We start from the raw sequence: 107240 nt of genomic DNA on the forward strand, positions 1-107240 counted from the left end.
AGAAACTGTTTTTTAGATATTATGTCAAAACATTTCAATAAAAAAATTATTACTGATTCGTTATTAGTATTATACCAAATATTTACATTCATCGTATATCCTTCCTTTGTTCGAAGTAAAAGTTATTGTAATTTACTAATTGCAAATATCATAATCTTTCAAATTTTTTAATGACTCAATTAAAGTAAAGATCTAGAACTTTTAGGTGTGCTGAATAAATAAATAAAAATGAGTCAATATTTAATTCAATAAAAAATAATCAATTAAGGAAAGTTTACTTTAATAAGGATTTCAATATTAACTCGTACCTAAGAATAGTTTACTTTCATAGAGAGTTTGCGATTAATGAAGAACATAAATAAATTAATATTAGTTAATATTAATTTAATAAAAGTTTGATAAAATTTATTGTAATTAATGACCAACTTTGAAAATCTCCTAATTTTTTAAACTCTTTAATGATTCCGGTAAATAAAGATTCTAGAACTTTTAAGCACCTAATAGATAAATAAAAATTAATCAATATATAATTTAGCAAGAACTTCAATGTTGACTCATAAATAAGAATAGTTTACTTTAATAAAAAGTCTAAAGTTAATAAAAAAATCGATAGATACAAATTATTTAAAAAAAAATACAAAGTCCTTGATAAATTTAATGGTGAGATTTGAAGCCAAATGTTTTTAGATGAAATACAATCTTGAGCTTGTTATTAACTTTGATATTTTGTTTCTTCTATACTCATTGATATATAGTAATTTCATCTTATATATATACCTTTATCTTTGCTAACTCTATGAGTACACTTTGGAGGGTAACACTACATTACGAAATTAGTACGCAGTTGGGTTTTTAGGTACATAAAAATTGAAGAAAGTCGAGCAGCGGATAGGTAAGGACGATATGTTGTTGCCGGCACTCACTGACGGCTTGCATCGTGGTGGAAAAGTTGGTTGAGCCACCACATATTTCAATGCCAAATACACAAGGATTTTCTCACCGGTGAAGGCTAAAAGTATGTTTTATTTTTATTAAATGCTGACCATTTTTTTCTTTTTGGCAACTTGTTCAACAAACATTTTCACCAGAAGTTAAGTTTATTAATTGGTTTACTCCATCCAAAGGTTGTTAACCTGTTACATTATCTGATCCTCAAGGTTTTGATGATAAACAGGGCAAGTAATTTACGTGGTAGTGATTGAAGGGATGACGATATATAGTAGACTTAATTGATAATAGGGAAGAGGGACTTGGCTTAATTAATTTGTGAGCCTTTTTTATGAGTTTATGAAGAAGCTTAATTAATTGATCAAAAGGGTTAGTCTAGGGTAAGGTTGAGCATCAGTTGGTTAAAATAGTATGGTCGATCGAGTATGACGGTTTTTGGTTAGTATCAGGTAGGTTATTTGGTGTCAATTACCTGTCACAATTTGACTGGTTGATCGGCTTGATCGTCGACAAATAACTTGTTGGGTGAGAACTGATCATGCATCATATATAAATAAAAACACAATTAAAACAAAATTAACAAATTGAATTACACCTCACCTTCTTACGATCTCGTTTTTATCAAATTGAGTACAAAATTAAATTAATAAATAAAATATATGATATATCACTTTATCTAAATTACAGAGATTGATAAATCTTTTGTTAAACTACCAAATCAGTCTTCAAAAAGTTCAACCACCTTAGTCTGGTTGTTACAAACCAAAGTTGTCGAAAGAATCCTTATGCATCCTCTAATGGTAATCCACACCAATAAATTAGAAAATCTTTCGTTGAGAATTGAGAGTACTATGCCTTGACAATGTACTAGCAAAGATGAGTTTCATAAACTCATAATCCACACAAAAATTTGAGACTGAATACACAAAAAAATCAAGTGAATGAAAAATTATTTTTTACTTCACACAAGGGGGCGGCAAGGCAAAAGGAATTTCTAGTATGTCATTCTTCTAATTTTTAGCCACTCACTTCTTTTTGTTTGGAGGATATAGCAAGGTATTTATACCGTGGATTAATTTTAAACCCTAATTACAAAGTTATTTTGTAATTGCTAATTAATCCAATAATTTGATTAAATAATTTAATCAAGTCCTTAAAAAGCTCAATTAACTTAAATGTTTAATTTAATCAATTGGACCCAATAACTTAATTAAACAGTTTAATTAATTAAGCACAACAACTTAATTAAACAATTTTAATCAATTAGGTCCAATAACTTAATTAAATAATTTAATTAATTAAGCTCAACAACTTAATTAAATAATTTTAATCTAGTACTTAAGAACCTCATAACTTCTAATTTGATTAAATCCAACTTAATCACCTCTCCCATTTTATTTTCAACATTCATTTTAGATGTGTGACTTATTAGGCTTCTAACATGTTGGTAATAAACTCAATATATAATTCTTGAATTAAACTTAGAATTAGATAAATTTAAATTACTTTAAATTTGTCATTAACCAAGTCAACTACCTAGAGTTCAGAGACCCAGATTGAGATCTAGCAATCCATCATGGCCACCCAAATGTTAGAAGAATCAAGATAGTTTGACTCAACTTTTCAGTGATCAACCTTTCAGTGATTAGCCTTTCAGTGTAATTCATTCCTTCATCATATATCCTGAATATGATAAGAGTATGGTGCAATGTTTACTTTTATTTATCTCCATATTTATTTTTGAAGTTTGATCATTAGCTTTATCGAGACTTATGAAACTCCTTTCATAATCTCCTTGGCCAAGGACTTCAATAAATTAATAGCAATCAAGAACTATTAGGATATGTCCTCTGAATCACTTGGGGTGATGATTCCTATCTTTACCACTCATTTGCCTTCACATATTTTATGCTATACCTAAAAGCAGCCTATTGTAACATCTTTGGTTAAGCACCCGTAGAAATAAAATCAAAACATAACACTCTACACATAAAACAATATGGTGTCCCAAGTCTAGGAGTATTTATACAATTGACACATGAAAAGTATTGCATAGACACTTAATAAAATACCAAATGCACTTCTCATCGTAGGTCATATTCAGTGAACTTACTCTCCTAAGCGAGCACCTACATTCTAATTCCAAGTATCTCTATACTTCAACCTATGAAATCGGTTGCGTACCTCTCAAGTAAGAAATGTAAAATGTACCAGTTTGTAGGTATCATTGATGTCCAGTCTCAATTATACATCGATTAAGAATATTTAGAGATTATACTTTGATACATAGGAATCTCATAATTGCAACCCATTACAGTTCCCTTATAAAGCATATTAATCTCATAGATTTCATCCAATTAGACTTATAATCCATTATAATTAACATCTTATTGATGAAAGAAAACCATTAATCATTCAACATGCATGATATTGTTGCATGATTGGAATCAAGCCTTAACCAATCCCAATTGGCTGTAGGGGTCATCCCAATAGAACCTTCTCCTCGATATCGACCAAATAATTGATCTTTTTTTAATTATATTTATGTACATTTAAAGTCCTTTCTTGCTCTTAATAGAGCTTATTACACAACCATTATCTAAAGTCCGTGCAATTTACAACACCCCGCTCTTACACCGCAACCGCACTGTTTGAAACCTTAAACCCCTCTTCTGTTAGATTGATAAAAGATTAAGTAATGGCAGTAGGTTATAGCCTCTGTGAAACTTAATGTGGTCTTAGTAGGAGCAACTTGGTTAAAACTTAATCCTATACAGCGTTGCTTCACTTATGGAAATTTGGTTACTAGAGCAGCTTGGCTAGGGCACCCAAAGTTCATTTCTCAATTAATGGCTTTCCTCGGTATTAAAGTTCCTTTCTAGTTGATCCTTGATACCAACTTTGCGAGTCTATATACATGTATGGAGCAAATGTTGTAAAATTTATGTGAATATGTGACTTCATTCACGCAATTGGTTATCCAACCAATAGGGCCTAACATGGTCACATGCCAATAAGGTTGTAAAAAAGCCACAAATTGGTAATACTTGTTATCCCTTATCCCCTACATTTCCATCTTTCTTGTTTATAACAAGCTTCCTTTGTGTACTAAGAGATGATTATGAATGTTTCTTGTTTTGGGTTATATGACATTTTGATCGTGGATGAATCTATGTTGTCATTTGATCAATTATATATATATAAAAAAGGTTACAACCTCTGTTTGTGATTCATAATATAGGGATGAACATAGTAAAGGGACAATGGGATTTGTAATTGACTGACTCGCTTGAGTTGCCTCGTCTTGTTGCTAAGCTCATAATCGATCGAGTCAATCATAGTTTGGTCGATTCCCCCATAACATCAGTTGATGGCAATCAATTCCACCACCTTGGTTGGCTTGGTCGACTATAACCTCTTTCACAATTGAAACTGACTGCACCAACAAACGCTCACCCCTAATCAAGGGTCCTCAAGTTCAATGCCCTTTTTATACCTTTCATGACTTTAATGTTAATCAATCCTTAAACAATTAATCCTCCAAGTCAAGTAAAGAAATATATATATATATAATTTTAGAATATTTAATGAAAAATAATTTTCTTTTATCACATAAATTTTATTCTATTTTTAAAATTCAAATTAGAAATTCTAAATTCAAAATCATCTTCTTAGTTATTGTGATGTTGGTTAAGACTTAAAAACTAACAAATTTTAATTGAAGTTGTGTAACTTTGCTCATTGATTATGTATGTAAGGTTTAGCTGGGCTTGAGTAACGTTCGGTGGAAATCGAAGAATCAACTAATGTCGATAATTTTTAGCCACAAACGGCTCGGGTGATTAGTGTCGATTATCTTCTTTGTTGCTTTAAGTGGTGAACTTGGTTGGTCGGCTTGGTTGTCAACAGGGAAACTTTTCTTTGAAATCGATCAAAAAATCAACAAATAATTTTTTTATATTATATATAATATGGGGGAAAATAACATATTTAACCTTCATTAATTTTCCCCCAATTGTAATTTTTGAAACCCTAAATCGCAACCTTCTACCCTTACATTCCCTTTGAAACTCTAAGCTTCCCAATTTCATCTTTCTGTTACTACCATTAGTCCACCATTCGACAACCATGCCACTTGGAGTTGTCGAGCTCATCTCGACCTCTTGCTTACCTCCCCCACTCCCTAAACCTTTACAGAAGCTAGAATTCATAAGATGAAATGAGCAAACTGTGTGTGTGTGTATATATATATATATATTTATGAAATTGTATTTATGTATAAATGCCAAAACCCTAACCGATCGACTGACTATAATCAATTAAGTATGATCAATTACGATTTTCTTGGTTTCTCACACCATGCCAATCAGTGAGCTTAGGCCATTGATTGCTCTCTGCTTCACAACCGAAGTCAACTGAAACCGATTGTAGCTCCACCTAGGTATAGTTTTTTTTTTTTTTGAGAATTTGGTATAGCTCCTTAACCAAAGCAAACACTTTTAATTGGATACTCGTTGGTAATTTGGACAGCAGTCAAATTAAATCACGTGGCAAGCAATCTTTGGGTATGAGTTCCATCTTCCATGCCAGATTTTAAACCAACTTTGTGATTTATGTCTGCTACTTAAGTTCACGTTATGCATAAACTTGAGTTGTTATTAAGGTAAACCATATCTAAACTCTTCGATTTAAAAACCGAATAATGGGCCTCTTAAGCCTAAATTTGGACTTTACAAATTCTTGGCCCCTTGAAGTGTTGATAAGTTTGCTTTTATTTTAGCCATTCTTTTGTGTGGCCAAACTATAGAGCTCTTTGAGTATGAAATTTTGACTGGACGAACCCGGAAACAATGTTTCTTCAGCCCAAACTAAGATTGGTTTGCATATTTTGAACTCCATACAGCTTAAAGGAGCCAAATTTGTAGAGAAACCTTAACCTATTTTTTATGGGATTTAGGTTGGACCTTGTTTTTAGTGTTTCTTTTCGACCATTTAGGTATGGTAAGGTTTTATATGTTATGGGCTAGAGTTTGATATTCCAACCTCACAAGGATGGGTTAGTTTGTTGGGCTAAATTGACTTTAAGCTTTTGTTTGAATAAAAAAAATAGTTTTAGGTAATTTATGTGTTGTTTTTTCCCATCCATTTTTTAATATGTTATTATCAAACTATTACTAAGTATTACATATCTATTCTATCAATTTATGTTTTAAAATAGAGTGAAAAATAATTAAGTCTTTTTTATATAGTAAGGTTTAACTCTTTTGGTGAAAGAAAAAGAAAGATAAGAGAGAGCAAAGAAAAATATATATATAAATATGAAAAATATTTATTATTTTATTTTTCTATGTTTTTCTAATTTTAAATTTTTCATTTTTTGATATTATTTTTATAATTGTTTATAATTTAAACTAGTTACTTTGTAAAAAAATCCTCCAATATAAAAATTTATTGATTTACATTTAAGAAAACACCTCCTGTATTGAAGTGTGAGGGATTTTCCTAATTTTTATATTTAAAAATTAGCATAATATTTAAAAAAAGTTCATAAACTATTTAAAAAAATTTAAATAAACTCTTATATTTTTATTACATTCAATCAAGTTTTTATACTTTTATTTTGAATCAAGTAAGTTTTTATATTTTTATTTTGAGTCAAATAATCCCTTATGATTAATGATTAACTTAATTAAAATACCATTTGTAATTCTATATCGTATCACCCTGACGTGGCATGTTAATATATTATAATTAATGATAGTGTGGTATATTAACATATCATAATTGATGATGATATGACATGTTAATTTGTAATGATAATATGACAATGTAGCATTTTTTACTCTCTCCATCAATATCATATTAGTGCCATATGAATATAAAATAACTAATAATATTTTGACTAATGATAATTAATAAATGATTAATCATAAAAGGCTTATTTGATTCAAAATAAAAATACAAAGTCTTGATTGAATACAATAAAAGAATAAAGATTTACTTGAATTTGTTTGAATATTTTAAAAATCTTTTTGAACATTATGCCTTAAAAATTCAAGCATTTCGTGTTTCAACTACAAAACTAATAATATTATTGGTCTTAACTTATTCCACTCGATGTGGCAAGAGTTTATGGAATCAATTTAAGGATAGGGTTTTATAAAATTTTAGGTGTGCCAATCTATTGATAAAGAAAATGCTTAAAATTAGAATTATTAAATTATTATCATATAAATATAATTGGAAATAATAATGACAAATAATGTCCTTAGGCAGAATAAGGCATATAATTAGTGGGTTGGAGTAGCACGTTACAGCAAAGTCAAAAGACGGCAAAATTAAGGTGACACTTGTCATTGCTATATTAATTATTAGGTTTCTCATAATTTAGTCACACTTTTATGCATGGAAATATAAACAACAAAAAATCAGCTATTTTTGCCTCAACTACTAGTAATAAACCCCAAGTGAATTCTAAAGATAACACTGTTCAAAGTTTAATAAATGAAAGCTTAGTTCTTAGGTTAAGTCAACTTCCCCCTTCCCCGAGGCAATTGATAGATATTATATAATATAATTGTAATTAATGGATTATATAAAATTAAATATCTTTTGATATTCCAAATGATGGGACTCAATATAAATATTTTTTTTATTCATATGATAAAATATTCATGGATATATCTATGTATTCGTGAATATTTATGAAAAATCTGTAGTGAAAATCACGTACTTTGTTGCTATCAAATATATATGGAAATAATAAAGATATCTCAAAAAAAATATTAATTCATGAAAATTTTGATGAATAAGTAAGATTAATGATTTTATATTTAGCTTTACTCAGTACAACCATAGAATAAAACTTAATTGATTATGGAAGGAGAATGAGATCAAGTGGGAATAATTGCTATGATGGCCTATGTGGGGTAAATAATTATGGATAATCATATCAATGATTAATATCCATTCATATTATATGCTTGAAAATTAACCAACTAAACCACAGTCGGTTCTTTCCACTTGGATAACTTGTGCAAGTTAACCAAGAGAAAATATTTTAGAATTATTTAATTGGTTATCAAAACTTTACCACATGGTCCCAATATTTTGTAATAACTCAATGTACCAATCAAAGTACGAATTGTAATAATAGTCCTCCAAAGCTTCTAAGGAATTTCATGTGGTATTAGGTATTATTAATCACTTCAATTATATAATATTTAATGTTATTATAAATCAATATTTTACAAATTTGTTCAATTTATTTCTATTTGAGTCATGTAAATTATAATGTAATATATTAATTTGGATTATTTATATTTTCGACAGTTCAAATATTTAACAATATTTTAGATGTAGCATTTTGGTACGTTATAATTCTTATATTTATGACTCTAAAATAGGTAAAAAAACATATCAATAAACATATGCTGAAATTTTATTTCTAATTTCCAATATTTATTATAATTTTTGTCATTTGTCTCGTTTTTTATCAATATTTGTCAATATTCTTTTACGGTTGTTGATATATTCATTTATGTAAATGTAATTTGTAGGGATCAATATTTGTAATATCAATGCGTAATTGTTTGATTAATTGTAAGAGATATATTTCCAACACTAATATATGCTTTTTATATGATAATTATATAGAGTGAATTACCCATTTGGCTATTAACTTTTCAAGAGTTTTTGTTTTTATTGTCTAATTTTGCAATATTATATTTTGGTCACTAACATTTATAAAAGTTAATATTTTGATAACTCAACCGTTGAAAAGTTAAAAATTTACAATTGTCTGACATAGCTTTTAATTAAGTCAACTGACTTGGCCATGTGATAGACTTGACAATTTTGTATATGACATGACAACAGGATATAAACACGACATGAATTTAAACGGGTTTGAGTTTAAATTAATCGTGTTTTATAAATTAATCATGTCGACACAGTTAATACACAAATAAATTGTGTCTTAACTGTGTTAAACCCGCTTAACTCGTAGAGATATCAACGGGTACCCTATTATAGGGTACCCTACTCGGTTACACCGGATTAGGGTACTCCATAAAAGGGTTCGGGTAGGGATTTCACTACTCGAATAGGGTTTGGGTACCACTCCTTGGATACCCGCTACCCGAACCCGATTAATATTTATAAATATTTTTTTATTATTTTAATAATTAAATTAAAATCTTACAATTTCTATCAACATTACAAGCAATTTTTTTTGTTAAAAACTAACAAATATATGAAAAGTATGGATACTCTAATTATTAATATGATGACATTAATATATTTAAATTAAAAAATTATTAGATTGTTAATTATGTTTAAATAATTTGAATATTATATCATATTATAAAAGAATATAATTACTATTATATATGTATTTTTAATATACATATATTTACTTTTTATTTTGTGTTAACATTACAAAAATTATGACGTATAAAATTATTAATTACAATATATATATACCATTATTTATATAATCTTATAATATATATACTTAAAGAAAGCTTTTGAGATTAGAATAGTTTTAGAACCTAAATGTTTTTTTCTTAATTTCATGAAATTAAGAACAAATCCTTATAATTAATTAAATTAATTCATGAAACTATTATTATTAATTAACTTGTAATGTCTTTTAATATATATAGTTTATATATTGTGTTAATTTATAATAAATATAAATACTATTTTATATATTAAAATATTTTTTATGTATGCGTGTGTGTGTGTATATATATATATGTACTTTAAATATAAATATATTTACTTTTTATTTTGTATTAACATTGCAAAAATTATAACTCATAAAATTATTAATTACAGTATATATACCTTTGTTTATATAAACTTATAACATATAAATGTAAAGAGAAGTTATGAGATTAGAAAAGTTAATTGGGTAATTGGGTACCCATGAAGAAGATTTTAATAATTTTTTTATTTAATCGGGTATTTAAACGGGGTAGGGTAATTATAGGGTAGTAGGAATGTATTAGTGTTAGGGTTAGAGTAATAATTTTTAAATTATTCGGGTAGTTAATAGGGTTAGGGTAGTTAATTTTTAATAGGGTTAGGGTTCGGGTACTTCGAAATTATAGGGTACCGGACCCGTTGACATCCCTATTTACTCATTTACCGTCTAAGACATGATTAGTTAATCATGTTATCATGTATTCATATACTCGTAACTTGTTTATTACTTATTTATTTAATTGTGTTCACGTGTTGTGTAGACACGTTTAGTACACAGTTAAGACTCATTTATTGATCCATATAAATATTAAAGCAAATTGTGAGAAATAGTCAACTTTATAAATCTATTCCAAAAATAGTCTTCAATATAAAATTAACTGTTTTTACCTAACTTTTGTAATAACTTGACAAAAATGCCCTCAAAATCATCTTAGAAAAATTAAATGTTCTCATTTTCTCTCTCTTGCTATTCGTCTGCTATGTTCCCTATATTTCTTTCTCGTCATCCAACTTTCTCTAATTTTACCACCATCACCATCTCTCTTTGTCTATCTCTCATAATCTCACCATATTGTCATCGATATACAGATCAAAGAGTATGACACAGCAGGTAACAACATGTTCTTGGATTTATAGGTTTACATTCACAAAACCCTTTCTGTGTCTATCTCTCACCATCTCGTCATATTATCGTCGATCTACAAACGAAAGAGTATGGCATGGTGAGTAACAACGTGTTCTTAGATGTATTAGTGTTGAGTTTTTCAGTGATTCATGCTTTAGCGTGTAACAAAGTGATTCGTGCCTTGGCGTGTAGCATCAATAGGAAAAAGGAAGCTTTGGCATGTAATATCTGATGTTGAAACTTTGGCCTTGGAGTGTAACATTTGGTTTTAAAGCTTTAGCTTTAGTGTGTAATATCTAGTGCTAAAGCTTTGACTTTGTCATGTAACATTTGTTGCTAAAGCTTTGGTGTGTAACATTTTCTGCTGAAGTGCGTGACATTTGCTTAGGTTTGTAGTGTCATTTTGTTTTTATTTTCTATTATTTTTAGCTGTTGTAGGGCACAGTAAACTAAGTTTTTGGTTGTGTACTCCACCAACGTTTTGGGATTTTTTGTTTTTTGAGGCTATATTTACGGATTAGTAGTTTTTGTTATTTTGTAGGATTTTTTTTTTAAACACTAATCAAGATTTTGTTTATAATGGGCATATCACCAAAGGTATTTATTGCCAGGGAATCGGTATATTGTTAGAATATAAAATATTGCAACACAGGCAAGTCCTAAGTTACAACAAGCAAATGGGACTGAAGGTGATATTCAAATGAAAAGAAGGGGTGAGTAAGAAAGGAGGAAAAAGAATCATTTACAAATAAATTGAAAGAGAAACTATATACCTAGTGGCCACTGCTAGATTCTCAATGATAAAGGAACCAACCTTTGAAAGGGGTCAAAACAAAGGTAAAATGAGTGCCCTTGAATGGAGATTTCTGTAGCAGAGGCTTCTGAATAAGAGAAACCCTCTGACATTGACAATGAACTTTTAGGAGAGTTTGATAGATTATGGGAAAAACTGATAAATATAAATATATATATCCAAAAAAATTTGAATGAAGGTGAGAGAAAGTTTTTTCTTCCAAAGTTGTTTATCCTTTACTCAATTCATCTTCTTTTCTTGAAAATTTTCAAAATTCTTATTTTTCTGCAAAATTTTCTTGAAAAATCAATAATTAGTTTACATTCACAAAACCCAAAAATTGATAGGTTGAAGTTATAAGTGAAATGAAATATGTTAATTAGAACACTGCCTAGAATTGTTATACGCCATATCTGCATGTAACAACTCTAATGCACTTAGTGTGTAACAAATCTATTGAATATGGCATGACGTGTAATAACATGTTTTTGTACATATCTACATGTAACAACATTTTTTTCAAAATAGCATTCAGTAAAATTTTTTTTGAACATGGCGTGTAACAAAAATATTTCTTAAACATGTTGTGTAACATGCTCCTTTGTATTTCACTAGAACATTAACTCTTAGAGTTAAACATCTTAAACATGGTATGTGTAGACACTAAATTATAAACAAGGAAAAATTAAAAATATAATAAACAAAAAAAAATGAAAAAAGACAGGAGAGAGGTACGACTGGCAGGGTGTGGACGCACCCTGCCAGGCACCTCTCTCACCTGCCAGACACGAATTTTTCGCATCTGGCAGGGTAGTGGAATTGCCCCCCTGATGCCCTGGGACAAGGCAATGGAGAGTGCCCCCTCCAGAGCCCAGAAATCGGGTATAAAGGGGAGGGGGATCCGAGCAGACAAAGGAGGAGGAGCCTGCAACAAAAAATCCCAGCAGCCACATCAAAAAAAAATCAAAGAGAGATATCCAAAAAGAACCAAAAAAGGAGAAAACGTGTTCAGGGAGAGTGAATAAGGGAGTCCGGCCAGAGAAGACCATCGACGCCGCCAGATCTGTCGCTGGAAGGAAGAGCCGATCCAGGACAGCCGCGACGCCACCGGTTGGGGGAGAGCCGACTTGACCCACGTCGCAAGGAGGAGCTCGCCGGCGGAGAAGGAACCAGACCATCGACGCCGCCAGATCTGTCGCTGGAAGGAAGAGCCGATCTAGGACAGTTGCGACGCCACCGGTTGGGAGAGAGCCGACTTGACTCACGCCGCAAGGAGGAGCTCGCCGGCGGAGAAGGAACCAGACCATCGACGCCGCCAGATCTGTCGTTGGAAGGAAGAGCCGATCCAGGACAGCTGCGACACCACCGGTTGGGGAAGCCGACCGTAAGAGTTCGCCGGCGTGAGATTTCCTGCAGGTTGACAGCCAAGGGGAGTTCGCCGGCGTGAGGAGGGGAAATCCGACAGAGGAAGAGTGTAGAGAGAAGTCAGAGAGTTTATAGGTAGAGAGAGAAAGTGGAAGGGAGAAATGGGAAGAAAAGGAAGAATAGGGGGGTTTTATAGTTAGTGCTTAAAGCTAAACGGTGTCGTTTTGAAGAATACGTTTGGGCAGCTCAAGGACATTCAAAACGACTGCGTTTTGGCTCAGGAAGGCTGAATACTTGGGGCATGCTCACGGGCGTTCTGCCGGACTGATGCGTATTGGGCTAAGTCGGGCTTGAATCTTGGGTAAGTTTTAAATATTGGGCTTTTGTTGGTGTTAGTTATGATGATTTTCTTAATGTAGTCTTTTGTTAGTAAAATAATGGGGACATAGTATAATAATATGATAATATAAATTAAAAATATAAAAAATAATAATGAGTAAAAAAAAAATCAAAATCATTAAAATAGAAAATATGTATAAAAAATAGGTAAATAACAAAACAACAATAATAAAATATAAATATAAACGAATGAAACAAATGGTAGGCTAAAAGATTAAATTAAGAAATTAAAAAATTATTAGATTAAGCATTAAAATAATAAAATAGGTATGAGAATCAATATCAGAAAGTTAACCCTTTTAATATATATATATATATATATATAATTAATAAAATAATTTACCGATGATGGGATAATCGATCGGGATGCGAGAAGTCGCAATCCCGAGCTTATGTTCCTTAGGCTCGGAATCCGAATCAAGGCCCCACCAGTATGATGGGAGGGTCTCGTTTTCAAGATTCTGAAATCCATAATAAATAAAGAACTTGATTATACAAAGAAAGTTACTTGATGAAATCACTTGATAAAAATAAATAATAAGTAATAAAATAATGATAAAGTGATAACAATTCAAATATATAATAAATAATTAATTTGTGAAAATACAATATATATATGACATTAAATAAGTAAATAAATAAATAAATAATAATAAAAAATGACTAATTTAAAAGTAAGCATTGAGTATTAAGTGGCATAAAGAAATGTGAAGATAAAGATAAAAAAAATAATAAATAAGATCTTAGGCGTTAGGTTCGAATAAAAATCGCTTATGAAAAATATAATAATAATAAAATATAAGAATATATAAAAATAGTACAATAAAAATACATATAATTTCTATTCACTAAAATAACATAGAATTATAAGCAATTTGTCTAAGTATAAATGGAAAACATAAGAATTTAGAACAAAAAATGTAAAGTATAAAAAAAATAATAATAATAAGAAATAAGAATAGAAAATAGGATAATAAAATGTATAATAAAATAAAAATAATTAATAATAACAAAAAACATAGATAATTGCATTAGCATGGCATATATGTATTGCATCATACATATCATTGCATATAAATATTTCTGTTTCCGAGTTTAAGCCCCGATGATGGGATCTTTCGGGGATCCTGCGAAGGCGGGTATTCCTCGAAAAGTTCCTTAGGTGAAAAGATGTCCTCGGATCCCACCAATATGATGGGAGGGCTCGAGAACCATCTTTAATAAAAGGCTTTTGCCCGAATTGGGTTCATTATGCATAAAAATATTATTTTAAAAAAGAAAACGTACGATGACCTCGATGACGGGAATTATTCGTTGAATTTGCGAAGGCGAGTTTCTCGGATAATTCCCTAGGTGAGAGAATATCCCGAGTCCCACCAGTATGATGGGCGGATTCGGAAAATATCCTCGATAAAAGGTTATTTGTCCGGCATTTTTATCTCACGCCATGCATTTCATCTCGCCACCCATTTGCATTCCATTTTAGGTTAAATAGGAGATAAAATAAAAAATAATAATTAAGGAAATCTAGTGAAATTAAAAATTAAAGCCCAATAGGATAATCTAAAAATGGTACCGTTCATGGAACGGGCATCCGAGGGGTGCTAATCCTTCCCCGGGCGTAACCGTACTCCCGAACCTAGATCCAGAAAATTATAGACCGGTTTAAGGTTCTTTTTGGTGGGCTTAAAATTAATTTAAGTTTTCATCGATTAGAATCGAGTCAATAGGTGACCAATCGCACCTAGTAAAAAAGATTGGTGGCGACTCCTAGTTTAATTTTTAGTGAGTTTTCACATTCACATCTAGCGGTCGGGTTCCTGGACCCGCACGTTACGACAGCTGGCGACTCCACTGGGGACTCTTAGAGAGTCGAGCCATTAAAAAAAATATAATAGGTTATCCAAGGCTTTAAATAATCCACTGTTTCCTTAATAATTAATGATTTGTACTGCATATTTTGTTTGGTACACTAGTTTATTTCGCATTTATTACTTTATTGCTTCTAATACTTGTGGGGATTTAGGGTAGAGGGATGTGAGATTGATACTTTGAAGTCATGATTTCCTTCACACACACAGCACATTTTACATTCATGCATAAACCCTCCACCCGGGTTATGTCTTTTTTAGGAGGGAGTTTAGTAGCTACGCTCTCGTGAGGTGATAACCTCCGCACGGGCTAGTGAAGACTCCCACTCAAATCGAACCTAGTCCGTTTGAAGCCTGTAATGGGTGAGGACCGGGGTGCCTTACTAGTCCGTGTGGACGATAGTGAGGAACGATTTGGGAACCTTAGCTCTGTTTATAAACCCCGCTCAGCATATAGAGTACCGAGAGCAGCTTAACCTTAGAAAGAGCCATACCCGTGAGAATATACCTTATAAATAGGTACACATGAAGGAATTTCTTCCACTCCCTCTATTTTAAATTATGCCCCGAGATAATAAAGTATCGTGGAGTAGACAATAATACCCATGATATTGCTTGTTATTCTCTCATTATTTTTAACATTCCATTATTTCTTTTACCATACTAACTTAAGTTTATTTTGCTTGTCATGCGCATGTTACATGTTCATTTGCATACATCGTAATTGCATATAGGAAGAATATTGGCTACACAACATTCAACCTAAGAGATCCCAGTTATATCCATGGCATCGTCATCAGCAGGTCTGCTCAACATATACAGAAATGACTATGAGATAGAGTTACAGATGAGGCAGATTCAACAGGAAAAAGGAGACTGTTTGACCCAAGGACATATCTCAATTTTACCCGAGAGAGTTCACTTGGATCTTCAGCAGAATGACTTTACAGAGATGGTAGGAATTTGGGAACAATGGAGACGCGCCCACCGAGACGATTTTCAGAACAAGTATGGACACATTGCATGGCTCCTATATGTACCAGTCGATGACCAGATGCTCCGAGCCATTGTCCAGTTTTGGGATCCCTCATATCGTTGCTTTGTCTTTAACAAGGTGGACATGACCCCTACCATAGAAGAGTACTCCTCTCTGCTCCGGATAGACCATATGCAGCCTGACAAGATCTATTGGAGGGCCCAGAAGACGGGACACCGACGAAAGTTGGCCAAGTTGTTAGGAATGACTACGGTAGAAGTGGATCAGCATTTGAAGAAGAAAGGAGACACAGAATGCCTTTCGTGGAGTTTCTTGAACGGATATATTAAAAAACACATGGAGGATGAACAAGGTCTCTTGGCTTTTGCGATGGCAATTTACGGCTTAGTGGTCTTCCCGAAGGTTCTAGGTCATGTGGAGGTGTCAGTCATAGACTTCTTTGATCAGGTGACAAGGAGCATCAATCCGGCCCCATCCATCTTAGCTGAAACCTTCAGATCCTTGAATTTCTGTCGACGCAAAGGTGAGGGACGATTCATCGGATGTGCTCAACTCCTAACCATATGGATCAAAAGCCATTTCGAATGTAAAGAGAGCAAATTTCGAAAGCTTTATCTGTCTGCGAGTTGTCCTATCCTTGAGTTCTGCGAAAGTGAATGGCCCGACTACAAAAGGAAAGAAGAGTGGGTCGCAAGGCTCCAGAGGTTAATGAGCATTGAAGTGACTTGGAGAGCTCCATGGATGCCACGAATGCAAGTAATGTATAAATGTGGGGATAAGCCATGGGTACCACTGATGGGACCTTGGGGAGCCATCAGCTATGCCCCAATAATGGTACGGAGACAGTTCGGATCTGAGCAGTTCGTGCCCATGACTCACCAGCTCGACCAGTTAAAGTTTACATATGGAGAGCCAGAGACGCTAAAGAGAATTGAGGAAATTGCTCAGGACTGGAAGAAAACTTGCCGAGTAGATCAGGGAAGGGTTACTGATGAAGTCACCACAGGATATCATACTTGGCATGACCAAAGGGTGAAAAATGTCATACATCCCCCGAAGAATCCATCCAAACATCCCGTAAACCCAGAACCTCAAGACGTCCTGTTGGAGAGTGAGTTAATGAGGAAAAGACTTGAAAAGGAGATGATGAATATGAAGCGAAGACATGAGGATGAGCTAGAAGAAGTAAAGAAAGAGACTTCAAGAAAGGTACGGGTGGCTTTAAAAGAGCGGGATGAGTGGCAAAGCAAGTTTGAGGAAGTGAGCGTGGCAAATTCTTCTCTGTTGGCCAGAATACAAGAACTCCAAAGTGCCAACAATGCTTTGCAGCACGAGGTACGAAGACAAGGACAAACCATCCAAGAGTTGAAAAATGACTGCGACATGTTGGAAGTTGCCATGGAGGGCTATAAGGCACAGTATGAAGCAATAAGGCAAGAATATTTCCAAATGAGGGAAAGAAACAATTCATGCACACAAAGCCTTCAAAGGAAAGAAGCTGAAATGGAATGGATACTGAGACAGATGAGAGAAGTGGCATTTAGAGCTCGAGTAATGGCAGACAAGACCGAAGAACTCAGGCGAGATATCCTTCCCAAGGATGAATTGAGTGAGCGGTTGATCAGTCACCTCAAGATGGTTAGGGACCAATATGATAAAGTCGGTTTTTCTTTTTGATAGTTATGGATGGTTTCAGACAATGATGTAATTGGATATTTAAGTTTTATGGATGCGGATTTTCTTATGGTAAATGTTGGATGGCCAATATTTTTCCTATTCAAATACATTTCATTTGCATCATAATGCATGATTCAGATAAAAATAATAAACAATAATGCACTCAATATAAAATTCTAACTTATTCCTTGAACTAATAGAACAAAATTCCAGAAAAACAAATTCTCCACAGATACAATACAAGAGCCCGTTCTAAGATCATGGGGGACGAGCATTCAGAAAGGATGGAGAAGATTGAGAAGAAGCAAGAAGAAATCATGGGTCAGTTATCAAAAATTTTGGAGTTAATATCTACAGATAAAGGAAAGAAAGCGGCAGGGAGTTCTGGTACACCAGAAGACGTTCAACAGACAGAAACCAATACAGACCCCGTGTATCCACTAGGATTTACACCTCCACCTGCAAGGAATGCTTCTATTCCCATGCCATCCGTGGGTCAATATCCATTTTTTGGGATGCCAATGGGACCACCACCGACTTATGCTCAACAAAGGCCAATTGGAGGGGCAAGTCCTTCAGATCCCATCTCTGTACCTGATTTGGATGATCCAAAGGAACAAGAGAAGCTCAAATGTGGATCCGTTGAATCGAAAGATAATCCCGATACTCATCAAAAATTTGACCTTTTTGAGGAAAGACTGCGCATGGTAGAAGGAATGGAAATGTATTGTTCTATGGATGCAATTGAGCTTTGTCTGGTTCCAGATGTGGTTATACCCCCAAAGTTCAAAGTTCCAGACTTTGAGAAGTATGATGGAACCAAGTGCCCGGTCACACATATCACCATGTATTGTAGAAGGATGGCCGCATATGCTCATGATGACAAACTCTTGATACATTGCTTCCAAGATAGCCTTACTGGTGCTGCAGTAAAATGGTACGTCCAACTGGACCGCAATCGAATCCACACGTGGAAAGACCTTGCTCGGGCGTTTGTAGCTCAGTATAAGCACGTTACAGATATGGCTCCGGATCGCCTTTCTTTACAAAACATGGAGAAGAAAACCACTGAAAGCTTCAAAGAATACGCTCAAAGATGGAGGAATGTGGCCTCTCAAGTTCATCCACCATTGACTGAGAAAGAAACCACTGTAATGTTTGTTAACACCTTGCGAGCCCCTTACTATGAACGATTGGTTGGTAGTGCCACAAAGAACTTTGCTGATATGGTGATTTCGGGAGAAATGATAGAAACTGCCATTAAGCAAGGGAAGATAGAAGGAGGTGATATGGCAAACACAAGGAAAGGGGGAACTTTTAAGAGGAAAGAAGGAGAAGCCCAAGCCATCACTTCAGGACAACACCAAGGAGGAACATACAACCCTTACCAGCCATACCTACCATACCCCTACTACCCAGCTGTGCACAACACTTCACAAAACCCATACCCATACCCGCCTATGCCAAATGCCTTCCCTAACCCGTACCCATATAATCCCATCCAACGGACACCTTACCCACCTGCTTCCACACTTGTTACAGCTTCAACCACACAACAAACAACACCTTCAAACAACCATACTACCGGTGAATCAAGAGGATGGCGAAACAAGCAAGAGAAAGTGCAGTTTGACCCAATCCCAATCCCTTATGCTGAACTCTTCACTCAGTTAGTTGCAAACCATCTAGTAGCACCCTTATACATAGAGCCATTAAAACCTTCGTTCCCGAGATGGTATGACACTTCCGCCCATTGTGATTATCATTATGGAATCGAAGGTCACTCGATTGAGAATTGCACGGCATTCAAGCATAAGGTGCAAGGGTTGATCAAGGCAGGAATCCTGAACTTTGAAAAAAAGCCAGAACAGAATGTTAACAACAACCCACTGCCAAATCATGCTGGGGCAGGGGTAAATGCAATTGAAAGGGAGGTGTATGTTAAAAGGAACATTCGGGAAGTGGAAACCTCCATGGAGAAAGTATTTGAAGCCTTGGTAAAAGCCGATATGCTCGAGGTGTGGCCTGAATGTCCTAATGTGAATGACTCACGAGATATCCAAAGACTATGTTGCTTGTACCACGAAGGATGTGTGGGGCATTCAATCCAGGATTGTGGTTCTTTCCGGAAGGAAGTGCAAAGAATGATGGACGAATCAAAGATCGAGTTTTATACGGAAGCTTCAGAGTCAGCAGTAAACATGATATCCAAGGAGTCCACTCACCCAATGAAGATAAAACCTTTGACCATTTTCTACGAACCAAAAAGAGAGTTTGTGGAGGACAAAAACCGTGCCAAGATGATCATCGAAGTCCCTAAACCCTTCCCTTACAAAGACAACAAAGCTGTCCCATGGAACTACAACTGCAATGTACAAGTGTCAGAATCGAAGAAATGGATAGCTGAATCTCAAGATGATGCTGCCAATATAACTAGCGTTTGAGGGATTACCCGCAACGGACGCTGCTATTCACCGAAAGCATTCGAGAATCTCAAGAATGAGAAGGGAGAGGAAAAAGAGCAAAGTCCTAGAGGAGAAGAGGTACAACTTTCGGAATCAACAGATGGCTCAAAAAGATCGGTGACAGAAAAAGAAGCTGCAGAGTTCCTCAAGTTCATCAAACATAGTGAGTACAATGTAGTCGAGCAATTGAACCGGATGCCCGCTCGTATTTCACTACTATCTTTGCTCCTCAGCTCAGAACCACATAGGAACTCTCTGATGAAGATTCTGAACCAAGCATATGTGGATCATGATATCTCAGTTAAAAATTTGGACTACATTGTTGGGAACATTTCGGTGGGTAACATAATATCCTTTAGCGATGAAGAAATCCCTTCTGGAGGTAGAGGAAATTACAAAGCCTTGCACATCACTACCATGTGTAAAGGTTGTACCGTCGCAAAGGTACTGCTTGACAACGGATCGTCCTTAAATGTGATGCCCATGAGGACCTTGGCCCGTTTACCCATCAACATGTCCTACATGCGAAAGAGTCAGATGATCGTAAGAGCTTTCGATGGAACAAGGAGAAAAGTAGTAGGGGACATTGAGATACCGGTAGAAATTGGCCCATGTACCTTTACCATTGAATTCCAGGTTATGGATATTGCTCCTTCATACAATTATTTGTTGGGAAGACCTTGGATACACATGGCTGGGGCCATACCTTCATCTCTTCATCAGAAGGTCAAGTTCATCGTGGAAGGGAAGATTGTCTGTGTTAATGGGGAAGAGGACTTACTCATAAGCAAGCCAGCAGATACGCCTTACGTGGAAGCGGCGGAAGAAGTGCCTGAATGTTCCTTTCGATCCTTCGAGTTCGTTAACACCACGTATGTGGGAGAAGGAACCACACCGCCTATTCCGAGGCTTTCCAAAACCACCAAGATGGTTGTCAGTCAGATATTAGGAAAAGGATACCGAGCAGGGGCAGGATTGGGAAAAGAACTACAAGGCATTAGAAGTCCCATACGTACTACCAAAAATGAAGAAAGGTTTGGCCTGGGGTACGAGCCAACTAAGAAGGAAAGAGAAGAAATGATAGTCGAAAGAAGAAAGGAAAGGCTGGCTCACTTTAAGGGGCATGAGTTGGAAATTCGAGGAATGACATATCCTCATCTTTACAAGACATTCCGATCTGGAGGATGCATCCTTCCTGAATCACTCACCGTTGGGAACCGAGAATCAGTGTCAGCTTTAGGAGGGACCTTTTCTGATTTATCAATATGTGCAACGGAGGAAGGTGAAGAACAGCCAGGAAATGTGGATGAGATTCCTACTACATACCTTGGGCCACCGAATCTAAAGCTGAGCAACTGGACCACCATGAGTTTACCAGTCACTTGTGATTCAATTTCAAAGTAATGCAAACTAAACATCCATGCTTATGCCCAAAAGCATTGGAATTTTATGTATCGGGCTTTTTTATCATTTATCATTTTAATAAATTGACATGCGTAGTGCATTTCTCATATCTCTTCTCATAATTAATCATTTTCATTAGTGTCATTTCATCCCTTTATTTTAACTATTTACCTATGCAATAGCTCTACATATTTCAATTCCCTTTACCTTCCAAGATTCCAAATAATGAATGCGAAGATGATAATGACAGTGGTTTTGAAGTTGATTTTGAAAAAGGTACAAGTGTCAGTGAACTTGACAATACAGGAAACGTGGAGGATTATGATTTAACTCCGGACTTGTTAAGACTAGTAGAACAGGAGGGGAGACAAATTATCCCACATCAAGAGACACTTGAAACGATTAATTTGGGAAATGAAGAAAATAAGAAAGAAGTTAGAATTGGTGTGACGTTGGTGTCAATGGAAAAAGAAAAACTAATAAAGCTACTTCATGAATATGTAGATGTGTTCGCATGGTCTTATCAAGATATGTCAGGACTCAATACAGACATTGTAGCCCATAAACTGCCTTTGAAACCTGAATGCAAACCGATTAAGCAAAAGTTGAGAAGAATGAAACCTGAAATGTTGTTGAAAATTAAAGAAGAGGTGAAAAAGCAGTTCGATGCAGGATTCTTGGAAGTAGCTAAGTACCCTGAATGGGTTGCAAATATTGTCCCAGTTCCTAAGAAAGACGGGAAAGTGAGAATGTGTGTGGATTATCGAGACTTGAATAGAGCTAGCCCAAAAGATAATTTTCCTCTTCCCCACATTGACACCCTTGTTGATAATACTGTCCGCCATTCCATGTTTTCCTTTATGGATGGCTTTTCAGGGTATAACCAAATTAAGATGGCACCAGAGGATAGAGAGAAAACTACCTTCATAACTATGTGGGGGACCTTTTGTTATAAGGTAATGCCATTTGGTTTGAAGAATGCCGGGGTAACTTATCAGCGAGCTATGGTGACTCTCTTCCATGATATGATGCACAAAGAGGTTGAGGTGTATGTGGATGATATGATTGTAAAAGCTCGTAAAACAAAGGACCATGCGACTAATCTTGAAAGATTATTTAAGAGGTTACGAAAATTTCAGCTCAGATTAAATCCGGCAAAGTGCACTTTTGGAGTCACTTCAGGAAAGCTACTGGGTTTCATCGTCAGTGAAAGAGGAATAGAAGTTGACCCAGATAAGGTTCAAGCAATCCGTGATTTGCCCCCTCCCAAGACGCAAAAAGAAGTTAGAGGATTTTTGGGGAAATTAAATTATATAGCCCGGTTCATATCACAACTCACACTCAAATGTGACCCGATCTTCAAACTCCTTCGCAAACACAATCCGGGGGCGTGGAATGAGGAGTGCCAAGTTGCTTTTAACAAAGTTAAAGAATATTTGTTGAGTCCGTCAGTATTGGCACCACCTGTGGTCGGGAGACCCCTCATCTTATACTTAACGGTAAATGAAGGATCCATGGGATGTGTGTTAGGGCAACATGATGAAACTGGTAAGAAAGAAAGGGCAGTTTACTACTTGAGCAAGAAGTTCACTGAATACGAGTCCAAGTATTCCTCGTTGGAAAAGATGTGTTGTGCTTTAGCATGGACGGCGCATCGACTCAGGCAGTACATGCTATATCATACCACTTGGCTCATTGCAAAGTTGGACCCGATTAAATACATCTTCGAGAAACCTTCCTTATCAGGTAGAGTGGCAAGATGGCAAGTGTTATTGTCTGAATATGATATTGTATATGTGTCCCAGAAAGCTATCAAAGGAAGTGTAATCGCAGATTTTCTTGCAGAAAGGGTGGAAGAGGATTATGAACCAATGGAGTTTGAGTTTCCAGATGAGGACTTGATGTCAATATGTCAAACAAGTGGGGAGGAATCAGAGAAAGAGAATTGGAAGATGTTTTTCGACGGAGCTTCGAATGCCTTGGGGCATGGCATAGGGGTCGTGTTAGTATCACCAGAAGGAGATCATTATCCCGTTATAGCTAAACTCAACTTCTATTGCACCAATAATGTAGCTGAATATGAAGCTTGTGTCATGGGCATTCAAGCAGCAATCGAGAGGAAAATTCACATTTTGGAAGTGTATGGGGACTCTGCTTTGGTTATTTATCAGTTGCGAGGAGAATGGGAGACACGTGACTCAAAGTTAGTTCGGTATCACAAGTATGTATCAAAGCTGATTGAAAATTTTGATGAAATTTGCTTCAATCATTTGCCCCGAGAGGAGAACCAAATGGCCGATGCATTAGCCACGCTGGCGGCAATGTTCAAAGTTGGTACCAATGTCAAGATCCAACCCATCATGATTAATCTTCGAGAGTGTCCCGCTCACTGCTCTAGTGTAGAAGAAGAAATAGACGGGAAACCGTGGTACCATGATATTGTGTATTATCTCAAATTTCAGCAGTACCCGGATCAAAGCTCAGAAAATGATAAGAAAACCATTAGAAGGTTGGCAATGAATTTCTTCTTGGATGGGAACATCTTATACAAGAGAAGTAGGGATCAAACGCTTTTGAGATGCGTGGATTCAACCGAAGCTCGGAGAATAGTCGAAGAAGTTCACGAAGGAGTTTGTGGAGCACATGCAAGTGGACATAAGTTGGCGAGACAGGTCATGAGGGCAGGGTATTACTGGCTCACGTTGGAAAAAGATTGTATAGACTTCGCTCGAAAGTGTCACAAGTGTCAGATATATGCGGACAGAATCCACACCCCTGCTAATTCACTGCATGTATTGGCATCACCATGGCCATTCTCAATGTGGGGCATGGATGTGATTGGGTTGATAACCCCGAAGGCATCAAATGGGCATCGATTTATTCTGGTGGCAATTGACTACTTCACTAAGTGGGTAGAAGCAGCATCTTATGCCAATGTGACCCAGAAAGTGGTATGTAAGTTCATCCAAAAGGAAATAATATGCCGCTATGGTCTCCCGGAAAGGATCATCACGGATAACGCTAGTAACCTCAATGGTTCGATGATGAAAGAGGTTTGTGCCAAGTTCAAGATCAAGCATCACAATTCAACACCTTATCGCCCAAAGATGAATGGAGCAGTGGAAGCAGCCAACAAGAACATCAAAAGGATAATTGAAAAGATGACAGATATATACAAAGATTGGCATGAGAAGTTACCTTTTGCCTTGCATGCTTATCGCACAACAGTCCGAACTTCCACGGGAGCTACACCGTTCTCTTTGGTATATGGGATGGAAGCAGTTTTGCCAATTGAAGTGGAAATTCCTTCACTTCGGGTCCTTAAAGAAGTACAGTTGGAAGAAGCCGAAGGGGTTAATGCTCGTTATGAGCAATTGAATCTCATAGAAGAAAAAAGGTTGACAGCACTTTGCCACGGGCAGTTATATCAAAAGAGAATGATGAGGGCATATGACAAGAAGGCACACTCCCGACAGTTCCGAGAAGGAGAATTAGTATTAAAAAGAATTCTCCCGAACCAGCATGATCCTCGTGGGAAATGGACACCGAATTGGGAAGGACCATTCGTGGTGAAGAAAGCTTTTTCAGGAGGAGCACTAATTTTGGCGGAGATGGATGGAAGGGAGTTTCCCAACCCGGTGAATGCCGATGCTGTCAAGAAATATTTTGCATAAAAAATAATAATAAAAAAAAATAAAAAAAAAAGAAGGAGAAGAAAATTTTCAAGTTGAAAACCTGAAAAGGCAGCTTGAATTTGGGAGATGTGTTTAGGGCGAAAACCCGAAAGGGCGGTCTAGACACGAAAAAGGTCCAAATACTACAAAAGCTTAACACAGAAAGGGTGAAGATCATGATCCGAGATGTTCATGCAAAAGGCAAGGGAGCTGACAAATGTGCCTATTTCGGGATAAAATTTTGAGACTACTGTTAATATCTATCGAAATAGTCATTAAGAAAAGACTGTATCCCTTTTGTATTAATCAATTTTCCCTTGTTCCTTGTCATTATACTTGATTGTAGAAACTTCACTTTTTTCTAATGAAAAATAGCCTTTCACTCCCAACAATGCCCTCATTTCCATTCTGCCAAAAGAGGAGATATGAGTACATTGCATTGCATTTGCCATAAAATTAAAATGATACTTAATAAAGAGCATGATAAAGTAAGAAATGTTTGCAATATTTTGAAAAAAAAAAAAAAAGATCGTAATTGACAGGGAATGAAATGGAGTCTAAGAAGAGAAAGAAAGGAATGGAATTAGCAATAGAATGGAGCACAGTAAAAATGTGAAGAGTGATTGGACCATGCATATGATAGAAGAAGAAAACAGTTATGAGCAATGAATTGAGGAAGACGAGAGATCAGAAATGTGATCGATTCATCCCCCATTGATCAAAGAAAAGGCTCTAAAAACACTAAAAAAAGGGAAACTGATGAAGATGAATTGACATGTTCAAAATTTAAAGTAATTGAAAAAAAGGGAAATTCATCTTTAAAATTATATGAATTTCAGATGAGGAATTGATTATTTTTCACCATTTCAAAAAAGGAAAAAGGTTTCGTTGCCTCAGTTTTGAGGAGTTCATTTTAAAGTTTCAGTGCCTCAGTTTTGAGGAGTTCATTTTTAAAGTTTCAGTGCCTCAGTTTTGAGGAGTTTATTTTTAAGATCTCGTTGCCTCAGTTTTGAGGAGTTCATTTTAAAGTTTCAGTGCCTCAGTTTTGAGGAGTTCATTTTTAAAGTCTCGTTGCCTCATTTTTGAGGAGTTCGTTTTTAAAGTCTCGTTGTCTCATTTTTGAGGAGTTCATTTTAAAAGTCTTGTGGCCTCAGTTTTGAGGAATTTATTTAAACCATATATATATATATATAAATACAATAATAATAATAATATATATATATATATATATATAATAAAAATTTGGTAAGAGAATTAAAGAATTTAGTCAAATACAGTGTCTACGTCTTTGCACTATTTCGAATTTTCGAAAAGCTCAAAGAAGGGCAGCTGTAGACACTAAATTATAAACAAGGAAAAATTAAAAATATAATAAACAAAAAAAAAAGAAAAAAGACAGGAGAGAGGTACGACTGGCAGGGTGTGGACGCACCCTGCCAGGCACCTCTCTCACCTGCCAGACGCGAATTTTTCGCATCTGGCAGGGTAGTGGAATTGCCCCCCTGATGCCCTGGGACAAGGCAATGGAGAGTACCCCCTCCAGAGCCCAGAAATCGGGTATAAAGGGGAGGGGGATCCGAGCAGACAAGGGAGGAGGAGCCTGCAACAAAAAATCCCAGCAGCCACATCAAAAAAAAATCAAAGAGAGATATCCAAAAAGAACCAAAAAAGGAGAAAACGTGTTCAGGGAGAGTGAATAAGGGAGTCCGGCCAGAGAAGACCATCGACGCCGCCAGATCTGTCGCTGGAAGGAAGAGCCGATCCAGGACAGCCGCGACGCCACCGGTTGGGGGAGAGCCGACTTGACCCACTTCGCAAGGAGGAGCTCGCCGGCGGAGAAGGAACCAGACCATCGACGCCGCCAGATCTGTCGCTGGAAGGAAGAGCCGATCTAGGACAACTGCGACGCCACCGGTTGGGAGAGAGCGGACTTGACTCACGCCGCAAGGAGGAGCTCGCCGGCGGAGAAGGAACCAGACCATCGACGCCGCCAGATCTGTCGTTGGAAGGAAGAGCCGATCCAGGACAGCTGCGACACCACCGGTTGGGGAAGCCGACCGTAAGAGTTCGCCGGCGTGAGATTTCCTGCAGGTTGACAGCCAAGGGGAGTTCGCCGGCGTGAGGAGGGGAAATCCGACAGAGGAAGAGTGTAGAGAGAAGTCAGAGAGTTTATAGGTAGAGAGAGAAAGTGGAAGGGAGAAATAGGAAGAAAAGGAAGAATAGGGGGGTTTTATAGTTAGTGCTTAAAGCTAAACGGTGTCGTTTTGAGGAATACGTTTGGGCAGCTCAAGGACATTCAAAACGACTGCGTTTTGGCTCAGGAAGGCTGAATACTTGGGGCATGCTCACGGGCGTTCTGCCGGACTGATGCGTATTGGGCTAAGTCGGGCTTGAATCTTGGGTAAGTTTTAAATATTGGGCTTTTGTTGGTGTTAGTTATGATGATTTTCTTAATGTAGTCTTTTGTTAGTAAAATAATGGGGACATAGTATAATAATATGATAATATAAATTAAAAATATAAAAAATAATAATGAGTAAAAAAAAAAATCAAAATCATTAAAATAGAAAATATGTATAAAAAATAGGTAAATAACAAAACAACAATAATAAAATATAAATATAAACGAATGAAACAAATGGTAGGCTAAAAGATTAAATTAAGAAATTAAAAAATTATTAGATTAAGCATTAAAATAATAAAATAGGTATGAGAATCAATATCAGAAAGTTAACCCTTTTAATATATATATATATATAATTAATAAAATAATTTGCCGATGATGGGATAATCGATCGGGATGCGAGAAGTCGCAATCCCGAGCTTATGTTCCCTAGGCTCGGAATCCGAATCAAGGCCCCACCAGTATGATGGGAGGGTCTCGTTTTCAAGATTCTGAAATCCATAATAAATAAAGAACTTGATTATACAAAGAAAGTTACTTGATGAAATCACTTGATAAAAATAAATAATAAGTAATAAAATAATGATAAAGTGATAACAATTCAAATATATAATAAATAATTAATTTGTGAAAATACAATATATATATGACATTAAATAAGTAAATAAATAAATAAATAATAATAAAAAATGACTAATTTAAAAGTAAGCATTGAGTATTAAGTGGCATAAAGAAATGTGAAGATAAAGATAAAAAAAATAATAAATAAGATCTTAGGCGTTAGGTTCGAATAAAAATCGCTTATGAAAAATATAATAATAATAAAATATAAGAATATATAAAAATAGTACAATAAAAATACATATAATTTCTATTCACTAAAATAACATAGAATTATAAGCAATTTATCTAAGTATAAATGGAAAACATAAGAATTTAGAACAAAAAATGTAAAGTATAAAAAAAATAATAATAATAAGAAATAAGAATAGAAAATATGATAATAAAATGTATAATAAAATAAAAATAATTAATAATAACAAAAAACATAGATAATTGCATTAGCATGGCATATATGTATTGCATCATACATATCATTGCATATAAATATTTCTGTTTCCGAGTTTAAGCCCCGATGATGGGATCTTTCGGGGATCCTGCGAAGGCGGGTATTCCTCGAAAAGTTCCTTAGGTGAAAAGATGTCCTCGGGTCCCACCAGTATGATGGGAGGGCTCGAGAACCATCTTTAATAAAAGGTTTTTACCCGAATTGGGTTCATTATGCATAAAAATATTATTTTAAAAAAGAAAACGTACGATGACCCCGATGACGGGAATTATTCGTCGAATTTGCGAAGGCGAGTTTCTCGGATAATTCCCTAGGTTAGAGAATATCCCGAGTCCCACCAGTATGATGGGCGGATTCGAAAAATATCCTCGATAAAAGGTTATTTGTCCGGCATTTTTATCTCACGCCATGCATTTCATCTCGCCACCCATTTGCATTCCATTTTAGGTTAAATAGGAGATAAAATAAAAAATAATAATTAATGAAATCTAGTGAAATTAAAAATTAAAGCCCAATAGGATAATCTAAAAATGGTACCGTTCATGGAACGGGCGTCCGAGGGGTGCTAATCCTTCCCCGGGCGTAACCGTACTCCCGAACCTAGATCCAGAAAATTGTAGACCGATTTAAGGTTCTTTTCGGTGGGCTTAAAATTAATTTAAGTTTTCATCGATTAGAATCGAGTCAATAGGTGACCAATCGCACCTAGTAAAAAAGATTGGTGGCGACTCCTAGTTTAATTTTTAGTGAGTTTTCACATTCACGTCTAGCGGTCGGGTTCCTGGACCCGCACGTTACGACAGTATGTAACAACTTTTTTTTTCAGCATGGCGTGCAATAACATTTTTTTTAAATATGGTGTGTAATAACAACATTTTTTAAACATGACGTGTAACTTGGTCTCTATCTTTGTATTTCATTAGACATAAACTCTTAGAATTAAATATCTTCACGATAGAGATAAAGTTTAAAATCAAAAAGAAATTTGACATGGAAAGGACGATGTATTGAAAAGTTATTCTACTACTAGGATGAAATAGATTTGGATAAAAAGATATAATTCAAAATCCTCAAAATTGGATAATTAGCTTTTAGGGTTATTTTATTTGTTACATTTCCTGTAATCACAAAAAAAGAGGAAATTATGAAAAATGGTCAACCTCATAAGGCCATTTCAAAAAGAGCCTTAATATAAAGTCAACTGTTTTTACCCAATTTTGTTCATGAATTGACAAAAATGCCCTTAAAGCCATTTAAATAAATTAAATCATTTATCACAATTTTCTCTCATAATTCCTTTCTTCGACATCCGTCTGCTATGCTCTCGATTTCTCTCTCTTGCCATCCAGCTCTCTCTAATTTTATCCATTTCTTTCTCCCACATCCATCTGCTGTGCTTTCGATTTTTCTCTCCCACCATCCAGCTCTCTTTAATTTTACCACCATTGCTATCTTTCTCTGTCTATTTCTCGTCATATTGTCGTCAATTGACAGACTAAAGAGCAACGATGACATTAATGTGTATTCTTGGGTTTATTGATTTACATTCATAGAACCTTAAAATTGATGGATTAAAGTTATATAAGTGAATCTGTAAATTAAAACATTGTCCAGAATTGTTACACGTCATGCCTGTATGTAACAAATCTATTGAAAATAACATAGTTTAAACATAACATGTAATTTAATCTCTATTTTTGTATTTCACTAGAACATAACATAAACTCTTGGAGTTAAACATTTTAAATATGAAATATAATAATTTTATATTCAATATGACATATAATAACTTTTTTTTAATATGATATGTAACTTGATCTCTATCTTTGTATTTCACTAGAATATAAACTGTTGGAATTAAATACCTTAAACATGGTGTGCAATAATTTTTCTTTTCAACATAACATGTAACTTGGTCTCTATATTTGTATTTTATTAGGAGAAAAACTCTTGGAGTTAAATACTTTAAACATGATATGTAGTAAATTTTTTTTCAAAATGGCGTGTAACGACTTTTTTTTTTTTAACATGGCATGTAACTTAGTTTCTATCTTTGTATTTTTCTAAGACTTTTACTCTTGGAATTAAACACTTTAAACATGATGTGTAACAACATTCTTTTTTCAACATAGTGTGTAATAACATTTTTTTGAACATGGCGTAAAACAATATTATTTTTTAAGCATGGCGTGTAACTTGGTCTCTATCTTCGTATTTCACAAGGATATAAACTTTTAGAGTTAAACACCTTAAATATGACGTGTAACAATTTTTTTTAACATAACGTGTAATAACATATTTTACTAGGTGTCCTGAGTTAGTCCTTTTATCGAAACTCTTACAGCAACTATATACTACCACTACATCTTTAGGGCTACTGCTATCAAGGCTTTGGGCTCCTTCCGCAACAACCCTACCAATTAAAGAAAAAAAAAAACAAAAGACTCATTGAAAACTAAAATTGCTTTGTCTTCACTTATCTTTTTCTTTTTCAGTATTTGTTCGTTTATGTGTACGAGAGGATAATTATGATGATGACCTTTCTTTCTTCTTTTACATCTTTCTTTTTTTATAATTTAAATATTTTGCTATTAGCTTTTGCACCTCTATATCATTGTTCCTGAGTAATAGTGGTTTTGACTTTTTCTTTAAAAAAACAATATATTTTTTAACACGTGTGCTTGAATATGAGAAGGTTTCATTAAAAGCAATTTTATTTGAAAATATTTTATTTTGGCTAAAAACAGTTAAGATTAAAAAAAGAGTTATTTTTTAAAATACTTTATGTTTGAGAGCTTAAAAAAATCATTATTAAAAAAAAATGACGTGTTACAACATTTTGTTTTAACACGTTTACTTAATATATGAGGAGATTTAATTAAAGATAATTTTGTTCAAAAATTTTTTCTTTTAGTTAAAAACAATTAAAATTAAAAAGAATGTTACTTTTGAAAACACCTTATCTTTGAGGACTAAAAAAAAAATTATCCTCAAATATTAATATTTTTATGATGATTTAAGATTTATTGATGTTAAATTTTATTATATTTGATAAGTATTATGATGTGTATAATTTTTTATTGTAAATTTGACTAATAAAACTATATATTAATTGTACATATTCTAATTTAATCATTTTTTAAAGTTTTAATTTAATCATTTTAATTGTGTTAATTGTGTAAACATCTTATAAATTGTTTAAATTTTAATCAAGTTAATTTTATCATGTTTTATAAAATTTAGTCTGAACACATTTAATAAATGTATTAATCGTGTTATATCATGTTACACATTAATTAAACGTATCTATGTACGTGTTTAAGATTTTGACACGATTAATTAATTGTGTAATATTCGTATTTATTTATATACATGTTAATACTTTATTTTTACATAACACAGTTAAGACATGAAAATATGAATTGTCATATTTACATGTGACAGATGAGCTAATAATATGAATATGCATGCAACGTGGTTAAGGTTAGTTGAAGTGAAAAAGTCACATAAGACAACTTTTAATTTCTAACTGTTAAATGATCAAAGTAATAATTTTTATAAACATTGCCCATGAAAATATAAAATTTTAAAATTGACGGAGCAAAACAAAGATTTATGAAAAGCTAAGAGAGTAAATGGTAAGGTATCCAAGTTTAGTAAGAGTCTATGCGCCACTTGAGAACAATATAGTTAGGAATTAGCATGGAGAAAACTGGGTTGGTGTTTTTAAGTGCGTATTAATGACAAATTTTAATTAGGGAGAGGATACATATAACTTAAGGCTTGTAGTTTAATAGGGTTAGAGTATATTAATTGCCCTTATTCGTATTGAAGTAATAGGGGCAACGAATGGTTAAAAGTTAATAGTGTACATATATAGGTGTTATGTTCACCTTGCAAGGCAGTACACGGTACCATGTAGGTAGAACTATTTAGCATAAATAAACTTACTATAGCTGTGATCCAAAATCCTCACGTGTTGCCTTTGCAGAGGAGTTTTACCTAGAAACATTAAGGCAACCTTATAGTTAATATACATTTACACATGTTGAAATTGTAACAACCTAAAAAGGTCTTTAGCACAATTCTCTAGCAAGCCTATTAATTCATCAAGGCATAATATCTCAAAAAAAAAATTCTAGATTATTCAGGAATATTCAAATAAATTCTTTATTCTGTTATTGTGATCAATTAAATCTTAATATTTTTATTTTGAGTCCAATGAACTATTGTTAGTCACAAAATGCCACTTGTTATTTTATGTCACATGATATTGATGTGATATGCTGACATGTTATAATAGATGATGACATGATATGATGATATAGCATTTTCATCCTCCACATTAATGTTACGTGAGTATAAAATGAAAAGTGACATTTTGACTAATGACAATTAGTCAACAGTCAGTTATAAAGCTCTATTTAGCTCAAAATAAAAGGAGATGGATTTTATTGAATGTAATAGAACAATAAGAATTTATTTGAAATTTTTGAATAATTCAGAGACTTTTTCAAGTATTACGTGATTCATCAATCACACTCAAATTAATTGATACTAATTAGAATGTGAGGATGAATTGTAAATCATTAGTGATGAAAAAATAGTAAAGAAAAGATGTGAAGTTGTTGATTTCTCACGTAAGTGCACGTATCGTTAACAAATAATATAGTAATGAAGTAGAGTATCGTTTCTACGGAGAATTGTTTAATTCCTACTATTAACTACTAAAATTATAACACCCTAATTTTATTCAAATAATTAAAATAAAAAAAATTAAAACTAAAATTAAATATTAAATAAAACTAACTGAACTACCAGATCTATGCTTATAATATTCCTCAATATTTCATTTGATTATTGTCTCTCTCTCTTAACTTAGTTTAATGGATTTAATTGCTAACATAGAGTCCTAAATTATTTACAAGTCTCTGTTGAGTTTCTTATAAAAATATCTCTTCCAATTAATTTACTATACGTCTATGCAAATTAAATTGAAGAAAGATTCATTAAGTTTGTGCTCTAATTTTGGCTACGTATGACTTATAAGTGTATGTCTACCCTATATGCAAATCATATCACCTAATCAACTAAGTGTATTCGATCATGCGCTATTTTATTCAAGGTTTACCTAAATCTACTTCGTCAAAGCTTAACCTAGGTTTCCAATTCAATATAATTGGTGATCAGACAATTAAAAGCATTAAGAATAGAATAAAATAAACAACGAAAATCTATCAAACATAAGAAAAAAGAGATAAATAATTCAGACTACATAATGAGTTCAATCATAATCTTAGATTAAGAATTTAGTTCCTCACCAAGTCACACATTATTATCGAATATAGTTTAAACAATCAAAACAAACTAAGAAAATAAGAGAATAATAAAAAAGAATAAACTCAAGAATTATAATCTCGATCTTCCAAGCCTTCTGAAATCCTTCAAAATCTTCTATCTTCAATGACTTTGTGGCTTGACTCTCAGCTTTTAATCTGGTGTTATACCAAGTTGGATGAAGAAAAAAGTCAATTTCAGCTGGGATTTCTTTATTAGACTGTGTAGTTTTGCTAAATTAATTAGCAGAAATCGTAATTACTCCAGGACTGCTACAGTATATCAAATTCGATAAGATTTTTGACCATTCTATAGATCGAACTGGGTAAAGTGGTTAACATGAAAGTTGTAGATCTTTCTCTTATCTTTCCAATGGTCAAAAAATTGCTTCATTTGAAGTTTTGTAGAGAAAGTTATGGCTAAAATACCGAAATATATGCATTAGAAGTTTGCACCTCAAAATTGCTCTCCTTCTTTTACTAAAATTCTTTATTCAAACACCTACAAAAGTACAAATAAATCAATAACAACCTATCTTAATCACATTAACATCAAATTAAATATAAAATTAACTAAGATTAGATTGACTCACCTAAAATAACTAATTTAAGATAATTAAATAAAATCTATTAATTTATACGCATTACTACAAAAACTTAACCAAATTATTATTAAAATTAAACTCAAATAACTCTATATCATAAAGTTATCAGAATACATTTATGTTTTGATCTTATTGCTCCAAATACAACTAAAGTGAATTGAAATGTTGTCTTATTCTTTGTAACAAAACAAATAAGCTCTACGCGTTTCATATAGCTCAAGTCGTTTAAAAAAGAATAAAGGTGACAGTATGAATACAGCAAAGAGATATTAGATTGATTACGAGGTAGAAAACGAAACAAGGGAATAAGTAAAGGGGGATCCATCAGCCTATAATCTGTAGGCAGGGAGGCTAAATTCATAATTTAAGGTCTTAATTGTGATTAAGACAGCTCATTGTTAGGTAAAGACAAGAGAGAAAGAGGGCTCAAGCCGGTTAAAGACGGCAAAATTATAATTTTTTCTTTGTAGCCGGCTATTTGTACTTTTGCCACCACACAACCTTCCAAGCCCATATTTCTTTTTTAAGTCTCCTCTCATCATCCCTTTATAACCCTCTTCATTGGAGGACTTAGTCGTATCATTCCGAATTCCTTTTTGTTTTTAAATCACTTTTCACTCATCTTCTTTCTTTCCTTGACGTACGTAGCTGAGAATTGATCATCAGGTTTCATGGGGAAACTATCACTGCAGAACCAGAAAAACAATGCACAAAATAATAACTTTAATAATACTACGAGTAATGGTGTTACCAAGGTGAAGAGAACTAGGAGAAGTGTTCCAAGAGACTCACCTCCTCAGCGTAGCTCGATTTATCGAGGGGTCACTAGGCAAGTCTTTTTGGTTATTACTTGCTAGCTAGTATTTGTTTATCTTGATTTTGGTTACCTGACATGCATGTTAATTTATGTGATTGTTTCAGGCATAGGTGGACAGGTCGATATGAAGCTCATCTATGGGACAAGTATTGCTGGAATGAATCACAAAATAAGAAAGGACGCCAAGGTTCATTTCCTTTTTCCCCTTATTGATCTTGTTCATATTTCTCAATGGAATTATATACGGAGCAAAGTTTATTGATTTAGTTTTCTCCTCCTTTATGGTGCTGCTGCTGCTATGTACTCAAATGAAGTCTACCTTGGTATGTTAACTACTACTTAGTGAGTGAAAATTTTTAATGCTGTTCTTTTTTTTTAACCTCACACATTTGGAAAATTTACATTTTCCAGGTGCTTATGATGATGAAGAAGCTGCTGCACATGCTTATGATTTAGCAGCACTCAAATACTGGGGTCAAGATACCATTCTTAACTTTTCGGTAATCTTATATTCTTATTAGCATTGTTTATTTTCATGTGGTTTTTAAGAAGACTGAGGAAGAAACTTACTATTTTACCATTAACAATACGCAGTTATCAACATACCAGAAGGAATTGAAAGAAATGGAGGATCAGTCTAGGGAAGAGTATATTGGATCTTTGAGAAGGTAAGATTGATGACTGATGATGAGAATTTATCAATAAGAAGGATTCATGTGAGAAGCAAGTATACGTTTATGCATTGAGTTAATCATGTATTTGGTCTTGAATGTGCAGGAAATCTAGTGGTTTCTCTCGGGGAGTTTCTAAATACAGAGGTGTTGCTAGGTACTTGTTTATAGTTTTATCTCGTTTCTTCTTCATTTCCGTCTTTTGTGAGTGAAAGCTTCAAATTGTTTGTGTACAAAGCTCTCAACAAAGGATTTATAAAAAATTTTATATTTAGGCGGATCTATATGGCTATAAGTACTCCAGCATTAACAAATTGCAATAGCTAGTGGATAATATATATATATATATATCATATGTATATGTACATATACATACATGCACTTTTGCAGCATCTCAGTTATCTTTCTGATAATCTACATCTCAAATGCAACATTCATTTGTTACAGACTTTGTAGTATTTACTTGTTTAAATTTTAATGTCGATGGACAGACATCATCACAATGGGAGATGGGAGGCTCGCATTGGCAGAGTCTTTGGCAACAAGTACCTCTATCTTGGTACATATGGTATTTGCCATTTCCCTTTTTTTTTTTATTCTTTGTCTTTTCCTTTTACTGTTTCCAAATCCAAAACAAGCTAGACTCGCCAAATGCATATGTAAGAAGCAAAACCCCCAGAAGAAAACCAAAGAGAAAGAAGTTAAGAAAAGTTAGACTTCTCTCTGATTACAAAACATATGGGTACTATTTCTGTGCCATAGATGGATTAAATAAGAGTTGTTTTTCGTTTTCTTGTTGGCCATTACTTTCAGAGTTTGTGACGTTTATTAAATGGACATTCACCTGTAAACATATTTAATGTCCTGACTAGTTTTTCCTACCCAATAGCAGAGGCTAGCTCACTTTTTAGATTCATTAATTGATTAAAATATTCCAAAATCTAGATTGAAAAGTACAAGTGAGTTGATCAGAATTGATCTTCGAGGTTGTCAAACAAACACTAGAATCTTATAGAGTCTTAATCATATATGAACTCACAATGGAAAGAGGGCAAGCACATCTTACAATTATATGTTTGTTACTTTTTCTTATAATTTCTTTGGAAGCTGGGGCAACCCAAAATCTACCAGATACTTAGCATACACTTGTTGAGAAGGATTGCATCAGTTAACTTAGTAGATATGTTCCACCAACCTTAACAAATGTTTCATATCTAAATACAAGTGAAGAAAATTTCAACCTCTCCCCACTAAATTTTATTCAAAAAGGAATCACTTTCAGCCTATTCTCGCTACAAAATTGTCCCCTAATCTGTTCATTGACTTTTTTGCAGCTACACAGGAAGAAGCTGCCACAGCATACGATATGGCTGCGATAGAGTACCGGGGATTAAATGCAGTGACAAACTTTGATTTAAGCCGTTACATCAAATGGCTTAAGCCTAATCAGACCAACACCGAAAGTAACCCTAACCCTAAGATAGAATCTACTTCAACAGTAACAACAAGCCCTACTCAAGAACTTAACCTAAACTTCGTCAACAACAACCAGTTGCAAGCCTCCAACCCTAGTGATCAATCCTTGCTGACTCAGCCACGGCCTGCGAATGCCACTTCAGCCCTAGGGCTTCTTCTTCAATCGTCAAAATTCAAGGAGATGATGGAGATGACTTCGGCTGCTGATCACTGCCAATTGACACCAGCGGTATCTGAACCAGTGCCATGCAGCTTCCCTGAAGACATACAAACTTACTTCGGATGTCAAGATTCGAGCAGTTATGGAGATGTTGATGATATTATTTTTGGTGAGCTTAACTCCTTCATGCCACCAATGTTTCAATGCGACTTTGATGCCTAGAGGAAGCTAATTTTAGTGATTATCTATATATATATATATATATATGCATCGAGGATGACTTGTCCCTAACGTTTCTTATTTATTACTTATATATATACCAATAAAGATGTGTAGGTGCTTTGTGAATACAAAAGCCCTATCTAGGATCAGATTTGGCTGAAGTGGAAAGAGTGGTAGGAGTTTAGATTTGACTAAGCCTAGAAATTAAACATTATATAAAGGTAGAAAAGGCTAAGAAGGGAAAGGATATACAGTTAGATGAGAAGAAAATACGTAGCTTCTTCATTGCAGGGTATCATGAAGTGACAAAAGATGGCGGCTGATCAATACATTTGGTTCATTTCTTGTAGATTAGAGAAGAAACTAAGCAGTTGTATTTAAGATAAATTTTTTTTTCTATGAATAAGAAATCAATACTCGATCATCAGCAACTAAATATCTGATCCCTTCCATTGTTTATTTGCCTGCTATTTGATAAGCATCATTTTGTAAAGAGAAATGTTTAGTGCATTGAGTATTCTAAAGTATAATCGATCTAAGGTCACAATTATCCATCAAATCAATAAGTTCCCACAAGTGTATTAAGCCACACGTACGATAAGCAGTTCTAGAGTTGAATATGTGCTCAAATGTTTAAATATTGAAGAGAAGAAGCCACCTTGAAGCAGCAAACAGATGAGCCAAGAAAATTTGTATTAATTTAACCAGGAATATCAATGAGCACTGACAAAAAGGAAAAATAAAGAATTGATTTTTAAACAAATGACAAATTTCTCTTTTGATCAATCGGAACATAGTTTAATCAAAATGGTCACATACACGACTAATAGCATTGATAATTTTTTATATAATTTTATGTATACATATATTATATAATATAATAAATTAAGTAATATTTAGTTTTCAAAGAAACTTACTAGTGCTAAGATCAGTGAGGATCTTTTCACGGCAAAGCCTGAAGTTTTCTGCATACAAAACTTTGTTGACATTCTTAATTAAAGAGGTGTTGTTGTAATAATTAAGTTAAATTAAGGTGATGAATTGTTAAATCTAAGAATTAAGAAAGCAAGTCGATATCCAAGAAAAGTAATGGTGTATTTATTTCTCTTATCCCCTGACTATTGGATGGTCAATTCCAATTGTCAACGACCGCACGTCATGGTACATTCCAGCCAAACTCTCATGGCACGTTTGGTTCGCGGAATAGATAGGAATGGAATAGAATAGTTATTACGTGAGAATATAATGAGGTGAGAATACAATAGAATAAGTATTATGTAGTTTGGTATGATGAATGGAATAGAGTAGGAATAATTATTATGACTTATTACAGTGTTTGGTTGGTAACAATAGCTTTAGAATAGGAAAGGAATAGAAAATAAAAAGACAAAAATACCATTTATTATATTTAATTATTTTTTATTTTATTTTTAAATATTAATAATTTATAATTAATTAAAATATTAATAATTAATAATTTAAATATCAATATTTTAATATAATTTAATTACTAATATTTTAATTAATAATATTTTTATTTATAATTTAATAATATTATTATTAAAATATTAATAATTTTTATTTTTATATTCATTAAAAATTTAATATATTAATAATTTAATAAATAAAACATTAATAATTTAAAATATTAATATTTAATATTTTAATCATATTAATATTAATAATGTTTAAATTATATATAAAATATTAATATTTTAAATTTTATAAATAATTTATTCTTTTTATTCTATTTTTTTCCTTTTTCTTTTTTTCTTTTTCATGGGCCGGTCACCGGAAAGGCGACCGGTGTAACAAAACGCCGATCTGGCGCACCATGTGGCCTGATCTGGCCACTACGACATCAGATCGGCGCTTCCCCGCGGTTGGATCTGGCCGTGGAGTGCCAGATCCAATCGTGGGATCTGGTCGGGATGCACCAGATCCGGTGCTTCCCGCTGCCAGATCTGGCTGAATCTCCGTTTGAATATTGTCCGACCATATTCGGTCATAAAATCACCGTCGCAGCCGCTTTCGTCGCCATCGCAATCGCCGTCGCTTCTGCTGCCGTCGCCATCGTTGCCGCCACTAACATCATCTCCGGCGTTGATGCCACTTAGAGAGAGAATAAGAGAGGAAAGAACATGAGAAGAGAGAGAAAGAAGAAGGGAAAATGAGAAAAAAAAAAAATATATATATATATATATAGGTCTAGGGTTGTAATATTTTTAAATGATAATGGGCATTTTAGTCTTATCATAATTCAGAGCTATTCTCATGGTCACGGAATAGCAAAAACCATGGGAAACCTCGGGTTTAACTATGCCTGAGTTTTACCCTTTTTGAGAGAATAGCTATTACTAGGTAATAGCTATTCTTTGTGATATTGCCATACCAAACGGAGGTAAGCTATTCCCTTGGGAATAGACAGGGAATAGCTAAGCTATTCCCTGTACCAAACGTGCAGTCAAAGTTGTGGAAACCTATTAGGATGACAAACGGAGGGCCTAGTTTCTATATATATATAGGTAGGTAGGTAAGAAGGCTTACTTAGGTGTCACATATATATATGCATTACATTATAAATACGAAAATTAATGGTAATTATTTTGTTGACATGTAATTACTGAATTGACATAATTATTTAAATGAATATGTAATAATCATATAAACTTATTTGTAAAGAAAGCGTATAAAGTAATAATTTTGAAGATATTTAAGTATATTAAGGGGCTTCAAAGAAACTAGGGAGCTAGGCATAATAAAAAAATTTATGAAGTTTTAATGGGGAGCCATGTACAACCTTTTAAGTAAGTAGATACAAGCTTTCCAAAGTGTGTATTATTATGATTAAAATATTACTGTATATGGCCTAACATTTACATCCCAAAGTGTAGATTGGGTGAGGCCCGGCCGAGCCTCTTGGGTCGGCCCATGAATACTTGTAGGAGGGACAGGTCCAAATAGACAGTAGAGAATCCACGTCTCCATTTTGATCCACCAACAGCTACCCCAAAAGGTTTCCAATTATTTCGCCCCGACGGTCCTCATTTTCACGCATTTAAAGTGCCAAGCCACCCCCAACGGATCGGCTCAATACCTACCGCATGGCAGTCTTGTAAATTCACAACTCTCCCTTCACACTCCCAATAATTTCACAACTTTCTTTGCCATTTAATTTTCCCACCCATTCCCAAATTTTCACTTTTCCCGCCCAGAAAGTAATTCCGCCCCCCCCCCCCCCCCTCTCCTTCTCCCCTTCCTCCCTCATAAAAATCTAGGGTTTTCGTTTTCTTCCAATTGTTTGAACCTTTAAACCTTTTTTTTTAAAGAAAAATCTTTTTTCTTTCGAAATGCCAGACCTTGGAAATCTTTCTCACTCTTCATCTCTATCTCTCTCTCGTTGCCCTCACCTGAAACTTCTCTCCATTGACTCTGCCGAATCCGCCAATGCTTTTGACCCTGGCGCCATCAAAACCCTAGCCTTAAACTGCGGTTGGGCCCAGGGATTGGTCCGAAAAGGTGCTGACTGCAATGGGAATGGAATTAGGGGTTTGAAGCGAGTGAAGAAGGGGTCTAATGGTAAGGTTTTGGGGGATTATTTGAGGGATTGGGTTCAGAGTAAGATGGAATCTGGTATTCCTGAGTCCGGGTGTGTTCTTCCATTTCTCGTTGGGGCTAAGAAATCGGTACTTCTTTCTTCTTCTTCTTGTTTGTGAATTGTTTTGCTGTTTGGTTGTGGAAAGTGTGTGTGAAAATAAAGGGTATTTAAGTTTAAACTGTGGATTCATTATTTGTTGAATTATTGTTTGGTTTATTGAAAATGGTGGAAAAAAGGGTATGTAGTAAATGTTAAAATTTGTAAAAGGTGGAATTGTAGAAAGGTATATGACACAATTCAAGTTTAAGAAATTGAGCTTTTCCTGGGAATGTGCCTTCCCATTCGTCTGGTGTCTTCCCATTTATGGAATGTGATTGTGGTGAAGGTGATTGTTGGTATTAAATTGTTGGGAAAATAACATTGCCATGTTTGGTATACATGGGAAAATGCTGATTAAATTCTTGAGAAAGTTGCATCGATATGTTTGGTTATTCATGCATTTTAATGGGAAAGTAATGTTAATTTTCAAAATTTGTCTTATCAATTAAAATGCAAATTTACTACTTTTTAATTTTAGTAACCATAAGTGATTAACTTTAGTACTAAATATGAATCACTAGTATAGATACATGCTAAATTCAAATTAAATTATAAAAAGATTTTTATAAGTTCAAATTAAAATAGAAAAGGAACATATTATTTCCACATTTAAAAAATGTAAAACTTATTTTCATTCATGCTTAGAATTGCATATAAAACAATTAAAAGCAAGTCCTTATAAATTGATCTTTAAATAACAATCATAAAACGGTATAAAAGAAGAAGAAACATGAATGATTGAAGGAAATTTAATCAATTACTTATAAAGATTGAAGGAGATTGAAAAAGATGAAATTGTGAAAAAGGGTATATGACACATTAAAGTTAAAGAGCTTTTCTTGGATTTCACTTTTGTTGCTTGGAGAAATTAACACTACATTCTTAGTAAAGTGCTTGGATAACAAAAATCCAATGCGACTTTTCCAGGATTTAATTAGCACTTTCCTATATATACCAAATGTTGCTATGTTATTTCCTTGCAGTTTAATACCCAACAATCACCTTCCCAACAATTACATTCCATTGGAATCAAGAAATGGGAAGGCGCCTTGTAATTTCTATGAGATTGGTAGCGTTTGATGCTAATTTTGAGTCAATTGCATCCCTGCTCTTGGCCAAGAAATTGTTCTAATAGAGGTCCTTTAAGCGTATGGTGAGGGAGTGTGGCAAACAAGTGATCAAGAATGATGTGGATGTGGTAAGGTATAGGAACTAAGGAAGGGAAGGGAAATTGAAAGTAGAAAGAGTGAAGCAAGAGTTGGAACTAGGAACTGCAATGAGAGAAGACATTGGGATGGATAAGTGAGATGCAGAGAGATCTGTATAGAAATCTTTTCTTTCACCAAATGAGACCCATGTATCTTCTATATGTTAGGAAATGCACTTAATGCAACAAATAAGAAAGTAGGTGCCAGTTCATTTTTTATTAAAGATAATTATGCTAAATCTTAGCACAATTGACTATTATTGAGACGGTTGTGGAAGAAAGTTGAAATTGTGTAATGTTTTGGACTATGGCATATGGGAGGCACTCATGTGTTCTACTGAAAAGTTAAGGTTGTGACCCTTAACTATCCTCATATCTGATTCACCAAGTCAAGCTTCTACAACATTTCAAGAGAAATAGTCAAGCCAAGGATCTTTCCATTCGTCTTGGGATTGAATCGTTGCATGTGTATTTTTTAATGCTATTTTGTTGATGTTACATGCAACACATGATTGAGAATGAGGTAATTTTGTACATTTACAATTAACCAAAAACATTTATCTTCAATTACAAAAAATGTAAGGTATGATATTGTAATTGCAAATTAGTATATGAAATCTTTTCTTTGGATATTGCAATATTTTAGGTGTCTTAGCTTAACAATGTGTTTCGCCCCCATTTCCATGAAGGACAAAGGTGCTTTACGTGTTTTATTATGTACGGTCTTGCTGTTAGGAACCTCTCTAGATAGCAGCCAATACTTTTGCAGGATTCCTTTTCTTTTGATGGATGGAGAGGGTTAAAATTGTGTAAATAAGTTTGTCTATATAGTTCTTGAGAGATTAGAAATTTCTTTTTTAGTTTCCAGATGATAATTGAATGGAGATTCAGCATGCAAAAAATTTACAGTTAAAGCTTCATTACAAACTCCTTAATATTTGTTGGTGGCTTCTCTCTGGTGAAGAGGGTCTTGATGGTCCATAATTGCTTTCTTTGGATAAACATGTTTTAGAGATGTACAATCAATGGCAAACTAGCTTAGCAGAAACTAAATTATGCAATGTGGGGTGTGCAAAATAGGTGTTGTAGCCATCTTCTTTTGCTACTCAGTTTTTTGTTTAGTTTGGATTCTTGGGTTTCTGTCAGGGGAAATTTCTTTTCTTCCTGTTAAAATGGGTATCTTTTCAACTTAAGGTGGTAAGATTGCTGGAACATTACTCCATATTTTGTGCCTCAGTCCATTTGGATCTCAGATTGAGTGCTGCAAGTAGTTGTCATTATTTATGAATTTTAATCCTAGAAGTTTATGATTTTTTAAGCCTTCAACATTATGCAATGTACCTGGAGTTTTTGAAGTTAAATACTACTTCCCTTCTCACTATAATTTTTCCGTCATGAGGGTGCTAACATTCTTGTCCTTCCAATTTTTTGTTTGTAACTAGCTTCTCTGTTCCTTGTTCAGTAGAGCTTACTTATCAGATAAATAGAAGAAATGAACTGCATATTCTTCCCAAGTTAAGTTTGTTGCCTGATACATAGCGAACAGTAATATTAGCAGACTATATAACTGCATAGGATGTTCATTTGGTGAATTGTTTGCTGAATTTATTGTGTTTTTATGTAAGGTTTGCAAATTGTGCCTTTCTGTATGTTCAGCATTTTGAAACTTGAATATGTTATGCGCAGCTAGAGTTCACTGCCTTTTTGTTTCTATACTCTGTATTAACATTTTGGTGAAGATTGAGTTTCTCAATGTAAATATAATATCATTTGATTGTAATGAGCTGGTTGATATTTGACTGTTTGTTTATTGTGCTCAGTTCTTTTTTCTTCTTTTCGTTCTGAAAATTCATCTCAGGTTGAATGTCTCCATTGCTATAAGCTCATCTATCCAGGGGAGGAGGTATTATGCTCAGTTCGTGGTTGTCAAGGAGTTTATCACGAAATATGTGCCAAAGAAAGTTTTAGGATGTCTAATCCAAAAAAGTTCCAGTGTCCACAGCATGTAATACCTGCATCTGCTAATTTATTGTTTACTTTCAAAGACTTTTACATCCTTGTTCTGTTTCTTGGCTTCTACCTAACAAAATGTACCTGGTCATTAACAGAGTAGAGAAGGGAAAAGGGGAGAGGGGCAGATAGTCATACTATATATTTATATGAATGTATATATGTACGTATGTGTCTGTGTGTGTATGTATGTATGTATGCATGCATGTATGTGTAGTTTTCTTGTTTGAACAGGAAGTACAAGTCCAACTATGGTTTTTTTCCTTTGACTTTTAAGTTTTTGGTTGTGTGTTTACTTTCTTTACAACTATGTTTTTAGTATTTTAGTTATGTTGTTTTAGTTGATTCATAAAAGTCTGTCTGGGCTGTTTTCTCTCTGTCCCTAATTGTTCCCATGGTGTCGGGAATGCCTTGCTGTAAACATAATTTAGTTACAACTTAAAGGTTACATGTTTTCTCTTGAATGAAAAGTTTCTTGCTTTTGGGACTAAACCCTAATTTTCTAAGGATACTATGATGTTAGAACCATCTTATGCTGTCATCATAAATGAGTGTTTTGCTCATATCTCTAGATAAAGAATATCTTCTGCAGAAACTGAAAGCAACTTGTGTTACTTTTGACCAGAAATCTGAAAATGTTTCAAGTTTGAATGCTCTTTTTCTCAGATATTGCACTTTATGATCCCCCCTCTCATGATTTATGAATTATTTTTATCCTAGATAATTGTGCTATATGTGAGAATTGAGAATGTCTTTTCTAAAACATGTTCAGAATTAGTTCTTGCACTTTTGCTTATCTACTTGGCATCTTCAATGAATAGGTATGCTTCGTTTGCAGACAGAGAACACAATGGCGATGTGTATGTTGTTCAATGGCGTCTCATAATAAGTGTGCCCCGTGGCCAGATGCAGTGACTCATTTGGAGGACAAACCGGGGAGAGCAATTTGTTGGAGGCATCCAACTAATTGGCGGCTGGACAAGAAGGTCAATTTCTTCTTTCCTTCATCAGATATGTCCTATTTCTGGCTTTTAGTCTTATGTTGTTATTCACTTTGACAAGGCTGCCTTCAAGTACCTTTGGTAAAGTCTTTAGCAGATGTGGTTTGCAAGGTATTGGTTGTGTGTCAAATAAAATTTTTCTTTAACTGCGTTTTCTTTCCTTGTTTTCTTCTCTTGAGGTCATGTTTTAGATAATTTTGCTAAATACCTAAATCTATCCCAATTCCAGAAAATCACTTCAAAATTTATGTCTCCATTTAACTTATTTGTAATTGACTTGGAGTCTGGTTAGCCATATTGGTGAAAATTTTAAAATATGAAAAGATTTGTTTTATTATTATTTTGGAAACTTAAGGTTGTATTTTGGAATTTGAATCAGAAACAAGGGATTTGGATTTCAAATTTAGCATAAATTTTGTGTGATAAAGCTCATGAAATGTGACTCTCATGATTACACTCAAATCTATGCATTTGTTATTATCTGTCAAATAGTGAATTTGATATACTTAGATGGAAAAAATGATTTTAAATCCATCCCTTCTTGCTCTCTTAGACACATAGGTACCTTGAAATTTTTTTAATTTTTTTAGAATGTCTATATTCTTTGACTCATACCAGAGTTTGAGTCTTAGAAAAGAAATCTTACTCGAGGAAAAAGGTTATGGGTGTAATATTGGTGTAGTTGGTGCGAGATCCAAATTTATATTATTAATTTGATGCAAGATTTCAATTGTTATGTAGTTTATAGAACTCTAGGGGTTTCAAGTTCTTCGACTTATACCAGAGTTTGAGACTTTTTCGTTGTATGGCCTGAAGGATTGAGTTTGAGTTGCCCACTTCACCTCACCAGTTATAAATGTGATTCAAACCTGATCCATGACCTTGTTCACGTTCAGTAGGCTAAGAGTTGCTGCAAGATCTTACATCTATTCCATTCCTCAAATTTGAGATGTAGAAATCTCTCGTTTTGACTGGACTTTGAGCTTCCTGAGATTCTGGAAGTCAAGAGCCTTTTGTTTAATGATCTCCATTAGTTGATTGCAGGACATAAATTCTATGCCATATATCTCGCGTTAGAAGAGAAAAAGAAAAAAGAAGTAAAAAGCGGACTATTGTCTTCCTTCTCTAGAAATGTTATTCTAGGAAAAAGATTATAGGTTATCTAATATACTTTAGAATATATTTTCTTGAAAGTGCAACCTCTTTTACCATAAAGGAAGCTCTTGTAGGAATTCATGTAACAACAATGCTGTTTTCAGATGTCTAACTTGCCTGAAGTTTCTATTTAAAAATATGGTTGAAAATTCTGCTTATGGATTTATAACAAGATAAAAATAGAATGTTAGTGAATAAATTTGTCATTATGAACAGTTACGAGTGTCAATTGTTCCTGTATGCAAGTGAACATCATGGTGTCTAATTTTCTAGCATTTCTACTGCTAGAAATCAAATTCTCATTGGTCAATGGTATTGTCACATTCCTTTTTCAGTGTTGGTATATATGCGTTTGTGTTTGCTTATGTCCGATATAGTGCATGCCCTATCAAAGCTTTAAAAATCTAGTCCAGTTAGTTTTTGAAAAGAATGAAATGGATTGGTCTATGATATAGTTATCCTGATCACCCTGATCATGAAACTTACAAACATGTTATTCCAAGTGTTGATGAATAAGTGTTAAACATGTGAGACTTACTAGTTAAGTTTTAACTGTGTCATTGTCTTTTATCTTGAGGTTTATCTCTCCGTTCTTATTTTCTATTGATTAGGCTGGCTGACAGGACTGATATATTTATTGAATGAGCAGCATGCAGTTCCAGCAACTGAAATAGAGGTCAGATTTTTTTTTTTCACAGCTTTATAGTGAAATTGTTTAACTTGTATATAAACTTCCACTCTGTGGATATTTAAAATTATATAAATTGTTAATATATATTTATTGGAAACAAGGCAGTATTATCTGGTAACTCTTTCAAGTCTGGGATAGACAGTTTTGATAGTCTGGTATTCTTCAGTTATTATTATCTGTCATAAATTGAAGCTTCCAAATATGTCATAATGAAGTGCATGTTATATTCACACTTCATTTCATTAGAAAAAATGGGGAAAAGATTGAGTTTGACCTTGCAACAATTAGCTTTTGCCTGTATATTGCCCAGTTTGAGATTTAGATTGACCTGGTACCTTGATGTACTATGGACAGCCCTTGGAAAAAAAAGAAATTTTTGGTTTGCTTCTTGAGAATTGGAATTCTTATTCCAAACAAGGTGTAGAAAAGACTAACGGAACTCATTAATTTCCTTAGAAGTTTATTGGAGGAGTTTGTTATAATTGTTATTGTTTGATAATACCTAGTAAAGTTGGTTTTCAATGAGAAACTCTTCAAGGTTGTCAAGATCAGCAGAATCTTCAAGGGTAAAATAATAATCTATACCATGACAATTGCTGACTCATCTGCCCATTTTCTTGAAAAACGTTTGGTTGCAGTTAATGATAACTGTCAAATATGCTTAGTGATCTCCAGATTTAATTGGCTAACTATTTCCATGGTTCATATTTTAGGAAATTTTCTGTCAATTGCCTTTACCTTACAAGGATGAGGAGTTCAAGCTTGACTTGACATGGAGAGATTTAATGGAGAATAAATTGGAGCCACCTCCATATGTCCACATCAAGCGCAGTATCCTAAGCATTTCATTACTTTATTGAATCAAATTCATGTTTATGAGTTGAATGATCACACATGCTTGTACAGTTGGTTTTCTTTTTCTATTACATACTAAATATGACTTCAAAATATTAACTTTTGAAGGGCCTTTTTTTCCCTTGCCAAATTTGAGTTCTTTCCATAATTTATGATGCATTTATCTTTACCAGTTTATATTTGGATTTTTTTGACAATTTTCTTATTAATATTTTGGAATTTGATATTGTGTGTAAATTTAATGTGTCATACATATATTTACCTTCATATTGGATGCTCAGTGAAATTAATATCATACATATTAAGTTGAAACCATGATATGAAAAGAATTAAAATAACTTAAGACTTTAAGGTATGGCAAGTTGTGTAGTGAATTGTGATTGCTTGAAAGTTAATGTCTACAATATTTAGCTGTTGAAAGGTGCCATTCCTTCGTTTATTTAAGTGTTGATGATAGATTCCTAATTATCATTACGACCATAAGAGTAAAATTAGTAGTGAAAGAAATCTATTGTATAACAGTATTACATTAAAAGATTAATGATTGTTGCTGTGCTCAATATATCAACAAGAGTTAGTTACGATTTTTTCTAATATAGTTTTGCTTGCTCTGGCTATGTGTTATAGCTGGTGGAGAAGAAAATGGAGTTATTCATATTCTATTATATACAATGCAATTATTTTGATTAAATAGATATTGGAATTGTTTTAAACCTAAATCTAAGTCTTGTAGTTTATTTCCTCAACTTTTCCAGATTTTTATTTAATTTTTCTTAAATTTTTGGAATAAACAAGCTAGATAAATGGAATGAATGCACAAAGTATGTGACATATATATTTTTTCAAATATGCTTGCATTTAAAATAATTAGGGTGATTTTAAAAGACAATACTGCTTGTGTTGAACAGATTCTTGCTGTTCCACCGAAGCTACGTATGATAAGATGACTAAGCGTTACGTGTTGCGATATGCTGAATTATAAGGCTCAATTATGATTTGTCCTTTGACATGTTGAATGCCAATTTCTAATTTGGCAAATTCAAATTTTGTTTCATTATACTTTCTGTTTGAGCTGCCTTAAATGAATTTAGATGTCTACCTAGTGAAGAAAAAGCGTGATGATGCTGATGATGATATTGGATGCACAAGTTGTAGTTCCGATTGCTCCGAGGATTGTGTATGCAGGTATTTATAATCTGTCTTTCAAGTTTATAATGCTTAACACTAGTATAATAAATGATCATCTGATACTAGTGTATTAAATCGATCTCTCTTCCTCCCCCCTCCACATGCACCTTTTCTAAAATATCATGTCTTGCAATGTTCTTTCTAATTGATCAGTAATTTCTTCCCGAGTGTTTTATGGCTACGAAAAATTTTCTCGTTGAGCATCATCGATTTTTTTAAAATTTGTTTTCCCCTGGAGAAGAATTGTGCAGATGGGTTGGGGAACTTCTAAAAATAAAGTTCTACATTTGTATTCTTGTGGCTCTGTGCTTGCATTTTTTTGTCTGTATGTGCATATGCATTTCATGTTGCCCGTTGTGTCTCCTTTTCACTCGTTCCTTTGCATTCTGCTCAAAGTACACGGGTTTCACATTATTGTTTTCTAACTTGATTTTCCTAACTGAAAATGATTTTTCTTCTCTCAATCAGTTTGTTAGTTCATGGGAGCTAACGTTGTTGGTTCAAATCGTATAGAGCCTGATTTTGCTATTGTCAGGTCAAAAATAATTTCTTCTTGAGTGTTTAACGGCTACAAAAATTTTCTCGTAGAGCATCATTAATTTTTTTATAATTTGTTTTACCCTGGAAAAGAATTGCGCAGATGGGTTGGTGAACTTCTGAAAATGGAAGTTCTGCATTTGTATTCTTGTGGCTCTGTGTGTGCGTTTATTTGTCTGTTTGTGCATATGCATTTCATGTTGCATGTTGTGTCTCCTTTTCACTTGTTCCTTTGCATCGTGTTCAAATTACATGGGTTTCTTGTTATTGTTTTCTAACTTGATATTTGAAAATAATTTTTCTTCTCTCTCAATTAGTTTGTTAGTTTTTGGGAGCTAATGTTGTTGGTTCAAATCCTATAGAGCCTGATTTTGCTCTTGTTAGGTCAAAAATTACACCACTGAAAAAAATTGAACTACTATTCAAATTTGACCTCCTTGGATTAAATTAAAGGTGGGTGAAAAAAAAAGATGTTAGGTAATGAAAGGTCCAACAGATCACCCTGTGTATTTTGAATATGCGGTTGCAAATAATCCAACCAAAGTAATATGAATTAAACCTAAGTCGATCCCAAATGGAAAAACTTCAGTCATCTCAATTTATTTGAAAGGAGAAAAAGAAAGGCAATATCTATCCCTTAATGTTGATCTCTACTGCCCATGAATCTCAATAGCTAAAATTGATGCTACATAATTCTGTTCTTTTGCATTCTTCATCGGGTGGAAAGACTTGATATTTCATCTACCTCCTGAGATATCATTTGAATGCACCAGTTGGCATGATTATGCAAAGCAGTTATGTTAATGTTATTTATAACTATAGTGTTTCACTATTTAGATTTGCCCTTTAATGTGACGAGTTAATGATAATTATAACATGCTTGTACCATATGGTAGAGTTCAATGCATAAGCTGCTCAAAGGCTTGCCGCTGCCCTGAAACTTGCACCAACAGGCCATTTCGCAAGGAGAAAAAGATCAGAATTGTCAAGGTGACAATGAGTTGTCATCAATTATCTTTATGTTGAATTGGTATCTGTATGAGCAGATGATATTTAGTGTTGGTTTTAGGATTATTCTTGAGAAATTATGAGTGCAATTATTTCCTATAAAATTCTCTTCTGAATAAATGCTTATTTCCTTTTCAGACTGAACTTTGTGGTTGGGGTGTAGAGGCCGCTGAACCTATTAATAAAGGAGATTTTGTAATTGAGTATATTGGGGAAGGTAGTTTCACTTCTTCTTACTTAACTTATTTTTTCAGTATATTTAAACATAGTTTTGTTTTTTTTTTTTTTTTTTTGAAGTGTCAAGTTACAGTTGTTATGGAAAAATTTTGCATTTAACCATCCCTGAACAGTTCCCTTTTATAGAATTCTTATTATTGGTTTTCGTTGTCATCGAAGAGGTGTATTCTTTGACTAAAGTGCAGCAATGTTTTCTAGTTTATATATATTTTAGTAGCATAAGCATAAGATCAACGGAAGACATGAATTATTTATTGAATCGGATAATGTCTTGTACTTTTATAGAAGAAAAAAATCATAGTTTTATAAATCTTTCCAAGGTCACCATGTCCTGGATGGTGTAACTCAACTTCTCGTAGTTATTGCTTACAAATCCATGCTTAAGGTTTTGTTAATTTTTTTTATTCCATCAACACCACATATCTGTGGTCCTGTGGACATGTCATAAACTATTTTTTTTCTGGGGAGAGGGGGGGTGGGGTGGGGTGGGGGGTTTCTTTTTGTTTGTGTGTGTTGCAAATAAATTATAGTTATGAAGTTAGTTAACAATCTTCTCAATACAATTTCACTTGCACTTACTTACAAATCATGCATAAACATGCTTATATGCATGTTGACTCTTAAGCTATCTAAAATTTTGGATGACGTAGACCATGAAACATTTGATAGATTTATCTTTATGAGCAACATTGGTGTACTTTTAAAGTTAACCATTTGGATGCAGGTATAGGCATAGAAGCAATTAGTGTGACAATTAGACATGACAAATATTTTGTCATTGTCTCTTTACTGATGAAATACTACAAGTTCTACCAAGAAACAGTAAACGTTTGTTTCTCCACTTGCCTGATTGTACCATGGAATTTCATATGTATAATGAATATAAGCACACTTTTTATCATCTGATTTTATGGATGGCCTTCCTCACTGTTTCATCTTTCCTTTTCTTTATTTGAGAGCTGAATACTAATTATAACTATCTTTGTCTACAGTAATTGATGATGCTCAGTGCGAAAAGAGGCTTTGGGACATGAAGTACAAGGGGGTGAAGAACTTTTACATGTGTGAAATTCGGAAAGACTTCACAATAGATGCAACTTTTAAAGGGAACACATCTCGTTTTTTAAACCACAGCTGTGATCCGAACTGTGTTTTGGAGAAGTGGTTGGTATAATGATATTGCTTTTTTATGTTGTGGCTGTTAAATGCTGTAAACACTTATGGTTGCTTTAAGATTGGAGGGCATTATTTTACTGGTGAAAGCTTTTATTGCAAATATGGCATGCTCATTCTCAAGGAAACTCCACATGCATGCACCCAGTTATTATCCTTGTCTGTGGTTTTAGATTGTATAAATGCCTTGCAAAAGATTTTTGTTCAAATAGCTATGCATCTGTCTAAGCAATGAGAGAAATAAAAAAAGAGAATAGATGAGAACTGAAGCCAATCTTTCTTTCTTTCTTTCTTTGTTTGGATGTAGGCTAATTAGAAGAATACCCTTGTGATTTTGCTGTATCATACATATAGTGTACTTTAGTTAGATATTTTAGGAATATGTTTGGAATTGGCAGCAACAGTTTATTTTTTCTTCTTCTTTGCTTTTTTTTTCTTTTAAAAAAATATTGGAAAGCTTCAGATGCCAAATGCTGTCAACTGAATTTTTTTCACATTTCTTTCTTTATTTGTTTTTCCATATTTGGGATCTACTATTTCTTGGGCCTATATTTGCCAGCATTTGTTGATAAGAAATTACAAACAGCTTAGTGGACTACATTAGTTAGCTTAGATTTTTTGGGGCCATTGGCTAGCTGGCTTATTTTCAAAATCCTATTTACTTCTCATACCTCTTAGACTTCTAGAGTAGAATTTTAGTGCCGCTTGGATTCTTATTTTCTCACCAAAACATTCAGGTTCTTTTGTATTTGGCAGGATTCTTTATATACTAAAGCCAATGTAGTAGAACCTCTGTTGGTAATATTTGGTTTTAACCACTTGAAACTGCTATTTTATCAGGCAAGTTGAAGGGGAAACACGTGTGGGGGTGTTCGCTGCTCGATCAATTGAAGTTGGCGAGCCACTGACATATGACTACAGGTATGCATGGGTCTGAAAACTGCTTGCACGGCCTAAATTGGTACCATTTTTCTGTTTTTAGTGTATTGCAATTTACAACTATAACGACGCATGAATATAGACTTGATTGTGGACATCTGCACTTACTATTACTAATGCCCTGGATTGAATTTGGTGTCACAAGTCAACTGACATTAACTTGGTGCATTTTACCAAAAAAATAAATTAAATCATATAAAATGAAGGATATAAATGTCATTTAATAATTCTACAAATGAGGATTTAGATAATTTTTTATTATTTAATTTATTTCTAAAAAGTTTCACACATGCAATTGGAAGAAAAGTACTCATTCCTATAGTTAACTATTTTTTTCTTCCATTTTATTTTTTCTCACTTTGATTATTCACCTATTGTTTTTACCAAAATCTAGTTTGGCATCTTGGCCATTGAAATTTACTTATTATTCTTATGATTTTTCTTTTTCTGGAATGGGTGGCATACTTCGGTAAATGAACCTTCACTATCATATTGTTTTTACCTTTTGCCTTGTGAATGTGTTCCTGAGAAAATTGATTAGCTTAGTATATTCCTGTCTTGCAGTAGGTTCGGATTCTGATAAGCTTATCTAGACATGATGTGAACTATGTATATGTTGATGCACAATTGTATGTTTAGTGTTTTCTAAATGAGATACCAGATCTCTTGGCTTCATGTACTCCTTTTTCAGTAGGTCAATGGCACAGACTATACAATCATCATTCATCACATAAGATATTTAGGAAATAGAGGTCTTTCTTATTCACCATTCTCATGAAAGAATAGAATCTGAATCATAGCTTTGTGGTGCTTACAAATTGCCCCAAAGCTAAAGTACTTACAGAAGAGAACAGAAAACAATACGATGCATCTAATGTGTAATTAATGATTTCAGGTATTTGAGTTCTTCATATGATGAGATCTTTATTTTTAAATGTCACTCTAATTTCGAACTTGTAGATACGAATGGCAACATCATTGGTTTGCTGAACTCACTTGGTGGGAAAATGCTGAGTTTATTGTTGTTGTATCAAGGTTTACTGATTAATATGCCATGTTATCTTGTCCTTAAAGAAAGTTCGTCCTCTCTGTTGCATTATGTAAGATTAAATTCGAAGTCTGTTCTGCTGTTGGTGATTGTTCTCTGGTAATAAATGCTACATCATCTCTTTATCAAACTGTAGTCATGGACTTCATGACTTCATGTAAGTTGCCTATCGCTCCATAGATCTAGAAGAGCTTGTAATATGTTGTTGCTTTTTAATAAGAGGATTGTTGCATGATAGAAGTGAATTTATGGGGTTATATAGTTTGTGAAAACAACTTCTCATCGCATTGTGGAATCTGGAGTGGATCCCTCAATCATAGTGATAGACGCTAAAATTTACCCATTTTATATAAAAAAACTAAAATACTAAATCTTTCTTTTTGTTTGGCTTTTGCTTGTGTAGGTTTGTGCAATTTGGACCCGAAGTGAAGTGCTATTGTGGTTCTTCAAATTGTCAAGGTTATCTTGGGACCAAAAGAAAGATTGTTAAATTGGATCTTTCATGGGGCTCAAAACGCAGGAGATCTTCAACTGCTTGCTTAGCCATCATAACTGTATAATTTGTATCAGTTGCCTGTTTAGACTGGCTGGTTTGTTGTAAATTAGTCTTACCAGGCTAGAATGGGTGAAAAAAAAATTGAAAAGAAGAAAATGAAAGAACCAAGATGAGTCAAGCTTCAACATTGTTGAAAAAAAAAAGTATTTTTCTCACATAAACATTTCCAAAATCCCCTTTCAATTGGCTTTGATGTAATACTACTGTAAGGAAGCCTAGCTCCCCATGTTGGGTTGCTCATCTGAATGCAGAGTTGGATCTTGGTCACATTGGCTGAGAAAAATGAAAATGGCTTGTCAGAGGCATTCAACTGTCTTAATTGTGGTTTTCATGTTTATTGAGATTGATTGACCCAAGGTTGAAGGTTCCTTGCTCATTCCCTGAGTTGTGCCCATATAATGTAAGGTAACAAAGGTTATGCCTCAACAATCACTTCATCGTTTTTCCCTGAACAAGTATCAGCCTTCATCTGATTGTAGGACTGTGTGTGTCCTAACTTGATTGAGGCCCTGTTCGGCACCTCCTTTGCGGTACTAATATAGAGTGGTGTGACCATCTGTTGGGCAATGCATTGAGCAGCACGATTGGACCATGCCCATTGCACTGCAAACTTTAGCACACTTGGACTTCGAGGTTACAATGACCTCATTGCATTCAACCCGGACCATTATACTCATAACCTTCCTTGATTTTTTTTTTGTTGCCTTTGATATCATTGTATGTCACGAAAATACCCTCCTAATATGAAATTTTTACACAAATATCTGCATGAGTTTTTACTAATTTTTTAATAAGTTAATAAATATATAATAATGTAAATGGCATCTTAAATAATTATTATTTTATCACTTGTATTTTTTTACTAATTGTTATATCAAGAATCATGTTAATATCAAATATTATGTGTTAATATTTTTGATTTAAAATATCAAATAACATACAAAACATACATGAATGTAGTAGTGCTTTATTAATCTTGACATGCGTAAAATTTAAGAAATATTATTATATAAAAAATAATTTATTAACTTTATACAAAATATATTAATCATAAACTAGTACCTTTAATGGTCATCTTCTGCTCTCCTCTCATCACATCTCACCTCACCCTCACTGTTATTTTTTATGGAATGCATTTTATTTCGCGGTTAATTTTAATCTCATCACTGTAATTCACAATCTCATGACCGCGTTATCAATCTCACCATTATTGTTTTTAATCTCATCACGATATCTAATTGAATTTAATCTCTACGTGATATGAAAAGATTAAAAGTTTCTGCTTTGCATGAGACACTCTGGTAAGCATGTAATTAATGGTGTTAATTTGAGTTGAAAGTAATTTAATTAAAAACTTATTTTTATTTAATTTAGCTATTTTTACGTTCAAAGGTGCAATCAATTGGATTATGATTAAAAAAGGCAAAATACTTTTATGTTGTCTTGTTTTATTTTTGATGTAAATTTCATATTACCATAAAAAAGAGGAAGAAGATTGCACGTATAAAAAAAAAATAATATTAGTTGTGTAATTCCTTGAATGATATACAACTACCATGTTTGATAGTATTGATACTCCATCTCTAACTTGCTTGTACTTTTATATTCCAGTAATGGCTGATGCATGGTGACTAATTGGCACCAATATTGCCAATTGAGACATTATTTAATTAAAGATAAATTAATCTTAATATACTAGTATTAGGGTGAAAGCAGCTTCACCGACTTGGTTAGCTGATGGCAGTTTATATTTATCCACACACGCACTTGGTTTCATATATTAATGCAAACCCAACACTCCATCCAATAGAAAAAGGGAAAATAAATAAAGAATTTAAGGAAGCAAGCATCTAAGCTAACGCAAGCATTAGCCTCCTAAGATTCGTAGGTTCCTCCATTTGTTTTTTCATGGTATATCTACGAGAATAGGGTTCCAATAATATTCCCATGCAGATAATATAAATGTGCATTATCCAAGGTCTGGATAGCACGCACAACCTACATTCATTCCCATTAAAGTTCCACTTTCTTAACCATAAGGCAGTAGATTGGTGCTACCATTCCAACATCATGTTCTGTTGGTCTTTGGGTACTAATCCTTAGATTGGGAAAGGGGTGACTTTAATGAATTGGAGAAGCCTACATACCTCTCTCATTATATGCCCAAAATCATATGTAGATAATGTACAATAAGTTTTGTCTTATAAAAAAATAAAAAAGGAAAGGCATTAAAATTTTGAAGTTGGTTTAATCCAAATTTTTATTAGTTTTGTTTGACTTGTATTTTTAAAATATTTTTTTTATTGATTTCATTCATCAATCTATATAATGTGATAGGTATTGAATCTTAATTTCTACTTATAAATTTAAATTTTTAAAAACAGAAATTATAGATAAAATTAATGATTCTTTATATATAATTAACTTTTTTAAAAAAGAAAATGAAACTCAACTCATTGAACAGAGATTTGTGCATCTAACATTAAGTCAAATGTTTGAATTATAACCTTTTAAAAAATATTGTTTGAATTATAAATAATTACTTAACTTAAAGTGTACAATTACCTGGACAAGATTTTAAACAGTCTTGTAAAACTTCTGTACTTGCATTCTTAACGGTGTATAGAAGAATAGCTTTGTTTTTTAGAAATAATAAGAATAATAATGGTAAAAAGTTTCCATATTTTAGGTAATTTAATATCAAACAGTTTGTTTGGTATGAGTTGGTAATTAGTTGTCAGTGAAATGCGCAACATGTATACTTGTATCTTTTCTCTAAATTTCAAGGATCATGTATACTTGATACGATGTGGCAGACAGTTGTGTCGGTGGCCAATATATTTGACTTTGTTATATGACAACGAAAGACACAGAAAGCATACAAAGTATAAGGAAGGTTTAACCGTGTTAGATACTTGGGTTAGTTCCAAGAAACTTGATCCCGCAGGATTCCAGCGAGTCAAAGATAACCCTTTATCAGATTGGAGAAAAGGTAAAATTCTGTCTTCTCCTGAGAAAATTCCTGCATATCGTTTCCCAGCATTTCCTATCAGGTTCAGCTATCTCTAAGCCAACTTTGGCGTTCTCAGCAAAATCTCTCTGTATTTAACAAACATCAAACAGTAGCAAAATGAGGACCCTGAGGGAAAGAAGAAATCAAATTCGATTAGAACTGAAGGAACCAGAGCTGCCTGGTTACCTCAATGGAATTGTTATTCAGAAGGCGATCGATGAGGTTGTAAAGGATGTCCTTGGAGTACTCAGGGTGGCCTTGAATGCCAAGAATATGTTGCCCAATCGCAAACATCTCAACACCTGTCTTGTCTGAGAATGCAATCACTTCAGCTCCCATAGGGACCTCCCATACCTCATCCTGGTGGCACTCTATAATCGAAAGAGAAGGGGGTATTTCATCCAAGTCCTCCAGGAAGCTGGACGCCGACAAATCTTTCACAATCTTTACTTTCCTCAGCCCAATATCCCATCCAGTACATGCCTTCCCAACTCTTCCCCCCAATGACCTGCATAAAACCTGTGGAACAAAAAAAAAAAAAACAATGGAATTAACATTCTGGGATGTGGAGATTGTTGGAAATTACAGAGAAATCAAGAGAATATGGTTCTAGATTTAGTACCTGATGGCCAAAGCAGATCCCAAGAACTTTCTTCTCCATGGCATCAAGTGTTTGCAGCAGGAAGCAAAGCTTGAGAATCCAGTGGTCATTCCCATAAGCATCATAGGGACTGCCACTGACTACAAACCCATCATATTTATGGAGCTCATTCATGTCAGGGAACTCTCCATCAACAACCCTGAACAAGTCCCAGCGTTCTCCTTCTTCTCCAAAAGCAGCAACAAACACATTGAAATAACCCCCATATTCTTTCTTCACATAGTCAGAGTCCCTGGCTGCCAGCAAGAGAGCATATCTTTTTTCTCCAGCTTTAATTAGCTTCATTTCTATCAGCCAACCAATGAAACTTCTTGAAAACCTTTGTACGGTTTCTGAATCCTTTCAGGGGTTGTCAGAGAGCGAGAGAGTGAAAAAGAAATTAGAAATTGAGGATGATATCTGTTATGGAAAGTTGAAGACCGAGGAAGGAAACAGGGCTTTATAAAGTGCTTGGGTGAGGACTTGGAAATTTCAAGTGGGGTGGGTTGCTGTATGAGTGAGAATTAATGAAGACAGGAATCTGCCGATGAACGTTGCACGGCTAAAATCTGTCTGGATTTTGACAGATTCGTTTGGACTTTGGAGACACGGTTTTAGCACATTCCATCGCTTGATCTCCAAGAGGTTCACGTCCGCGTCAAAGGTGGTGGCATCGCATTCCTGGGGCTGTGGTACACCATGCTGCCCTACCCTACGTATTCCTCCACTCCATAACACTCGACATAGATTCAGCCTTAGGCTGTGAACTAATCCAAACATGAGCTTTTGACTTGATACTTGTTAACATAATTATGGTAATTGTACACATACATTATAAGTTAAATTAATATGATTATGTTAGATTATGATATTATTATATTGCAATACAATTATGATACTGTTAACACAATTTTCTGTTAAATCAATGAGAAATTTATTGCATATATTGTATATATTTGATTTTGGTTATAAATTTATTATTTTTATAAAAATTATTTTATAATAAGTATAATGCGATATAGTGAGCGATAAGAACAAGAAAAATAAGTGGAAGTTATATCATGCTGGTAATAGTAAAAATAAGTCAAAATAAATGGTTAGGTTTATAACTTAGTTTTACTTTGAGATGTTTCAAAAAAATTTTAATTTGGTGATTCAAATATGAAAGTAAATTTTATTAAATTTCTTTTATTCTTGCATTATTCTTGAGTTTCAATTTGATTAAAATACATTTAGTAATGTCATATAAAGAGAAGCAAAAGGCCAAAGGGCCTACAAGAGAGTGGGCCACTTTTTATATGATTTTTAAACCAATTTCTATCTTTTTGGATTTTAATAAAAAATTTACAAGAAAACAAACACTTGCTTGGCTTTTTTTTTTAAAAAAACTTTTTTGAGTAAAGTAGAATTGATTATGCAAAACGTGTTGAAATGCCATTGACAGAAAAGAAATGAAATTATATATGTTAATGACACCGAGTTGCCTCCTTATTTTTAACCATTTCCATCCTAATCTATATCCTCCCCATCCCATTCAACACGTTTTTTATTCTTATATTTGAAAACATTAAAAATTATAGCATGTCTCGATCAAAAGATTATCCAATTCACAAGTTTCCCATTTACCAATTTCCCTTTAATTTTTTTTTACCCTTTAAATCATCTCTCTCTAACAAATACAATAAATCAAGATTTAAGCTATAAGGATAGAAAGATTAGAGATTAAAACAATACTTTATTTAAAGATTAGAAATTACTTTATTCTACATAGCCATAACATCACATTCCTTTTTTTTATTTAATTTATATTAGTTTATGTCTTAATAAATTTTAAAATTTTATTTAATTATTTTTAAAAATTGATGTGACTGTTATGAATGTATATATGTGAATATCCATTATGTCACAACCCAAAAATTCAAACCAAGTTAGGCAGTTGAGACAGGTCAAATAGCTTAGTGGGCCAAACATAAGAGTGTAATTTGATTTGAACTCTGTAATCAAGATTATTTGTTTTAATGATACTGGTGAATTTACATCTTAAGACTTTAATGAATATTGCATTTTAACTGGAATAATTGTTGAACAATCGGTTGCTCTATTTATACATAAAATGGTCCAATAGAATCGTTTATTAAATGCTTCCAACTAATTACAAGGTCATTGCTTATGAAATTAAACTCCTTATTTCTGCTTGGGGGCATGCCATTTTGCATGTAGCATCACTTGTATGCATCATGCCAATGAGTTATCATAAATTCTTCCATATACAATTGATTTATGATCGAAAACCATATATTTTCCATTTAAGAATTTTAGGATGTGCAGTATATGTCTCAATTGTTCCACCACAATTCACAAAGATGGCTCTTAAAAGGAGGTTAAGAATATATGTTGGATACATATCTTCATCTATAATTAAACATCAAAAACCATTAACAGAAGATTTATTTATAGCAAGCTTTGCCAATTGTTATTTTGATGAAACAAAATTTCTAACATTAGGGGAGAAAATAAGTAGCTAAAAAAATAAATTTCTTGAAATCATTATTTAGTTTTGATCTTTGCACAAATCAATATGAACTTGAAGTTTAAAAGATAATTCATTTGCAAAATATAGCAAATCAGTCGCTCGATGTATTTACTAACTTAAAAAGAATACCTAAATCTCATATACTAGTTACAAATGCTCTTATTAGGATTGATGCCCTTGTAGGACAAGGCATGCTAGAAGCGTGGCAAATCAATCGGTTCCAAAGATATACAAAATAGTAAAAAAAAAAGAAACAAAAACTCCAAAAAAGACTCTTAATATAATTGATAAAATTTTAAAAGAAATTCAAATACCTGAAATCATTGAAAATAAAGAGATCTCAATAAATTATGTCATGATAGAAAAAAATAAAAGTAGAATGAAATAAACATCAACGATATTTTTACATTATAATGTAACGCTTAATATTATGAAAAAAAATAAAGATCTTGAACCTATATTTATTGAAAAATGTAGACATAGAAATGATTGACTAATGTGGAACGACGCAATCAAGGCAGAATTAAATTCACTTGCAAAATGTGAAATTTTTTACCTTGTAGTCCATACAACAAATAGTGAAAAACCAATAGGATCTAAATGGGTATTTGTGTGAAAACAAACTGAGAAAAATAAGATTTTTGAGATATAAAATATGGTTTGTCATATAAGGTTTTATCCAAAAACTTGGTATTAATTATGAAGAAACATATTCTCTTGCGATGAATGCAATTATATTTTCATATTTAATTAGTCTGGCAAATTAGAGAAGATTGAAATGCATCTAATGAATGTAGCTACAGTCTATTCATATGGCTCACTTGATATCGATATTTATATGAAAATCCTAGAAGAATTTAAGTTACCTAAAGCACAAAATTCTAGAAAAATTTATTTGATCAAATTAAATAAATATTTATATAGATTAAAAGTAATTCGAATGCATGTGGTATAATCACTTTAATGAATTGCCTTAATGAATATTTGTTGAAAGAAAGCTATAAAATGATCCTATATGCCCTTGTGTGTTTATCAAAAGATTTGGATATGAATTAATTGTTGTTTATGTTGATGACTTGAATATTATTGAAACTCCTAAAAAGTTATTAAAAGCCATGGGTTACTTAAAGAAAGAATTTGATATGAAAGACCTTGAAAAATAATGTTTTGTTTGAGTCTTTAGATTTATCACTTGACAAATAGAATAATTATCCATCAATCAAATTTTATAGCAAAGGTGCTAAAATGATTCCATATAAAACACATCCATTGAATTCACTAATAGTTGTAAAGTTATTAGATGTGTAAAAGAACTCTTTCCAATGTCATAAGGATGATGAAGCACTTTTGATCTTGAAGTAGCATATGTTAGAACAATCGAAGCACTAATGTATCTTGCTAACAAAACAGGACTTGATATATCATTTGCTATAAATTTATTAGCAAGATATAGCTCTTTTCTAATTCAAAGATATTGGAATGGAGTTAAATATATACTTTAATATTTTCGAGAAAAAAAGGACATGGGTTTATATTATTCAAATGTATTGAAAATAAAATTTAATTAGTTATGCAGATGCAAGATATTTATCTAATCCATGCAAAGCTTGATCCCAGATAGGTTACTTATTCACATATGATGGTATGACTATTTCATGGTATTTTGTAAAACAAACTGTAATTGTTACTTCTTTTAACTATGTAGAAATTTTAGCAATTAATGAGACAAGTCGTGAATGTGTCTAGTTAAGATCTATAACTCAATATATTCAAGAAACGTGTGACTTGTCAACCAAGAAAGAAATTTCAACAACGTTATATGAGGATAATATTGCTTGCATAGCCTAGTAAAAGGAAGAATACATTAATAGCACGTTTGGTTCGCGAAATAGGCAGGAATGAAATAAAATTGTTATTCTGTGAGAATAGAATAAAGTGAGAATAGAATAGAATAGTTATTACTTTGTTTGGTATTGTGAATGGAATAGAGCAAGAATTACTATTATGACTTATTGCAGTGTTTGGTTGGTAGAAATAAGATTGGAATAAGAAAGGAATAGGTGATAGAAAGACAGAACTACCCTTGACCATATTAAAAATTATTTTCATAAAAAAAATAAAATTATTCGTATTATCATTTAAATACACATTTATCCCAAAAGATAATTATCCATCATAATTATATTTTCTCCCAATTACTAAAAATAATTATAATTTAGTCACATATTTTTATAAATCGATAATTATTTAAAAATATTATTTAATTATATTATATTTTATCCATCATAATCAATTAAATTTGTGTATGGATGTTTTTTTTTTAGCCATTTTTTCATATATTATGAATCATTTTCAAAATATTGTAATTGGGAAAAATATGAGAGAATAAATATTTGGTCTGAGCTTTAATTTATTAAAAGGCATCCCGTTTGAAGTGGGTTGGATATGCAGCTCTAGAGTCAAAACAATAAGTGAAACGAAAAACTTAAAGTTATCAATACAAAGACCTGCATGATGAAAGAAGGAACCTCTCTTCAGGTTTTTATCCATCCTGACAAAGATAACTTCCTCATTTACAACAGTAACTTGATTCACATAGCTACTGTATCCCTTCCATTTACCTTTCAATTCTAAGCATAGTTCACAAGCTTATGACATGGCAAAATATTTCTCCCTAGGCATTCATCTACAGTTCTTTTTACTACAACCTTGAAATTATCCAATCAGAACAAAAGATTATGTAAGGGTTCAACACTTATAAACTTATGCTCCGTTCCGTATGATATTCTGGCGGATACTACACAATTTATGACTGTGATTGGTGAATTGTAATACGATGATTACAGGAGATATGTCTTCCTTCCTCCTTAGTTGAACAAATGGGCTAGATCCGGATCATCCAACTTTACATCCAACCAACCATTCAAGCGCATGTACTCGATGTAATGATCTGGGGGTTTCATTGCACGAGGATTTCTTGGAGTAAAACCATGAATTCTCTCAATATCTCGAGCAAGCCATCGAACATAAGCTTGGTCCAATGGTGGCACAATTTTCAAGAGAATCTCTTCTCGTTGTTCTTGCTTCACAAGCTTGTTTCCCATGATAAGAGAACCTGGCCAGCTTCAAGCAGAATTAGCCAAAAAAAATTAGCAGTAAATTAGTACTCCATGAAAGAGAGATGTAATCTATTTGTCTTCTATTTGATTATCAATTTTGAACAAGGAATATATGCATACCCTCTCAGACCATGGGGATGCAATAAATCTAAAACAAATGTGCCTAAAGCTTTGTAGTTATACTAGAATAACAAGACTTCTTTTGACATCTACCCAAGTGACTAAAACTTGGGTAAAAAACAAGAAAGACAAAGCATTTCAAGGAATTAACAAGAGCAAAGCTGATGCAGTAATTCGATATTTTTTTTATCTTCAAAAGCATAAATTAAAGCTCAGATCAATGAAAAATCCCTAATTCTTCAAAAGCATATTGACGCTTTAATTTTGCAATTAGGAGTGAAGCAGATGCCAGTTGACATTCATGAACTGCAAGAGCAATTTGACTTACTGCAAGGGAGTTGGACAAAGCTTCTTTTCTAGAGCATTTGTTCAAAATAACCATGCTGTCACAATGCCTATTGTTACATTAAAATAATAAAAGCAATTAGAAATATCTTTGTAACATAATTCTAAACTAGTAGGGTCTTGATAACATCGCTTGAGGATCTTTTAATGTATTCTCCAACTTCAGTACACCTGCAACTACATTAGCATACACAGAACTAATCTGAAAGAAGTCAGCAGCTCTCCCTCACAAGAAATGCTGAACATAAAAGCTTATGCTCTTACTCAATACATATTGCTCCTGATTTGCAAATTAATCACCAAAAAATTACAAATTAACCTTCTCTGACCCTGATCTCTAACAATACAAAATCACAAGTAAATCAAATCTACTAACAATAAAAACCCTTAAATTAAAATTTTGTTACCAGAAGGATTTCAAGCAAATACCTGGACTATGGACAGCTGAGAGAGAGGGGAAGACGGGTGAAAGTGATTGAGAAAGAGGGGAAAACCCACGGGTGAGAGCGGCTGAAAGAGAGGGGAAGACCCATGGCTGAGATAGCGGCTAAGAGAGAGGAAAAAGACTAGTTGAGAGAGGAGATAAAGACGGGGGAAGGCCGGCCAGTTGAGAGAGGAGAGGAATACGATCGAAGATCGACTGAGAGAGGAGAGGCTTTTCGAGGGAAAGGCAAGATGGGGGAAGGAGAAAGAGAGAGAAAAAAATTAGATTTTATATGGGACAGAGTCGTGATTTTCTTAATCAATTGAGGGTATTTTAGTCAAATGTTATTTCAAACCTATTCCCCCGGTCACAAAATAGATAATACCAAGGGGGGACAGGTATTAGCCATTCCCACCCCAAAGACAAGTTTGAGGAATTCTTATTCCTTAGGAATTCCTATTCCTTACCTTATTTGACAACTAAACAAGAGACACGGAATGGCATGGGAATAGCATAGTTATTCCCCCTACCAAACATGCTGTAAAAGCAATAAAACAAAACCTATTTTACCAAAAATTCTTCTTAACTCATGATCTCCAAGAAAAATGTGATATTAGTGTTCAACAAATTCATTTAATTGACAATCTAGTAGATTTATTCACCAAAGCCTTTCTTACTGCAACATTTGAAAAGTTGGTACAAAAGATTGAAATGCGTCATTTTAAAGATTTATAATAATGCAGTCATCAAGGGGAGTAAAATACACACTGTACTTTTCCTTTTCATCAAGATTTTTCCCACTGGATTTTCTTGGTAAGGTTTTCAATGAGGCAATATTTCAAAAGCGTATTCTTGAAAAGAATTAGATACTCTTTTTCCTTCACTTAGATTTTTTCCCATGAGGTTTTTTTTCAATAAAGTTTTAACGAGGTATATTCTTAAAACAATAGACATTCAAGGGGGAGTGTTATGAATATATGTGTAAATGTCCATTATATCATGATCTAAGAGTTCAAATCGGGTCAGGCAATCGAGACAGGCCAAATAGCCCAGCAGGCAAAACATAGGAGTGTAATTTGATTTGATATCTTATATTTGATTATTTATATCTAGATTTGTATATAAATTAGATTGGATTAAAATTTAGATTTAATCCATCCAAATCAAATCCCTTAGCACTATCTTTATCTTATAAATTCTATCTTAATAGGAGTTATTAGCTTATAAATCAGTTTTTTCACTTCATTTGTGAATATATACTTTTAAATAAAATCTTCTTACTTTATTAATATTTTGTTCTCATAAATGTTCTTTTAGGTTGTATTTCACAACAGTGACAGTCTTAGATACATTTCTTATTAAGCACTCAACAAATTTTACATCACAAATCACTGTTTCATATTGATCTCATCTTTAGTAGTACCGCTACCATCTTTAGCAAAGACTTCAGCACTACCATCTTTAGTATACGGAGCTTATTTTAAAATATAAATTTTAATTAATTACATATAAAGTTATAACATCTTCTTATAACCAAAGTATGTATCAACAAATTATAACACCCTCCTTTCTATTTCCTTTGTCCATCTTTACGTTCTTTGAATATTCAAAATAATGTCTTCTTTCTTTTTTTAACACTTAATTGTCTTACTTTTCTTTATTTAAAAATTATTTTTCATAACTTTTTTTTTTTTTACTTTTTGAACATTCTAAAAATCATGATACATCAATTTTATAATAAAAATAAAATAAATTTTAATAAAATATATACTACAATTAAATTCATTTTACAAGTTAAATATGGACAAGTGAAATGAGAAGGACGGAGTAATTAACCTTATACAATTAAATATCTAGACATCACAATCTTGCGGGAATTGTTGATGAATCTTTTAATCAATAACTTAAAACCAATAATTAGTAAGCTGTAAATAATAAAAAAAAAAAGAAAAATATAACAATCACATGGAGTATAAGAGATTGTGTATGCCAGCAAGGACGGAATTAGAGTTTTCGATTTGAGGGGCAAAAGGCTTATATAATATTATGAGTTGAATTTTTTTTTATGCTAATTAGTTAACCAACATTTTAACTTTACACTTAATTTTTAAGTTCTGAAATGACAAAATTAAATGATCAAAATTATTTAAGTATGTTTTTGAATAAACATAAAAACCTCTTGACATCTTAAATTGAAATGGTTAAGTATTTATGAAAGAAAAGAAGTTCAAATATTTTGAAATCTAAGTTTTATGTTGAAAGTATCGATACATTTTAGATAAAAAGCCAAATATCAAAGTGTTAAACTAAAAGTATCAATATATTTTAAATAGAATGCTTTTACCCAGTAACATATGGATAAATAGAAAAGCTATTGCTTGAAGAGTATCAATGCTCTCTTAAAAAGTGTCAATACCTTCTTGAATACTAAATGCTTTTTCAAATCAAACCAATTTGGATATGAATTTCATCAGTTTGATTCTTCAATTTTTAAAAGTTCAAAATTTTAAATATTTTAGATATAATTTATTGATTATTTACTTAAATTTAAAAATAAATAACTTTTTTTTTATTTCATAAAACATAAAATATCATATAGAATATAACAAAAATACAATTCCATTTAATTTGGATAATTTTAATTTTTATCTTATGAAATGAAAATCAAATTACACAAAATACATATATTAATATCTGAATTGAAACCGAGCCTGAACGGAACCAAATCCAACATAAAGAAATATGTACATGTCCCTAATTAACAATATCTTTTCAAAGTGCAGAAATGTTTCAAGAGAAACAACCAGTGGCAATGGAGCGACTGAAAACCCTTACTGTATATGTTTCAACGGTGTAGTGGCAGATCCAATATGTATTATATGGTAACCTTTTTATAATGGAGAAAGGCAAGAAGCACTGACTTTTTCATTCAAATATTGAAAGAGATCCACTCTTTATATTGGTGAGCAAGTACATGCAATAATAGTCCGTCAACCGGGGTGGATTGCACCCCCTTTGGTTGGGGAAGTCGCCCAAGCTTTCCTCACTTTCTATGGCTTCTCACTTGCCTCCTAAACTTGCCATGAAAATAAAAGCAAAAGTTGTTCACCTCAAGTTGGGGAGATTATTTTACAAGTTGTTCAAAAGGCTGTTTCATGACTCAGACATTGTCTGAACTTCAAAATTCGATGCAGCAATACACATGGATGATACGATCTCATCATCGAAGCAGGCATCGTGACACGACAAGCTTAGATATACTTACAAGAAATTATGGAGAAAAGGAATGCTAGTCTCTCTCACCCCAAGCAAATGGTGTAGTGGAAGCTATCATCTCTCAAACGTAAGCTATATATTCTCTTCAAGTTAAAAAGATGCTTTTTTTTTGCACTGCAAATATGATGGTCCTGTAACAAATTTGGCAAGGAATATATGAATATTCCTGAATGCCCATAATGTATGATCCCTTGATTTGAGGCAGATACAATGGAAATTCCAAGCTGCTGGCAGCAGCTTTTGCTTGTGGCTGTAATAAAGAATGGTATAAAAAAAGTTAGTGTAATCCTACCTCAACATATGTATTTCTAAGTATTGGGTTCTGATTCTTCATCAAAGTTAGATTCAAGATTCCAAAATATATGGTATCTACTAAAATCTTTGCTTCCATATGAAGTTGATACTATAGTTAGGCAATTTGCTTCACTGCTAACATAAGAGTATTTAGCAGGCTTTGGTTGTTGGAATCTAAACAGCCAATGCATAGGGCTTATATATGAACTCTAATATCTAAATTCTATTCTTGCTTTTTATTCAAGTTGCAAAAATGGTGACAATGTTGAATGAAATTTTTTTGGCCAGGAATTTTGATGGTAATTGTGATCCCTCATCTCATATCGAATGTGAAAGTGATTTTCAGAGTCTAAATAAGGGTTTAAGTCAATTATTACTAATAACTTGAACTTAAATTTATGAGAACCCTGTGGTTTATGTCTGAAAAATTGTGCTTGAACTTAGATCATTTCAGTAATTCTTAGGCGGTATTGAAGAATGAATTTGGTTTAGTTTCCAAGGAATACATGCATACAAAGTACTTAAAGCTAAAGACCTTTATTCCTAGTTCAGTTGAAAACAAGTTTTTGGAAGAATCATGTGGATTTGAAGATCATATGTATCTTGATCCCGAAATGCCTCTTAGTCAGTTAGGAACATGGACCAAAAAAGATGGATACCAGAAAGGCCGAGCGAGGGTAAGGAAGTGATCAAGAGTAGGACTACAATCACAATCCCATGAAAATTTCAGAATATTTGCACCATGGAAATGAGTTAAATCAGGGACACTATAAAAATTATTCTCCCAACTGTATTAGGATACATATTTTGATGTAGAATCCTGCAGATAGAAGAAAAGAAGCTATTAAAGCATTTTAAGAAGAGTAGGCAAGTGGGAATTAATGCATGTGGGAGATCAATGTTGAATCATCGTTTGCAGAATATAGGCCACAACTTCATCCAGTTGGCTTGGAGTCTGTACATCTTGTCAACCAACAGAATACTGTTCCTTCACCATTTAGAGTCTAGAAGGAATTTTGAGCTTTGATTTTGCTCTCAGATTGGATTAGGATCATGTTCCAGCAGGTGCATCAAAGCTTTTTTCCTTTTCCAAACTTTCCTTTCTGCACTCCGGGGCAGGCATAAATTTTGTCAATCAATACTCTGGAGGATGTTATTCTCGTTCAGCAAACGAATTCATCTCATTGCTAAATTTGGACTTCATTAACTGACCAATTGTGATGATATCATGAAGAAAGATTCTCCATATGTTTACAGAAAACTCCAAAGATCTCAGTTCCGTTTCTTCTGGGGGGTTCAGAATTGCTCAATCAACGGATCTCGTATCAGACGATGAACCCAGGTGTATTGAGAATTGGTAAATGGATCGATGGGCCAGCGCTGTAATGAAATTAGCTTTAATCTAAAGCATAAGGTTTTGAATCCTATCACATATATATATATATGCATGCATTTCTTCCTTGTACAAAAACCGATGATAAAGTACTTTTATATGGAATATGCATGTGCTCAACACTGGAAGGACAGGGTAGCATCTGGCAGAGATAGCTGAGGTAGGCTTCTTTTCAAGGCTCAACGTGGTCAAATATAAAGTGGACACGATAACAAGAAAAGGGGGAAGAAAAAATGTGAAGAAAATCAAAAGGCCCTCATTTTTGGCATACAACGTGGTCTCATCATCACAAGATCATCTTCTTTTTGGGGCCTTTATTTTACTTTTGCCCTCAAGTTGTCAGAGAGATACGGCCACCTTCTTCTTCTTCTTTCTTCAAATATTTTACACTTTAAACTGATAACTATGCAAGTCGGAGCACCCCCAATAAAAGAATAGAAAATAAACTACTTTATTTCTAAACATTGTCTCAGAATTGGCATTTTGGTCCCATTTACACACCCAACATTGCTTCTCTTTTCCTTGCTCCTTTTTAATTATGTCTCCCTTTCGTTCCTTTATTATCATAGTAATAATGATTCATAACTTCCTCTATTAGCCCTTCTAAGATTTAAGTTGGCCACAAATCAGTTTGCCTTTGGTTTCCTATAAAATTACATTTGAACCCTACCATGGACAGTCTCTGCTCAGTTTCTTCACATAAATCTATCAAAATTCAAAACTCTGCTAATGAGCTGGGGAATTTGATTGTACTTCTTTATGAAAGAAGATAAGATGCATAAAAGAATAAGAAATCAATGCATCAAAAATGTCAAGCAAAAGATGTCAACTGATTTCAAACTTGGAAGTACTTGAACATTTAGCTCTTTAATTAATACATGATCTCTCTATTTAAAAAAATAAAATTCAAATTCTCTTCTTTTAATTTTTTTTAAAAAAAAAAAAAAAAACTGATTTCAAGCATGGGCCCTTTAAGCTACCCAAAATAAAACATAAACTTTTTTGTCATGGCAAGCATTGGGGGACCTTTTTTCTTATCAAAGAAGCCTAATAAATGTTGCAGTAGAGCAGCTCTGGGCCCAGAATCAAACAAAACTTTGAAGTCCAGCGTCCCCAAAAATGGGCTTCAAACGTTAACTTCCCGGAGGGAAACTGCAATGTTGTCTGATCGTGTCTTGGCTACAAGAGTTCAACTTGGTATGGTGGTGGCATAGTTGGTAGTTTAAGCAAAGGAAAGGGTGCATTAGTTTGTATTCAATCAAGGTTTTGAATTTCTGTCATAAGTAGGGGAGGGATAAAGTTGACAGCGGCACCATCCGCTTTGTCATTAAAAGGCTATAAACCTTACCTTCTTTATGATTTTATTATCCTCTCCCCCAGAGAGAGAAAGAGGAAGAGGGGGAGTGCTGATGAATATAATAATAAAAAAAAGGCTTTTGATGAAGTTTTCAGTAATTGGATTGCGACTGTATAGATGAACCCTTCTGCTTTTTCCATAAAATAACATTAGAATACTCTCTTGTCTATCATTTTTCAATTCTATCCCCCCAGTCTCCCTTGACTCGTGGCGGTTTGTGGGTTATAGTAGTTGAGATTCTTAACATTTACTCTCTTTCTCTCTCATAATTTACATCTTACACTGCAAAAATTCATATGCTACTATATAGGAAATTGGGCTCCTGATGAATAAGTTTCTTGCTTTTATCCTGGAAACTGTAAGGTACGGATGAATTTTACTTGCCCAAGTTATCCTTTCACCCTCTCTTTGTCTCTCGAGCAAAGAAGCTTTCAAACTGATAAAACAATGCATATTTGTTCCTGTGTACACTATATTTGTATCTGTCATGGTTTCAGTCATACTCAACAAAAGCAGTCTCCTGATGTTGTAGAAGATCTTGTTCGAAAACGATTGATATCTTTGCACCCCCGCCCATTTTGTATTCATTTTATATAAAAACTTGTGACGTTTCTAATTCCCATTCTTCTTTACTTCTTAGCCTTAATCTTTGTGGCAAAAAAGCCTCAAAAAGCTTCCTCATGACCAGAACCACCATTCCTGCGTGAAACAACACCATATCCCCACTCACCAATCGTTTTCCCATTGTTCTTGTTTTCTCAGGATGGTTTCTTTGTTCTCGGGTTTTCTTTTGCAGATCAAAGAACTAGCTTTAATCAAGACCGTTTGATCAGAGATTCCTGATTCATACTTGTCTTGGGTTAAGAGCTGCCTTACTTTCTCTTCAGGTACCTCTCTCCCTCCCCATCTCTCTCTCTGATTTTTCCCTGCAAAAATTTAAAAAAAAAAAAACCATTTCACTTTCTCTGATATCTGACTTTTCCTCAGACATTCTGTCTCTTGCTGTTCTCTATTATGATAGTCTCGAGCTTGGTTTGTTGTTGGCACTTGGTAGCCTATCACTTTATAAAAAAAAAAGAAAACGAAAAACACAAGCTCATGTTGTCCTACCTCTATTATAAATTGCTAATAACATGCCTACATGCATCACCGTACACGTTGCTCATAATCCTGATTGATTCCAATCCATATCCCCACACAACCTTGGTTGATCCCTCCAAATTGAACCTGGTTCAAAGTCACCGGACTCAGCAGTTAGGGGCATGTTTTAAAGAGGGTTGGTGTTAAAGATGGTAATGTGAAGCAAGCAAGGCGCATTTAGATAATCCATGCAAGCAACCAAACCAACAAAAGCGGCAGAGACACAAAAGGGAAAGGGGAATTCACATCACATGACACTTTCTGTTAACATGGATACGTGAAATCCGGGGTACTTTTACCTCCGTAGCGCTAAATGACCGAACAACCCTGTTCTTCCTGATTGGTCCCACGCTCCAAATAGGGGTGTCCCCACCAAAAAACAATATATGTAGCAATTGTTTGACCAAAGGCCAAGGGGGGACCCAAAACCCCAAGCACCCCACCCCATCCACATTGAACACAGAGGGTCGAGGTAGGTGCTTGTGGCTGTGGCTTAGGCGCTTAGCCAGTTAGATTAGACTCCCTAGAAATCCCAAAAAACGAATGTTAGGCGAAGAACGACTGTGGGGCGTAGGGTTTTGTTGGTGGTCGTCTCGATAAATCTGGCCTCGGCATTGCTGCTGGTTTGGTCAGGAGAGTCAGAATCATGAAAATAAAAACTGGCACATGATTTTGAACGTTATATTAGAAAAATAAAGAGGAAAGAGAAGAGATACAGTAGTATCATTTTTATGTTTATGTGGATCCCAAACATGGGGGAAAAGAAAAGGGGTAGTGAAGGGATTTTGGGAAATGATGAGGGTAGGCAAGGAAACAAGAAGAGGACACCGGTTGCTTGCGCAAATCTAGCTAATCTGGGACTTCCGGGCCAACTAAAGTGAAAGTTGGGGTTGAAGCTGTGGTTAAGGCAAAACCCCAAACCCAAAGCCATCCCCCCCACCCCAGCCAAACCGTACCAACATCACCATTCCCACATTTACTTCTTGGCCTCATTATGTTTAGGCAGACACGGTTCTCAATATAGCCAGTAGATACATGTTGCAAGCCAAGCACCTTAGCTGCTACTTACTCTTCTTCTTCTTCTTCTTCTTCTTCGCTCAAACGCTCTCTTTCTTTTTCTTCACTCTTTGAATATTTGAATCTTTTCTTTCTAGCATAGGACAAGAAAACCCCATCATCAAAGGAAAAAAAACGAAGAAAGTAGAAGAGAAGTAAATAAAAACGTACAGGCACCAAACCCTTGGTTCTGATTTTATGTTCCTCTCTTTGCTTTCATTCATGTTCCTTTTGATTTTTTTTGACCATTTTTGCTCTCTCCAGCAAGGTTCTTGTCTGCTTTCCTTTTGTTATTTTTTGGGAATAGTGTTTGAAAAAGCTCACCTTTTTTTTTCTCATTCTTTGTGTTTTATTATAATGATGATAGGGTTGTGGTGGGGGCAAAAGCGGAAGCAAAGGGAGGACTTTGCTCCAAGAATGGTGACTGCTGTGAATCCATCTACAAAGAGAATTGGAGGAAGATTGGGCTTTTCCATGAGAATTTATGTGAAGCGAATGGGTTTTGGAGGCTTATATAAAGCATGGGGTAATTATAGAAGAAACTTCAGTTTCTTCAAACTCCAATCTTTGCAACAAGCTCTCTTCTTAATCTTCTTCTTCAGCTTTTGGTGATGGGAGGGGGAGGTGGTGGCGGTGGTGATATTGGCTGGACGGCTCAATCTCTTTATTGTTCATTTATGATATACTAAAATTTTTTCTTCTCTTTTTTGCTGCTTACTTGTTGGTCCATAATGTTGGTAAATGCAACGGGTATGTTGGTCTCTTTGCTGATTTTTTCCGCTTTTATTTTATTTTATTTTAGTTACACTAACTTCATCTTTTGGCTTTTGGTTTTATGCCTTTTGCTTGCTTCATGAAGAAAAAAAAAAGAAACTTCAAAACAAGAAACTAACAGTAATCAGGAGGTTAGAAAATAGTGCAGTAAACAGGGAGGAGCTGATTCTGTGAAGGGTTGGTGACTAAAGTAAATATTTGAGGTCTCTACACTGTTTTATTGTACTCAGCCTCTGTCCCTGTAATTTATTGTATATCTTCTGGGGAAATGTGTGAGCTTTATTAATAGTAATGATATTTGTTAATTATAATATGTCACACCCATTTTCTGATATTCCATTTCTATGATAAATTTGTAGTCTCCTCATGCTTCTATTCCGATTCTCATTTTTATTTCCATTCATTCAAATGGGTGTTTTTTTGGGATTTATCTTTTTTGGGTTTTGGGTGGGTAAGGGTGAGGTGACAATTGCAAGCACTGGAACTGCTGGTCTAGAGCACCTAGAGTTGGGCACCATGGGTTATAGACTACAGAGTCCAAGTGGGTTTTATTTAAAATTAGTATTTAGGACAAAGGGGAAGGGGGAAAGGGTTACTGCCTCTGCCTGGGCAAGAAAAACAAAGGCAAAGACAAGAAAGTTGAGGTGTGAGTGACGAAGGTGGGCTTGTAGTTCATGGAAGTGTCCTATCATCGTGCACTGCAAATTTGGTTTTGCTTCCTTTTTGGTTTTTGGTATGCACGTGAAACTGGGTTGCGTTTGTGTTTATCAGAAAGAAAAAGAAATTCAGAAGGTGATTATATTTCTGAACGTTTGATATGGTCTGGTGGGGCCTTTGGAGTGATGGTAATTGCCTGGAAAGTGGATTTCTAAAGGGGAAAAACAATGGTTCAAACAATCCCTTTTTCTGTTACCAAATTTGGTGTGGGGATTGGAACTCAAAAAGTTTTATCTATAAGTTTGGGGAAATGTGTTTTTCAATTGGAGAATATGAAGGGAGATTTGCTCAAGTTGTATCGTAAATATGTTTGCTTCTTTCATGTTCATAGAATTATTTAGATTTTGGGACAATAGCTGTTTCCCCTGTCATATATTTCACACTGATATGCCTGATGAAAGTATTTGGGATCGGAAAAGCAAGCAACTTGATGGACTTAAACAGTCAAATAAAACAAGACCATCATCTTTTAGTCGTGCAACATCTTGAAACCATGAAAATATGGACTCAGCTCGAGTCTGGGTGCCTGTCCAAGTCAGAACAGAGGGGTGGCACATGTCAGCAAATTTATGATCTTGTCTTATGGTAGTAGGAGGAGACAGATTTTACCAAGGAAATAACTATATTCACACAGTGGTTTATGACCCTATTTATTCTGTAGATTTTCTCATTTCTGCATGTCATGGAACCAGTTTGAAAATCAGTACTGAGCACATCCTGTGGGTAAAATGTCAATTTCAAATTATAATATAAGTGCAACCCCAGATTTTGAGTGCTTCCGCCTCTGTTTTGTTTGCTAGCCTAAACAGGCTCTTCTGGTAATGTGTGTTTTATTTTCTCAATTATTTTCTACCCCTTTTCATTGGTCTAGTCATCTTTCCCTCTACAGCTCAAATACTGTGCTTACAAGCATTGGCTCAGGCCCCCTAATAACGGAAATCTAAAGTTACTGCACGAAACTGATGTAATCAAACATTTAACAGATGAGTGAAATTAATGTCAAGGGGCCCCCAAGCGTTTAAGATTTTTGTCCCTTTTAACTGGGTATAACTCAGTTCATGTTACTTCTCCCAAATCTTTCATTCAATAGCCTGCGTGCATTTCATTTTGCACAAAACGACTCCCAACGGTTTCTTCCAAACCTGAAAGCCTAGATGAGGGCCCTGAATTATAGTGGCCCCTCTGCTTCCACCTTTATTGGATCATTTTGTAAATTTGAGGCCTTGACACTGAAATTTAACGACGTGTAACAATTATGTTTGTAAATTTAAAATATCTTCATCATTTATTCAATGTGAGATTTTGTTAATTTTTTTTTTTTTATTTGAACTCACGACATTCTTGTCACTTTACTTATTTTACACGTTGAAGTGTTTGACATGATATTATATTTAAATTAACTTGATAAAATATGAAATACTTGTATTTATAAATTGAGGACCACTTCCTTACCTATTATTATCCAATGAGAGATTTCACGACAGAACGACTCTGCCGAGGCATGCCTTGCATTCTATTCATTTCTGAATTCAAGGCCAGTACGCTATTTTTCTTGTTGATGACCAATTAGGTTCTCTCAATACTTGAGCTGACCGCCCAAGTCCATTGAAGTTGCCCCTTTGCACCCCCAAAATTCTGCTTATAAATGCCAAGGAACTGTTACTTCTACTGAACTCGATTAGATTAAACTACCTGGCTAATAAAATGTAGGCCATTCTGCATTTATGAGTAGCTTGACTTTGGGCACGTTGTCTTGCTTTTTATGTTTCCATCAAATATCACCACGAAAATCGATTTCTTTTTTCTTTTAACTAATAAAATACACCGACAGTAGCCTTGGGTGAAAATGCAGCTCTCTCGCTTTCCAGCTTTTGTCCTTTAGGTCCGGGAAATTAGCAAATTGATCTATTCTCGTATCCTTTCACATCAGAACTCTCTTTTTACGAACAGATTTAAGAAAGGTCTTTGGATAACCATTACCCACAAATGAAGCTGTCCTCGAGTGCATCTCATCACGACAAGAATTGAATAAATGCCATGTTTCCTGAATGTGGAAATAACCAGGCAGTAGAACTTGTCCCTCCTGTCCTGTCTTTGATCGTGAAAGTCGAGGCCAAACAGCAAAGGAGAGATCTATACGAATGATATAGCTCAAACTACATACATCTGCCAACATTAATAGGACGAATCTCAAAAAATGCAACACACAAAAAGGTTCTGAGGGAAAGAGTGCGCAAATAGCTAAACAAAAACCCAAGGTTGAGCTTCAACAAGTGAAATGGCTCCAATGTGCCAAATTTACAGTATTTTGGTTTTTCACCAGCTAGTTAGGAACATTCCCTTTGCACTTTCCGAGACCAGAAGCAATTTGGATGTATAGGAAGCAAACCGCTTCACACAAAATACTATGTTTTCTCTGTGCTGATGTCAACCAGGTAAACTAATACATGCATAAATACAACTAAGGAACATGTCTAGTGTAAGGCAATCAACCAAGTTGCTTCAATTACACAGCACAATGGCCGCAAGTAAGCACAAAAATAGCAGGGAAAAAAAACCAGAATACAAGCACCAATTGTAAGCGTGGGATTAAGATTGATCATGAAGATATATAAGTGACATGCACAAGGAATAATAAATGAATTGCAACTGAAAATGTAAAACTCTGCAATAATCATTCTAAGTTAGACTCAATTTTTCAAGTGAACTTGTGCCATAATAATATTGGAGAAAATACTCATCCATCAACAATGCACACTCCCAAAGCACAACCTGCATTCAAACATAAGAAGACAAAAAGGGCCTAAGACATTTCAAACAGGCACGCTGCTTTTGTGTTCCCTAGCCCTGATTTTGCTAAACCAAATCTCGATCTATTGCAGTTGACAAACTTTATCATTCAAAGACAGCCAAAATATTACTTTTGTAAAAGTATTTGAATAAAATGATCATAAAATGGAAAAGCAGATCTTATGACCAGACTATAGTCACACAAAACCAGCAATTGTATTAGTGAGCTTTTCACTACACTGGTGCACTACAGGCATTCATATCATAATGACTAAAGCTAACTAGGTAACTGATAAGAAACCTACTTCCCAGTATCCATTTACCACCACAATACAATTTCCAAATCTGGAGGTAGAAGGGGCAAGGTGGAGAAGAACACCTTTGGTCTTTAACTGTAAAACAGTCCTTATATTCACATATCAAACAAAATTTAGCACATCCTTAAGAGGTAAACTGGAATATTAGAATGCATATCAAACTCAAAAATCTTATCCCCCTTGTTCTGGCAGGGTCTGATTGCCGAAACAAAGGCTGCTAAAGCATCAAATTCATGCTGATCAAAATACAATCTGGAATCAACTTTGGTTGAATCGAGCAGCAGGAGATTATTTAATGATAACATAGTGTTTAACTTCCAGTGCTTCAACAAACGAAACTCACACTCCAACAACTAAAACTACTTTGACAAAATTCCAAAAGGATAAGAGCTAAACCACAGCTATGGGTATGTATAGGTGAAACAAAGTAGCAAACTCACATTTGTCCTTCTCTCAATCTGCAGTTTGTTTCCAACTAGACATGTGTTTATGTGCAACAACAAAATAATCTTCCACATTAAAGAAATAAAAAGGCAGTAATAACATAAGGCATACAGAAAAATCCTTAAGAATCCATCAATCATGAAATCTAAAGCAACAAAAAGTACATATGATAAGCAGCCGGCAAGTCTCTGAACAATTATCATTTATGTCTATATATATAATAGCAAGAATCAAATACCATTTTTTTGGGGGTTCTTCAACATGGGTGGAAGGCAGCAAACGCCAGTTTTTTATCAAGCATCATTTAGCATACAAATGCCAACTTAATGCTATTCTGTCACAAGAAGGGCTCAACCCTGGCCTCTTACAACCATTATATGAGCCTCACATTTAAAAGACTAAAACGATATAGCTCTTAAGTAAACCCAGTTACATAAATATAGCAACAGCAAAAACAAGAAATTACATCACTCGAGAGAAAATAGCAGAAACGCTGTTTTACAGTTCTTTCATGGATCCCCCTTCTAACACAGATAAGTATATTAAACCAAAACCATAATCAAACATAACTTATCCATTTCAAAATGAATAAATTCCAGTCAATTCCTTGAATATAAGTTTGATCCAACCACCTCACTCCTTAAATAAAAAGGAATTCCTTATGTTCAACTTGGATGCCATATATTGGTACAGAATTAACCTCAAATTATTCCATGGCATATCAGAAAATAACAATAACAATAATAGTAATGACAATCTCAAGCACAAAAAACAACAAAGGAATGGCCCAATTAAAAAACTCATCAAGGGAACAACCACCAAAAGCCACTGCATCATTGCTTGACATTCTCCAAGTACCACTTGTAAGTATCAATAAGCCCATCTTTCAACGAAATCTTGGCACTCCAACCCAATGAAGCGAGCTTTGAGCTATCCATGAGCTTCCTTGGAGTCCCATCAGGCTTCGAAGTGTCCCAAACGAGCTCCCCTTCAAAACCAACCACTTCCTTAACCAACTCAGCTAATTCCTTAATAGTTACCTCCTTCCCACTACCTACATTCACATGTTCTAATCCACTATAATTTCCCATTAAGAAAACAACCGCATCAGCTAAATCATCAACGTGTAAAAATTCCCTTAGCGGACTCCCGGTCCCCCAAACAACAACTTCTTTTGCTCCTTCAACCTTGGATTTATGAAATCTTCGCATCAACGCAGGCAAAACGTGGGAATTTTCGGGATGAAAATTGTCGTTAGGACCGTACAAATTCGTTGGCATACCGGAAATAGCATCGAAGCCGTATTGGATTCTGTACGCTTGGCACATTTTAATCCCCGCAATCTTCGCGACAGCATACCATTCGTTGGTAGGCTCCAGGGGGCCGGATAACAACGCGTTTTCCGGGATGGGTTGAGGAGCAAATTTGGGATAAATACAAGAGGATCCGAGGAAGAGGATTTTTTTGACGCCGTGGCGGTACGAGGAATCGATGACGTTGGTTTGGATTTGGAGGTTGACGGCAATAAAATCGGCTGGATACGTGTTGTTGGCGTGGATTCCGCCCACTTTTGCGGCTGCTAAGATGACGTATTGGGGCTTTTCGGTGGCGAAGAAGGATTCGACGTCGTATTGGCGGGTGAGGTCGAGCTCAGCATGGGTGCGGAGGACGAGGTTGATGAAGCCTAGAGATTGGAGCTTACGGACTATGGCTGAACCCACTAGTCCTCTGTGGCCTGCTACGAAGATCTTCGCCGATTTGTCAGAGAAGAAAGAATCTGTGGAAAGAAAAATAAAACAGTAGCAGAGTTAAATTTTAAGTTGAGATTTGTTTGGGATCTCAGAGAGGAAGACAGAGAGAGCGAGACAAGTACCGGTTTCTCCCATTGCCGGAGATTGGGAAGTTGAAGAGTTAAGAGTGAAAGAGTTGGAAGACAGGGAGAAGTGTCGGTTTGTTTTTCAACTGCCAGCCAGATAGCCAAAGGTTTTGGCTCTGAAACTGATAAATCTGGTCCTCTTTGAGTGACTGGGGCTGAGTTGGGTTTGTTGATAAGAGGATTTAGGCCCAGTAAACTTAAAACTTATGATGCCAGGTTTCTGCTCTGGGATTAAGCTAAAAGTTTGGTCTTTATACAGTTGCAGGAAGTTTGTACCCCCAATTTTCATGCCAGAAAACAACTCATGATGGATTTGAACTATCTACGGGTGTAGCCTTTAGGAAGCTTCATTTGTCAATTTTGAGTGGAAGGGCAGTTCAGCCAGAACATAGGGAAAGGACCACCCAAGTATTATGTCCAATCTATTGGGCCCATTTGGAAACCCACAATACGTTCGATCTTGAAATGTATGCACCCCATTTCTTTTGGTGGAAAATGGGATGGGCCATGGGGAAAGATTAGGGTTGCATGAAGAGGAATGATAAATCGATCTTAAAACGTACAAAAAATGGGAATTTGGCATCTAGGATGGGATGGGATGGGGTGGGGGCAAGTGCCAAGTGGAGTTTGCCAACTCAAGTTGTCCCTTGTCGGGACAGGGGAAAAGTTACCCCTGATTACTGACCCATCAATTTGCTCAATCATATTCATATATCAAAAACAGATTGCTACTCCTGAATGTTACATGTCAACATCTTGCTTCGTCAGCACACATCATTCATTCTTAGAATCTTATGGACTACATCTCTTGCACAGTTTCATTATGTGCTTCGGCTGCTTGTTACATGCATGTATTTCCCCCTGGAAAATTATCTCACTTTCTAATATTATCAATGCCTTTTCTTGCGTGGTACAGAAACAAAAGAGTCCAAAGTAAAGAACCCCTTGAGGAATTCAAGCTTATCGAACTTGGAACAAACCGCTTGTATCAAGTGAGCTATTATTGAGAGAGGAGGCTTCTCAAACTTGGACAAACCCTCGGAAAGATGGCCAACATTTCGAATCCACTCCATCTGCTCAGCTATTGGCTTATTGGATAATATTCAATATATTATCATATTACTGGTATATTGAATGTCCAAAAACATATTAGACTACAATTAGTTATTTTGTCCCTTTCATAGATCTTCACATTCAGCAAGAGCTTGGAGATATGTTGAGCAACAACATGATGATGTGTATTTGCATTTTCCTTTGAAAGCTTTCAAAGCATTGATTCTTTCTCTAATTTTTGCTATGTCATACCAAGGTTAGAATAGAATACATAGTCATTGAAACAAGAAAAGAAAGTAGCACTTCCAAAGTATAGATTCTCGCTGTCAGGCATTAATCAGTCCCAAGGAGAAAAGCCCCAAACATTTCGAGATTGGGAGTGAACATGAAGAAAGAAGAACGGAAGCTGTGCACCGTTACAACACATTTTTCACTGATTCATTGATTGCATTAAGTCCAAATTCAACCTTAAAAGTTAAACGTGAACACAAAATGATTACATTGACTTTGACGACTGCCATATTTTGTAACCATTCACATCCTCAAGCGTGAAAAAACACTACATTAGTTTTCTCCAACAGTATAAAGGAATGACAAATCAAATTTGAAATAATCTTCCAACTCAGATCAGTCCATACTAGAAGCAATTATAGAATTCCACTCTACCTGTGCTCACAAAGCATGGAAATGACATTGACAACAGCTTTAGGGACACCCAAACAAAGATTATGCCAAACCCATTTTAAAACACTCGACCTACCAAACTTACCCAGAGCCAACTTTGACCCCCACAATTTTTATTAACTGAAAACTAAAAATAACTCATGACAGCCTGTAAATGACACGCTACCAAAGCTTCCAACTCTCAGGCTGATGAAATACACTGACAAACCACCGCGCCAGCCACCTCCTCCTCTTCCTCCACCGCTTCCTTCCAGCACTGCATGGTCAATTTAGCAGGGGCGCGCAATGTGCACCTCTCTCCCTTGGAGAAATAAGTCCAGTAAACCACACACCCTCCACCTGGCAGCTCCTGCTTCACCATATACCGACGCGAGTAGCCTTCCACGTCAGCACCTTCCATGGCCCAGAAACGAGCCCCGCCACCATGGCACGTGACCGCAACAGAAAACTCGTTCGGACAAAAACATGTCAGCACCCTTTTAACTAGAGGTTCCAGCTTGACAGAATCAGTGTCGAACCCCATGGCCTCGTAGCTAGCGTAACTGAACCCCTCTTCTGGGGTCACGTGGACCGTAGAGTAAGCAAGTCCCTCGATCCCATTCATCGAATACCCACACGGGTCAAAGTCGAAGTCGCATATCACGTGACTCGGGATGATGTCAGCAATTCCGGACGTTTTCGTCATTTCACGTGCCGAACAATTCCCATTCCCCGACTTTTTGTAAAACACGCCTGCCTTTTCTCTATCCAAACCCGTCATGCACATTTCCAGAGTAACCAATGCCCTTGGATCTTCCATCAACGGCTGTGAACATTTTGCTACAGCCGAGTAAACGTGCCAGCTACGAGTAGGAAACCTCGGATCGCCAATTATATAAGCCTCCGTAATATAATCAGTAAAAAATTCGTTTACCGCGGTAACTTCCTCGGAGAAGTTACGGTGAGGGGCAGGTTGGTGATCAGGGAAAATGAAGGTGCCACGTGAGTAGTTGACTCGTGACACAGTGAGTGAGAGCGAGTTACTGAGCTGAAGAATCGAGGGGATTGATAAGAGGAGCTTTGTGGTTCCGCATGTCTTGAGGATGATTTTGTTTGGGTAAACAAAGAGGCTTGACTCGGAGAGGACGTAAGAGTCGAAGTTGGGATTGGAGAGCTGGGAAACTATGTTGCAACAGGCTGGTTGGAGGATGGAGTCGAGCTGGGTTTTAGATAAGGCTCGGAGGCCCAGCCCATTTGTGTCCTTGAAGATGGCTGGATCAAAGAAAGTGATTTCCAGGCGTTTTTCGAAGCCTTCGAAGCCTATTGGGGAAGGAGGCGCTGGCGAATCCATGTCACGTTTCATCACAAGAAAGCTCAATACTAACAATATCAATGGAAATTGTTTTCTTCGATGCGGGATTATTTAATGGCTGTTTTTTTGTCTTTGATTCTTAGCAACTGTTCCTCAGTTAGAGCAAGGGAAGAAAAGAAAAAGAAAACGAAGAGGCTGAAGAGAATCCTACTCTATGACTTAGTGGGCCATTTAGTTTGGGTTGTATCAGGATGGTTTTCTAACGCACTGCAAGAACAAAAACATCCAAAGAAACAAAATGTTAGAATAATAAACCAATTAAACATTATGAAGACCCAAAAAATGATAAAAACGAAAGTGCTCTATTTTGGGGAATGAAGGAATCGTACGTTAGAGTAAGCAGCAGATCGGAACTTTTCGATGCCACCGTTTGGACGAATGTCTTCAATGCTGTAACCGAGAGGAGCTTCGTATTGTAAAGAATTACGACTAGTACTACTACTAGACTTCTTTTTGCCACCTTTGGTCTCCATTACAACATCCACGCTTTCCTACACCAAGAATCTCAATTAATCTTTTCTCTCAAAAGTTTGACTCTGGACCAAATCGGTTTAATCTCAAATGAGCACAACGAGATTGTATCAGAGATTGAACCTTTATAGACCAAAAATTAATCTAAAACCCACACACAGAGCCATATAAATTCATAAATCAACAAAATATTAAGAACCCATTGTTCTATAACCAAAAGAAGAAAAAAAATCCTTACAGCGTAAAGAGTCTGATTAATGGGGAGAGAAATCCAAAAGGAAGAAGACTAGAAATCCGAGGTATCTGGTCAGGAAAAAGAGGGCATGCAAAGGGACTCAGTGGTAAGAAAAATAAAGCTACAAAGGCATTTAAGGGATTGAGGAACAGAGAAGTGGGGAAGGTTTTTCTTTGTATGAGTGAGAAAAGAGTGCGGAAACAGAGTATTTATAGACGGCCAAAAAACTGGCTCCGGAGTGGCATTAGTAACAATTAGAGATTGCTCTTAGTGAAAACCAATGGAGCGGTTTGGCATTGTGGATTTCTCCTCAGGTCCACTGTGCGGCACTCTTGCTCTGATTCCTAGGCACGTACTATTTCTAATTCAACCTAAGTCACTATCTCACGTGTTGACAAAGAGCGTGTATCACACGTTTTGCCGGATTGTATCGAATTCTCTTCCTTAGGCAAGTGGAACTGTAGAAGTGTGTTCCAGTCACTAAAACCCAATTTGGATCTTGTGATATAGATGCTAGCCATTTTCACAAGGGCGTGAGGGTTATTTTTATTTAGGTTGGGGGTTAAAGTTACTCGTGGAGGCAGGGATTAGCATGATGCTGATATCCTATGTTGCCAGCTTGTAACGTTGAATTTGTGCAGCTTTGATTCAATGTGGGTCTTACACGTACTCCTATTTTAGTCGCGGAGAGCATCAAAATTTGAAAATCCAATTTCTTGGGCAGTCAGGAAAGCATCTTTCTCAGGGCACCTTTCATGCCTACCTTTTTATATATAAGATAAATAAATAAATAAAATCAGATAAAAAACCGTTTTTACCTAAAGCCTTGTTTTGATTCTCTTCCACTTTTTCCATCAAATTGTTTGTTAATCACTGTGCCTCAACATTAGCAGGAGTATTTTGGCTAAACTTTAATCAACGGAGTAATTATGTACAGATTTTGGATTATCATTTATCAGTGCCATTAATGTGAAAGTAAAAATAAATGCGTTGTTAATGAGCAATGAATTAATTTTCAAAAAAAATAAATGAGCAATGAATCTCAATTTTGTCCTCATCTTGAATTAACTTGTTCAAAGTCAACTTAATTGACGAATAGCGCCCGGCCAGTGGAACTGATAATCTGACACAGTGGTCTGCTCCCAAACCCGAACCCCTTTTTTTAATTTTTACTACTTTTGGCTTAACATAAAAACAATATCTTAGTTGTCAAACTTTTTACTACTTTTTAAGGCCGACACTTGGATTATTATGCATGCATTTAAAACACCGTCGAGTCTACACTTGATAATTTTAAATATGATATATTAACACCACACGAAAAAATACAGATTAAATTAATTTTAAATTTAATTTTAATGTATTTCGTATTTAATCGTGTCTGATATGTTAAGATATAAAAATTTTTTTATCTTAATATGTCTGACACGACAAACACGTTTAAATATATTTACTTAATTGAGTTATCATGTTTAATTTTGTTATCATGTTTAAACGTATATATGTGACACATTTATTAACCTATTAAAAATTAATAGTTAAAAATTATTTTAACTTTATATAAATAATTTTAAATAATTATTTTAATAAGTTTTTTTAATTTTATAAAGGGTATAATGTAATTATACATGCTCAACCTTAATTTTTAACTTTTGATAATTATTTGATATTATTATTATTTTTTTATTATAATTATTTTTATAATTATATATTTTAAATTTAAATAATAAAATTATATTTAATTGTAAATATTTTTATTTAATCATGTTAAACTTATTATTAATCGTGTACTGTCATATATTAACACATTTAATAAATATGTTAATCGTGTCATATCGTGTTACTTGTGTATTAAACATGTACATATACATATTTTTAAATTTAAGATACGAATATTAAATGCATCATGTTCATATTTAATCTTAATATATTTCATATCTAATCGTATTTGATATATTTATGATACGTTAACACAAATTATCAGACCTAAGAGAGTCAGTGCCTCCAACTAAAAAGTGAAGTGGAGGTGAAAAAATGTTGAAGGCGGCTTTGAGGGTTTGGTAAAAAGTTTTCTATGGGTTACCCACGCTTGCAATTTTGGCCCGCTTTAACTAGGCTTCATAGTATTTAAAGTCTGAACCCATCCTAAATTTATTATTTTAATATATGAAATGACTTTTTTTTAAAATTATCTTAAAAAGTAGGTTTTTAAGCACCCATAAAAATAGTGCCACCTCTTATTGCTTACCTTAGCATCTTTCAGAAAAAAAAAAAGGATTAACTTACCTTAACAAAGATTAAAATGAATAATTAACTTATATGATCCATAATTGCTTCATGGCTCCAACCTTTCTCTGGCTTTCACCACCACTTTTCATTGTCACTCCCATGCTCATCCAATGGCTTGGCTTAGAGCTTGAGCCAACTTTAGGGGCTTTATGTTCTTGATATATAAACCCTCAATCATGTTTTAACAATACGTTTCTTCTTTTTTTCTTTTTTGATAAAATTAACTTGGGTTAATTAAGGTGAGTGGAGAAATGATTTGGTGAGGATGAATATATGATGCTACTTACATGTTTTTAAAAAAATAGATATCAAGTGGCATGATTTTAATGGATACCTAAAAATCCACTTTAAATGATCCTAATATAAGTTAAATTCTCTAGTAAACAATAAAAACTATATTTAAATTCAAAGTAAAAAAAATTTGAAATAGTAACACAAATAAAACTCTCTTTTAAAAGTAAAAAGTTTGGTGGTCTTGTTGAATGAAGTTTTTCCTTTCTGTATTCAATCATTAGGTTATCCAATTATGAAATTCTACATATTCCTTCTCATCCCATAAATCCCAGTTTATTAATATGAGGATTAAGATACGAACTCAAAACTTTTGAAATGAAATATCAAATGTCTCATTTAGGGCAACATCTCTTTTGTAAGATTATGTAACCATCTTCATTTCATACTTGACACACACACACATATATATATATTCCTTTTTGCTCCATCTTCGAAATCATCTCATTTCTTTATTTTTATCCTTGAAATTAACAAGCAGAGGGCATGCTTGTGGAATCCACTACTTGTGTGGTTATCACTGTTACAAAGCAAGGGCAAGAGGGCAAAGTGATATTACCTTGTAAAGTTGATCTCCTATAAATTCTCCTTTAAGATCATTAGCTAGGGTCCAATTGATCCCATGATTTGTGATTGAAAATTAGTCTCGTGATCAATTTCTTTTTAGCAAAAAAACAGAAAGATAAACGGAATAAAGATGGAATGTTACCATTAAAAATAGGATGAAGATACGATCTAGACCTAGGATAGGAATATGTTATTAAAGAAGATATTACGTGGATGTTTATGCTTCCCAAAAGATGAAGCATCATTTTCATAATCCTCACGTTTATTTCAGTTACTCTATAGTAAATTAATAAATTAAATGACCAAGAATTATGATACCTCCCCAAATGATTAAAAATTGGTTTTGTGTTTCTACTTTAAGTATTTAGTTTATTAAGAGGTGCATGAATTAATTTCCTTACTTTAAAAGGTATATTCGAATTCTTTTTTCTCGATCAAAATATATAAAAGAACCCTGCTTTTATTTTTTATACCTAACGTTAGATTTCATGGAAGTATTAAATGTATATATTGAAAATAAAAGAAAGAGGAATATGTGCCATTGGCCAAAATGACAGGGTTCACACGCTTCTCCTTCACTGCACTCCTTTGCTTATGGACTTATTATAGCTACGGTGGGATTCAACGTGTGTATAGCACGCAGGAAGAGAATTAATGCTGTCATCTGCCAAAAGCAAATGTGAACTTGTGGACAACCTCTGTAAATGGCAACACCTTGGATCATTAATTCCCTTTTGTTCAGAATCGGGTACAAGTTTTGATAATCATTACTACTGATAAATGCCTGGGTTCACCGTTGATGATAGGAAAGAAGAAAAAAATGAGTGTTTAACAGTATCAAGGACAGAATATGGGCAAAAGGTACGAGGGTAGCAGAGCAATTAAGGACTGTCGAATCAAGGCGGTTGCACAAGCAATACCAACTTACCACATGAGTTGCTTTGCTCCATGAGATTAACATGACGTTGCCCAGATTTTGGTGGGTGATGGTTCAGAGCGAAGGCATTGTCATTAGCCTAGATGGGAGTCATTATGCATGTCTAAATTCCAAGGTGAATTAGGATTTTGGGATTTTGATTCTTTTACTCTTGTTGCATCGGCAAAGCAGTGCCGGAGATTACTGCATAAGCAAAGTTCTGTATGCTGCAAAATGCTTAAAAGCCAAGAGTACTTTCCTTGAGGCTACAGGGGGTTATAACCCTTCTCCTACTGGAGGAGTAATTTAGTAGGTAGGAATGTGTTAGAGGAAAAACTGAGGTGGAGAGTAGGTGATGGCATGTCCATTCCTATATGAAGAGACAAATGGATTGATAAACCTCCACCTTTAAGACCTGGCATGAAAGAGTCTGATCACTCATTTTCTGGCTTTAAGAGTAGCAGATCTGATAGATGAGATCAATGTGAGGTGGAAAGAGCCAAAGAGGGAATGACACATCAGCTGTTTCAAAACAGGCCATTGCAGAAACTTAACAGCTAGGAGAAAAGTCGGCTGAGTTCAGGAACAACGTTGGCTTCTTCGTGTGATTTTTGCTCTTTCTCCCATGTATTTTGAGAGCCAAATGTGAGTGCCCATAATATTGTAAAGTTAATTGTGATTTACATTGTGAATGTCTCTGGCCATATTCATTACCAGAGCCAGAGGGGGTTTGTGGATGATGTTCATATATGCTTAAGCCTTTCTTTCCATGAAAAAAAAAATTCATACCCTTAAATTTGATGTAAATTCACTTTTTATCCTTTCAATATATAAATTAATTAATGTAGAATTCACAAACTATTTATTAAAAATTCTACTTTTTGTTTAAATCAATACAACTTATAATATAATGGTGTGTGCGTGTATATATTTATAATATCATTGACACATTTTTAACATGAAATTGGAGGAAAGCATCAAGATTCAAATTACTTAAATATGTTTCAAATTTTATTAGGGCAATGAGTTCGTTACAATGTCTAATTGTAAATAACTATCTTATATATGCCAAATATTATCTTTACGACACTATTTTATAAACATACGTAAATTTATGAATAGATACATCCCAAAGTTTTGTTCAAGAATGTTGACTTTCAGTTATAATTCATAATTTTTACATCAATATATGTAAATTCTTAATAATTTTGTATGTCGATGAACTCGTTGTATTTTGAGAGTCAATATATTTGCCAAATATTAGTATCTAAAGCCCTTGAGCTAAATAATGTTGGGGAAAATAGCTAATTAACATTAGGCAAACTACATGAAATTTGATAATGTCAGTATTGCATTGGAACATTTGATTTAGTAACAGATACACATGTCCCTTTTCCTAAATAAAACAAATGTCATAACTAGCCTATAGTGGACCATTAATTAAAAAAGAGAATGCTAAAGTATACCATATATGGAATATTCATAAATTCATTATTATTTTCGTATTATTTATGAGTATTTAAAATGTAAGAGCAAACAACATTACCAGTTAAAAAAATTACATAAGCCAAGCTGGTCCAAAAATCCTAGGGTTCAAAGTTGAGAGTAATCAATGGCATGTGCCCCTTGTGGCATTGCGCATGCGTGAACTTAACCTATTGGCAAAGCGACATATAATTGACTCATTAGCTTCTTAGGGTATTAATATTCAACCAATATGCATGGCCACATTGCTTATCTTTTGCTACATGAACTCAGTGGTGACACCAATATCAAATTTTATGTATTTTTTTTCTCCACGATGCCATATACTATGTTCCTTTTTTTTTAATAATCAGAAGACAAAGAAATCAAAAATAATAAAACTTCTTTTTTAAAATAAATATACATGATATCAGAAAATATTCATTGTGACGTATCGTAAATTAATACAGACATCGAAAATTAATATTAACAAATGTCATAAAAAATACGACTTGTGAATTACTTGTTAATTTTAAAAATAAAAGCATTTTACTTTAAAGTAAAGTATTAGAAGATTGAAGATCAATCACAGTGTCAAGTACATCAGAAATTAATTGAAATCCATCCACAATAGATAGAGGGGGGAATGCATTATCTAAGACTTGAATATGATTGAATTTGCTGGATAGCGTTCATCATTAGATCTGCAACTTTTTACTAAAGGCGTAGGCCCGTATTTGCAGAAACCCACGGGAGACACCTCGTGCCTTTGAGAGGGAAACAAACAAAACATAATATCACAAAAAGTGGAGCATATCCCCATGCATAATCCAACAAGCAAGGCGACTAGTGTTTCCACCCCCCCTCCATTTATTTTAGCAACGATTTGGATTTATGTGAATAGAAAAACCACTAGAAGCAATCTGCAAGATATTACGATTGTTAATGAAATGTCTTGCCATCAAATTGAGTCAAATGGATAGTGAGGGGCTCGAGAATATCCAATTCTAAGAGTTCGAATTTATAAATTGCTAATCATTTTATATATTATAAGGTAGCCAAATATATTTATTCTATGTTTATTTGTCCGTACTATTATCCTTCATGCCATCCTCTTGGGCCAAGACTCAGCACCCACTACCGCTACATACATTATTATCATATAGTATATGAGTTTTTGGGTTTTCTATTGATGTTTTTTATTGGAAGAAAAGTACATAATTTGTTGATCGTAAGAACAATAGCACATGTCCTTTACATGCGAAAGCCTAAAGAAAGAAAGGGAAAAAGATTGGACGAAGAAGATATTAACCAAGCCAATGGCCAGAAAGTTTCACCATCCATTTGCTTGGGTCTCTTTTAAAGAATTGTTTGCCAAGTTCTTTGATAATTCTCTGCCTCACTCCCAACAAAAATAATAATGGGAAGTTGATAGCTTGCACTGCAAAAATTTTAATAATTTTTTGTGAAATTTTTTTGTTATAAATACATTGAAAAACGATATTATTGATGAATTTTTGACAGAAAATTTATCAAAAACTTAGTTGAAAAAATCTTGGTTTAGTGACGTGTTACATAAAAATATAAAATTTTATAGAAATTGGTCGAAACTTTTTCGATGAAAAAGTCTGTTGAAAATATTATATATTCAGTTGGAATTGAATAAAATATATAAACAATAATAAATCGTTACAGTCAAAAATAGCAATCGTAAAATGCCCAAAAATTCCATAAAAAAATGTACGAAAGTGTCAAAATCATGTTGGTGTGGAGCTAAGCCCCTTCCCACGTCTTTTCATCCAGCTGCAAACCATGAACTCCACTCGCAAAGTAAGCTCTGTCGAATGCAAAATTTTCGAAAAGAATTTCCACAGGGGCCAATCAAAATTATCTGTGAAAGCCATTTGTTCCCAGCCTGGGCTGTTTCTAGGTTTAGCTTTGTGGGGGCCCTTACGACCTCGTGCCATTTGTACATGTTTATGTTACTCCCATTTTCTTTATTTACTTGTCTATGTCTAGATAAGTTGCTCAAAGTGATATTTTCTTGTGCTGCTAGAAATTTTTATCAAGAGAAAACCATGGCTAATTCTAAATTTTGAACCCAAAAACTGAAATCACATATCTTCGTCTAAAATGGGATGAAAAATAATTAATTCAATTAGTTGTATCAATCATACTTTAGCAACAAATGGTTATTCTCTCTTTAGAGGGAATGACAATTTCCCTTTTCTATTTAATAAATTCTAACTCTCATTCTAATAATCAATTTTAGACCTTTAAATTGGAAATTTTAAATTTTGATAGTAATGCGACTTCTAATTTCCTTTTTTTAACTTACTAGTAATAGAAAAATTGAAAATTATGCTTATTATATATTATATACATCACTTTTCTTTAACATTTAGGAGTATACTGCTTTAGTTATGGATGTATGATTGTAAAAATCGTATTCGGCAACATTGGCAAAGAATTTGGAACATGGTGGTGGCTCCACCCCCCACCCCCCCGAAAAAAGAAAAAAAATTTCTTCAAAGTGAATTGTGATGCGTCCTTTGATCAATCATCTCAATGGGTGTCTGGTTGTTGATGGCATGAATTCCTTGCCCAAGTAGGGTCAGGGCAGATTGCATAAGCCCTCACTATTCGGCTTGCCTGTGAACTCATCAAGATAAAGAAGTGGAGTAAATTTTTTATTGAATTCGATAATTTGGAATTTATTCGAAGGTTCGAGGAATCAGAAATCAAAATAAGCTAGGAAACAAAAGTTATAGAGGGAATATTTGTTGCACAGTCGATCAATTTTAATTACATTGTCACAGAAACAAAATAGATTTGTAAATTGAATTACTCAAAAGAAAAAAATTAGAAATCGTTCTTTTGATTGGTTTGTCATCCCTCCACTGATTTATTAGATTGGTTCAATTTGTAATTTATACATCGTTGGTATATTGAAAAGGAAAAAGTAATAATCAAAAAACTTGCTTGTTCTTTTGTTTTTTCAAAGAAACAATCGGAAACATTTAAATGGAAGGAGGAAACAATTGGAAAACCAATATGGTAGTTTCGTTTACCAAGTCATGAGCAACTTTGGGCTATCAATATAAGTGCTCGAGAGGCCGCAGAGGCTGAGCCCATCTCTAAAATCTTCAGGAGCTTGCAGTGCAGACCCATCTTTTGGTAAGCCGTCTAGGCCTGTTTAGTGAATAGGCTTTGAACACAGTTGGTTTAAAAACACTTGGTATAATAATTATCTTTTTATTGTTTGGGATAATTTAAAGATGATGGATACCAGTGGCAGTTAATTTTGAAATCAATAGCCATCTTTAGGCATGATTCCTGGCATAAAAATGTGGAGTAATGCAATCTTTATTCCAACCACATTCAATTGTCAATTGTTTGATTTGCTGAAGCATCTTTGAAAAAAGAAAAAGAAAAAGGTTTTTCTTGATGGTCAAGGAGGGTCTATCAGGCAATGGGGACAGATTGATGGATGAATAATACAATTGGGTATCTAATTGTTATTCCACTTTAGGCAAAAAAGTAAAAAAAATTGTTCATTGCACCCTAATCATAGATTGGAATCCGTAGATGGTGGGATCCTAGCATTAAAACCAACCATTTAGAATCTCTCAATCTGATTAGAAAACACATTTGTATTGAAATCTCTGAGAGGGATGAAACCTTGATTTCAGGAACGTTAGTACATGCAGAATAATTTAGCAAGGACCTAAACCTCGTGTACAAAATTTTTCATGATTTGCATATGATTTGCGATATTCAATTCAGCTTTAGTCACCAAGTGGCCTGGAGTAGAGATGAAGTTTTCGTACGATTTAGATATAAATTTTGGGAAATTGAACGCAACTTTGTTTTGTTTTTCCACAATCAACAGGGGGTAGATGTCGTAAAAAGCATTGGTTTATAGGGCCATCCAGCGGTGGATTAATTAGTCGTACAATGAGAAAGCATTTAAATAATGCAAATGGATGTGATTTGGATGTAACTTGACCACTTTTCAGTGCACCTTTATGCTTTCGTTGCCATTCACTTGAATTGAAAGAGAAGTCCCAGAAGAAAAGCACAAGGTTCAGGGCAATTGGCATGTAACGTTTTTGAAAGATAAAAAACGCAGAGAATGAAGAGATTAAAGATGGCAGGAGATGGTGTGGTTAATGATTTTTATAGCAAAACAGTCATAGATATATCCATAACTTAATAATGGCAATCCTTATTAATATTCCTCCGAAAATGACATGAAGAATAAAACATGGAAAACATTCTTGACAGCTATAATATCTGCACAACTTGTTTGTAGTTGTTCTTCTTTCTTTTCTTTTTTAAAAAAAAAATGGAAAAACATGGGGTACCTGGTACAGGTCCATCAGTCCAAAAAGGTTTCCATCATCCAGATTCTCCTAAACACGGTTTCCAAATCTCGTTCAGTTGGGATTGAAACAGCTGGAAGACCTTTCCTTTTCTTCTTCTTTTGTCTACTAAATGTTCAATTCGGTACCAAAATTTTTAAATTTTTATCAATTTAGGTCAAACGATTCAATTATAATTATTAAAAATTAAATGTTTTTAGTTTTTTATAATTAAGAGCTATCGTGAGAGGTGTTTTATGCATGTAGGACACGCGCATTACGTGAATACTGACTTGTTGTGTGGGATACAAAATGGTAGTTTTGTCATAATATTTTTTCTGTCAAGTTAAAACGATTCAAATTATAGCGTGATGTGTAACAATTTTGTCATCATGACATGTAACAATTAAATTTTTAATATGATGTATAATAACTAAATCTTCAACATGACGTATAACAATTATATTTTTCAACATGACACATAACAACTATATTTTTCAACATAATATGTAACAATTAAATTTCAGAACATAATGTGTAACACTATATTTTTCAATATAGTGTTAATAACATTTTTTTCACAAAAAGTGACAACTAAATTTTAAAACATTATGTATAACACCATATTTTTCAATATGGAGTAAATAACATTTAAAAAAAATAATAATATTTCTCAACATGTCATGTCATCAACTCACGGGATTCTTTATTGCATGTAATACACACTCTATCTACCTGTTAACTTGACTCTTAATTATAAGAAATCGAAAATATTTAAAAATTAATTATTACAATTGAAACATTTGACCTTTAATTAAAAAAGTGCTCAAACATTTAGTCCCAATTTACGCATTTAGCCTCTTTTGTCTAATGAAAAACTAAAATAAAAGAGTTTATATAAAAAGTTAGGAACAGCTACTATTTAGATGATATCATTTCTGTTTTCAGAATAATACTACTTATATTTATTTAATTCAATGCTTGAGTGATAAAAGTAATGAATTTTTAAAAAATAAAATAATGCAAAAATAAGTTAAATAAAAATGATTCTATTACACTTCCATTTTAGTTCAATTTATTGAATATTATTAATAATCATAGTAATTAAATTAGAAATTTTTATTTTTAGAATCTTGAAAAGAGGAAGATAGATTTATTCGATTGGAAAAAAATGATCTCTTTTTATGTAATGTAATCATAGTGTGTAAGTTTAATAAAAGCACCTTGTTACCAACATAAAGAATACCAACAGAAATCAAAAACAAAATCGCACTTGCATTACTTATGAAATTTGGTGCTCTTGTCAAGCCACACAACCATACCCCTTATTACTTGCTGTCATTGTGAGCTTGTAACTTCGAATTTTTAACCTTAATGCTTCATTTATTAATTACAATCAAAGGCAAGTCTCAATAAAATTATTTTTTACTCAAATTTGTTGAGCAATGATATTTTTTTTACTTAATTATACAGTGTTAATATATTAAATATTAATTTTTTTATTTTCTAAAATAATATTTTAAAACGTTTTAAAATTATTTTTAAAAAATTTAAATAAAGTTTTATTTTTTATTACATTCAATTAAATTTATATATTTTTATTTTTAATCAAATAAAATTTTTAATTAATTATTATTTAATTATTATTAATCAAAACATGATATATTATTTAATAATTTAAAATATTTTTGGCATATCATGTCAATTATTTTTTGTCATGGTTCATAGGATGGCATAGCAAAAAGTGATCAAAAAGAAGAAAAAAAACACTTATTTTGGTATGAGTAACCATACAGAAGCTGAAACCAGTATATATATTTATTTATTTATTTATATATTAGGGATGGAAACCGTGGGTCCCAAAAAGGCTGCAGGAGAGGTAAGGCACGGGCGTTTTAACTTTTGCTTTTTCCAATTCTATAAGGACTTGTTTTTCTTTTGCTGGCCCTTTTTTATAAGTTTTTGCTTTTATCTTTTTCTTTACAGGCACTGAAAATAACATCTAACGTGGAAGCATCAATTCCATAGGCATGGAAGAATAAACGCACTCCAACGAAGATTTGGTTTTGTTTGTTTAGAATTCCTATACTTATTTAGGAGGGGGATAAAACAATTATTATTATTATAATCCATTTAAAAATACTATCGCCTATCGCCAAGTGCAATTGGATACACATCTCTGTAACCAAAAGGATTGTGGTGGGCTTTTTCTTTGGGAAGGCAAAAGAAAAAGATTCACTTCCCTTGTGTTTCTTTGCTTCTCCTTTCAACTTTTGCTTTCATGGGGATGGGTGTTTGCTACGAGCATCCCACTATGGGACTCTGTGAGTTTCCTTGGAAGGTGGGTGTCGTCCCCATTTTAGTTTAAAAGGTTTTGCATGGTAAATGTACTCATGTTAGCGTTACACAATAATTAAAAACAGGACTTTCTGATTTATCATTTATGGGTGTTCATTTTAGTATAAGGATTTAAAGAGTTTGGATGGAAGAGATTTTGTAATTATTCAATTGGCTGATCAGCTTTTCTTCATTTTGGTCCACGGGGTTCCTTTCTTATTAGAATATTGTCACAATCTTTTGCTCGTATTGATCTTGCTGGGATGCCCTAATAATTTTTTATCATGCCAAGTTGCCAACCATATATAGAATATTAAAGTTGAATATATGGATTTTGAGTGAGAGGCTTGGACCTATTGAATGTAAGTTGAAATTGAATTAGTGATAAAAAAAAAAAGATGTTTTTCTGATGGTATAATCTGGGAATTAAACACGAGGAAAGAATTGAGCTAAGCCTTACAGCCCATTTCAGCCAAAGAACGAGGGCGTACAAGTAAAAAGGGCAAACAGGCCATAGAATATTCACTAGCTTGGAGTTTGTAAGATGATTGAAATCTCTTTGAGAGATGATGTCAGAAAGTTACTTAATCTAATGGATTAAACTCAAAGAATCAAATTTGTGCTTCATTATTTATTTAAACTTAAAAGGGATTAAATTTAATTAGATATATCCACGCAAGTGCCCCCTGTCAGCCCAGGTGGCGTGATGCAGACGCGTGGCATGAGACGTCAAATGTGGGAGTGGGGTAAGAGTTCTTGTTTAAGAAATCCAAACGTGTGTTGGCCATGTGGGGTAGATTGACTTCTGGAGCAGGATTTAACTGACTACGGAACCCGCAGTGAGCCTGCCACGTGTCTACATCAGGCAACGTTGATGCTCGGATGGACATTTCTATTAATTGTTTGACTATAGACCGACGGAGAGGGATGACTGTGAAATCTTTTAAAAGTTGGAGACCGATGAACGTAAATTTTTTAGGTTATAAACAAAAATGATATATTTATAAAAAGTCACAGCTACCATGGATTACACTAAAAGAAAAATGAATTTATATTATTTTGGGATATATATAAAACACGAATGAGCTTTCTTCTCATTGAACGTTGATGAATACATCGAAGGGAACATAATGAAGAATATGTGAAGAGGCGAGGATAAAGCATCATCCTGCATGAGAATGACACCTACTTGTCCACTAGGTAATGTGTGACTCTAATTATTGAACAAGTGTTGAACTCCCTAAAGAATCATAATCCCAATTCCATTCCTCCCCCCAAATCCACAAGAATCCATCATCACCCACCTTTTCTTATGATTTTGCTCCTACCAAAAGTATATTTACCATGTAAACATTTTCTACAATGATTTTCTTCACAAACTTATGTTATCCACTAGTACAACTATATATTATGAATAGAAAGGAAATTTCCAAAGTTGAGAAGAAAACCATATTTAAATTAAACAAATGGTGAATAGGAATATTTTATTTTAGTGTTGAATTTAATATATAGTAGTAGTCTTGGATGATAGGGATGTAAACGGGTTGATATTGCACATGTATCTGTAGGTATCTAAATTGATAACATAGGGTTCAGGTATCTTATATTTAGTTAGGTTTTTAATACTTGTTTTAAGTTTGGGTTATATTTGATTCTATTAGGATGTTTGATGTATGCTACATTTGAATATGATGTTAGATGCTACAATTATATGGTTTTTTTTATGTTTTATTGTTGTTGTTTGAGTTTTTTTTTTTTTATAATTTTTTGTGGTTTAAATTTTAATTGTTAGTAACTTGCACATGAATTAATATAAAATATTTTTTTATTCGAGTTTCAGGTTTAGGTTATTAAATGGGTATCCATATATAAAAAATTGACTTTGTATAATCGGGTATTTAATAGATTTGGATAATTAACAGATAGTGCTATACTATCAAGATTCGGTTTTAGATAACGTTTTGCAATTTTATCCAAAGTTTAATAAGATTCGAATACTTGATAGTTAAACGATTTTGAGGTTAAATACTTCAAAAATAACGAATTTACATCCCTACCTCAGGATGTGCAGATGACAACAGTATCAACCATAATGGAGAACCTTTCAATCTTTCATATATTATGAGAGAAAAAGGTCTATAGGATAGAGTTAAAGATATAAATATTGATCAGCACAAGCATAAGATTTTAGATGATAGAGAATATAATTTTCCTGTAAAAGATAAGAAAGCCCATAAACAGCATACTTGGTTGCACCCATGATAAAATAGCCTTTCCATGTATATATCATGGCAAAATAGATAATACTTTGTAAAGAGAATTAATAGAAAATGGAGTCAAGTGTGGGAGGGCAATTGGACCATGCAGGCAGAATGTGTGAATTAGGAGTTCGGGGATAAACACTTGGAGGTAGTTCAATTTTCAAGATACTTGATCGTCATACACCTGAATTGGACCTAAGGGAAAGGGGGTGCATGTTATTTTGGAAAATGGTCGAATATCGGTGAGTGAACAAAATCATGAAATAAAAGCAGTGGGGGATTAAATAAGGGCAAGGTAATTCTTTCTCTGGTTCTATGTTTTTGCTTGAATCGTCCATCTTTTAACCGTTTAAAAAAAAAAAAATACAACATGGTATAGTCAAGGATGAAGTCAATAATTTTCAAAGAATATAATATAAGCAACTTGTGATTGCATCTAGGCAAAAAGGAAGAGCAACTTGCTATTGCCAAATTTGAGATATATCAACAACAGGCCTAGAAGAAAAAGCAAGCTTTCTGCCTCGGGGTGGTTCCTTTTTTGTATTTTTGTTGTTCTCTTTTTCCTATCTGAGCAATCTACAGTTTAGATAATCCTCAATTCATGCACACTGCATGCATGCTTGCTCTTCTATAGCACCCAAAAGGGGAGGCATCCATAAAACAAAAAAGAAAAGCATCAAAGCTGTTCCAGCTACTTCAGAAAAAAACCAAGCAGCCATCAATTCCACAAGGACTTGTACTATGCCACATGAACAACTTTTATATGTAAACAAATTAATCCAATACTGAGTTTTTTATTTATACATAATAAGTGTGTATATATATATATATATATTATTTTTTTAAAAAGATAATGCACACCTCTACCACTGTTGATTAAAGTAACAAATGTTGGAAATAGTTTTACACCACCCAAGGAAAATAAAAAAAGTAATCTTTTTCTTCTTATTCCTGCAGCCAGGGTAACAATGAACCCCTGCAGGCATATTTCATGTCAGTTTTCACATCCAATAGAATCAAACTAGTTCTAGAAATAAAAAAACTATACTTTAGTACTTAAACAAAAAGGGGTAGGGATAATGATGAGCAGGTTAGTAGGCTCTAGGAAAAGCAAACCTTGGAACAAAATTAAGAAATAGGCCACTCAAATACCCAAAAGCAAGAACCATCCTCCCCTCTCCATTTTTGGTTCTGGATTCTCTCCCCCTGCTTTTTCCTCCTCTATGCTTTGGCTGTAACATGAAAAAAGTGAATCAAACTATTAATTAATTATTGTTCCAAAAATAAAAAAGGAAAATTAAAGGCGCATGTTAGCTCAGGGGCAATGCAGTCCAGTGGGTACAAATTTTTACAGTATTCACGTCCCTCTCAATTTCTGCTCACAAAAACACTCACACACACACACTCTCTTCCTGACAGCCCGTATCACCCACCTGATTTTTTCACAGTGCTCCTTTTATATATATATATATATATATATATATATATAGGAAGAGAAGAAAAGGAGAGACTTTTACTTTGTTTGTATAGTTAAATAATATATTTGTAAGTATAGTAGAAAATTAAAGTTGTTGTTTTTGGAGACTGAGAAAAGAGGGAGGGACTGAGTTAAGAACCCAAGAAAGGAAGCCGGGCTGAGGGAAAAACAGAAACAAAAGAGAAGTTTTTTCTTTTGGTTTGCCTTGAACCCAAAAACCAAAACCAGAGAAAATGTTGTTCTTTCACTAGCACTGGCATTGTTATTGTTATCGTGTCATAAAAAAAATATGAGTCTTTTTCTTCTCTTGCTCCTCTTCTTCGACTTGTTTCTTTCTTCTGCTAATGTTTCTTTGTCCTACGAGCCTCGAAACCATGAAGGTAAATGAAACAAATGAAAACTACAACCATTTGTATTCGTTTGGATTATGTTAAAGTTTCCGTTCTTTTTGGGGCTTGATTTTTTTCTGTTGTTTTTGAGGGGTTTATAGTGGAAGCATTGATTAGTATAAAGACAGAATTGAATGATCCACATGGAGTGTTAAACAACTGGGATGAAGACTCTGTTGATCCTTGTAGCTGGGCTATGATCACTTGCTCTTCTGAAAATCTTGTTATTGGCCTGTCAGTCTCTCTTCTTTTTAGCTCTTCTTCCTTTTTTTTCCCTGTTTTCTAATGTTTGCTTCATTTGAAAACATTGTACGTTTAAGCTAAACTGTTTTAGTCTTTTCATTTTTATGGGTTTTTCCAGGGGAGCTCCAAGTCAGTCTTTATCAGGGACTTTGTCTAGGACGATAGGAAATCTCACCAATCTTCGCCAAGTGTAAGAAAACACAACATTTTTGTTCCTCTTGTCTGATTTTTCATTTTTTTCCCTGTTGTTTTGGTTTTATACAAAAAGGCCTTTTTCAAAGCAAAGTTTAAGTTCTTCAACATGAATGTTCTGAATTAGAATTACTTGCATAATTCCATTTGTCTATTATCTATATGTCTTCGATACTGATTTTTTTTCTTTTAATGTTTTAAATTGCTGCTGTGAATTTGAAGGTTGTTGCAAAACAATAACATATCTGGTGGAATCCCACCCGAGCTTGGTACTCTTCCAAAGCTGCAGACGTTGGATCTATCTAACAATCGATTTTGGGGTGCAATTCCAGGGTCATTTGGACAGTTAAATAGTTTGCAATACCTGTGAGTATTTTACTGTAATAGTTCTCTATTTCCTGTTTGTATGCTAAGAAAAGTAGAGGAGAAAAAATGGGAAAACAGAACTTTGAGTCCTATGTTTTCTTGTTTAGTCATGTTAATCAAATAGTTGTTTTTTTTTTAAAGACTTTAGTTGACAAGACTTTAGGGTGGGGGTCCTAAACTAGAATGACAATATTCATGTACATTCAAATCATATGGCTTTATATTTGCAAATTCTCTTTATGATTTCTTTGTTTTGTAACTATGTTTGACATCTTAGATTCTGCGTTGTTTTGTCTTGTAATGAGAATAGGAGGCTGAACAACAATAGCTTGTCTGGGCCTTTTCCTGCGTCTTTAGCAAAAATCCCTCAACTTGCTTTCTTGTGAGTTTGAATTTCTTTCTTTTTCCATTTTTTTCTCTATCTTGTTATGTGTTTTTTTTTTTGTACACTGCTACAATGTTCAAAATATGATTATTGGTGTTTCAGGGACTTGTCTTATAACAATCTCAGTGGATCTGTACCCAAGTTCCCTGCCAGAACTTTCAAGTATGATTTCTTTGCTTCGGCTCTCTTGTCAATTACTATCATCATTTAGTTCTAATTTTGCTTTTTGGTACGTGGATTGTAGTATTGTGGGGAATCCATTGATTTGTGGAAGCAGCTCCCCTGAACTCTGCTTTGGATCACCCAATGCTGTTCCCCTTTCAGTTTCTCTGGGCTCATCAAATGGTAACTCTTTTCAAACCATCCTGTGACTCTCACAACTAATCTTCCTCTCCTTGTTAATGGTTTGTATATGTTGCTTTTTTGCCTCATAAATCAGGGGAACAAAAATCCAAGAAATTAGCAATTGCACTTGGAATCAGCCTCAGCTTTGCCTCTCTCATACTCCTAACACTTGCACTACTTTGGCATAGAAAGAAACGGAAAAGGCTAACAATTCTAAATATTACTGGTCAGTGACAACAGTCAATACTGTTAAAAAGTTTCTTTGTATATTTATTTAAAGTGATTTAACATTGTCATAATTTTATTGCAGACAAACAAGAGAAGGGCCTCATAAGCCTAGGCAACCTTAGAAACTTCACTTTCAGGGAACTCCAGCTTGCTACAGACAACTTCAGCTCCAAGAACATACTTGGCACTGGTGGCTTTGGCAATGTATACAAGGGAAAGTTAGGAGACGGAGCTCTTGTGGCTGTGAAGCGGCTAAAAGACATGACAGGAAGTTTTGGGGAGTCACAATTCCAGACTGAGTTGGAGATGATCAGCCTGGCAGTTCACAGGAATCTGCTCCGTTTAATTGGATATTGTGCTACCTCTAATGAGAGACTTCTTGTCTACCCTTACATGTCTAATGGCAGTGTGGCATCCAGGCTCAGAGGTTGGTGCTAGCTTTTAAAGTTCTTTAATTCAATTTTCATGTTGGACAATTTAATTTCCTATTTTGTCAGATAACTGCACAATCACTGTATTATTTCACTTCCAGTGTCTAATATTGCAGTGGACCACAATTGATTGAAATTCCAAGAATTAAGGTCCAGCCTTTGCGGATTGGGACCGTGCTTGGAGTAGTTTGTTTTCTCTTTTTAATTTTGTGGACTTTTTAAATCTTAGAGGGCTTTCATTTTTTGGCTAATTCTTAAAATCCCCCTTTTCTGTTGGTAATTTCTTCCAATTATAAATTGAAATAATAAGCTGTTACTATATTTTCTTTTTATTTTAAGTTCAGCTGTATATGATATTATAAATACCAAGAGGGAGTATTTATTGTCTGCATTTAGTTCATCTGTTTTACATCTGTCTGCCAAATAAGCTTTTCTGAGTTTCATAGCTGCTATGGTTTAATTGCTTTCTTTAACATGGTGTGCAAACTAAAATTGACCTGCAGAATAGGCCGAAGTCTAGGGTTGGGAATGACAAAGCCATTATCTACTGGCTTTGCACAAAGACCCAAACAAGTTTTAGAAAGAAAAGTATTGTTATTAAGTTTGGAGGTGAATTTTTTACTGTAATATAGCATACCTCTAATGCAAATGAATTTGGTTTGGCAGGAAAACCGTCACTAGACTGGAATGCAAGGAAGAGGATTGCTATTGGAGCAGCTAGGGGACTTCTGTATCTACATGAACAATGTGATCCAAAGATAATCCACAGAGATGTGAAGGCAGCTAATATTCTTCTGGATGATTACTGTGAAGCCATTGTTGGTGACTTTGGCCTTGCAAAGCTCCTTGATCATGCTGATTCCCATGTCACCACCGCTGTCCGCGGCACTGTTGGGCACATTGCACCAGAGTACCTCTCAACTGGGCAGTCTTCGGAGAAAACTGATGTGTTTGGATTTGGCATTCTCTTGATAGAGCTCATAACTGGAATGAGAGCTCTTGAGTTTGGTAAAACAGTTAGTCAGAAAGGAGCAATGCTTGAGTGGGTTAGTTTCCTCAGCAACTATTATTAGCTAAACTTTTGCTTTTAATTAATATCCACTAAGTCGTTTTGATTGATCACTCAAAACCTATGTAGGCACCTTAGATGTTGAAAGAAATATGGTATTGATCATGAGATTTTGTTCTAAATGCATTTGACCATAAGGCCTTTTCACATAAAAATATCTTGATCAGGCTAGCTAGTTTGTTTTCTGCATGTATATTAACCTTCATATTAGTTTGAGCTACCTGGTGATAGCATCTCATTTTGATGTATGTTTATCTTTTGACCTCCACTGTATTCCAGCATTAAAGAATTCCTATGCCTTTGCAATCTTGAGCTACAATTTTGTAGCACAACGTTGATACACAGAAATACAGAATTGTTGGACAAGCAATTAAAAGGATTCAACTATGTCTTAAGATTCAAAAGGAATATTTCTACTGCATTTGCCAACTTTGATTTGTGATACCTAATGATAAAAGGAACAAGCACCATAAGAAAGAGGGAGAAAAAGATTTTTCCTTTTTTCTGGCGAGGGAGTGATGGTGGATAATTCTGGTGGAAAATCTTTCGGTTTAGGACCCCTGCTGCTGTTGTTTTATTAACCAGTCACAATTTACATGCACTTGAGCTCTAGAATTTTCCACTTTGCTTAGGGGCATTATTTGCCTTGCAATCATATCAACATAGTATAGTTACTACCGTATGTGAATGAAAATTTACCTGTGTAAAAGTATCTCCTCTTATACACTATGGGAAAGATGTATTAGGAACTTGAGTTGTTTTTCACAATAATAGATTGGAATCAGCTAAGAGCTTGAAAAGAAATATATATGAATAAAGCTGATGGAGAAACATTTGCAATTTGTTGTGACAGGTGAGGCAGATTCAGCAAGAAAAGAAAGTGGAAGTATTGGTGGACAGAGAGCTAGGGAGCAACTATGACAGGATTGAAGTGGGGGAGATGCTGCAAGTGGCTTTGCTATGCACTCAGTACCTTCCAGCCCACCGTCCAAAAATGTCCGAAGTGGTCCGGATGCTCGAAGGTGATGGGCTTGCTGAGAAGTGGGCAGCATCGCATAATCATAGTAATCCCACCATGAACCTCTTTCCTAACAGCTTCAGTAACAAAAGCATGCCGCGCCCTGCCACTGGATCGAAACATGATGAGAAAAGTCATGATCAATCAAGCAACATGTTTGGCAATGGAATGGATGAGGATGATGATGAACATTCTTTGGATTCCTATGCCATGGAACTCTCTGGTCCAAGATAGAAGATCAAAAAGGAAAGAGGTGAAATATATAGAGGATGAATTCTTTATTAATTTTTTTGCAAGTTACCTAAGTTGCAAAGAAGAAATAGGTGTAGTCTTAACGTTGAAAGACTTTGATGTTGAGTCTTTGTTGTGTGGGGTTGTAGTGTAAATATCCCATTGCAGCGTTTATGTGCCTTTTTGTCTTAGAATCCTGTTCTGCCAAATGTTAAACTGGGAAACGTGCAAGGAGAGAGCACAGTAGGGGTTGTATAGGGGTTTGAGATGGGAGAAGAGAGAAACAGCAGCATCAGATGCTCTGCTACCGAGTGTGAGACAGAGACTCAAAACACAGAATGATTTTGACAGTTTTTACTAAAAAAAAGAAAGAAGAAAAAAAGAAAAGGCATTGTATTTGCAGGTTGCAGTAATTTTGAGCCGTGAAAGTGAAAGGTAATTGTGAAAGGGGTCATTTTCTAGAGATGCTTTTGCAGGATCACGCGCTTGTTAGGCGCTTTTGTCTCTTTTGTCCCTTTCTCGCTTATTTTTGCCATGACCTTGCTGACGAGTTGTCGAGCATAACATCTTCTGATTTTGGATTTCAAAACCCCTCACCGACACCCTATGCAAGTTACTCTCACAAACTCAGTTGCCACCTTAAGTATCAACTTATCATCTAGCTTTACTTTACAGATTGTTGGGAAGCTCAACAAGAAGGGCACAAGTCTGTCTATGGAGAGAAATAAGAAGGCAATTAGCATGTTATTTGGTAGCAAGTAAGAGAAGATTGCCTTTTCCTTCCATTCTTGCTCATAAAAATTGTTGGCTTTCTTCTTTCTCAACCCCCCATTGTAAGCAACATCACCTTTGAATGATGAAGCAAAGCATACAAAATAGGGAGTCTAACTGGTTGCTAAGGCTGAAAACAATATGGAACAGATAAAGCTTGTACACAATTAAACTCAGATTTTTCATGTTTTTTTAGTAAGATTAGTCAGGAATTTGGCTTGCCATAATTTTTGAAATAAACAATACATCTTAAAAAGATATTTTTTGTTAAATATATAAGTTCAGTCATTAGTAACTGTTAATATTTTTGTTATTTGATGATGTGATAATATTAAAAAGATAATTTTACTTTTTCGTTAATTTTAAAAATTATTCTAGTATAAATTATAATTTTTTATTTTTAATTTTTTTCTCTTGCAAAAAGAAGAAAAAAACTCTCTATCAAAAAGAGGAGCACTAGATAGATGCTCTCCTCCCTTGGGGAGCGCCTGCCATAAGTGGTCGACTGATGAATGAGAGTGTTGTTGGGAGGCCACAATGTTTGAAAGAAAAAATATGGGAGAAAGAAGAAAAAGCATTTTAGTCTTTTTATATTTTTTGTTAACAATATTTATACTTATGTGTCTCATTTTTAATTTCGAAAATTAATAGGGTTGTGTGAAATTATGATTAAAAGTTAGAGACATGAGAGTATTTTACTTTTAAAAAAATATAATAAAACTTTTATGAATTAATACTTTTAATCATGAAAATTTTTTAATTAATAGAGATATTATTTAATTGATAAATTAATAATTGATTAATATATTTTTTAATTAATAAAATTTAATTTATCAAGGTATTTTTGTTTTCAAAATATTGAACTTAATACATATATTTTGTATAGTGATTATATAAATATTATCTAATTATC

At 34.1% G+C, this 107240-nt stretch overlaps 7 protein-coding genes and 1 long non-coding RNA gene across 10 annotated transcripts; 4 read left to right on the forward strand and 4 right to left on the reverse strand.

Annotated features, from left to right (window-relative positions):
• Positions 1 to 35223: 35223 nt before the first annotated feature.
• On the forward strand, positions 35224 to 38331 carry LOC18589035 (AP2-like ethylene-responsive transcription factor At1g16060). Of its 2 annotated transcripts, XM_018127835.2 has the most exons (8): positions 35224 to 35452; positions 35545 to 35627; positions 35755 to 35763; positions 35852 to 35940; positions 36035 to 36108; positions 36218 to 36268; positions 36603 to 36679; positions 37446 to 38331. In XM_018127835.2, exons 1-8 carry the CDS (start codon positions 35295 to 35297, stop codon positions 37967 to 37969), a joined length of 1065 nt encoding a protein of 354 aa, XP_017983324.2. In that variant the 5' UTR covers positions 35224 to 35294; the 3' UTR covers positions 37970 to 38331. The 2 variants fall into 2 exon arrangements, with proteins under 2 accessions (XP_017983324.2, XP_088666149.1); XM_088810023.1 differs by lacking the exon at positions 35755 to 35763.
• A 2861-nt stretch (positions 38332 to 41192) lies between these two features.
• Positions 41193 to 55590, forward strand: SDG4 (SET domain group 4). 2 transcript variants are annotated; one of them, XM_007013842.3, is made up of 11 exons: positions 41196 to 41655; positions 44732 to 44878; positions 45705 to 45869; positions 47689 to 47715; positions 48444 to 48561; positions 49677 to 49770; positions 51207 to 51300; positions 51457 to 51535; positions 52548 to 52719; positions 53569 to 53649; positions 55119 to 55590. In XM_007013842.3, the coding sequence occupies exons 1-11, from the start codon at positions 41320 to 41322 to the stop codon at positions 55273 to 55275; spliced, it is 1470 nt and encodes a 489-aa protein (XP_007013904.2). In that variant the 5' UTR covers positions 41196 to 41319; the 3' UTR covers positions 55276 to 55590. The 2 variants fall into 2 exon arrangements, with proteins under 2 accessions (XP_017983302.2, XP_007013904.2); XM_018127813.2 differs by lacking the exon at positions 44732 to 44878 and having other exon boundaries at positions 41193 to 41655.
• Positions 55591 to 58091: 2501 nt separating this feature from the next.
• Positions 58092 to 59591, reverse strand: LOC18589037 (gamma-glutamyl peptidase 5-like). The gene is made up of 3 exons (XM_007013843.3): positions 58907 to 59591; positions 58471 to 58803; positions 58092 to 58370 (listed from the first exon to the last, which is right to left on the reverse strand). Exons 1-3 carry the CDS (start codon positions 59228 to 59230, stop codon positions 58248 to 58250), a joined length of 780 nt encoding a protein of 259 aa, XP_007013905.1. The 5' UTR covers positions 59231 to 59591; the 3' UTR covers positions 58092 to 58247.
• A 4733-nt stretch (positions 59592 to 64324) lies between these two features.
• Positions 64325 to 64566, reverse strand: LOC18589038 (uncharacterized). The gene has a single exon (XM_018126805.2). It carries the CDS (start codon positions 64559 to 64561, stop codon positions 64325 to 64327), a length of 237 nt encoding a protein of 78 aa, XP_017982294.2. The 5' UTR covers positions 64562 to 64566.
• Positions 64567 to 73353: 8787 nt separating this feature from the next.
• LOC18589039 (uncharacterized) lies at positions 73354 to 75060 on the forward strand. The gene is made up of 2 exons (XR_001929534.2): positions 73354 to 74148; positions 74349 to 75060. It is a non-coding gene; the product is annotated as an uncharacterized LOC18589039 (long non-coding RNA).
• Positions 75061 to 79579: 4519 nt separating this feature from the next.
• Positions 79580 to 81193, reverse strand: LOC18589042 (putative GDP-L-fucose synthase 2). The gene is made up of 2 exons (XM_018127836.2): positions 80897 to 81193; positions 79580 to 80800 (listed from the first exon to the last, which is right to left on the reverse strand). Exons 1-2 carry the CDS (start codon positions 80907 to 80909, stop codon positions 79857 to 79859), a joined length of 957 nt encoding a protein of 318 aa, XP_017983325.2. The 5' UTR covers positions 80910 to 81193; the 3' UTR covers positions 79580 to 79856.
• Positions 81194 to 82361: 1168 nt separating this feature from the next.
• LOC108660415 (S-adenosylmethionine decarboxylase proenzyme-like) lies at positions 82362 to 84176 on the reverse strand. The gene has a single exon (XM_018127826.2). The coding sequence runs from the start codon at positions 83976 to 83978 to the stop codon at positions 82818 to 82820; it is 1161 nt and encodes a 386-aa protein (XP_017983315.2). The 5' UTR covers positions 83979 to 84176; the 3' UTR covers positions 82362 to 82817.
• Positions 84177 to 100729: 16553 nt separating this feature from the next.
• Positions 100730 to 106019, forward strand: LOC18589044 (protein CLAVATA3 INSENSITIVE RECEPTOR KINASE 2-like). The gene is made up of 11 exons (XM_018127807.2): positions 100730 to 101039; positions 101150 to 101282; positions 101410 to 101481; positions 101706 to 101849; positions 102160 to 102231; positions 102337 to 102396; positions 102479 to 102579; positions 102674 to 102805; positions 102890 to 103234; positions 103905 to 104284; positions 105161 to 106019. Exons 1-11 carry the CDS (start codon positions 100949 to 100951, stop codon positions 105557 to 105559), a joined length of 1929 nt encoding a protein of 642 aa, XP_017983296.2. The 5' UTR covers positions 100730 to 100948; the 3' UTR covers positions 105560 to 106019.
• Positions 106020 to 107240: the final 1221 nt, after the last annotated feature.

This window comes from Theobroma cacao, chromosome 9 (assembly GCF_053813885.1).
Source record: "Theobroma cacao isolate CCN51 chromosome 9, ASM5381388v1, whole genome shotgun sequence".
NCBI lineage: Eukaryota > Viridiplantae > Streptophyta > Magnoliopsida > Malvales > Malvaceae > Theobroma > Theobroma cacao.

Coding starts and splice junctions, on each gene's coding strand:
- LOC18589037 (XM_007013843.3), bottom strand. CDS start 59,230: ATGAAGCTAATTAAAGCTGGAGAAAAAAGATATGCTCTCTTGCTGGCA. Junction 58,804..58,906: donor GGATCTGCTTTGGCCATCAG/GTACTAAATCTA, acceptor TTTGTTCCACAG/GTTTTATGCAGGTCATTGGG. Junction 58,371..58,470: donor TGAATAACAATTCCATTGAG/GTAACCAGGCAG, acceptor TGTTAAATACAG/AGAGATTTTGCTGAGAACGC.
- LOC108660415 (XM_018127826.2), bottom strand. CDS start 83,978: ATGAAACGTGACATGGATTCGCCAGCGCCTCCTTCCCCAATAGGCTTC.
- LOC18589035 (XM_018127835.2), top strand. CDS start 35,295: ATGGGGAAACTATCACTGCAGAACCAGAAAAACAATGCACAAAATAAT. Junction 35,941..36,034: donor ATACCATTCTTAACTTTTCG/GTAATCTTATAT, acceptor AACAATACGCAG/TTATCAACATACCAGAAGGA. Junction 36,269..36,602: donor AAATACAGAGGTGTTGCTAG/GTACTTGTTTAT, acceptor GTCGATGGACAG/ACATCATCACAATGGGAGAT.
- SDG4 (XM_007013842.3), top strand. CDS start 41,320: ATGCCAGACCTTGGAAATCTTTCTCACTCTTCATCTCTATCTCTCTCT. Junction 41,656..44,731: donor TCGTTGGGGCTAAGAAATCG/GTACTTCTTTCT, acceptor AATTCATCTCAG/GTTGAATGTCTCCATTGCTA. Junction 53,650..55,118: donor CCACTGACATATGACTACAG/GTATGCATGGGT, acceptor TTGCTTGTGTAG/GTTTGTGCAATTTGGACCCG.
- LOC18589044 (XM_018127807.2), top strand. CDS start 100,949: ATGAGTCTTTTTCTTCTCTTGCTCCTCTTCTTCGACTTGTTTCTTTCT. Junction 101,482..101,705: donor CTCACCAATCTTCGCCAAGT/GTAAGAAAACAC, acceptor GTGAATTTGAAG/GTTGTTGCAAAACAATAACA. Junction 104,285..105,160: donor AAGGAGCAATGCTTGAGTGG/GTTAGTTTCCTC, acceptor TTGTTGTGACAG/GTGAGGCAGATTCAGCAAGA.
- LOC18589038 (XM_018126805.2), bottom strand. CDS start 64,561: ATGGGAAACAAGCTTGTGAAGCAAGAACAACGAGAAGAGATTCTCTTG.